Source organism: Rutidosis leptorrhynchoides, chromosome 6 (assembly GCF_046630445.1).
Source record: "Rutidosis leptorrhynchoides isolate AG116_Rl617_1_P2 chromosome 6, CSIRO_AGI_Rlap_v1, whole genome shotgun sequence".
Lineage (NCBI taxonomy): Eukaryota > Viridiplantae > Streptophyta > Magnoliopsida > Asterales > Asteraceae > Rutidosis > Rutidosis leptorrhynchoides.
In genome coordinates this window covers 445,194,256-445,338,434 of record NC_092338.1, presented here as the reverse complement: position 1 = coordinate 445,338,434, position 144,179 = coordinate 445,194,256, and the positions used below count along the sequence as shown (strand labels likewise).

General features: G+C 33.7%; 8 protein-coding genes and 1 non-coding gene across 9 annotated transcripts; 6 read left to right on the top strand and 3 right to left on the bottom strand.

Annotated features, from left to right (window-relative positions):
* Positions 1 to 16,172: 16,172 nt before the first annotated feature.
* Positions 16,173 to 20,929, top strand: LOC139852130 (uncharacterized). The gene is made up of 5 exons (XM_071841355.1): positions 16,173 to 16,307; positions 16,401 to 17,786; positions 18,044 to 18,204; positions 18,689 to 18,912; positions 19,581 to 20,929. Exons 2-5 carry the CDS (start codon positions 16,430 to 16,432, stop codon positions 20,320 to 20,322), a joined length of 2,484 nt encoding a protein of 827 aa, XP_071697456.1. The 5' UTR covers positions 16,173 to 16,307; positions 16,401 to 16,429; the 3' UTR covers positions 20,323 to 20,929.
* Positions 20,930 to 28,694: 7,765 nt separating this feature from the next.
* LOC139852915 (serine/threonine-protein kinase BSK1-like) lies at positions 28,695 to 32,857 on the top strand. Its single transcript, XM_071842258.1, has 9 exons — positions 28,695 to 29,239; positions 30,032 to 30,167; positions 30,633 to 30,766; positions 31,042 to 31,147; positions 31,350 to 31,435; positions 31,563 to 31,751; positions 31,856 to 32,029; positions 32,137 to 32,250; positions 32,349 to 32,857. The coding sequence occupies exons 1-9, from the start codon at positions 28,844 to 28,846 to the stop codon at positions 32,607 to 32,609; spliced, it is 1,596 nt and encodes a 531-aa protein (XP_071698359.1). The 5' UTR covers positions 28,695 to 28,843; the 3' UTR covers positions 32,610 to 32,857.
* Positions 32,858 to 35,764: 2,907 nt separating this feature from the next.
* On the bottom strand, positions 35,765 to 43,289 carry LOC139856165 (alanine--tRNA ligase, chloroplastic/mitochondrial). Its single transcript, XM_071845413.1, has 13 exons — positions 43,129 to 43,289; positions 41,831 to 41,935; positions 41,512 to 41,726; positions 40,279 to 40,457; positions 39,893 to 39,971; positions 39,616 to 39,750; positions 39,374 to 39,523; positions 39,166 to 39,276; positions 38,166 to 39,083; positions 37,024 to 37,296; positions 36,737 to 36,946; positions 36,481 to 36,641; positions 35,765 to 36,221 (listed from the first exon to the last, which is right to left on the bottom strand). Exons 1-13 carry the CDS (start codon positions 43,223 to 43,225, stop codon positions 35,885 to 35,887), a joined length of 2,970 nt encoding a protein of 989 aa, XP_071701514.1. The 5' UTR covers positions 43,226 to 43,289; the 3' UTR covers positions 35,765 to 35,884.
* Positions 43,290 to 63,997: 20,708 nt separating this feature from the next.
* LOC139855531 (auxin-responsive protein SAUR64-like) lies at positions 63,998 to 65,328 on the top strand. The gene is made up of 2 exons (XM_071844766.1): positions 63,998 to 64,635; positions 65,114 to 65,328. The coding sequence occupies exons 1-2, from the start codon at positions 64,272 to 64,274 to the stop codon at positions 65,206 to 65,208; spliced, it is 459 nt and encodes a 152-aa protein (XP_071700867.1). The 5' UTR covers positions 63,998 to 64,271; the 3' UTR covers positions 65,209 to 65,328.
* An 8,100-nt stretch (positions 65,329 to 73,428) lies between these two features.
* On the top strand, positions 73,429 to 77,931 carry LOC139855490 (uncharacterized). The gene is made up of 3 exons (XM_071844718.1): positions 73,429 to 74,071; positions 75,010 to 75,129; positions 77,663 to 77,931. Exons 1-3 carry the CDS (start codon positions 73,511 to 73,513, stop codon positions 77,675 to 77,677), a joined length of 696 nt encoding a protein of 231 aa, XP_071700819.1. The 5' UTR covers positions 73,429 to 73,510; the 3' UTR covers positions 77,678 to 77,931.
* Positions 77,932 to 78,398: 467 nt separating this feature from the next.
* On the bottom strand, positions 78,399 to 81,255 carry LOC139855489 (L-ascorbate oxidase homolog). Its single transcript, XM_071844717.1, has 8 exons — positions 81,130 to 81,255; positions 80,881 to 80,990; positions 80,161 to 80,431; positions 79,942 to 80,044; positions 79,462 to 79,810; positions 78,984 to 79,349; positions 78,808 to 78,886; positions 78,399 to 78,701 (listed from the first exon to the last, which is right to left on the bottom strand). The coding sequence occupies exons 1-8, from the start codon at positions 81,247 to 81,249 to the stop codon at positions 78,498 to 78,500; spliced, it is 1,602 nt and encodes a 533-aa protein (XP_071700818.1). The 5' UTR covers positions 81,250 to 81,255; the 3' UTR covers positions 78,399 to 78,497.
* A 2,901-nt stretch (positions 81,256 to 84,156) lies between these two features.
* On the top strand, positions 84,157 to 85,560 carry LOC139855356 (uncharacterized). Its single transcript, XM_071844580.1, has 3 exons — positions 84,157 to 84,277; positions 84,542 to 84,625; positions 85,214 to 85,560. Exons 1-3 carry the CDS (start codon positions 84,220 to 84,222, stop codon positions 85,558 to 85,560), a joined length of 489 nt encoding a protein of 162 aa, XP_071700681.1. The 5' UTR covers positions 84,157 to 84,219.
* Positions 85,561 to 85,662: 102 nt separating this feature from the next.
* Positions 85,663 to 86,949, top strand: LOC139855355 (protein FAR-RED IMPAIRED RESPONSE 1-like). Its single transcript, XM_071844579.1, has 3 exons — positions 85,663 to 86,015; positions 86,256 to 86,514; positions 86,626 to 86,949. The coding sequence occupies exons 1-3, from the start codon at positions 85,663 to 85,665 to the stop codon at positions 86,947 to 86,949; spliced, it is 936 nt and encodes a 311-aa protein (XP_071700680.1).
* Positions 86,950 to 125,388: 38,439 nt separating this feature from the next.
* On the bottom strand, positions 125,389 to 125,495 carry LOC139856256 (small nucleolar RNA R71). Its single transcript, XR_011761750.1, has one exon. It is a non-coding gene; the product is annotated as a small nucleolar RNA R71 (small nucleolar RNA).
* Between the last annotated feature and the right edge of the window lie 18,684 nt (positions 125,496 to 144,179).

Genomic DNA, 144,179 nt, shown 5'->3' with positions numbered 1-144,179 from the left:
AGGAGTTTTAAAAGAGAAAAATTTAAAGGATGAAATACCCAAAGGATCGGAGAAGCATCTTAATATTCGGGATGACGGAACCCGGTATAGGGGTGAAAGGATTTGGGTACCAAAATTTGGAGATATGAGAGAAATGGTGCTTAGAGAAGCTCATAAAACCAGATACTCAATACATCCTAGAACGGGGAAGATGTACAAGGATCTCAAGAAACATTTTTGGTGGTCGGGTATGAAAGCTGATGTTGCTAAATACGTAGGAGAATGTTTGACGTGTTCTAAGGTCAAAGCTGAGCATCAGAAACCATCAGGTCTACTTCAAAAACCCGAAATCCCGGAATGGAAATTGGAAAACATTACCATGGATTTCATCACTAAATTGCCAAGGACTGCAAGTGGTTTTGATACTATTTGGGTAATAGTTGATCGTCTCACCAAATCAGCACACTTCCTGCCAATAAGAGAAGATGACAAGATGGAGAAGTTAACACGACTGTATTTGAAGGAAGTCGTCTCCAGACATGGAATACCAATCTCTATTATCTCTGATAGGGATGGCAGATTTATTTCAAGATTCTGGCAGACATTACAGCAAGCATTAGGAACTCGTCTAGACATGAGTACTGCCTATCATCCACAAACTGATGGGCCGAGCGAAAGGACGATACAAACGCTTGAAGACATGCTACGAGCATGTGTTATTGATTTCGGAAACAGTTGGGATCGACATCTACTGTTAGCAGAATTTTCCTACAACAACAGCTACCATTCAAGCATTGAGATGGCGCCATTTGAAGCACTTTATGGTAGAAAGTGCAGGTCTCCGATTTGTTGGAGTGAAGTGGGGGATAGACAGATTACGGGTCTTGAGATTATACAAGAAACTACCGAGAAGATCATCCAAATTCAACAACGGTTGAAAACTGCCCAAAGTCGACAAAAGAGCTACGGTGACGTTAAAAGAAAAGATATAGAATTTGAAATTGGAGAGGTGGTCATGCTTAAAGTTGCACCTTGGAAAGGCGTTGTTCGATTTGGTAAACGAGGGAAATTAAATCCAAGGTATATTGGACCATTCAAGATTATTGATCGTGTCGGATCAGTAGCTTACCGACTTGAGTTACCTCAACAACTCGCGGCTGTACATAACACTTTCCACGTCTCGAATTTGAAGAAATGTTTTGCTAAAGAAGATCTCACTATTCCGTTAGATGAAATCCAAATCAACGAAAAACTTCAATTCATCGAAGAACCCGTCGAAATAATGGATCGTGGGGTTAAAAGACTTAAGCAAAACAAGATACCAATTGTTAAGGTTCGATGGAATGCTTGTAGAGGACCCGAGTTCACCTGGGAGCGTGAAGATCAGATGAAGAAGAAATATCCGCATCTATTTTCAGAAGATTCGTCAACACCTTCAACAGCTTAAAATTTGGGGACGAAATTTATTTAACGGGTAGGTACTGTAGTGACCCGAACTTTTCCATGTTTATATATATTAATTGAGATTGATATTTACATGATTAAATGTTTCCAATATGTTAAGCAATCAAACTAGTTAAGACTTGATTAATTGAAATATGTTTCATATAGACAATTGACCACCCAAGTTGACCGGTGATTCACGAACGTTAAAACTTGTAAAAACTATATGATGACATATATATGGATATATATATAGTTAACATGATACTATGATAAGTAAACATATCATTAAGTATATTAACAATGAACTACATATGTAAAAACAAGACTACTAACTTAATGATTTTTAAACGAGACATATATGTAACGATTATTGTTGTAAAGACATTTAATGTATATATATCATATTAAGAGATATTCATACATGATAATATCATGATAATATAATAATATAAAATCTCATTTGATATTATAAACATTGGGTTAACAACATTTAACAAGATCGTTAACCTAAAGGTTTCAAAACAACACTTACATGTAACGACTAACGATGACTTAACGACTCAGTTAAAATGTATATACATGTAGTGTTTTAATATGTATTTATACACTTTTGAAAGATTTCAATACACTTATCAAAATACTTCTACTTAACAAAAATGCTTACAATTACATCCTCGTTCAGTTTCATCAACAATTCTACTCGTATGCACCCGTATTCGTACTCGTACAATACACAGCTTTTAGATGTATGTACTATTGGTATATACACTCCAATGATCAGCTCTTAGCAGCCCATGTGAGTCACCTAAAACATGTGGGAACCATCATTTGGCAACTAGCATGAAATATCTCATAAAATTACAAAAATATGAGTAATCATTCATGACTTATTTACATGAAAACAAAATTACATATCCTTTATATCTAATCCATACACCAACGACCAAAAACACCTACAAACACTTTCATTCTTCAATTTTATTCATCTAATTGATCTCTCTCAAGTTCTATCTTCAAGTTCTAAGTGTTCTTCATATATTCTACAAGTTCTAGTTACATAAAATCAAGAATACTTTCAAGTTTGCTAGCTCACTTCCAATCTTGTAAGGTGATCATCCAACCTCAAGAAATCTTTGTTTCTTACAGTAGGTTATCATTCTAATACAAGGTAATAATCATATTCAAACTTTAGTTCAATTTCTATAACTATAACAATCTTATTTCAAGTGATGATCTTACTTGAACTTGTTTTCGTGTCATGATTCTGCTTCAAGAACTTCGAGCCATCCAAGGATCCGTTGAAGCTAGATCCATTTTTCTCTTTTCCAGTAGGTTTATCCAAGGAACTTAAGGTAGTAATGATGTTCATAACATCATTCGATTCATACATATAAAGCTATCTTATTCGAAGGTTTAAACTTGTAATCACTAGAACAAAGTTTAGTTAATTCTAAACTTGTTCGCAAACAAAAGTTAATCATTCTAACTTGACTTTTAAAATCAACTAAACACATGTTCTATATCTATATGATATGCTAACTTAATGATTTAAAACCTGGAAACACGAAAAACACCGTAAAACCGGATTTACGCCGTCGTAGTAACACCGCGGGCTGTTTTGGGTTAGTTAATTAAAAACTATGATAAACTTTGATTTAAAAGTTGTTATTCTGAGAAAATGATTTTTATTATGAACATGAAACTATATCCAAAAATTATGGTTAAACTCAAAGTGGAAGTATGTTTTCTAAAATGGTCATCTAGACGTCGTTCTTTCGACTGAAATGACTACCTTTACAAAAACGACTTGTAACTTATTTTTCCGACGATAAACCTATACTTTTTCTGTTTAGATTCATAAAATAGAGTTCAATATGAAACCATAGCAATTTGATTCACTCAAAACGGATTTAAAATGAAGAAGTTATGGGTAAAACAAGATTGGATAATTTTTCTCATTTTAGCTACGTGAAAATTGGTAACAAATCTATTCCAACCATAACTTAATCAACTTGTATTGTATATTATGTAATCTTGAGATACCATAGACACGTATACAATGTTTCGACCTATCATGTCGACACATCTATATATATTTCGGAACAACCATAGACACTCTATATGTGAATGTTGGAGTTAGCTATACAGGGTTGAGGTTGATTCCAAATTATATATAGTTTGAGTTGTGATCAATACTGAGATACGTATACACTGGGTCGTGGATTGATTCAAGATAATATTTATCGATTTATTTATGTACATCTAACTGTGGACAACTAGTTGTAGGTTACTAACGAGGACAGCTGACTTAATAAACTTAAAATATCAAAATATATTAAAAGTATTGTAAATATATTTTGAACATACTTTGATATATATGTATATATTGTTATAGGTTCGTGAATCAACCAGTGGCCAAGTCTTACTTCCCGACGAAGTAAAAATCTGTGAAAGTGAGTTATAGTCCCACTTTTAAAATCTAATATTTTTGGGATGAGAATACATGCAGGTTTTATAAATGATTTACAAAATAGACACAAGTACGTGAAACTACATTCTATGGTTGAATTATCGAAATCGAATATACCCCTTTTTATTAAGTCTGGTAATCTAAGAATTAGGGAACAGATACCCTAATTGACGCGAATCCTAAAGATAGATCTATTGGGCCTAACAAACCCCATCCAAAGTACCGGATGCTTTAGTACTTCGAAATTTATATCATATCCGAAGGGTGTCCCGGAATGATGGGGATATTCTTATATATGCATCTTGTTAATGTCGGTTACCAGGTGTTCACCATATGAATGATTTTTATCTCTATGTATGGGATGTGTATTGAAATATGAAATCTTGTGGTCTATTGTTACGATTTGATATATATAGGTTAAACCTATAACTCACCAACATTTTTGTTGACGTTTAAAGCATGTTTATTCTCAGGTGAATACTAAGAGCTTCCGCTGTCGCATACTTAAATAAGGACGAGATTTGGAGTCCATGCTTGTATGATATTGTGTAAAAACTGCATTCAAGAAACTTATTTTGTTGTAACATATTTGTATTGTAAACCATTATGTAATGGTCGTGTGTAAACAGGATATTTTAGATTATCATTATTTGATAATCTACGTAAAGTTTTTTAAACCTTTATTGATGAAATAAAACTTATGGTTTGTTTTAAAATGAATGCAGTCTTTGAAAAACGTCTCATATAGAGGTCAAAACCTCGCAACGAAATCAATTAATATGGAACGTTTTTAATCAATAAGAACGGGACATTTCAGCTACCAGGTTTAACACCCCCACCCAGAATGTTCACTAGACGGAAGAGCTAGTGGGCGTGATGTTTAGTACTTCGAAGTTTATATATTATACAGACAAGAGGTTCTGTTTTGGGGATATTATTTATGCGCATTATATGTTAAGGTCGGTTACCAAGCCAAGCTATGAAAGCAATGAAAAGTGAATGTTATGTATCGAGAGAATGATTTTATACACATGTTATGTGTATGTTATTTTTGTGCACGAGATATGTGTACGGTTACTAAGATTTATGAAAGATAATTTCGTACACGAGAAAGGTGTACTGTATTTAAAAGATATCGCATGTACAGTACAGGTGGGTATAGGATTCAGGCCTATTTGTACCATGCAGGATTTAAATCTTGTGGTCTATCAAAATGATGAATTTTATTGTTTTATGATAAACCTATGAACACACCAACCTTTTGGTTGACACTTGAAAGCATGTTTATTCTCAGGTATGAAAGAAATCTCCCGCTGTGCATTTGCTCATATTAGAGATATTACTTGGAGTCATTCATGACATATTTCAAAAGACGTTGCATTCGAGTCGTCGAGTTCATCAAAATTATTATTAAGTCAATTATAGTTGGAGGTATTATGAAATGGTATACATGCCGTCAACTTTCGATGTGATGAAAGTTTGTCTTTTAAAAACGAATGCAATGTTTGTAAAATGTATCATATAGAGGTCAAGTACCTCGCGATGTAACCAAATGTAATTGTAAGACCCGAATATTTATTTTGTATACTTGTTTATAAAAGACATACGAGAACGGGCTTCGTTTAATATTTATATTTAGTTAAAAAGTAAAAGAACCTGAAACTGACTACTTGCGCGCCGCGCGGGTCTGGTGCGCGCCGCGCCGAATCGCGCTGACAGAATCCTTTGTTTTTAATTATTTTAAATGAAGGGTAATTTGGTAAATTCACTTGGGGCCGGATGTGTGAGCCATATCAGTTGGTTTAGATCTAACTTTGGATCATTTCACATCCATTCATCATCTTCATCCATTCTTAGAGAGAGAGAGAGAGGTCTAGAGAGAGATTTGAGGTTTTGGTGAAGAAGAAGCTCGAATCGTTCAAAGTCTCGGGTTTTAAAGTTGTTCCTTTCGTTCCTAGCTACGTTGTGGTGGTATTGGTAAGCTCAAACTCCGAATTTCATTTATTTGATTTGATATTCAAGTTAGGGTTTTGAGTTAAATTGTTGTGTAACCCTTTTAGGTGATGAAATGGGTTTATGGTGACTAGTTATTCTTGTCACTTGGCGGGTTTTGGGTTGGATGACGATTTGGCCTTGATTAGGCTTTGGTTTGGAGTTTAATCACTAGGTATAGTGATTATTGAAGTATTGGAACCCATTTAGGGTATTATGGTTGACTAATTGTGACTTTGGGTCAAATTAGGGTTCGGTGGTAATTATGACCCAATTGGCGATTTAATGATGTTTATAAACTTAAAATGGATTAAGTTAAAGTATAGAACCGAGTTAAATGTGTTTAGGTGTCAAAACTTGTAAAGGATGAGATTTTGACCTTTATGGGTCAAAATTAGGGTTTAAGTGTCAAAATCGGTATGACACGTGTTTAACACTTGAGTTCGAGTTTAATTGACATATTGGGACCATTCTCACTTGTATTAGTGATTATGGGTTAGTTTGGGCACGGTTTGTGCTTGGAAGTGCATTTGGGTCGAAATTGCACTAATGGTTGAATTGGGTTGAATTGTGAATCCACTCTAAGTGTAATGTTGTAATTGTGATAATGGATTAGGTATTTCCCATTGGCGACTTGCGGATTACTTGGAAGCACTCTTCAAGACTTCAAGGTGAGTGATATTATCATATGTACATATGTATGTGTAGGATGGGTGCGGGTCGGGTGGAGTGATTCTCGGCTATAGAGCTCACTTCACATGTAGGTGGACTTGATGGACTTTTGTATAAGCCCAATTGGCACGGTTGTGCGTTTGGTTAACCATCTTTGGCGAAGTACACGTTCGTGTGTACATTATCACACGTGATTGTGATTTGGATGTTGTAGCCCTGATGTGGTGGATTTTATAATCCCGTGACCGTGGGTTTGAGTTGGAGATGTGAATCGCGTGTGGTTTCGGATTCACGATGACGCGTGTGGTTTCGGTCATCTTATCAAATGAATCTCGTGTATTTCGGATTCATGGTGACTCGTGTAGTTCGGTCATCTTATTGAGGTAGTAATCTCGTGTGGTTTCGGATTACTAAGGCTCGTGTAGTTCGGCCAACCTCGATGTTGTGAAGATAGTAATCTCGTGTGGTTTCGGATTACTAAGGCTCGTGTAGTTCGGCCAATCTTCATTGTGGTATTTGGTTCTCGGTATTGGGTTAAGGTGTTAACCTTGTTCGTTTATATTGTTATATATTAATGTATTGTTGTGTTGTAGCTAACCCTCCGGGTGTAGCTATTTGGCGTTGTTCACATCGTCGTTGGTGAACTTATATTGTTGTTGTATCTTTAGCTCGTTGCTTAGAGATCGTATGGTATGCTTAGTGTAGTGCCTTATATGGATGCTTCGGTATGCGGTATTTGATATTTGTGTGGCGTGTCCATTTTATACATATATATGTATGTAGTATATTATCATTCACTAAGCGTTAGCTTACCCTCTCGTTGTTGACTCTTTTTATAGATTGCATGCGGATGGTGGCTCGGGTAAGCGTGAGGATTAGAGGACTTGCATAGTTTGCGTAGAAGGCTTGCTTTTGGATTTATTAGGATTGGGTAGCGTATCCCCAATCGCCATGCTCGGCTTTGTTTTGTATTAAAAGTCTTATGATCGAAAATTGTATTTTGATACTTAAAGGGTAATTTGGGTCGATGTGGGCCCCGCTTCGTAAACATAATTTTATTAATAGAACGTGCTAGTTTTTATATATAGAACATGGGGTTAAAAGCGTTACGCCTAAATATGTCGGAAACTAGTCAAACATTTTCGCATTTAAAGACTTTTCGGACAGTCAGGTTTGGCGCGCCGCGCGGCCTATATGGCGCGCCGCGCCAGGCGGCAGTTCAGCAAAAAAAAATTTATTTTGTAAATTTAACGCGGTTTAATGCGGGTTGGTTTGGGTTGTTACAAGTGGTATCAGAGCATGGTCTAAGGGATTTAGGTGACTTGAGATAGGTGCCTAGACTTAGACTTGTGTGTGCTTAAATTGTTGCGGGACTTGTAGGATTACGGGTCGGAATGGGTTTGGTTAGTGCCTTGGCTATAGGTAGACTAACGTTTATATTAGTAATGCGGATATTATTAATATGTTGTTGTGTTGTGATAATAATTCTCGCGTGTGTTTGTACCGCGTAGAATTTTGGTTGTGTTTGTGTATATCATCGAGCGAGACGGTCATTGTACTAACGAGTCGATGCGGCATGTGTGCGTAATAAGAACTTGCAAACCTTATTACGGGTGCAAATCGTGTCTAACAAGTGATGTACGATGAGTGTTTAGCAAGATGGGGCTGTGTCGTGCGTACGGTTTTACACGTTCGTGGACTAATCGTTTTGCATTCTTTAGAATGACGACGCGAAACGAGACCGAGGCGAACGACGTGGAGTTTAACGCTAGGGTTGCGGCCGCCGTTGCGGAGCAAATGGGTACGTTAGAAGAAAGAATGGAAAGGAGGTATTCCGAACTTCAAAGTAGTGGTGAAATGGAGCGTTATCTTAAGAGCTTCATGAGGACTAAACCCCCGATGTATGACGGAAAGTCGGATCCTTTGGTAAGCACAACTTGGATTTCGGACGTCGAAGGGTGTTTCCGTACTATTGATTGCCCTCCCGAGAGAAAGACGAGACTCGCTACGAGTTTGTTGCGAGGTAGGGCAAGGGATTGGTTGGATGGTAAGATTGATCTTGTCGGTGGCGAGACGTTTATGGCTTTATCGTGGGACGACTTTAAGGAGGAATTCTTCGAGGAGTTCCGGACTTCGGCCGATTTGTGGGAATTGCTTAATGAGTTGCGAAATTTGCGACAAGGATCTATGGATTTGAGTACTCTCAAGACGACCTTTATGGCGAAGGCTCGTTTTTGTCCGGAGTATTTGGGGAATGATCGTTTGTTGATGGGAGATTTCTATCGGACCTTGAATGATGACTTGAAAAGTAAAATTAGCCGGGGTCAAGCGAAATCGTTTTCGGACTTATTCGACTTGGCTAGAGGTTTCGAGTCGTATTCACGATCGAAAAAGGGTGAACCTTAAAGTGAGCGAAGGGTCGTTTCTTATGGTGCTCCGAGTAAGAGGGCTAAGGGTCCGAGTGTGAGCACGGGTGGTACGCGCACGGGTATGTCGGATTCTAGTGCGGCTAGATGTTACAATTGTGGCGTGAGGGGTCACAAGTCTTGGGAATGTTCGGTACCAAAGGGTGATGGTATGGTGTGCTTCAATTGCCAAAAAGAAGGACATCGTAAGTCGGAATGTCCCAAGTTAGCGGGGACGGGTGCGGCCAAGAGACGTTAAGGTACGTTTAATTTTGATAAATATGTCTTTTGATTATTTATTAAATGCCGTTTGAGTTTGAGTTGCGTGCCTTTGTTGTGCATGTTATGCTATGGGTGACGTTCCTAATGGAAGTACCCTATGTTGATGATTGATTGACGGGCGAAGGGCGTAAGACTTGGTGCAACCAAGCATTCCTTAGTATTTGGGAAACGTTTCTACCAAGCCACGGAAATGGTTTTGGTGTTTGGTTGTTAAGCGCGTGTTCGCTTTGATGTTGAAGTGACGAATCATGAGGTTCGTCGGTTGGTTGGAACCCTTGAGATCGAGTGTTTTAAATCTCGATGTGTGTTGGTAATGGAGTCTTTATGATGCGACATTAGGTGCCTCTTTTATACCTACTAGCGTGGTGTTCGACTCCGATTGTATTGCGGTGCACTTTTCGTACAAAGTGTTTAAGGGTTGGTTAAAATCCTTCGTGTGCTCAAGTTTGGAGCAAGATGTGGTAATGGGTCGTGTGAGCCCAATTGTTGGTAAAATCTACCTGTGGTAGCATTGTGCGGTTGTACAAGTTGTGGATATGGAACGTGGTTCTAAGTGGGGGAGTTACACTCCCGCACGAGGAAGTTTTAGTGTGAGATTTCGGATGATGCTATTGGTAGATCCGGAAAATGTTGTCGAGACCTGGTTGGGTCGATTTGTGGTAGAGTACAATTTCGGATAAATTGTACTTATGGTTTGGATTTGAATCATCACCGAGGTGGTAACGTGGTAAATCTCGTTGAGAGATGATGGACGTGTTTGGCGAGCAAGGTGAAATCCTCCGGTTAAGGGAGGTGTGTGTCGGGTTCTCTTGTGGAGAATTATTATTTGGTACCTATGTTTGGTATAGGTGGTTCTTGCTCGATTATGGTATGGTTGTTTGATGAAGCATGATCTTTAGGGTCCGCTGACTTCATCATAGGAATACGTGATTGGTGGAGCATGACCTTCGGGGTCCGCTGACTTCATCATGAGCGTGGTGTTATATCAGTGAAGCATGATCTTCGGGTCCGCTGACTTCATTCGGTGTTGTGATTCGTGGAGCATGACCTTCAGGGTCCGCTGACTTCATCATGAGCGTGATGTTATATCGGTGAAGCATGATCTTCGGGTCCGCTGACTTCATCCGGTGTTGTGATTGGTGGAGCATGACCTTCGGGGTCCGCTGACTTCATCAAGGGAGTAGTGTTATGTCGGTATGGTGTAACACTATCGGGAAATGCGAAGTACCGGTGGGAAATGCGAGTACCATTCCTATGTTGAGATTGTGAATCGCGTGTGGTTTTGGATTCACGATGATGCGTGTGGTTTCGGTCATCTTAACTAAATGAATCTCGTGTAGTTCGGATTCATGGTGACTCGTGTAGTTCGGTCATCTTATTGAGGTAGTAATCTCGTGTGGTTTCGGATTACTAAGGCTCGTGTAGTTCGGCCGACCTCGATGTTGTGGAAGTGAATCTCGTGTAGTTCGGATTCACAAATGACTCGTGTGGTTTCGGTCATTGTATTGAGGAGTGAGTCTCGTGTAGTTCGGATTCACAAATGACTCGTGTAGTTCGGTCATTCCTCCGGGATAGTGACTCTCGTGTAGTTCGGATTCACTATGGCGCGTGTAGTTCGGCCATTCCCGATTTGTTGTTGTGGTGAAGGTAGTGAGTCGCGTGTAGTTCGGATTCACTAGGGCGCGTGTGTTTTCGGCCAGCCTTCGTGTCGTGTGATCTATTGGTTGTTTGATACACCAATGGTAGGGTCGTAAGGACCATGTTGCGGGAACTATCGGTCGTTTTATACGTCGATGGTGGGGTCGTGAGGACCATGTTGTGGGATTAGTGAGGCGATAGCCGTGTTTCGCTCACATGTTTGTTACGGGTGTGACGATAGTCGATTTTGTACACCTTGGGTTTTGCGTTTCCATAGTCGTTTGGGCGTTATCGGTTTTTAACCGTTGGATTATGATGTTACGGTAGTTGCGTATTGGTCGTATTGCGCACTACAAGGGATGTCTATTGAGTGGTGTTATCCGTAAGGATTCGTTTGGATCGGTCTTCATCGGTTCGGGTTGTTGACCTTAGGTTGGGACTTGGGTGATTTTAGCGTTGTACTCGGTAATAGTACGCTAAGGGATTTATATCTCGGTACGAGATTGGTTGAGTTTTCCCGATGTTAGGGAAGGAGCATGGTTTTAGTGCTCGGATTGTGGATTTGAGAAAATCGCGGATGACGATTTTAGTGTTAAAGGTGCTTCAATGAGAATAGTTGCCTAGGAAAGTCGGGTTGGAACTTATGTTTAGGACCGTAAGTGGGGTCCGTTTGGTTAAGTGACGAGGATCACGAGGACGTGATCGAGTTTAAGTGGGGGAGAGTTGTAAGACCCGAATATTTATTTTGTATACTTGTTTATAAAAGACATACGAGAATGGGCTTCGTTTAATATTTATATTTAGTTAAAAAGCAAAAGAACCTGAAACTGACTACTTGCGCGCCGCGCAGGTCTGGTGCGCGCCGCGCCGAATCGCGCTGACAGAATCCTTTGTTTTTAATTATTTTAAATGAAGGGTAATTTGGTAAATTCACTTGGGGCCGGATTTGTGAGCCATATCAGTTGGTTTAGATCTAACTTTGGATCATTTCACATCCATTCATCATCTTCATCCATTCTTAGAGAGAGAGAGAGAGAGGTCTAGAGAGAGATTTGAGGTTTTGGTGAAGAAGAAGCTCGAATCGTTCAAAGTCTCGGGTTTTAAAGTTGTTCCTTTCGTTCCTAGCTACGTTGTGGTGGTATTGGTAAGCTCAAACTCCGAATTTCATTTATTTGATTTGATATTCAAGTTAGGGTTTTGAGTTAAATTGTTGTGTAACCCTTTTAGGTGATGAAATGGGTTTATGGTGACTAGTTATTCTTGTCACTTGGCGGGTTTTGGGTTGGATGACGATTTGGCCTTGATTAGGCTTTGGTTTGGAGTTTAATCACTAGGTATAGTGATTATTGAAGTATTGGAACCCATTTAGGGTATTATGGTTGACTAATTGTGACTTTGGGTCAAATTAGGGTTCGGTGGTAATTATGACCCAATTGGCGATTTAATGATGTTTATAAACTTAAAATGGATTAAGTTGAAGTATAGAACCGAGTTAAATGTGTTTAGGTGTCAAAACTTGTAAAGGATGAGATTTTGACCTTTATGGGTCAAAATTAGGGTTTAAGTGTCAAAATGGGTATGACACGTGTTTAACACTTGAGTTCGAGTTTAATTGACATATTGGGACCATTCTCACTTGTATTAGTGATTATGGGTTAGTTTGGGCACGGTTTGTGCTTGGAAGTGCATTTGGGTCGAAATTGCACTAATGGTTGAATTGGGTTGAATTGTGAATCCACTCTAAGTGTAATGTTGTAATTGTGATAATGGATTAGGTATTTCCCATTGGCGACTTGCGGATTACTTGGAAGCACTCTTCAAGACTTCAAGGTGAGTGATATTATCCTATGTACATATGTATGTGTAGGATGGGTGCGGGTCGGGTGGAGTGATTCTCGGCTATAGAGCTCACTTCACATGTAGGTGGACTTGATGGACTTTTGTATAAGCCCAATTGGCACGGTTGTGCGTTTGGTTGACCATCTTTGGCGAAGTACACGTTCGTGTGTACATTATCACACGTGATTGTGATTTGGATGTTGTAGCCCCGATGTGGTGGATTTTATAATCCCGTGACCGTGGGTTTGAGTTGGAGATGTGAATCGCGTGTGGTTTCGGATTCACGATGACGCGTGTGGTTTCGGTCATCTTATCAAATGAATCTCGTGTAGTTCGGATTCATGGTGACTCGTGTAGTTCGATCATCTTATTGAGGTAGTAATCTCGTGTGGTTTCGGATTACTAAGGCTCGTGTAGTTCGGCCAACCTCGATGTTGTGAAGATAGTAATCTCGTGTGGTTTCGGATTACTAAGGCTCGTGTAGTTCGGCCAATCTTCATTGTGGTATTTGGTTCTCGGTATTGGGTTAAGGTGTTAACCTTGTTCGTTTATATTGTTATATATTAATGTATTGTTGTGTTGTAGCTAACCCTCCGAGTGTAGCTATTTGGCGTTGTTCACATCGTCGTTGGTGAACTTATATTGTTGTTGTATCTTTAGCTCGTTGCTTAGAGATCGTATGGTATGCTTAGTGTAGTGCCTTATATGGATGCTTCGGTATGCGGTATTTGATATTTGTGTGGCGTGTCCATTTTATACATATATATGTATGTAGTATATTATCATTCACTAAGCGTTAGCTTACCCTCTCGTTGTTGACTCTTTTTATAGATTGCATGCGGATGGTGGCTCGGGTAAGCGTGAGGATTAGAGGACTTGCATAGTTTGCGTAGAAGGCTTGCTTTTGGATTTATTAGGATTGGGTAGCGTATCCCCAATCGCCATGCTCGGCTTTGTTTTGTATTAAAAGTCTTATGATCGAAAATTGTATTTTGATACTTAAAGGGTAATTTGGGTCGATGTGGGCCCCGCTTCGTAAACATAATTTTATTAATAGAACGTGCTAGTTTTTATATATAGAACATGGGGTTAAAAGCGTTACGCCTAAATATGTCAGAAACTAGTCAAACATTTTCGCATTTAAAGACTTTCCGGACAGTCAGGTTTGGCGCGCCGCGCGGCCTATATGGCGCGCCGCGCCAGGTGACAGTTCAGCAAAAAAAAATTTATTTTGTAAATTTAACGCGGTTTAATGCGGGTTGGTTTGGGTTGTTACAGTAATGTATTTGTCCAGATGGACTAGGACGGGTCACTACATAATACATACATATACATAGGGATAACAATGGTCACCCGATCCAGTAGATATTCACCTAATTCATCCGTTTCGTGGTGAGTATAAATGAACCTAAATGGATATGCATACGGAAATTGATTAACCTAAATAGATATGAATATGAACATAGATGAAAAGTTGAATCCATGAATATCCACTAACGTCCGAAATACGTATACAAATACGCAAATATAGATATATGCTTATATATTTACTATTACAAATGCATTTACCGTTAGATTTACATATTGCTTTTAATGTTCCGCCACTGAGCCCGTGTTCTTCTTGCGGACCTTTCGGTTTTTGTTGTTTTTTCATTATGGCTTTTAATGTTTTCGTGGTCACCCTCTTGTTGTGTTTTGTCTCTCGTATTTTGATCAGTGGCGGAACTGTGATTTTTTTTTCACCGGGGGCAAAAAAAATAAAAATAATTTTGGACAAAATATGGAGTTTTTGGGGCAAAAATTGTGGTTTTTGGACAAAAGTTGCAAGTTTTTTTTGCAAAATTTGAAGGTTTTGGGGCAAAAGTTGGAGAATTTTGAGTAAAATTCAAATGTTTTGAGGCAAAATATGTAGGTTTTGGGACAAAATATGTAGGTTTAGAGGCAAAAAAAAAATTCCACTGGGGTCAAAGTCGAAAAACTCAAAAATTTTACCACTGAAAAGAAAACCACTGGGGGCGGACAACTAATGTCTTGGAGGAAAGCCCAGACCAATCCGAGGGCATGGGGGCAGGGGGCGCCTCGGATTGGTCTGGGTTTCCTCCAAGATAGTAGTTGTGGGCGAATTATGGAACTACCTGAGATGAACGTGTGAGTAATTTAGTCTCCGCAGGTGATCCTAAACATCCAAAACAATAAGGATATGAATGAAAAAAATTCTAAATGAATATGATTATGAACAGACATCATCATCCGATATCCATTCATGCGATCCATTAATATCCTTACATCTACATTAATATCCCTACATCTTCATCAAGGATGTTTGAGTCTGTGTTCTTCTTGCGGACCTTTCGGTTTTTGTTGTTTTTTCATTATGGCTTTTAATGTTTTCGTGGTCACCCTCTTGTTGTGTTTTGTCTCTTTTATATTCTTCAATGGCGGAACTAAGATTTTTTTCATCGGGGGCAAAAAAAATTAAAAACGTAGCAATTTTTTTGGACAAAATATGGAGGTTTTGAGGCAAAAATTGAGGTTTTTGAGCAAAAGTTGAAAGTTTTTTGGGCAAAATTTGAATGTTTTGGGGCAAAAGTTGAGAATTTTGAGCAAAATTCAAAAGTTTTGAGGCAAAATATGTATGTTTTGGGACAAAATAAGTTGGATTTGGGGCAAAAAAAAATTCACTTAGGTCAAAGTCGAAAAACCCAAAATTTTAACATTGAAGAAAAAATCCACTGGGGGCGGCCCCCCATGTATTTTTGCCACTGATTTTGGTCGGTTTTAGTTGTGAGCTCTAAGTAAGTTTTGTTTAGTCGAGCTCGTAAGTTTTTGTTGCAAGTCTCAGAGTTATTCATCTATTTTGTCTCAGAGTTATTCATCAATTTTTTTTTTTTTTTTTTTTTTTTTTGCTAAAAACGAATACTATTAAAATTAGAATACCTTCATCAATAGATGAAGGATTCTATAAACTGATACAGGCAAGGCTCGATAAGAGTAAACAATCTAGAAAGATCTAAAACCTAGCAAACTCAAACCGAGCCGAACGACAAAAAAACAACGAACAACCGCAACCAAACTAAAAACCAACCACAACCTATCTAATCAAACTAAACAAAACGACGAGTATACCCTAAAACTCAACCCATTAAACCACCACAAACTAAAAACACAAGAGATCAAAAATCCGAAAACAACTACGAGGGGCCTTTACCATTCCTTTTGTCCGGAAGTGACGTTATTCCCTCGGTTTTATCAATATGAACCCCTTTACCGCTTCGAGATGGGAATTTATAGGTAATAATATTCGACGAGTTTGATGAATCTCTCTTATTGTTATATAAGTTTCTTGTTTTTCGCCCGACAAAAAGGAAAAAAAAAAATCTACATATACATTTTAAATAAATATAAATAATAAATAATAAATAATGCATAACTATACAAGTAACTACATACGAGTAGTCGAGTATTATAATCCATGCTATCAAAGATTCCTTCAATCTATTTGTTCTCTCTATCCTCAAATCTTCTGTTGTTTAGGTTCTTTTGACTTGAGATTTCTCTGCTACCTAATTATCATTTCATTACCAGTAGGTTTTCTATTTTCCATTTGGTTATTTTTTAGATATACTTGTAATTGTAATCTTATCTTATGTGTATTAATTAATTAAAAATTAATTCAGAATCATATCATATTCCCATTCCAATTCCAATGGGTTGTGTGGGATCCAAGCCTGAATTAGATTCACCGGCGGTTATTTTATGTCGTAAACGATGTCAATTTCTCGATGAAGCAATTCACCAACGTTACGCGCTCGCCCAAGCTCATTTAGCCTACTTTCATTCCCTTAAATCCCTTGGTAATTCGTTACACCGTTTTTTGGATCTCCACTATGCCGGCGCCGGCGCCGGCGATGCTTCTCCTGTCCTCACAATTCCGGCGCTACCGAAAGTTGATTCCTCCTCGTCTCAACCACCGGCTCCGGATGTTACGGCCCGATCAAATTCCGGCTCCTCTCATCTTCAATTTCATACTGATTCCGATGATGATTCACAGGATGATGATGATGATGATGATGAATCGCTTCATTTACATTCTGATAACGGTGGCTCATCACCGATTATTGATGCAAAGCATGGTAAGTTGAATTATATTGATCAGCATGGAACCGAAACCCTAGTTGGTTCTTATCATCCAACTGTTTATCCTTATCCCCCGGCTGAATTTTCACAAGCCGGTTACCCGGTGGTAGGTAGATATACATTCAATTATATGAGAAAGGAAACGACGCCGTCTGTTCTGTATCAGCAGAGACCAATGGTTTCCGAGCCTATAAAATCATACTATAACAATAATAATAATAATAATAATTATAACGATAATGATAGTGATAGCCATCAAAACTCTAACCCTAGTAATTATCTATACAACGATAATTACTCTAATTACGGTGAGTTTTTCGGCTCACAACAGCAACAGCCACAGCGGCGGTCAGTTTCACAGGCGGAGGCTTCATCTTCGAATACGAAAGACCCTCCTCCCCCGCCTCCACCACCGCCAAGCTCCGGTTGGGATTTTTTGAATCCATTTGAGACGTTTGAGGATTGTTATCCTCCGTATACACCTCGAGATTCAAGTAGAGTGCAAGAGGAAGAAAGTATTCCTGATTTTGTGGATGAAGTTTTATATCAGCAGCAGCAGGAGGAGGAAGTTGTTAAAGAAGTTCATGGAAATCAGAAGTTTGTTGATACGGATGGCGATGGAAACAAACCTGCTGTGGTTGATGAAAAGAGTGAGTACAGAGGTGTAGCGGCTCCTGATATCGATCTTCATAACCTGAGTGTGCCCAATACGGTCGCTAAAGAAGATCCGGTTAAATATGAAGTTCATGTGGTGGATAAACAAGTTGTTGAAAGTCAAAAAAAGCCGGTAGCTTTTCAAAATGACTCAGATGTTGTGAAGGAGATTCATACCCAATTTGATCGTGCATCCGAGGCTGGTAATGAGGTAGCCAAGATTCTCGAGGTTGGCAAAATTCCACATAACCGCAAACACATCGCATATCAAGGTTTATATTTAATAAATTATTATTTGTAGGAATTGATTATCAATTTATTAACTTTTCAAACAATATAATTCACAAACAAAAGGTGCTTACAATGATGTACCGTAGGCATTATTGTTTACACAATTTGTAATTCTTACATAGATTGCAAGATCTAAAGTTGTGTTTGTGAACGAAAAGGCCATATTGTTTTAAGCAATTTATCAGGTTCAGATTATTGAGTTTTGCTGACTTTTGTTATGTTAATTATTTCTGAATAGTTCCCTCCAAGATGTTGAACGTGTTTACACCATTAGCACTAGCGCCAGCTGATTCTGCTCCTTTAGATATGGATGTAGATTTATTGACAAAATCTAAGAATCTATCATCAACTCTACATAAACTATATCTCTGGGAAAAGAAATTGTTTGATGAAGTTAAGGTACTTATTTTGATTTTCAAACGTCACATTGAAGAACTTTTTTGTTGTCTGTTTATTTGTGTGTATGCTTATCGGGAATCTAGCATTTTGTTTCCACGTACAAAATCCATTTTCGTTATGGTGGATTTAGATTCTTGTAATCTCATTATTACTAATTTTGTCACATGAAAGTTGCAAAAAGTATTCTTGGATATTTTAGAGAATTTTATTAATGTTGCAGCAGTACCATTTTTTTGTCTCCTGAAATATAGATATTGCAACTCAAATGTATGAGGATTTTCTGCCTTTTGCGTCACGAAAGAAAATCATTTGATATATTTCTTTAAATTACTACAGTTCGTTGTTAGAACGTTGTAGTTTAATTGTAAAGTCATAATACTGTATGACATAAGTCGTAAATACTGGACACAAAATAAACGTCTGATGATGAATAGGCTGTTGGTGCAATTAGATAACATAATCTTGTTTTTAATGGGTGGCTTAGATTGAGGAGAAAATGAGGTTGCTTCATGAAGATAAGAAGCGAAGGCTTGTACGTTTAGATGAGAAAGGTGCCGAGCCTCACAAAATCAACGCGACAAGAACTTTTGTTGCTAGTCTTTCAAGTAAAATTCATATTGCAATTCAAGTTATTGATAAGATCTCGGAGAAAATAAACACTATGAGGGATGAAGAGTTGTGGCCACAAATAAATGACTTCATTCAAGGGTATATTCTATTCTTCTTTATGTTGTTTTACCTTTTTTGCTTGTTATAATTGTAAGTTCATAATAAATTTTGAAATCTAGTTTGAAGAAGTAACCCTCTTTGGAAGTCCCACAATGAATTAATTAGTGTAAATTACACATAGCTAACATGTGCCAGATGATATATGATTGACCCCTGTTTTATGTCATATTACTTGGGTCTTGTGACTCTCGTGGGTTTTTATCGGCTTGCGTGAACTTTCTAGAGATGACAGGATAGACGGGTCGGGTAACGGGTCAAAACGGCGACTAATGTTAACCCATAACCTTTTTTTTTTCCTTCCATTTATGTAACGTGCCTGTATAATTACTTCATGTGTTAGGTATGATTACAAAATAGTATGTTCATGTTCGTAATTTTAATTGTTTTTCTAAGTGATTTTGGAGTTCTATCACATAAAAATACATTTTGGGCGACTTCAAACCCGTTTAATTACCATTTCGACTCATTCTTTTAGTTAATTTTAATGATTTGATTTGTTGACACGATTCATAACCCTAATTGACCCATTATAATCTATTGGGTAGAAATTGTCACCTCTAGTGTCGCTCGTTGCAAAAAGAAAATATAAATGCTTTAGTTGGTTGGTATCTTATTTGTAATATATGTATATGTACTCCTTTTATTAGATTAACGAGGATGTTGAGATCGATGATGGAATGCCACCATAGTCAGTGTGAGGCACTCGGTGCTGCTAAGCGTATTGATGCAGCTATTGCATCTCACAAACACACGGACGATGCGAGTCTCGAAGCTACACTGCAACTTGAACATGAACTGCTCAACTGGGCTATACGATTCTGTTGTTGGTTCAGAGCTCATAAGGGGTTTGTGAGAAGTCTAAACGAGTGGCTTCTACAGTGTCTTATTTATGAGCCTGAAGAAACAGTAGATGGACCAGTCCCATACTCTCCCGGACGAATAGGTGCACCACTTATATTCATTGTATGTAACCTGTGGGCACAAGCCATGCAAAGAATATCAGACAAGGAAGTGGTGGAGTCGATGCGAGATTTTGCTGCAAATGTTCTTGAGTTATGGGAACGGGATAAGGTAGAATGGCGACAACGGATGGAGGTTGACAAAAATTGTAGGGAAAGAAATATGGATAAAGAGGAACAGAGGATTCATAAAGAGTTGGAGATGTTGGATAAAATGATTCAATCTGGAGATGGTGACAACAAGGGGGGTGTGGTGTTAGGACATGCGGTGTATCAAAGTGAAACTAGTAAAAATGGTGGTAATCTGCATACGAGTATGCAACGCATATTTGAGTCCTTGGAACGATTTACTTGTACGTCATTGAAAGCATATGAGGAACTATTGAAACGAATAGACGACGACGGTAGCTGGGAACAAATTTCCCAGTGAGTGATTTTCTCATATCTGCTGTTTGACCAATGGATGAATTAAATAATGTGGACCGACATCAAGGTTCAAAGAAAATCAGATGGAAAAACTGGAAGCATCTTACTTGCTACTTACTAGGGTGCATGTTTTGAATGCTGGGAGTCTGAAAATGGAAAGATTTGTGGGGAGCTAGAAGAAGAAACAAAACAAGTCCTGCGAAACTGTAGGGTCGGCCGGGGTCCCACCAAGAGGAGACGATAGCTGGTTGGTAGATCAGATACATAATTGAGCATGGAGATGCATCGGTTTTGTAAGTGTATCTAATTCTGTTAGCTAGCAAGCTCGAGGGTATCCAATAGAAAAACGACCCGGAATTATCAACAAATTTTTTTATTTTATTTTTTTCCAAGAGAAACGTTAATATATAAAAATATAGCTAAATAAAACGATAAATGCGTGTTGATAGTAACAAGGGTTATTTATTAGAGCACTGGGTGTGTGGTGACGCGTCAGTTCAGTGTTAGTTCAGTGTCTTGCTGATGACTGGACGCTGACTGGACTGACATTGTAAACTGACATTGGTGAAAAAACAGGGGAATTGGGAAGAGTGTCAGTTCAGTGTCTTGGAAAGAGAAAATATTTATTATTTATCATTTATTTTATCTTTTTTAATTAAATAAATATTTTCTATATAAAAAAAAAGTTTTATATAAACAGATGTTTATGAAGTTATAAAAATAAAGTTGCTTGTAAAAAAAATAACTAAATAGTATGATTTTATCTCATGTACACTAGTAGAAATATATGAACCAAATATCAACTATTGTAAGGTTAAAAGTGATACTTTAAAACAACTCAAGGGACTGTTAATGAAAAAAAAAATTAAAAGTACAGGAGGCTTATCTTTTTCCTTATCTCTCTCCCTCGTCATCCTCCATTTTTAAACCTTCTTCACTTAAATTTTACTGGACTTTCTTTTTTCCATACAAATTAAATCAACCAAAAAGAAAAAGGAAGAAATGGAGGAAAAGGAAGAAAAAAAAGAGCAACGGATATAAATTCGAATTTGGGACCCACTTAACCTTCACAATCGACGTCTTGCCCGCGACTTTGGGCTTGAAAACGGTGAACCGACGGCGGCAGGGTGTCGGCCGACCGTCGGTGACCTCCGTCTCCGAAACCGACGCCGAGGTGACCTCTTCCACACCCCATGCTCTTATCAGTAATAATAAAGATACATTATATTTTATCTAATCTAATGGGTGATGATATTTTATACATATAATCAAACTAGTTTTAACATCATTCATTATAATAATTCATTTATCATATGCATTAATAAGTTATAACAACTTGCTAATGCATGATACTAATATATTATTGGTCTCTTTTTGAACGGTGGCTAGAATTAACTGACGGTGATCCAAATGCAACATCGAAACCCACTCACCCGATTATTTCTCGGGACGAACTTTTACAGTCATACCACCCCTCAAGAGGAAACACGCACGACGAATTTATACACTCAACAGAAACACGATTGATGAAGCTGTTTAGGGCGAAACTAGGATTTTTTTTACCGGGGGAAAAAAAAAAAATTAAACTGTAGCAAATTTTTTGGACAAAATTTGAAGATTTTGGGGCAAAATTTGAAGATTTTGGGGCAAAAGTTGGAGAATTTGTTTGGGGGCAAAAAATGTAGGTTTGGGGGCAAAAAAAAAATCCACCGGGGGCAAAGTCGAAAAACCCAAAATTTTTACACTGAAAAAAAAAACACTGGGGGCGGCCGCCCCCCTCTGCCCCCACACACTTTCGCCCCCAGGGTATCACATGTGGTAAACACTTCTCGTGAGGGCTGAGGCTCAAACGCAAGACCTCCAAGGCCATTGAAATAGGTAGGTAAGGATCATACCCTTGACATCTTTTATAGGAAGTCAGGTTATCACCAATAAACCAACACCGTGAAGTTATTGATCTTATTTTATTGAATTATCGTTTTAAAGCAAAAAAAAATTATACATAGAATTAAAACTAACGAAATGCTGGAAAATTCAATGAAACCGCGAAAAACCCACAATGTACGAAAAATAACCACCAACATAAACAAACAACGTCCTAGAGTACCAACTAGGCCCAATTAAACTATCACAAAACGATAAAAAAAGCCAAGGGCTAAATCCCACAACGAAACATGAATTCCGAATTAATGATAGGTAGCCAAAGCCAAATAACTGAAACAAAACCTTTTACGAGTTCGAAATCTATGGATATAATTATCAACTTTAACATCATCTCCATCGAAGTTCATTATTAACTCATCGAGATAGGCATGTTAAAATTACGCTTCAATTGGGCTTTTTCTTCCATACAATAATTGAAATACTACATCTCTTTATGCGCATTAATAATACATATTAGTACTGTATTAGACACTAAGTTCAATATAGCTGTGTTAGGGATCTATTAAATATTTTTGAATATCAACATAGCTATTAAAAGTCATAATTTTAAATTTGTTACATAAAATAAAATATTTATTTATAATTAATAATTAATACGGAGTACTTCATAATGAAGAACACGATTAGTGTTGGATCTCAAAAATAGATGTTCATAAATCTTGAAAGGTAATGGATTTTTTTGAGTTTACGTTAAGAAATTTTTCATTTGATTTTGTATTTATGATTTAAGGATATTAAGATATTTTGTGTCTATAATTACGTTTACGAGATTTTGTGTTTATGCAGTGAATCGATAAACTTTTATGTCGTGTTTATGTTTATAAAATTAAAGATTTGCTACAAGGTAACGGTTTGGTTGTTATTGAGATGAGTGAAAGAAAAATAAAAATTGAAAAGATAAAAATGCTTATAGATGCCTTGCACATGGTTAAATTCAACGAGATCTTTTTAATAATCGTTAGGCCAATAAATCAACTGCCTAATTAGTGCAAACATGAGTGATCAACCATGTCTAAAATAAATTTTGACTATCGTGAAATTTTATCAAACATCAAGACCAACCACGTAATTTTATTTTCTATTAAAAAAAGACTTTTTTGTGCCGTTGGTCCCTCAATTATACACCAAATAGTGAACAGCGTCCCTTTCGTTTTTTTTCTGCTTACAACATCCCTCCATTTTACAAATTTGTGTTTCAGTGTCCCTCCGTCTAACTTCCGTTAAATAAGTATGTTAAGTCATGACATGTACATTGCATGTGAGGGTAAATTCGTCTTTTAAACCTTCATCTGAATCAAAATTTGAAGCCTTGATCTTGCTCAAGTTGTTCTTCCCCAAAATTACAAACCCTAATTTATAAACCTATACAAATTTGTGTTGATTCAAATCACAAATCCTAAAAAACAAACACAATTTCATTTAAATACAAATTATTCAGAATCAGATTTCTGCAACAGTACTGTTACGAGTTCATCCACATCAAACTCAAAATATCAAACTCTTCAATGATGATCAACAACGTGAATTGATGACATAAAAACGTTCCTAATCACAATCCTAAGCTTCGATGATCATTAATTTAGAATAACAACAGCAGATTTGAGCAGATTCGATCTGTGTTCTTTGTTTTTGTCCGAAAAATGAAGATCGATCACTTTTGAGCAATCTACTCCAACATATTACGATCTTAGAATTGTTTTGGATTCCTCACAACTTGTTTATGCTACCTGATGCATCAAATCGTATGGAGAAACAACATCAAATTCACAGAATCAAGGTCAAACTTCTAAACAATTCGGTCAACGTTTTGATTTGTGAATTGTAATATGTTTCTGGATCGTCTGTTGATTGGCGAGTGTTATATGGATAATTTCAAGCACTTTTCATTAAGGAATCGATTTCAGAAACACTCTAAATTGCAAGTTCGATTTTCAAGTTCTTCATATGAAAACCGCAACTGTTCATCGATTGATTCATGTTTCTGTTGCTGTTTTGGTGTATAATTCTTCAACAAAAGTCTCAATAACTGGTTAAGGAATCACTTGCAAATTATTTGAGGTTCTAATTCAATCTATTGCAGGTTACGGTGATGGTGGATATGACGACAACGGTGATGGCGGCGGTAGGGCTACCGTTGATGTTTAATGGCTGTGGTGCGTTGCCGTTGCTAATTTATAATGTATCAAAATTAAATTCAAGATTACAGAAACATAAGGGTTAGTTATTAGCTATTACTTTTTGTGACGACCCGGGAATTTCCGACTAAATTTAAAACTTAATCTTTATATGTTTTCGATTCGATAAGCAAAGTCTGTAAAGTTGAGTCCTAAAACTTTTGAACTGTTTACATTGAAGCATTTAACCTCAGACTATGCCCGACGATTCACGAAACTTGTGTGTAAATAAAAATATAAATATATATATGAACTCTATACATAAGTAACATTATATATATTGTAATATATATAAAAATTATAAATGTTAAATATACCTTATATTATAAAAGTTTAATATTAATATATTAAAAGTAATGACAAGTAAAATATGGTTGTTATATTTACTTTCTGTATTATTATTAATATTAATATTAACAATAATATTAGACAATATTATTAAGTATATATAGACATGAAATTGATACGCCAAATTTGTTATATTAATATCATCATAACTATCAATATTATTAACGTCATTACCATTATCACTGAGATTATTAAAATTATTATAAGTGATGTTATTTTTATATACGACTTATTATTATCATGAATGTTATTATTATTATTAATAATACTATCAACATTATTATAAATATCATTATTCTTGGGATTTATACTATTATTAGCAATACCATTAAAATTGTTATCATTCTTTTTATTAGTGTTATTTTGATAATTAATATTATTATTATTATCATCATCATTATTATTAATTAAAATAATCATTTTCATGATTATTAGTGTCATTATTATTATTAACATATTATTATTATTAGAAATATTAATATTATTATCCTTATTACTTCTATTATTAATCTTATTAATATTGAGTTTATTTTAACTAGTATGTTTATTATTATCAATAATATATATAATAATATCAATATTATAAATATTAATATAATATATTTATTAATTATTTAAAAATTAAAATAAGATATATATAAACCGTGACATCATGCGTATCTGGTATATGTCTTAATCTGTTTCCATTTTTTTCTCTCATATATACTGTGTTGCTTGTGATATATGGTCGCCCAAATAATTCCCATAAGTCAATCTAATATTTTTTGTATTAGTGAAGCACAATCTATCCATGTTCTATATCATCGAAATTTCCAAAAGCTGCGATGGGTTTTATTTTTTTTTTATTTTTATTTTTACAACTTCAGCATCTGTCGCTATAGTTATTTTACCATATCTCGAATTCAACAAAGTTTTCCAAATTCAACAATGCAGATGTGTTAGGATACATGTAGTTGAACTATCTGCAAAGTTTTGAACTTTAATTCTTCCAATTGATCATGAATTTCTGAGTCAAACTTATTTTCTAAAAAGTCAACGAAATTGTTCATCATAAAATTTAATTTCAATCTGATGTTTTGGACTAACTGAGGATACAGAAAGTTTCCTGGGATGTTTTGAAACATGTTTCGTGTTGTAACAATTATCCAAATCTTTATAAAACTCGAAAATAAATTATTTTTTTTTCCTCTACAAGCGACGAGCAACAGCTAGGTTGCAAATTTTTTTTTTTATTATTATTCGTTTCGTTTTTGCAATTATTTAAGCTTTATTAGTTTTAATTATTTTAGTAAATTCAAATCAGAGTTTCATTATTAAACTGGTTGTACGAAATTTTTTTTAAAGAGGAAGAAGATGATGAACTGAAGGGACGGGTTATATACATTTAGGAGTGTTATTATTTCAGAAAGACAGGTACAACCGAGTGGTTGAGTGGGTGTTTGGGTGAGCGGGAGGTCACGGGTTCAATCCCGGGCGTGGGCAGTCTTTTCTTTTTTTTGGGAACTTTTTCTTTGTGAGGTAGTTTTTCTCATTCTTATTTATTATTATTATTATTATGATTATTGTTGTTATTGTTATTGTTATTAATTATTGTTGTTATTATGTTATTATTATTACTAGTAGTATTATTATTATGTTATCATTATTACTTACTAGTAGTATTGTTATTATCATTAATATTATTATTTATAGAATTATTTATTATTATCATTAAATAAATTAGTATTATTATCATTATCGTATTTATTATTACTCGTGTTGTTATGTTATTATTATTACTAGTAGTATTTTTATTATGTTATCATTATTACTTACTAGTAGTATTGTTATTATCATTAATATTATCATTTATAGAATTAATAACACTATTATCATTATTATTAATACTACCATTATTATTATTGTTATCACCTAAAATGTTGTCTTAGAATTATTAAAATACTACTTTAACAACCAAATGATATTTATATATAAATATATTTTATATACATAACATAACAAAAGTTAATACTTTTATGTACAAAATGAATATATGAAACATATATATATTATTAATATAAATAGGATATAATTAGTAAATTTATATATATATATATATATATATATATATATATATATATATATATATATATATATATATATATATATATATATATATATATATATATATATATATATATATTTGATTACAACTATGTATAATAATAAATATACAAATGATATAGGTTCGTGAATCCAAGGCCAACCCTGCATTGTTCAATGTCGTCATATGAATTTTTACTACAAAATACAGTATGGTGAGTTTCATTTGCCTTTTTACCCTATATATTTTTGGGCTGAGAATACATGCGCAACTTTTATAAATGATTTACAAAATAGACACAAGTACGTGAAACTACATTCTATGGTTGAATTATTGAAATCGAATATGCCCCTTTTTATTAAGTCTGGTAATCTAAGAATTAGGGAACAGACACCCTAATTGACGCGAATCCTAAAGATAGATCTATGGGCCTGACGAACCCCATCCAAAGTACCGGATGCTTTAGTACTTCAATTTTGTTTTATATCATGTCCGAAGGGTTTCCCGGAATGATAGAGGATATTCTTATATGCATATTGTTAGTCGGTTACCAGGTGTTCAATCCATATGAATGATATTTTTGTCTCTATGCATGGGACGTATGTTTATGAGAAATGGAAATATGAAATCTTGTGGTCTATTACAATTATGAAATGATTATTTATGTTAAACTAATGAACTCACCAACCTTTTGGTTGACACTTTAAAACATGTTTATTCTCAGGTACGAAATAAATCTTCCGATGTGCATTTGCTCATTTTAGAAACATTACTTGGAGTCATTCATGGCATATTTCAAAAGACGTTGCATTCGAGTCGTCGAGTTCATCAAGATTATTATTAAGTCAATTATAGTTGGATATATTCTGAAATGGTATGCATGCCGTCAATTTTCGTTGTAAAGAACGATTGTCTTTTAAAATTGAATGCAATGTTTGTAAAATGTATCATATAGAGGTCAAATACCTCGCGATGTAATCAACTGTTGTGAATCGTTTATAATCAATATGGATTTCGTCCGGATGGATTAGGACGGGTCTTTACACTTTTTTTTATTTATAATTGATGAATGTATCAAATTCAAATTCAAATTCACAGAAACATAAGTGATGAAACCAAACAGGTTTTTAATTTTGATTTATAATTTGGGTTTTTAGTTATTACTTTTTTCTTTTTAATGGATGGTTCTAGCTATAGATGGTTTTTAATCAGCATATTGAGCATATTGATCGATTAAATGGATGCTTTGATTATATTATTTGTTTTGATTTGATTTAGATAGATGGTTAGGATAAGAAGGGATAATGGATGAAAGAGTTCTTGGTTAGAATATAATCTGTTATGTGTTTGTTTTGTTTTTAAATTTAGCTGTTGGTTTTATTTTTTTTAATTTAGCGTTTGAATTTTGGGGAAGAACAAGTTCAACAAACATTAGATTTAGATACAGATGAGGAAGATGGGGAAAAGGCAATTTTACCCTCACATGCAAGGCACATGTCATGACTTAACATACTTATTTAACGAAAGTTAGACGGAGGGACATTGAAACACAAATTTGTAAAATCGAGGGATGCTGTAAGCAGAAAAAAACGAAAGGAACGCTGTTCACAATTTAGTGTATAATTGAGGGACTAACGACAAAAAAAGTCTTAAAAAAAATGAAAAAAGAAGAATAACTTTGGAGACAATATAACAAACAAACAATACTTGGAAAAATATTCCACCAAACATGATTGGGTCTAAAAGACAAATAAAGTAGAAATGAATTTCGATTGTAAAGCATCTAACAACTGTAACACCCCCACTTTTATACCTCATTTATTTTATTTTTATGTACATCAAACATAACAAAAAAAATCCATAGAAATTACAACCCAAACAAATAAGTACACACATCTAGATACGAGTACTAGATCATCTTTCTAAAAATATTGTCTTTTTTTTCTCCAAATTGATTTAAAAGAAGTGAATCAATCATGGGTCTCTGTGCATCGGCTCCTAAATCAAGAACTAGCCCAGAAAGGAATCAGTTAAAAAGTCAACATAAAACAAATCCTTTTAGTTATAATAATAATAATAATAATAATAATAATGATCACGACTCGAAGCCACCGTCTAGCACCAATCAACAAAAGTTGTCCTCTCAAACCACCGCTGCCGGAGGTGGTGGCGGTGGTGGTATACCATCTTTCTCCGAGTTTTCACTTAGTGACTTAAAAGCTGCTACTAATAATTTTAGTAGTGATTTAATTGTTTCAGAAAGTGGTGAAAAAGCACCGAATATTGTGTATAAAGGAAGACTCAAAAATCGCCGCTTTATAGCTGTTAAGAAGTTCTCCAAATTGGCTTGGCCTGATGCTAAACAATTTGTGGTAATTATTTTACGATGATTCTCCCACACACTTTTTTTGATGATCACACACAGTATTATTAGAAGAGCAAAATGATAAAATAGGTGTGTGAGTATAAAAAAGTATGTGTGAGAATCTCGTATATGTACTTTCTTTAATATTATATTATAATTATAATTATAATTATATTCAATCGAATAATAATATACTTATTGGCTGGTCTGGAGTAATTCATGTTAATTTACTTGAACCTTTTTAGGGTAGGACTTGTGAGTCATCAGGTTAATTGCTAATTACGTGTTCTATAAGTTGTATACATGATCATTGTGACTGGCTGTTTATGTTTATTACTATTAATAAACGACTTTTACTAAAGTCAAATTGACTAAGTTGAACTTTTTGAGGGTATTGATTGATAATTGAGAATTGACTGAAATAAATTTGGTAAAGAAATAGATGGTGTTGGCTTTCGCATTTGGAAGTCTTATACTCTGTAGACTTCAAAAATCTTGTTTGCAGGCTGGTGGGTAGTATTCATTTGTTATCAAGAATTGTCATGGGGATTAGTTTTTTTTTTTTTTTTTTTACATAATTGTTGTAACTAAAAGAGACTCGAACATAATCTTAACAGATTTTAGGGAAGAATTAATGATTACATAGCATTTGTGGCCACCTAAAATATAAAAAGGATTGTAAGGTTAAATTTCCAAAAGAGTGCATACAGGTAGGTTTTCACATATAAGTTATATATACTCCATTTATATTATATCATATATAAATGTGAAATTTGATTATGGGTGTGTTTGATTGTAGGAGGAAGCGAGGGGTGTTGGGAAATTGCGACACAAAAGGGTGGCTAATCTGATCGGATATTGTTGTGATGGTGAAGAGAGGTTGCTTGTTGCTGAGTACATGCCTAATGACACTCTTGCTAAGCATCTATTTCACTGTAGGTCGCGTTGTACTTTAATTAATTAATGTTTTTACTCGTCATTTATTTAGGTTTGTTCATTCTTCATATTCATTTTGCATGGCCTTGTTTTTTTTTTTTTTTTTTTTTTTTTGAAAGGCAAACCTACAATCTACACACGAAATCACGAATATTTACATCTTACTGCCTCAAGTGAGGCTTGAACTTCAACCTCTTGGTTGAAGGGTTCCTCTCATACCGCCAGGCCAAGGGCCCTTTGGTTTGCATGGCCTTGTTTATATAATCAAATAAGAATACGAGGTTGATTTTGAGTCCCTTTTATTCAAGGGTAGGAAAAATGTAGATGAGAGAAGCAAATTGGATGGTTAAGAAGTTTGATACTATTAAAATATGGAATCCTATCACTTTAGTCTAGTTTATAGTCCGATCAGGCTCCATACTCAACTTGATTTGCTCAAGTCATACTCTATGTGACGTTTGCAGGGGAAAATCAAACGATCGAGTGGGCTATGCGAATAAGAGTTGCTCAATACATATCTGATGCCTTAAACTATTGTACTACCCAAGGTCGTGAATTGTATCATGATCTTAATGCGTACAGGATTCTCTTTGATGAGGTACGTCATCAGAACCTTATAATATATACTATTTCCGTTCCAAAATAAATGAGCCATTCCATTTTCTCCTACTTTCTAATTTCATAGTTATGTGCTACTTGAATGACCTACAAGGCTAGAATAGGAAATAAATATCTAAATTTTCCTTCATGTTTTTTTTTTGGGTAATAATGTGTTATTGAAGAGATACAACATGTGGTCTATGTTTTATTACGGTTAGTTTTGATTTGATGATAATAAGCTAAAGCTAATGAATTGATTGATTTATTTCATAGGACGGAGATCCTCGACTTTCATGTTTTGGTTTTATGAGGAACAGTAGAGACGGAAAAAGTTATAGCACTAATCTTGCATATACACCTCCAGAATATCTCAAACACGGTAATCATTTAGCTTCTTTTTTTTTTTTTTCTACATCCTAACATCCATCCAAGCCTCTATCTATACAAGTACAATTAGGCTCTAAATATCTCTACAAAGTTGTTGTTGATTGTATATGGTTCAACAAGTAGAGCTCACATTAATTAGTATACATTCATTTCGGTTGGCTAAATGTATATTGTTTCTACTACTACTACTGCAGGAAGAGTAACAGCGGAAAGTGTTGTATACAGTTTTGGGACTGTCCTTTTGGATCTTCTAAGTGGGAAACACATCCCTCCAAGTCACGTAAGTCATTATTTCTATAGGTCGAATATCTTAGAACCTCTACATGTATATAGGCCCTCCTATTGTTTGATTTGTAGTAAGTTTTTATATCCTTCCAACTAAAGTTTGATGTACTGTATAATAATAGGCGCTTGATTTGATCCGTGGCAAAAATATCATTCTCTTAATGGAATCTCATTTGGAGGGGAACTTTTCGACAGATGAAGCGACTATTCTCGTGGATCTCGCCTCTAAATGTTTGCAATATGAACCCAAAGATAGACCTACTATTAATGACCTTGTTGCTACACTTGCTCCACTTCAAACCAAATGTGACGTAAGAATTTACTAATTATTTCTCTCTCATATTTAATTACGATTCATTTATTCATTCTCCTTTTTTGGAAATATTGTTGCAATACAATTGCGGTGTTGTTTTAGGTTCCATCTTATGTAATGCTCGGTATTACCAAACAAGAAGAAGAAGCTCCGTCAACTCCACCGCGCCCCCTTTCACCGTTGGGAGATGCTTGTTCCCGCAAGGATCTTACTGCCATTCATCAGATCCTCGTCATGACACACTATCGTGATGATGATGGAGCCGGAACCAATGAGGTGATTTCGTCACTTGTACCTTGTGCTACATTCATGGTACATGTATCGCAATTGTTTGTTTAATTAAATATTATGACGTTATATATATGGAATGTTTGTTTTGTCAGTTATCATTTCAAGAATGGACTCAACAGATGAGAGACATGTTGGAAGCAAGGAAACGTGGTGATCAAGCGTTTCGTGAGAAAGACTTTAAAGCCGCCATCGACTTCTATTCACAAGTACGTATTATGTTATATACGTTGTTATTTCATTCCAATTCATTCTCAAAATAAATAAATAAAAATATATGGAAAAATTGGGTGTTGTCTTTATGCAGTTCATAGATGTGGGAACAATGATATCACCAACAGTTTTAGCAAGGCGGAGCCTGTGCTATTTGCTATGTGATCAACCTGATGCTGCCCTTCGAGACGCAATGCAAGCACAGATTGTGTATGCAGACTGGCCCACTGCCTTTTACATGCAATCAGTTGCTCTTGCGAAGCTGGATATGCATCAAGATTCTCTCGATATGTTAAACGAGGCTGCTGGGCTTGAAGTAAAGCGACAAAAACGTGACCGAATTAGAGGGTCTTAAGACCATCGCGGGTACATTTTAAAAAAAAAGGGTCCGTAATTTGCTGTCAAATATGATTGACATCGAATTTTTGAATGAATTTACATATAGAAGTTGTTAAAATTGATAAAATGCAAGGCTCGGTGATCGTATATAGAGCTTAACTTTCTTAAAACATTCTATGTTTATATATTAGTAGCAGTTAGCCTGTTGACATGCCTATATGTTGTTTCCGGTTGGTGATTTTAGTGTTATAAACAATTAATTTAGGTAATTGCGACTTAAGATTATCTATTAGGAGGGTAGAGGTCAGGGTTTCGATCCATGTCTCTTAAGAAGCTCCTAGGGAGTTTTTACCGACTCATTTTAGGATCTAGGCCCAACCCGCCTGCCCATCCCGTGGTTTAAGGTTCGGATCCTTGTAATATGGTTTGGGTCTTCGTTCGAAAGCGCGCGCGGGTGACAAATGATTGTGAATGTGGTTAATACCCCTCTGGGTGATGCCGACAACTTGCCTTTCACAAAAAAAAAAAAAAAAATTAACAAAAAGTATAGCATAATAATGATATTTCTTAATTACGTGTGTTTAGTCCAAGGACAATAAAATTGAAACGGAGGTAGTTTCTTTTCTCTTTGGAGAAAAAAACGAGATATATTAAAAAAAAAAAAAAAAAAAAAAAAAAAAAAAAAAAAAAAAAAAGCCTTTCATTATAAATGAAATAACCCCAAACAAACAACAGAAAGAAGGCCGAAGCGCAAACAAACCAAAACAAGGAGCTACAAACCACAAAAGAATAAAACAAAGACGACCTATAAAGTGAACTAAGATTTACGAACTTCTTACAACGATATCGAATTACTTGAAGTGGCACCAACATCGTAACCGTTGATAAAATTACAAAACTCAACCAGAGCAATGCTAAATGATGACTTTCATACTGTTAGCAGAGGCTTGATGAGATCCCTTCCACTTTAGCAAAGCAAACATATTTGGCGTATCTAGAAGAAACAAATACTCCAAAACATTTTCATTCACCGAAGAAGCCCCCATCTCTCATCCGAACCTCATCGGCATTAGCTTCATCATCCTCAAAGACTGAACTGGTGAAGAAGTGTAAATGATTTAAACATCCACCGACACCTTACAGTGATCTGATCACGGAAGGAGTATTTCTTAACATGGTGCAAGTGGCCAAGTGGTAAGTCATTCATTGTATCAACAAAACTCAATACAGTTGTAATCATCTTCATTTCGGGTACGGGGAAGGGTGGTACCAAGGTCACTTCGATTGTTTTCGACTCGGTAGCTTCCAAATTTGGTAAACCTAGTGGTATCTCGGAGTCATTACCCGTGGATTTGGTTAAGAGTGATGGTGCCTCGGGTTCGGCTAAAAATATAGCCGCTTTTGTGTCTATGATGGATAGTATGGTGGCCGAGTCCGATAGTGTTGATGACAACCATACTTCTAGTGGGGTCACCTCTAATTTGACTAAAGGGAAGAACTCTAGAAGACAACGCCGTGTTCAAGGGGCCGAGATGGAGAGATTCGGTGAATTCATCAAGGATGTCTAGTAAGGTTCGAGAGATGATGGTTGCTATTCGCTCGTCATTCGTTTGATTTGTCACTCTCTTTTTGTTGTTCTTTTTTGGGTTTGTATCTCTAGTGTATTTTTTATGTTTTAGATTTTCTAGTTTGGTGCGAGCTTGATTTGTGTTCGTCTCTTGTATTAAGCTTGGTTTTCGTTTTGGTTGTACGTTTGATTGGAGCTTCAATTTTGTTGAAGTGTCTATTTTAATATAAGTTCAAGTTTTTTTCGCTGAAAAAAAAAAGTAGTAATCATCTGATTCGTATCGAATGATATCCGCCTGCAACCGCATTTATTTAATTTAATAGTCTGTTACTCTGTTCTGTTCAAATAAAGCATTTAACAATGGGATATTCGCCAAAATATACTTTTTTAAAAAAATTTCATTCAAAATACACTTTTTTTTTAAAAAAAATGTCTTTTTACACCATTAGGTCGACCAACAATATGGTCGACCACCCCTTTACTTGGTCGACCACCTCATTTTACAAGGTGGTCGACCAAACTTCAATAAGATCATGGTCGACTACCATGTAAACATGGTCGACTACCACCTCAATTGGCTATGGTCGAACACAAAGCAAAAAAACAACGCGGGCGACCAACTCATTGGTCGACTTCCCTGTATTCAGGTTTCACGCATCCCGAAATCTGCAAAATCCGTGCTAGTCTAGTAACAGTTTTTAGTGACACTTTTTAAAATTTTTTTTTTTAAAAAAAGGTGTATTTTGAAAAAGTGTGACACTTTTTAAATTTTTACACCATTAGGTCGACCAACAATATGGTCGACCACCTCATTTTACAAGGTGGTCGACCAAACTTCAATAAGATCATGGTCGACTACCATGTAAACATGGTCGACTATCATCTCAATTGGCTATGGTCGACTGTGTAATTTTATCTAATATAAATAGAATTTTTTCAAGAATCGGCGAAAATCCTGACACAAACATAAGAGGGGCCTCACAACAAAACCCAACAAACACAAAAACATCCAGAAAGAAACAAACGACGCAAAACTCCAAGTCTCTTACACAAGAAGCAACTAAACAAATTAAAGCCTACACACAACAAACAAACTAACAACCCGAGAAGAACAAGAACAACGAAAAATGTGAGAAACTAAACAACAACCTTAGTCGAACAAAATGAGCAACATGGTCGCCCGCGTTGTTTTTTTTGCTTTGTGGTCGACCATAGCCATTTGAGGTGGTAGTCGACCATGTTTACATGGTAGTCGACCATGCTCTTATTGAAGTTTGGTCGACCACCTTGAAAAATGAGGTGGTCGACCAAATAAAGGGGTGGTCGACCATATTGTTGGTCGACCTAATGGTGTAAAAAGACAATTTTTTAAAAAAAAATGTATTTTGAATGAAATTTTTTTAAAAAAGTATATTTTGGTCAATTACCCTTTAACAATCACAACCCTTTTTCCACTACACTCCTTTGCCATTATCATTTTCACGATCCTTAAAAATGCCATCACAACCACTACAAGTCATCTCTAACAGCTTGTATAGTATACTCTCTATTTTATACATACAAATTGTTCTTTTTGTCCATTACATACATACATACATACACTGTACAATTTAACATACCACCTTTATATATTAATATTATATTTCAGTAGTAGTTACTGGTGTGTGAAAAATTACAAGAAAATATTGTGATATGGTGTATTAATTAATTTACAGTATTAATTATTAGCAAGTCTTGTCAGATAAAATCGAAACAAGATCGGCTTTTGCTTTTTCAAGAGCAGTCGCCAAATTCTCAGGTTTCCTACCACCTGCCTGAGCGAAATTTGGGCGGCCACCGCCACCTCCTCCGCACATTTTTGCTATCGGCCCTATGAACTTCCCGGCTTGAATCCCCAAACTAACTACTGACGGACTAAATGCAGCAACTAAGCTCACTTTATCTTCTGCTGGACACGAACCCAAAATTATTGCCACAGGATCTTCTAAAACATCAACCAGATGTTCAGCAGCGCTTCTAAGAGAATCTGCATCCGTGTCCTCCATTAATTCAACCACCACCCTGAACAACATAACAGTATAACACATCAGAATTTACTCTCATAAACATAACATTCATGGGCTCATGGCCTCTTTTATTTAATGTAATGTATGTATGTATGTATGTATGTAACTGACTTTACAACTTAATTAAGGTTGTTCCTTTTCAGAGTCCAAATTAGTGGTATATAAAACGCTTTATGTGAAAGAACAATTAATACTAATCATAAATTTGTCAGTTTGTCGTTCAAAGTAAAATTCACAAGCATACAAGTAATAACCTGATCTGCGTTGAAATTCCAACACGAAATGCATTGTTGTTGGCAGTAACAGATGCTTTATAAACTGCTGTTTTGGCACGGGCAGCCGAAGCCTCAGTTTTTGCTATTCTTAGTTCTTCCATCATCCCTGCTACCCTTGTCGGTACTTCTTCTGCTTTTACCTATACATACATACAAGAATAATAAGCTATAAATATTTTTTTTCTTTTTAAGTAATGTATATTTTTATGCATAGATTTTGAGGTATGAATATTACTTTGAGTGTGGAGCAAAGCTGATTCATGTATTTATCTCTGTCATTAACATATTCGATAAATGCATCACCTGCAACAGCTTCTATACGTCTTACACCAGACGAGATCCCCTGTTCTGATATTATTTTAAAACCACGAATCTCGCATGTATTGCTAACATGCGTGCCCCCACAAAGCTCCATTGATACACCAGGAACATTCACCACTCGTACCTAAAAACCATTAGAAATCTAAATATTAGGAGCGAGAACTGAACTAAAAATCATAAGGAACAAAAAAATTCAAATACCTCGTCACCATATTTTTCTCCAAACATTGCTATCGCACCAGCACTTTTAGCTTCTGAAATTGGCATCACTTTAGTCTGCAGAATCGTAGCGTCTCCTATCCATTCATTAATTAAATCTTCAATTCTTGTTAATTCGTGATCAGCAACTTGTCTGTGGAAGTTGAAATCAAATCTTAGCCGTTCAAATGCCACCAATGAACCAGCTTGTGAAGTCTCTTGACCTATAACCTTCTTAAGCGCAGCTTGTAGCAAATGCGTAGCTGTATGATGGACCTGAAAGCCGATTAATTTTAATATATATATATATATATATATATATATATAGGAGCAGGATCAATGGGGAAGTAACCAATCGGGGGGAAGCGGGGGGAAGCAAATTTTTTTTTTTTTTTCGTTTTTTTTTTCCGGCATCAAGATCACACAAAAATATGAACATTTAGAAGAGACACTTCGTGATGAATGTTATTATTTAGGCGGGAAAACGATCGACAAAAATAACATTCAAGATAATATTGTTCGTGAAGAATATGAACGTTTTTTTTTTTATGTTTTGTGAAGTAAAATTTAGCCCGATTTAGAGTTTAGGGTTTAGGGTTTAGGGTTTGGTGTTTTGGGTTTATTCCCTAAACCCTAAACCCTAAACCCTAAACCGTTCGTGTTAAAAACTCAATCTAAATCCTAAATCTAAACCCTAATTCTAAACCCTAAACCCTAAATTTCTAAACCCTAATATCTAAACCCTATAAACCCTAATATCTAAACCCTAATATCTAAACCCCAATAGCTAAAACCTCAACATACGCTCAAAAAACACGATAATTGTTATATATTACTTCTTCGAGCGTTTTCCCGCCAAAATAAAAACATTTATCACAAAGTTTCTCTACTAAATGTTCATATTTTCATCCCATCTATAATGTTCGTGAACAAAGTTTTTTCAAAAAACGGAAAAAAAAAAGTTTTTGCTTCCCCCCCAATTGGTTACTTCCCTCTTGATCCTACCACTATATATATATATATATATATATATATATATATACATATTGAATAATTCATATTTTAATTTAATAATACTATACTATGCTATATACTATACTATACTTACTATTAACAATGAAAAGGCAGGTAAAAAAGAGGAATACATTTGCCCGTTTTCTTAGTTTTGCATCGACTGCAGCTTCGACTTCTCTACCAATTTCAATACTTCCTTCTTTTATGACACCTTTGTGAACAAATATGTTACCTAAAGATTTTTGAACATCTGCAATCTCTATAACAGCAGTCTTTAGGGTTTCGGTCTCTGTGACTTTTAGTAACCCACGGTCCCCAATTTGACCACCGGATTCGGCATAAAATGGTGTACGATCGAGTAAGACTTCAACTTCATTTCCTTGAGAAACCTCAACAACTGGTTTCCCACTTAATAATAAACCCTTGATAACTGCTTTAGAATAAAGGGTATCATAACCAAGAAACTCAGTGTCGGGTATACCTTCAGTTAATTCCGAACCATTTTCAACTGTGAGCTTAACCGCATTATGGGCTGCTTGCGACTGTCTTCTTTGAATATCCATTTCAATATCAAAACCACTCATGTCTACCGACACACCACGTTCATCGGCCACTTCTCGTGTTATCTCAACGGGAAAACCGTATGTGTCGTATAAAAGGAAAGCATCTTTTCCCGACAAAAACGGGGCTGTCTTGTTTAGCTTTGCATTTATAATAGCGTCGTCCAGTTTTTCATCAAGAAGCTTTTCTCCTCTTTCTAATGTTACAACAAAACGTAACTCTTCTCGTTTTAACTCTTCAAGAATACGGGCTTTTCTTGATTTTACATCCGGATCAATTTCACTACATAAATCTATTACCTTTTCAGCAACAATAGGCAAAAATGCCCCTTCGAGGTTGCCATTTTCATCTCCTCTTATATCAAGCAACCTTCCTGTACGCACAGCTCGCCTAATGAGCCGTCGCACCACATATCCTCTACCAATATTTGACGGGAAAACACCGTCTGATATTAGGTAAACAATCGCCCTCATGTGATCACCGATAACCTGAAAAACGGTACAATGTTAACAAAGTATTCTTCAATCCATGATACTTGCCATCTGTAAGACAGAATATTGAAAACCTTACTTTTAGTTTTGTTTTTGAAGAATCGTCTGCAAGGTCATACGAAATATTTGCCAGTTCCGAGACCTTCTCTATGATTGGGAAAATCAAATCAGTTTCGTAATTGTTGGGAACCTGTATAATAAATGTAACCAAACAGACAGAGACCATTAATTCTTCAAGCTTGATTGTTTTGAGAAAACTCGAAATTAAGCATTATACAATACGGTACCTTTTGTAAGATGCGAGCCATGCGTTCTAGTCCCATACCCGTATCTATATTCTTGTGTTTTAAAGGTTCTAGAGAACCATCATCATTTTTGTTGAATTGCATGAATACCAGATTGTAGAATTCAATAAACCTTGTATCATCATTTAGATCCTAAATAAAGAATATCAAGAGTCAACAGTAAGAAAGAAACAACATGAAAAGTTGAACATAAGACGCACACAAAAGAGGCTGAAACTTCTTACGACTTTTGAATGTCCCCTATCGGGATGGAAATCATAGTAGATCTCTGAACATGGCCCACAAGGACCCGTCACACCACTTGTCCAAAAGTTGTCTTCTTCACCCATCTTTATTATACGGTTGGCAGGAACACCTATCTGAAGTTAAAGTGGTATATATATCAGCAACAAACAAACGTATATTCCATTAGTCCCATGAAAACTGCCAAACTACAAAAAAAAAAAAAAAAAAAAAAAAGAAAAAAAGAAAAAAAAAAGAAAAAAGAAGAAGATGTCTCACCTCATCATGCCATATCATATATGTTTCTTCATCGTTTTCATACACACTAATCCACAAGTTCTCTGCAGACAATCCATATCTGAAAGCAAAACACAGAGAAAAAAAACAAGAGTTAGTTAAATTTTAAGATAAATTCTAGCAGATTAAAGCTATTCCAAAATTAATGTAACGGAAATGGTCTAGTCAGATTAGGAACGGGAAGTTAACTAAAAGTAGACAAGTCTAGGATGCAATGTCATTTACCTTTTTTAATACTTGCGTTTTGTTATATTAATATGGTGCGAGAAAATGAAAATGAAAGCAAAGAAAATAACAACAAGAATAAGATAGATCCAGATATATATAGTATAGTAAAGTACGGGAAAATGAAAAATAATAATCCATACTCTACGGTTGAGAGTTCCCAAGCCCATTTGATTGCTTCTTTCTTGAAGTAATCACCGAAGCTAAAATTCCCAAGCATCTCAAAGAATGTATGATGTCGAGATGTTCGGCCAACATTCTCAATATCATTGGTGCGTATACACCTCTGAGAAGTTGTGGCACGTGCTACTTGTCTTGGTACCTGAACATAATATAATGATACCCGGCAAAGCAAGTACATTTTTTATTAGTCTTTAAGGTTGCAAAAAATAGTAGCTGAGCTGCATAAGGGAAAATATAAACACCAAGAATCACATCCCATTGTACTTTTGTTACTCTTAAGTCTTAACTTACAGTTATATTATCAACACCATGTCGGAGTTGGACACATATATCTTTATAACCTGTGTTACTCTATATAGCATTAAAAAGTAATTTCAACTCAGTTATCTGATAATGGATCAAAGTTGGGTAGTTTATAATGACAATGCATCAAACAAGTGATTTTTTTTAACAATACTGGCTACAAAGATACAGGCAAAATGGTTCAAAAGTTGTCCAAACGATTATCTGAGTTCACAACCTCACATTTTTTACTAAATAACAAATGAGATCATTATTTTACAATTGTTTCTGAATTAAGGATTGATTTAAAATTATTTATGAAACCATCTTTTTACTACAAAATGCTCACAGGTGCCAACCCCCACACACTCATTTGCCACCTAAATTTCAGTGTCTCTTCTTTTGCAAATGAAAATAAAATAGATAAAAGCAGTGTTCAGAAGTCGGCCGATTATTTGGTTTTGTGAGGTGGTCCAATCCAACTAGGTCCAAACCGATCAACAGGTTAAAACCAGTCAAAGGCGGATTCATTTGGTCAAAGTTGGTCAAATGTTAGATATGAATTAAAATTAAAACTCGGGCTTGGAACACATTTTTGGGCCACTATTCTCTTCTGAGATAATCACTCACGCACACAACACATTTTATCTCAAAGTTGGTCAAAGTCAAAGTTGGTCAACATCCAACTAGTCCCCGACTTGGCCGATTAATCCTCCGAAGTATCGGACGACAAGTCCCCAACCAGTGACTTTTACAATCTTGTGTCAAAGAGTATATATATTCTTGTCCTAACAAAATAACTACTAGTTTTCAACTTAACTACAAATATAATATATAGTTTCAAATTTTTAAAAAAGCATGCATATGTAAGTTGATATTAGTGAAAAAGAAAGAAGGAAGGTAATAAATACCTTTCCAAGAAAAACAGGCTTGAACTGAAGCATGCCAGCAATAGTGAGTAAAACGGTAGGATCATCAGGCACAAGTGAAGAGCTCTGAAGAACCTTGTGACCTCTTGAAGCATAAAATTCAAGAAATCGCCTACGGATTGAATTACCACTCGTACCAACTTCTTCAGATTCCTCCTCCTTGACTGGATTCTCCTCCGTCACAGGTTGTACGGAAGCTGTAAAACAATGACACTCCATATTTATTAGATATAAATATATATCGACAATTCGTGTAATAAACTTTGGGGCTCCTATAAGCATAATGATATAATCATTAAACCTGATGCATTTGTGATAAAATGTATGGCACGTGCATTCTTCTTTTTAGAGTTGCGAAAGGGTAATGTTAAACTTTGTACAATAGAGAGACTGTAATTCCTGAAACCTGCATGTAAATTCTTCTGTATCATCATCATAAGAATATAAGATTATTAGGATGGTACCATTAAGAGTTAGTTTTCTTATTTAAGATTACCATTTTATCAAAGATGTAATGTAATGTAATGTACTGTAATGTAATGTAATAACAGAACATGTATATTCTACAAGATGGCATATGATTGTTTAGGTAACCCGAGATGGATCACAAATGTAGAGGTTTGGATACCACTGACTCACTCAAATGAAGCTCATGAATGGAAGTATGTAACTACTATGGCGCTATAAAGGGGATGCGTAGTGCTTTACAACAATTACTTTTTAAGTTTATATTTTAAATGCTTACTACAAAACTGAAAAGACTACAACTTTCTTTATTCCAAGGTATGCACATAGGTTCATCCAAGGCTGTATATTTATCATAGCTAAAAGGTGTGAAATTTCCTATCATATAAAATTTTCCGTGTAGTCGTTTATTTAATAACACGCCTGCCTTTTCACTTATCAATAGCATCACATTATTCATTCATGGAATATAATAAAAACAACGGTTACAAACATAGCAATTCAATAAATCATTTGTACTCTAAAAGCTTATAGGTTTTCACAGGCACAGCAAATTGAACACGCCCATAGTTTGGTTTGGTTTGGTTTGGTCTGGTTTGGTTTATTCTAGCCATCCGAACAACTTAACAAGGCTTGCATAACAGACTTACTATCTTTAGATTTTACATTTATTACTACATCTATAGATGTATCAAAATAAACATATTCTGATCACTATAGGGGAAAATATAATTAAACTCTTTAGGGTAAAACCTAGTCCTTGAAAGTTCTAACATTGACTTGAATTTTACTATGACTCACATTAACGGATATCTGCATATTCTATTGTTTGATAACATAATAATGAATTAAACTACAAAATAAAAACTTCTCCAAACAGTTACTAAAACATTCATATCAAATTGATTAAAAAAGTTAAAGGTCAAAACTTTATGAAACGTGAGAAGTAAAAGAATCCTGCTGCAAACTCTCTGTAACTGGACATGCACTGTCAATATATAATTCAGTTACCTGACAGCCAAGAACCAGTCTCTAATCATTATGGAATGTATGAGAATTGAGAAAACTAAAACTTCGATTATGAAATTTGAAGGGTTTAATAGCAGCATATTAAGTAAAAACTAATTTAATTACCTGGGGAAAGAGAAAAATGGGATTTGGGACGATTTCTTAAATTAATGAGGGTAGATGGAAAGTGGGATAATGAGCATGGAAGCTTGGATGCTTCCATGGCTGCTGCTGCTGCTTACTACCGGAAAAAAGAACAAGAGAAATAGAATAGAAGATAAAGCAAAGCAATCCACACATTTCCGCTCTAAAGGAGAAAAAAATAAATAAATAAATAAAGTAGCAAGTACTGTTTCCATTTATTTTTTACATTAATTTATTATAATTATTAATTATTATTATTATTATTAGTATTATATTTAAATTAATATTTAATTATTTTTCTAAATTAATATTATTACGGAGTATTTATTTCTGCTAACACTATTACTATAAGCAGGTTCAGTTAATGTGTGACCTATAAAACACAATGTTGTATTTAATAAAGTTGAAATTTTCTTATATATTATCGTATATGTATTCATACTCGGTAATTCAATTTGATATATAATAGATTTATGCATACATTTATTAAAAAATTAGTTATTAGTTTATTAAAGACGCATTAACATGTGCCACATTGAATCATTGACATACATTAGCATAACTCATTTTCTGAATTTTAATTTGTTAATCATTGATACAACTCTTCTCTTGAAATGCATCTTAGAAAGAATGTCAAAATTATAACTTTCTATTGTTTTCTGACAAGTTTTGAATTATAATGTGTTTCGGGATATATGATGTTGAAAGTTTAAACATAAAGAAAATATGTGAAACTCATGATGGGACAGTTGAATCACTAGATCTTTGAATTTGAAGAATTGATTAAGTTAAAAATACACTTGTGTAGATAAAATCTGCTAATTTAATTTCAGATCATGTTGAGATTCTAAACATAGCCTATACTATTTGTAGACTCTTAATACTTTTACTTTGACCACGACACAGCAGACATACAAAGTATTACTTAAAACCTTGTTATACAAAACTTCATCATAAAGGTTAGGCAGGGCGAAGTTAGAAATTCTAGTCGGTGGTGACTTAAAATATATACCAAAATGTAACTATCATTTCAAATTTAATAAAAATGTGCAGTTCACTATAAATATCTATATACTAAAATATATGATCACTATTTCATTAAAGTCCTAAAATGAAATGCATATAGAAAGTAGCTTTAAAAGAATATGATTTGTAGAGTCACTTGGTCATAATTTCATGTAATTAAGCAAGGTTGCAAAAATCGGAAAAATTGAAGAAATCGTTTTGGAGTTGCTGTCGAGTTCTCGTATTGGAATCGGCCAAAAAATGGGTCAACGGCCGATTTAAGAGGTCAACGCCCGATAAATTGAGTTTCTCGGCCAAAAATCGGTCAAATCTCGGTCAAATCTTGGACAAATCTCGGGTATCATAAAAATTATCCTAAAAGTAAACGAAAATCAACAGCCGAGAATTCCAAGAAATGATCCCGTCGAGAACTCCCCGAGTTCCGACTTCTTCAACCTTGTAATTAAGTTAGGCTACATTTGATTTTAAAAAATCTCTGAATTTGTAAATAATTATTATCTTGTATACTAAATGACAACTCCAAATGTGTCGTTCCATCTACACCAAAACGACACCACCAACTTTTAAAATCACCCCCGAATTATGTTAACTAATTTTCTAGGGGTAACATAAGTAAAATCATTATTTTATTAAATAGACTTAAACAAAATCCACCCAAGTTTTTTACGGGCACTATCTTCCCGTTTGCCGCGAGTTAAATTTTCCGACTTCACCGTTCTACTCGAAACAATTTTACGAGCACAACACAACTAGCTACGCGCGAAACGGACTTTTTATAGAAAATGCTAAATATTTCGAGATATTTTTCATACATATACGCACACGTATAATAAACAACCTAAATAACCGCATCATATCGATGTTTCTTTTCCCTTAATTATGCGATTTTTCTGGCATTAAAAACGTGGAGTCCATTAGGTATAGTAGGTACTAATCACGTGTTTCCAAACATACCCGTAGCAACGCGTTTTTAAATTTGTAAATACATAACGCTACGTTAAATATGAATACGAGATCCAAAAGGCCCCGTCGCATCGCGCGAGCCGGTATTTTTCTAGTATATATGACTTTAATGAACATTTTTCATACAAATTTGTTGAACCTGATGTCTTTATAACAAAATTGTAAAAAAATGTTAAGTTCTTAAAGTGCTAATAATGAATAATCTAAATCAATAAAATTGAGATAACTACAAAATATAGGGTAAAAGTGAAAATATTAAAAAAGAAAGAAGGTTTCAAACATGCGACCTCCCATAAATGTTTAAAGTCCAAAGCCACTATATGTATTGAAATCTTCAATTATGTTTCCTATTTAACCAATATGTTTAAGTGAGGTTTTATTAACAACTCCTCTCTCCGTCTCAATTTAATAGTTTCATTTTTTATTTTTTAAATCTTTTTTATCGACTTTGACTTAATATATTTTTGTTTGTATTACGTATTATTTGATTAAATTTATATAAATGTATTGAGCTTTAAATATGTTTTCATTTATATAAATTTTATTAAATAATATATAAAAGAAACCAAAATATATCAAGTCAAAGTTAGTTAAAAAAAAAACTTGAAAAGTCATAATGAGAATATTAAATTGGGACGAAAGAAGTATATCAGATTGACCGGATCTACGTGCACCATAAACCATAAGTGTTGCAGGTTTATTCAACTTTAGGATTCACTTAAGTTTAGCTTCTGGCGGTGGCGGATGCCAAGTGGAGTTGGTGTTTCATTTGGGTTATTAACGTCGGATTTAATTTGTATTCAATTATGATTTTGTACACTTGTAACGGTTCAATGTTTGGTTGTTTGTGGCCCTAATTGAATAGCTAATACGTTTTTTGTGTTAATTCAATGAGTTGATTTTGTAAGGAGCTAGGTTGTTTGTTAAAGCTTTAGTACTTAGTTACGGCACAATGTTATTGCTGGTAGATCACAAGATATATTCATTAGGTTGCCGAGTCCGCTTTTATACTCATTTGATTCTTCGGATCTTTATATATATTTATTATATTTTTTTTCCCAAAATAAAGAAAAAACAAAACCTCAAATGGCCTCGCCTCTAAGACTATGATCAAGACAAATATAGAGGTTTAGAAAAAAGAAATATAATGTGTTTTAAATATGTTAATAAAAATATATTTATATACGAAATATCTTTGATTATAGATTCTAATCCGGCATATATAATTATATATAGATATATAGATGTCCAAGTGCAATATAGAGGGTTTAAGAACAACAAGATTTTACTGTCGGTTACCGTAACTAAAAGGTTGGCTAAAAGTTTTCTCCGAGTCTAAGAACAACAAGATTTAAATATGTTTGGTTCAGTTACCGTGACTAAGAGGATGGTTAAATGTAGGGTCCGTCGTCAAATGTATAGATTAGTTTGATGGCCCGTGCTAACAATCATATATCCTATGAGAGATTGGATGGAGGTTGTCTCACTTTTGTGAATTGTTTCCCGTCGATTTTTGAGGAGGGAATAGGATTTTTGAGAAGATTTATGAGTGCGCTCGTGAATTAAGCTCAAGTGAAAGCTCAATAAGTTTGTGTATAATTAATTTGGTTAAAGCTTAGCATCACATACGTACCTATAGCGAGGGTGCATATGTATTTCATGTAAGCTTATATTTCATTTTATATTTCACAACTAAGGTTAGACGAACATAATGCACTCCATATATGAGCCATATGATTGCAAAACATTATGGCATAATGTCCCGAGAAAGACCCAACAAACGATATAAGAAGAGTAGAATATATACATCAGAAACAATGTACGAAGTCGTATACGAATTAATGCTGAAAATAGATGAAACCAAACAAACACAAGATACATTACGGATACCATTTTTGGACCATAAGTTATAGTAGCTTATTGGAGGTTAGGCATCCATTATATATATTGTCTTCATCCGGCCACATAATTAATTCAACTTTAAGGACACATTAATAAAGGATCAACCAATAACCATGTCTCCAAATTGTCTGATCTATCGATGACATAACAAATTTCAATCACTCGTATCACCCTCAAGTGGTCCATACTAGCATACATTGCTTCTAATTGTCAAACTACTTATAGTGATTATTAGTGGCACATAGTCACTTAATCTTTACTTATGTAAAGCATAATGTCACAACTTTACATTTTGAGGTACTTTATATGTAGCTATCAAATAGTTATTAACTTATACATTGAGTGAGGATCATGTGTGTGATGACCCGAAAATTTCTGACCAAATTTAAACTTTATCTTTAAATGATTTAATATAAGCAAAGTCTGTTAGATTGAGTCTCAAAATTTTAGAACTGTTTCATATATACAATTACCTTTGACTACTCTCGACGATTCATGAACAATTATATGTATGTATATATATATATATATGTACAAGTAAAAACGACTTTCCTACAGTAAAACATTATTTGCTACAGTAAAAATGACTTTGCTACAGTAAAACACTATTTGCTACAGTAAACACTATTGCTACAGTAAACCGTACTTTGCTACAGTGCTACAGTAAAAACGACTTTGCTACAGTAAACACTATTTGCTACATTAAACACTATTTGATGTCGACGAACTAGCAAACAAAAACGGAAAAGGCGGCCATGCGACACTGAAAACTCATGCGATCGCATGGTGTCTGAATTCAGGCCACACTATAAAACGCGATGTCTGGTTCCATTTCTTTAAATCATTCAAATATTACTTCGTATTATATTTATATATTAATATTATAATTATTATTATTATTATTATTATTATTATTATTATTATTATTATTATTATTATTATTATGGTTATGAAAATTATTATTATTAGTATTATACATAAAATATTACGACGGAGTGATGTTTGAGTAATTTCAAAATAAATTTACAAACAAGCTAGAGCTAAGGAAATTATGGGTTATTGCCAAGGAGGTTATGGGTAATGTTCGGGGATATATTTATGAATCAAACCTAGTGTTTATCATCTCTGTTACGTCTACGTACTTTCCTACAATATTGAATCTCAATATTGATAAGTGAGCATTCATATCTTATCTTTTATATATTAATAGTGTATACATGTCTAGTGCTCGAGTATATATGTTTATGCATGCTTGTATAATAAATTTCGTCATTAAATAGTTTATAATGAATCACTAATTAAATACATATATTAATGTAAAAGGTATATGATATACATGTTTTTGGAAAGCTGGCGAAAAATCAATAACTTTTCATTTAGATATCGAATAGTTTCGATGAACGGATTAAAAGATATGATCAACTGAATTATGATTGACGTTAATTGAAATTGCTTTTGAATCTGCAATTAAGATTTAAACAACTTGTTTACGAGATTGATAAATTGGATTTTTGAATATTACCAACCGAGTAAATGAATCCTTATATAAGGTACATCTCGTTTTGTTAAACAACTGTCCAAAACTGACTTTTTGAAACGACTTTGAATAACTTTTGTATGTCGATCTCGAGCATTAGGATTGTGATACACTACGACCTGACCTAGCTTGATAGACATTTATTGACCAACATATGTTCTCTAGGTTGAGATCTACGATTATTTGGTAATCCGAGTTTCGATCACATTTTGGTGAACGACTTTATATGCTGCTAAGGTGAGTTTCATATGATCCCTTTTACTCAATATATTTTTGGGCTGAGAATACATGCGACTGTTTATAAATACTGAAAATACTAGATTTATATGCGTGAGTTTCATTTGCTCCCTTTTTAATTGCTTTTGCAATCTATATTTTTGGGCTGAGAATACATGCACTTTATTTTAAACGCAATGGATACAAGTACATACTAAATTCTACACCGAGTTTGAACCGAAAATCCCTTAGCTTTGGTAACTAGTAATGTGATGACCCGAAAATTTTCGACCAAATTTAAACTTAATCTTATATGATTTCGATACGATAAGCAAAGTCTGTTAAACTGAATCTCAAAATTCTTGAACTATTCAATTACCTTTCGTTTATTCACGATGATGCACGAATAATTATATGTAAATAGATACATATACTATAACTTGAAAACGTAACTAAGTGTTGGGTATATGATACTGTGCATTAATCTTATTTGATTGATTACCTGATTGATATATTTAACTACGGAGTTAAAAGATTATGCCAAACGATTCAAGTAAAAGACATTTACTGAGTCTCTTAAGGATTATGATATCATTACGGGTCTCTATTGAGAGGTCCACGTTGATTTGAGAAATCATTCATTTTTAACGGTATTCGGAACAAATGATAAAGTGTTTGTTTAAATAACGTAACTTGGACACATACAGTAATAAGGAATATTAACTGTTGGAATTAGATATATGAATAACCTGTGTTATGTATTTTAAAAACGTGTTTATTAAATATTGAATATATATATTTAAATATAATATTAACTTGGTCATAAAACAATCTGTTATTATATATATAATAACAAATAATGAGACGATGATTTATAGAAGTAAATGACCAAAATACTCGAAAGTTTAAGATATACTTTGAGTGGTATAGTTTAGGAATAATTTAAGACTATATTTTGACAAAGGTACGAGTCGCGAAACGTAATGTACAAGTTTTCTCAACGTACGAAGAGACACTCGAAAAACCGGAACCGGGACATAAGTCGAGTGATGACGTACGACTTATCGAAACAAAAATTACAAGTCAACTATGCATGTGAATTTAATATAATATATAATTAATTATTTAAATTAAATATATTATATATATTATATTAAATTATGTCGACAAACAAAATTACAAAAAAATATGTGAGCTGGATCTGACGGCCATGCGATCGCATGGCAAATAGGCATAAAACCCATGCAATCGCATGGGCATCAGAATCAGGCCACACCTATAAAAGCTTAAGCATTTTGGTCTCTGTCTTACACACATACATATCATACTCCATATTTATATTATTATTATTATTATTATTATTATTATTATTATTATTATTATTATTATTATTATTATTAAGATTAATATTATTATTAATCTTATTATTATTAATATTATTAATTAGTATTACACATAAAATACTACGACGAGGTTATGAGTGTGTCACTTTCAAAATGGTTTTAAGAGCGGGATAGAGCTAAGGAAATTATGGGTTATTGCCAAGGAGGTTATGGGTAATGTTCGGGGATATATTTATGAATCAAACCTAGTGTTTATCATCTCGTTACGTCTACGTACTTTCCTACAATATTGAATCTCAATATTAATACGTAAGTACTTATATTTTATCTATTATATATTAATAGTGTATCCATGTCTAGTACTCGAGTATATATATTTATAAATGCTTGTATGCTAAATTTCGTCGTTAAATAGTTTATAATGAATCACGAATTAAATCCATATATTACTGGTAAAAGGTATATGATATACATGTTTTTGGAAAGCTGGCGAAAAATCGATAACTTTTCATTTAGACACCGAATAGTTTCGATGAACGGATTAAAAGATATGATCAACTGAATTATGATTGACGTTAATTGAAATTGCATTTGAATCTACAATTAAGATTTAAACAATTTGTTTACGAGATTGATAAAGTGAATTTTTAAATAATGCTAACCGAGTAAATGAATCTTTATATAAGGCACGTCTCATTTTGTTAAACTATTGTCAAAATTGACTTTTTGAAACGACTTTGGATAACTTTTGTATGTCGATCTCGAGCATTAGGATTGTGATACACTATGACCTGACCTAGCCTGATAGACATTTATTGACCAACATATGTTCTCTAGGTTGAGATCTACGATTCTTTGATATACCGAGTTTCGGTCACATTACGATGAACAACTGTATGTGCTGCTAAGGTGAGTTTCATATGATCCTTTTTACTCAATATATTTTTGGGCTGAGAATACATGCGACTGTTTATAAATACCGATATACAATATTTATATGCGTGAGTTTCATTTGCTCCCTTTTTAATTGCTTTTGCAATCTATATTTTTGGGCTGAGAATACATGCACTTTATTTTAAACGCAATGGATACAAGTACATACTAAATTCTACACTGAGTTTGAACCGAAAATCCCTTAGCTTTGGTAACTAGTAACTGCCAGTTATAAGAACTGGTGGGCGCGAGTAGTAGTATATGGATCCATAGGGCTTGATATCCCCGTCCGAGCTAGAGCACTAGCCTTTTAACGGACGTATGCTATTTGAGAAGCGTACACGTTGGTTTACGTGTATTATTAAGATGATTATACAAAGGGTACAAATTATATATACGTTAAGTTTAGTTACCAGGGTGCTCAATTTCGTAGAATATTTTGATAAACGTTTCTGGATGAAACAACTGAAATCTTGTTATCCACTTTTATATGCAGATTATGCGAAACACTAAAACTATGAACTCACCAACCTTTGTGTTGACACTTGTTAGCATGTTTATTCTCAGGTTCCCTAGAAGTCTTCCGCTGTTTGCTTATATGATAGACAAGCTATGTGCATGGAGTCTTACATGGCATATTTTTCAAGAAAACGTTGCATTCACCAATTCATCACCATGTACCTTATTTAGACTGCATTGTCAACGGAAGTACTGTTGTAAACTATTATATAAGGTGATTGTTTATATGTAGAAATCATCAGATGTCGAAAACCTTTGATTTAATATTCATTTATGGTGTGCCTTTTCAAAAGAATGCAATGTTTATAAAACGTATCATATAGAGGTCAAATACCTCGCAATGAAATCAATGAATGACGTATTCGGCCAAATGGATTTGGAGCGATCGTCACAGTTGGTATCAGAGCGTTGGTCCTAGCGAACCAGGTCTTACATGAATGTGTCTAACTGATAGTTGTTAAGATGCATTAGTAAGTCTGGACTTCGACCGTGTCTGCATGTTAAAAGTTTTGCTTATCATTATTTGTCAAAAATTACATGCTTATCATTGTTAAGTCTAGACACGTTTTGCTGCATTAATTGCATAAATAGTGTATAGACAAAAATTCATATCTTAGCGTATCTGTTACTGTAAACTTTTCCTGACATCTTCCGAAAATTTCTCCGTAATTTATGGAATTTGGTATTATATATACATATGTAAATTATGTATTGAAGAATACCAAACTAAATTCTATAATCTATTTCATATCAAAAATCATCTATCTAATTATACAAGATGGATCCCGTATCTAGTTCAAATTCCTTAAATTTCGACAGCTATTCCGATATGGATATTCTCCTGAACTCTGAAGAAAGTGTAACTGGAATGGATCAACCAACTAGCCATCATCTATTCTGGATGAATTGGGGATGGGTTCGTAGCCTACTTAATTATTGGAGACAAGAAGAAGGCGATCCCTTCCATCCACCACATTGCCCTCTTGGCGAAGAACCTGAAGCACTTACCGGCGAACCTGTTCGTAATACCATTTTCTCTCTCATTTCCAGAGTATCTAGTCATGATTATATACTATCTCACATTCTAAATCTTATTCGTCCGCTCGTCCGAATCGACAATCATCCCGGTGTAGTAGAAGAAGTCAACGAGCTTCGCGCTCGGGTAGTGGCTTTGGAGAATATGGTGCAAAGGTTACAAGCACCGGAAGCATCACCGGCATCAACAGTACCACCGACAACAACACCAACAGTACCATTACCACCACCAACAACATCCGCATCGCAAACCTCAACTTCACAATCTGTTCCACGAGCATCAACGTCATACGCACCGTAGTTACCAAGAAATACCAGCAACAATAACCGATGAAGTATTAACTCATTTCCCCTGAAGAAATTTTATGTATATTTAATATATATGAATTTTGAAATCAAAATAAATCTTTTCGTACCAAGTTATTACGTGTGAATCTTAACTGGTAGGTACTACTCGGTTAATTCATATTACTAATATGCTATGATGTACATACTTCGTTAATGACTTAACCATCGTTAACTACAATCTCTGTTTCCAACTCAATGAATTCCATTTCATAATAAACTAAGTATATTATTCAATTATATGGTTGATTTTATACTTTCATCTTCGATGTATTCGAAACTTTCTAGAAAACATCATTCGTACCTTGCGAAGTTAGCAAGAGTTCCATGAGCACCAACATGATTCACTGAGAAAATATCAATAAAACTGAGTATTGATTACATTAGTGAAATACTCCGTAAAGATTATTAAATCTTTAATGTTTTATTCATTTCTAATTCAAGTCAAAAATCAAATGAGCTTAATATGATATTAACTCATCAAATCTGTATTACATCTGAAGAAAATATACATACATATATTTTCATAAAGACGGTAATAAAAATTCTTTTGTACAAAATATTACTTGTGAAATCTTTAACGGGTAGGTAATTCCCGGGAAATATTTAAGTTCACAATTAATATGTTACACTATACATTCTTCAACTTTGATTCAAAAATTATTAACTATGCTCACAGCGATATACAATCGTTTCCATACAAATTCAATTACATATTCTGATATTGACAGATCAGAATCCAAGTCAAGATTTAACGGGTGACATCATTCTTAGATCTCTACATCTTTCAAAGCTATACTTTGACTTCAAAAATGTGAAAGATCCTTTAGCATTGTTATTACTGAAAATAACCTTGCAATTCCTTTCCAAAAGTATCCAGTATTATCAACCGTTCAACCAGTCAACGACGACCTTTCAGACTTGTAACTTTGGCATATACGTTTTTGTTACTGGGGAACCTTTCATGTTCCACCACATTAGCAGTAAATTTATCAACAACTTCATTGATCTTTGACCTTCCGAAAAATCCTTATACTCATTGAAACCGTATCATGTACTCATCCACATCTTGTAACGGCAATTGCCATACCAACTATCAGGAATTAGCAATCAGTATTTTGAAATCTTGTAGCACGTCTACGCCAACAGTTATATGTGTACATATAACGTCTACCTCTTGGACTTACATACTTCGAATGTGAAGTTTCCGAAAAACACCCCAAACTACTAAACTAGTTCTCCGAATTTTGGAAAAAAGTTGATGAAGCAGCAAAAACTGTAAACGACCTTAACAGTCAAAAGTTTGATGATAAAGAATAGTATGGTGGTAAAGCTGAGAAAAAGAGAAAGTTTGGAACTGGAAAACGGATTGAGCAAAGTATGAAAGAGGCTGTAGATAAATCACAAGGACAAAACCTGTCTTCAAAGAATCCAAATGATTCAGTATCTGTTGAAGCCATTAACGAATACCTTGCTTCCGAATCTAAACCCTTGCGGACAATATTCTTCATCATCCTCTGATATTAGAAATTCTAAGATATCATCGTATCTTTCATTATAAATATCCTCCATATTTCTGGAGATAATTTCATAATCATTCTTATCGAAAATCAATTTTCTCTTTACGATATCTGTGTTACACCATAAAAGAAACTATTTTAGTTTCTAAATTCTGAAACTTTCAAGTTTAAAATATAAATGTTTTGAAGTAATGTTGGGAATTGAAGCATGAGTTAATATAATATAATGACACTTGATCAACATGATTATATTACAGTAAGTCATGCTGAGTTTCTAATGGAACGTGATAAAGGTTCACAGATCATACCCTCATCATGAACCATGTTACATAACTCTTTCATTCTATTTAACCTCTAAACATATTAAGAAAATATTTTTCTTGATGATTCGGTCTTTTTCGAGGTATTCTGGTAATTTGACAAGTCAGATTGTGCCATTACCGTTTCTTTCTTAGAACATTAATTATGTTCATTTCAAAATCCATATCTACGAATTTTGAACCATTATTCGCTTGACTTAAAGTCGGGAAGAGAAAACGAAAGCATGAAGCTCCGAAATATAATGGAAAATATAAAGCCCGAAAACAACCCCGAAATTACAAACCGTGTATATCAATGCGTATAGCAATATAAAGACACGGGAGAATGAAAAACAATATAACCCCAAGGTAATAGTAGAAGAAAATAACCTCCTCTGGTGGCAGATGAAAAAGAAGAATGAATGATATGATAGCCAAGAAAATATCAAGAATCAGAACTGGATGAAGCATTTTCACAAATCTTTTGTAAGTATGAAATAAGAAAGAAGATTATAGGAGTGGTGAAAATAAATGAAACGGAAGAGGTTAATTTATAGCAAAATATCAGACATAGCAATCGAGGCAGATTACGCATTTAATCAAAGGAAATCCCAATTTCCTTAAATTCCGAAGAATCAAATCTTATTTAGATAATGAAGATTTTCTATTCCTTAAATTACGAAAATCAATCGTTAATATGTCAAGAGTTAAGACGAATCTATATTCTTCATTTCACTCTTTTACGATAACTTTCCTCATACGCTTCGAGTAATTGGATTGTGTTATCCATATTATTCAACGGTGATAACTCTAATTATCAACTCATATACGTCATGAAAACATTTTTATTGTTAGCCATGACGACCTCACTCAAATTTCGGGACGAAATTTCTTTAACGGGTAGGTACTGTGATGACCCGAAAATTTTCGACCAAATTTAAACTTAATCATATATGATTTCGATACGATAAGCAAAGTCTGTTAAACTGAATCTCAAAATTCTTGAACTATTCAATTACCTTTCGTTTATTCACGATGATGCACGAATAATTATATGTAAATAGATACATATACTATAACTTGAAAACGTAACTAAGTGTTGGGTATATGATACTGTGCATTAATCTTATTTGATTGATTACCTGATTGATATATTTAACTACGGAGTTAAAAGATTATGCCAAACGATTCAAGTAAAAGACATTTACTGAGTCTCTTAAGGATTATGATATCATTACGGGTCTCTATTGAGAGGTCCACGTTGATTTGAGAAATCATTCATTTTTAACGGTATTCGGAACAAATGATAAAGTGTTTGTTTAAATAACGTAACTTGGACACATACAGTAATAAGGAATATTAACTGTTGGAATTAGATATATGAATAACCTGTGTTATGTATTTTAAAAACGTGTTTATTAAATATTGAATATATATATTTAAATATAATATTAACTTGGTCATAAAATAATCTGTTATTATATATATAATAACAAATAACGAGACGATGATTTATAGAAGTAAATGACCAAAATACTCGAAAGTTTAAGATATACTTTGAGTGGTATAGTTTAGGAATAATTTAAGACTATATTTTGACAAAGGTACGAGTCGCGAAACGTAATGTACAAGTTTTCTCAACGTACGAAGAGACACTCGAAAAACCGGAACCGGGACATAAGTCGAGTGATGACGTACGACTTATCGAAACAAAAATTACAAGTCAACTATGCATGTGAATTTAATATAATATATAATTAATTATTTAAATTAAATATATTATATATATTATATTAAATTATGTCGACAAACAAAATTACAAAAAAATATGTGAGCTGGATCTGACGGCCATGCGATCGCATGGCAAATAGGCATAAAACCCATGCAATCGCATGGGCATCAGAATCAGGCCACACCTATAAAAGCTTAAGCATTTTGGTCTCTGTCTTACACACATACATATCATACTCCATATTTATATTATTATTATTATTATTATTATTATTATTATTATTATTATTATTATTATTAAGATTAATATTATTATTAATCTTATTATTATTAATATTATTAATTAGTATTATACATAAAATACTACGACGAGGTTATGAGTGTGTCACTTTCAAAATGGTTTTAAGAGCGGGATAGAGCTAAGGAAATTATGGGTTATTGCCAAGGAGGTTATGGGTAATGTTCGGGGATATATTTATGAATCAAACCTAGTGTTTATCATCTCGTTACGTCTACGTACTTTCCTACAATATTGAATCTCAATATTAATACGTAAGTACTTATATTTTATCTATTATATATTAATAGTGTATCCATGTCTAGTACTCGAGTATATATATTTATAAATGCTTGTATGCTAAATTTCGTCGTTAAATAGTTTATAATGAATCACGAATTAAATCCATATATTACTGGTAAAAGGTATATGATATACATGTTTTTGGAAAGCTGGCGAAAAATCGATAACTTTTCATTTAGACACCGAATAGTTTCGATGAACGGATTAAAAGATATGATCAACTGAATTATGATTGACGTTAATTGAAATTGCATTTGAATCTACAATTAAGATTTAAACAATTTGTTTACGAGATTGATAAAGTGAATTTTTAAATAATGCTAACCGAGTAAATGAATCTTTATATAAGGCACGTCTCATTTTGTTAAACTATTGTCAAAATTGACTTTTTGAAACGACTTTGGATAACTTTTGTATGTCGATCTCGAGCATTAGGATTGTGATACACTATGACCTGACCTAGCCTGATAGACATTTATTGACCAACATATGTTCTCTAGGTTGAGATCTACGATTCTTTGATATACCGAGTTTCGGTCACATTACGATGAACAACTGTATGTGCTGCTAAGGTGAGTTTCATATGATCCCTTTTACTCAATATATTTTTGGGCTGAGAATACATGCGACTGTTTATAAATACTGAAAATACTAGATTTATATGCGTGAGTTTCATTTGCTCCCTTTTTAATTGCTTTTGCAATCTATATTTTTGGGCTGAGAATACATGCACTTTATTTTAAACGCAATGGATACAAGTACATACTAAATTCTACACCGAGTTTGAACCGAAAATCCCTTAGCTTTGGTAACTAGTAATGTGATGACCCGAAAATTTTCGACCAAATTTAAACTTAATCTTATATGATTTCGATACGATAAGCAAAGTCTGTTAAACTGAATCTCAAAATTCTTGAACTATTCAATTACCTTTCATTTATTCACGATGATGCACGAATAATTATATGTAAATAGATACATATACTATAACTTGAAAACGTAACTAAGTGTTGGGTATATGATACTGTGCATTAATCTTATTTGATTGATTACCTGATTGATATATTTAACTACGGAGTTAAAAGATTATGCCAAACGATTCAAGTAAAAGACATTTACTGAGTCTCTTAAGGATTATGATATCATTACGGGTCTCTATTGAGAGGTCCACGTTGATTTGAGAAATCATTCATTTTTAACGGTATTCGGAACAAATGATAAAGTGTTTGTTTAAATAACGTAACTTGGACACATACAGTAATAAGGAATATTAACTGTTGGAATTAGATATATGAATAACCTGTGTTATGTATTTTAAAAACGTGTTTATTAAATATTGAATATATATATTTAAATATAATATTAACTTGGTCATAAAACAATCTGTTATTATATATATAATAACAAATAACGAGACGATGATTTATAGAAGTAAATGACCAAAATACTCGAAAGTTTAAGATATACTTTGAGTGGTATAGTTTAGGAATAATTTAAGACTATATTTTGACAAAGGTACGAGTCGCGAAACGTAATGTACAAGTTTTCTCAACGTACGAAGAGACACTCGAAAAACCGGAACCGGGACATAAGTCGAGTGATGACGTACGACTTATCGAAACAAAAATTACAAGTCAACTATGCATGTGAATTTAATATAATATATAATTAATTATTTAAATTAAATATATTATATATATTATATTAAATTATGTCGACAAACAAAATTACAAAAAAATATGTGAGCTGGATCTGACGGCCATGCGATCGCATGGCAAATAGGCATAAAACCCATGCAATCGCATGGGCATCAGAATCAGGCCACACCTATAAAAGCTTAAGCATTTTGGTCTCTGTCTTACACACATACATATCATACTCCATATTTATATTATTATTATTATTATTATTATTATTATTATTATTATTATTATTATTATTATTATTATTATTATTATTATTATTATTAAGATTAATATTTAGTATTATACATAAAATACTACGACGAGGTTATGAGTGTGTCACTTTCAAAATGGTTTTAAGAGCGGGATAGAGCTAAGGAAATTATGGGTTATTGCCAAGGAGGTTATGGGTAATGTTCGGGGATATATTTATGAATCAAACCTAGTGTTTATCATCTCGTTACGTCTACGTACTTTCCTACAATATTGAATCTCAATATTAATACGTAAGTACTTATATTTTATCTATTATATATTAATAGTGTATCCATGTCTAGTACTCGAGTATATATATTTATAAATGCTTGTATGCTAAATTTCGTCGTTAAATAGTTTATAATGAATCACGAATTAAATCCATATATTACTGGTAAAAGGTATATGATATACATGTTTTTGGAAAGCTGGCGAAAAATCGATAACTTTTTATTTAGACACCGAATAGTTTCGATGAACGGATTAAAAGATATGATCAACTGAATTATGATTGACGTTAATTGAAATTGCATTTGAATCTACAATTAAGATTTAAACAATTTGTTTACGAGATTGATAAAGTGAATTTTTAAATAATGCTAACCGAGTAAATGAATCTTTATATAAGGCACGTCTCATTTTGTTAAACTATTGTCAAAATTGACTTTTTGAAACGACTTTGGATAACTTTTGTATGTCGATCTCGAGCATTAGGATTGTGATACACTATGACCTGACCTAGCCTGATAGACATTTATTGACCAACATATGTTCTCTAGGTTGAGATCTACGATTCTTTGATATACCGAGTTTCGGTCACATTACGATGAACAACTGTATGTGCTGCTAAGGTGAGTTTCATATGATCCCTTTTACTCAATATATTTTTGGGCTGAGAATACATGCGACTGTTTATAAATACTGAAAATACTAGATTTATATGCGTGAGTTTCATTTGCTCCCTTTTTAATTGCTTTTGCAATCTATATTTTTGGGCTGAGAATACATGCACTTTATTTTAAACGCAATGGATACAAGTACATACTAAATTCTACACCGAGTTTGAACCGAAAATCCCTTAGCTTTGGTAACTAGTAATGTGATGACCCGAAAATTTTCGACCAAATTTAAACTTAATCTTATATGATTTCGATACGATAAGCAAAGTCTGTTAAACTGAATCTCAAAATTCTTGAACTATTCAATTACCTTTCGTTTATTCACGATGATGCACGAATAATTATATGTAAATAGATACATATACTATAACTTGAAAACGTAACTAAGTGTTGGGTATATGATACTGTGCATTAATCTTATTTGATTGATTACCTGATTGATATATTTAACTACGGAGTTAAAAGATTATGCCAAACGATTCAAGTAAAAGACATTTACTGAGTCTCTTAAGGATTATGATATCATTACGGGTCTCTATTGAGAGGTCCACGTTGATTTGAGAAATCATTCATTTTTAACGGTATTCGGAACAAATGATAAAGTGTTTGTTTAAATAACGTAACTTGGACACATACAGTAATAAGGAATATTAACTGTTGGAATTAGATATATGAATAACCTGTGTTATGTATTTTAAAAACGTGTTTATTAAATATTGAATATATATATTTAAATATAATATTAACTTGGTCATAAAACAATCTGTTATTATATATATAATAACAAATAACGAGACGATGATTTATAGAAGTAAATGACCAAAATACTCGAAAGTTTAAGATATACTTTGAGTGGTATAGTTTAGGAATAATTTAAGACTATATTTTGACAAAGGTACGAGTCGCGAAACGTAATGTACAAGTTTTCTCAACGTACGAAGAGACACTCGAAAAACCGGAACCGGGACATAAGTCGAGTGATGACGTACGACTTATCGAAACAAAAATTACAAGTCAACTATGCATGTGAATTTAATATAATATATAATTAATTATTTAAATTAAATATATTATATATATTATATTAAATTATGTCGACAAACAAAATTACAAAAAAATATGTGAGCTGGATCTGACGGCCATGCGATCGCATGGCAAATAGGCATAAAACCCATGCAATCGCATGGGCATCAGAATCAGGCCACACCTATAAAAGCTTAAGCATTTTGGTCTCTGTCTTACACACATACATATCATACTCCATATTTATATTATTATTATTATTATTATTATTATTATTATTATTATTATTATTATTATTATTATTATTATTATTAAGATTAATATTATTATTAATCTTATTATTATTAATATTATTAATTAGTATTATACATAAAATATTACGACGAGGTTATGAGCGTGTCACTTTCAAAATGGTTTTAAGAGCGGGATAGAGCTAAGGAAATTATGGGTTATTGCCAAGGAGGTTATGGGTAATGTTCGGGGATATATTTATGAATCAAACCTAGTGTTTATCATCTCGTTACGTCTACGTACTTTCCTACAATATTGAATCTCAATATTAATACGTAAGTACTTATATTTTATCTATTATATATTAATAGTGTATCCATGTCTAGTACTCGAGTATATATATTTATAAATGCTTGTATGCTAAATTTCGTCGTTAAACAGTTTATAATGAATCACGAATTAAATCCATATATTACTGGTAAAAGGTATATGACATACATGTTTTTGGAAAGCTGGCGAAAAATCGATAACTTTTCATTTAGACACCGAATAGTTTCGATGAACGGATTAAAAGATATGATCAACTGAATTATGATTGACGTTAATTGAAATTGCTTTTGAATCTACAATTAAGATTTAAATAATTTATTTACGAGATTGATAAAGTGAATTTTTAAATAATGCTAACCGAGTAAATGAATCTTTATATAAGGCAAGTCTCATTTTGTTAAACTATTGTCAAAATTGACTTTTTGAAACGACTTTGGATAACTTTTGTATGTCGATCTCGAGCATTAGGATTGTGATACACTATGACCTGACCTAGCCTGATAGACATTTATTGACCAACATATGTTCTCTAGGTTGAGATCTACGATTCTTTGATATACCGAGTTTCGGTCACATTACGATGAACAACTGTATGTGCTGCTAAGGTGAGTTTCATATGATCCCTTTTACTCAATATATTTTTGGGCTGAGAATACATGCGACTGTTTATAAATACCGATATACAATATTTATATGCGTGAGTTTCATTTGCTCCCTTTTTAATTGCTTTTGCAATCTATATTTTTGGGCTGAGAATACATGCACTTTATTTTAAACGCAATGGATACAAGTACATACTAAATTCTACACTGAGTTTGAACCGAAAATCCCTTAGCTTTGATAACTAGTAACTGCCAGTTATAAGAACTGGTGGGCGCGAGTAGTAGTATATGGATCCATAGGGCTTGATATCTCCGTCCGAGCTAGAGCACTAGCCTTTTAACGGACGTATGCTATTTGAGAAGCGTACACGTTGGTTTACGTGTATTATTAAGATGATTATACAAAGGGTACAAATTATATATACGTTAAGTTTAGTTACCAGGGTGCTCAATTTCGTAGAATATTTTGATAAACGTTTCTGGATGAAACAACTGAAATCTTGTTATCCACTTTTATATGCAGATTATGCGAAACACTAAAACTATGAACTCACCAACCTTTGTGTTGACACTTGTTAGCATGTTTATTCTCAGGTTCCCTAGAAGTCTTCCGCTGTTTGCTTATATGATAGAAAAGCTATGTGCATGGAGTCTTACATGGCATATTTTTCAAGAAAACGTTGCATTCACCAATTCATCACCATGTACCTTATTTAGACTGCATTGTCAACGGAAGTACTGTTGTAAACTATTATATAAGGTGATTGTTTATATGTAGAAATCATCAGATGTCGAAAACCTTTGATTTAATATTCATTTATGGTGTGCCTTTTCAAAAGAATGCAATGTTTATAAAACGTATCATATAGAGGTCAAATACCTCGCAATGAAATCAATGAATGACGTATTCGGCCAAATGGATTTGGAGCGATCGTCACAAGTAACTGCCGGTTATAAGAACTGGTGGGCGCGAGTAGTTATATATGGATCCATAGGGCTTGATATCCCCGTCCGAGCTAGAGCACTAGCCTTTTAACGGACGTTTGCTATTTGAGAAGCGTACACGTTGGTTTGCGTGTATTATTAAGATGATTATACAAAGGGTACAAATTATATATACGTTAAGTTTAGTTACCAGGGTGCTCAATTTCGTAGAATATTTTGATAAACGTTTCTGGATGAAACAACTGAAATCTTGTGATCCACCTTTATGTACAGATTATGCAAAACATTAAAACTATGAACTCACCAACCTTTGTGTTGACACTTGTTAGCATGTTTATTTTCAGGTTCCCTAGAAGTCTTCCGCTGTTTGCTTATATGTTAGACAAGCTATGTGCATGGAGTCTTGCATGACATATTTTTCAAGGAAACATTGCATTCACCAAATCATCACCATGTATCTTATTTTGACTGCATTGTCAACGGAAGTACTATTGTAAACTATTATTTACGGTGATTGTCTATATGTAGAAATCATCAGATGTCGAAAACCTTTGATTTAAATATTCATTTATGGTGTGCCTTTTCAAAAGCATGCAATGTTTACAAAACGTATCATATAGAGGTCAAATACCTCGCAATGAAATCGATGAATGACGTGTTCGTCCATATGGATTTGGAGCGATCGTCACAATGTGCATGTTACATGTACCCATCATAAGACCTATAGTAATTTCTGAAAATGAATTTTATTAATTAATTTAATATATATATATATATATATATATATATATATATATATATATATATATATATATATATATATATATATATATATATATATATATATATATATATATATATATATATATATATATATATATATATGGACTAGTTGAACCAATAATCTGACACCACAAAAATGATATTAAAGATGATACTTTGATTGTGGATTATTTTCAATATTTGCCTAACATGCACTCGATCACTCAACTAACCACATGTTCTTGACAGGATACATTCCAGACATTTATTCATTCATGAATAATACTCTAAACTATCCCTCCCTCTTTCTACAACATCTTCAATCACTATAAATACAAGCCATTTTTTGGTGACATAGCTAGATTTTCATAACAACTTTCATACGTATCTTGTCAATCTATAAGAGAGTACGTAGTACATACATACATACATACATACACATTGATCATGATGACAGCTAGGAAGCTCGTAAAGATGGCTAGGAAATGGCAGAAAGAGGCTTCAAAAGGAGGTTGCTGTAATGATAAAATGGCAAACAAGGGTCATTTCGTTGTCTACACAAGTGACAAGAATCGTTTTGTGATCCCCTTACGATATCTAAACACCAATATTTTCAGAGAGCTTTTGAGAATATCTGAGGACGAGTTTGGTCTTCCAAACAATGGTCCTATTACTCTCTTTTGTGACTCCTCACTCATGACTTACTTAATCAACATAGTTGACCGAGGGTTGACTAAAGAGTTGGAGAAGGCGTTGCTAGTTTCAATTGCAACAAGTAATCGATGCTCCATAGATCACGGAAGTGAAACTAGTAACCACTTAGTTTATAGTTTTTAAACGATATATATAGAATTATAATTTCTTCAGTTTACGCCAGCTAGCTAGACTTTTAGGAACTAAAAGTAGGCCTGATCTGTAGCTTTTGTTTGTGAATTTAGAAAACATCAACAATGTATAAGAAACATCATTTATGTGCTTTTTCCTTTCCATACTTGTTTTGTTTGTTACATGCTCTAATTAAAAACACATCATCGTCATCATCATCATCATCGTCATCATCATCATCATCATCATCATATGGGGGGTGATAAAATAACTAGCACAATTCATCTGAAATAAGGAAAACCTCCCTTGTTTAACCGTTTAGGCTCTATCTGAATAACACTGCAGCCTTTAAACTTTCAGAGTAGTGATATTTTTACACATTCAAGTTATTTACAACAATTCCACACATTCAAAGTAGTGATACGTGCTTGTTTGCGTTCTTGTTATATATTTTTCTACTCCAGATAACAACCACATGAAGCCCCACATTGCTAAATGTACCCAAAATGTGAACGAGAGGATCACCTCCTGGCATCCGAAATCAAGGACCGTGGACTGACAGTTGCAAGTTGCAATCGGTATGGCATCCGAAATCAAGGACCGTGGACTGACAATTGCAAGTTGCAATCGGTATGGCATCCGAAATCAAGACCGTTTCTTATTGACCATGTCACACACAAACTCGATTTGTTAGGTTAAGCATAATCATGTTGTACTGTGCCCTGATTGTATTGTATCATTGACTTATGCATGAGTTGATTGCACACTCTTCTTCATCTGCTTAAATTTTTTCTAACAATAACATAAAATTCCAATATTTAAGAGGGTTCATTTGAAACTTGACTTTTTTTGTGTTAATAAAATGCTAACTAATAAGTCAAATATAATATACTCCGTAGCTGATTTATACTCCGTATTTATATTTGCCTTACATTGAAAAACAAAAGCACTTTAACATCTCCATAAGCATATAACAAGGTGGTGCATTATTTTGGGTAGTACTAAATACGCTTTTCTTTCGTACCAACAGAATCATGAACCTGTGGCTCATATCAGTCTGGACCCAACCAAATGACAATAATAATATTCTTAATCATGGTGTGTTTGGTTTACCATAAAATATTGGTGCACCTGTCACCTTGTTTTGCCCCCTCCCCACCTCTAATCTGTAGTTATGACAGTTGAGTGATCAACAAAATCTAGATGAAAAATTAAAACCTAAATATCTATACAGGGAAGATTCTAGACAACAAAACAGGGTATGCATTGTTATTTGGTGTAGTACATGATGTTTGTAAGCTAAATATATGCACACAAAAATACAAACAAACAAATTAAAAAAGCAATAATTAGATAAAAATATCACATTTTTTTGTTAGAGATCAAGTACTTTGATCATTAATAATGACATTTTATTACTCTTTCGAAGAACCTCACAAAACGAATTGAACCACTCTCTTGAAAATATTACTACTAGACAGATAACCCACATACTCCTGATCTAGTGATCTACTAAATAAGTAATAACCGATCCATGATTTGATAACTATATACCCACTTACTCCACTGCCCACTCTGTAATCCAACATTTTCATGCAATCTTGATCAACTTGTTTGTGTCAATCATATATCCTAGTTTCAACTTTCTGTGTGTTGGAGTTGAGGAGATAAGCAATGTGAATTGGTTTGAAATCTAGTTAAAATCAAATTGTTTCTGGTTGTTCTGTTATTGCTTGAAGGAGATATGTATACAGTATACGATTACTATATACATACATAAGCTGGCTTCATTAATCCTATTATTATTATTATTATTATTATTATTATTATTATTATTATTATTATTATTATTATTGTATTATTATTATTGTATTGTATTTTTTTTTTTTTTTTAATACTAAAAGGGGTGGGAGGATGTGTCGTTTGACACCCACCCGTTCATTTTTGGGTCAAAACATGACCAAATCTCCCTCACAAAAATGGCAAAACACACCCCTCAACTTTTACCAAGTTACAAAAAAAACCTGCATTAAGGGGGTTAAATTGTCAATTCCCTAACTTAAAATAAAAACTCCCCCAACGCCTTCGACAGCCCGTATCTTCCTACTCGCTCCGATTTAAATTTCACCGATCACTCCATTAAACTCGAAATATTATTATGAACAAAACGAGACTAACTATGTTCAAAACGGACACTTTTTAAAAAACGCTAAACAAACGACATCCCGTATCTTCCCGCTTGCCTCGAGTTAAATTTTTCCGACAACACCATCAGACTCGAAATAATTTTATGAACAAAACGATACTAACTACGCTCGAAACGGACACTTTTTAAAAAACGCTAAAGACAACGACATCCCGTATCTTCCTGGTCGCCATGAGTTAAATTTTTTCGCCACCACCGTCAGGCTCGAAATAATTTATCAACAAAACGAAATTAACTACGTTTGAACCGAACATATTTTAAAAAACACCAAAGACGACAAAAATAACAACGACGCATAACACATGTGCCGTTTTTCCTTCTGTAAATAAAACTGCGTTAAATATGAATACGCGGACCGAAAGACCCCGCCGCATCGCGCGGGCTAAACCGAATTAGTTGTTTACTATGTATGGGAGATACAAATCAACATCATGTCCTAGCTATAAGCTACTTGATTGACAACCATGAGGAAAAAAAAAATTAAAGCTTGAGTTTTAAATGATCAAGTCACGGATTTTCATTTGTGTGACTGAGAATGATCGTTTATGAGTTATGAATTGAATATGGATATATGTCATATTGGGTTTAGTTTTATAAAAGACAAAAAGGTAGAAAATGGGTCACAGCCCAGTCCAACACAATAAGTACAGTATATAACTAACTAAATAAAAGAAAAATTATGTTATAATTCAGTAGGCTTATAACTACCTTTAGTGGTTTGATTCTTGATGTTATAATTCAGTAGGCTTATAACTACCTTTAGTGATTTGATTCTTGATTAAGAATACTAATAATGAAGTGTAAGAACAAAGATGATAATGGAGAGAAAGAAAGAAACACTTTGTAAGTGTGAGAAATGATGCAAGTTTAATGCTTGCATTCATGAGTATTTATAGCCTAAAATCTCAATATAAAAATACATACTTTGTGTACCAAAATTGACTATATGTATACACCAAAATTGACTATCCATATCTATATTATTATTATTATTATAACACTCCCCCTTGGATAGCAATTTTATTTTGTTGAAGATCAACTATAAATTACTGCCTCGTTAAAAACCTTGCTAAAGAAAACCCAGTGGGAAAAAAACTTTAGCTAAGGGAAAAAGAGTGCAGCATGGAGTTGACTCCCCCTCAAGTAGACATCGCTTCAGCTGTTACATCTTTTGAACATGTCTCATGCCAATGTTATGAACGTGTGTTCTGAAAATAGCAGTTGGAAGTGCTTTCGTGAAAAGATCAGCAGAGTTTTTGCTAGATTGCACATATCTCATTTCAATCTGGTTGTCCTTAATGAGATTTTGAGTGTATGAGAAGAATCTAGGTGGTATGTGTTTTGTTCGGTCACTTTTGATATACCCTTCTTTCATCTGTACTATGCAAGCTGCATTATCTTCATAGATAGTTGTTGGACTTTTATCGCGTTCTAGTCCACAAGAATCAGTAATGAGTTGTGTCATTGATCTCAACCAAAAACATTCTCGAGTAGCTTCATGTAATGCAATCACTTCGGCATGATTTGACGATGTAGCAACAAGTGTTTGTTTTTGAGAACGCCATGATATTGTAGTACCTCCATTTAGGAATACATATCCAGTTTGAGATTTAGCTTTATGTGGATCAGATAAATAACCTGCATCAGCATAACCAACCAAATCTTGTTTTGATTCGTTAGAATAAAATAATCCTAAATCAGTAGTTCCTCGAAGGTATCGAAATATGTGTTTGATCCCATTCCAGTGTCTTTTGGTAGGAGCAGAGCTGAACCTTGCCAACAAATTAACTGCAAAAGAAATGTCAGGTCTTGTACAATTTGTAAGATACATAAGAGCTCCAATTGCACTAAGATATGGTACTTCTGGTCCAAGAATATCTTCATGATCTTCACATGGACGAAATGGATCAGTTTCAACATTGAGTGATCTAACAACCATAGGAGTACCTAATGGTTTTGCCTTGTCCATATTGAAACGTTTCAAAATCTTTTCAGTATATGTTGTTTGATGTACAAGTAAACCATTAGGCATATGCTCAATTTGTAAACCAAGGCAATACTTGATTTTTCCGAGATCTTTCATTTCAAATTCTTTCTTTAGAAGTTGAATGACTTCATGGATCTCTTTATTTGTACCTATGATGTTAAGATCATCAACATAAACAGCTATGATCACATATCCGGATGTTATTTTCTTAATGAAAACACAAGGACAAGTAAGGTTATTTGTATACCCTTTGCTTATTAAGTAATCACTTAATCGGTTATACCACATACGTCCCGATTGTTTTAACCCATATAAAGATCTTTGTAATTTAATCGAATACATTTCTTTGGGTTTTGCATTTGATGCTTCTGGTACCTTAAATCCTTCAGGTATCTTCATATATATATCACTATCAAGTGATCCATATAGATAAGCAGTCACAACATCCATGAGATGCATTTCTAAATTTTTAGAAACTGCCAGACTGATTAAGTACCTAAAAGTAATTGCATCCATAACAGGAGAATAAGTTTCTTCATAATCAATTCCCGGTCTTTGAGAAAAACCTTGAGCTACAAGTCTAGCTTTATACCTTGTAACTTCATTTTTCTCATTTCTTTTTCGGACAAAAATCCATCTGTATCCTACAGGTTTCACATCTTTAGGAGTGAGAATGATGGATCCGAAAACTTTTCTTTTATTGAGTGATTCTAATTCAGCTCGTATTGCTTCTTTCCATTGAGCCCAATCATGTCTATTTTGACATTCAACCATAGATGTTGGTTCTGGATCATCATCATTATTCATGATGTCATATGCAACATTAAATGAAAATTTCTCATCAAGATTTTTCATTTCATTTCGGTTCCATAATATTTTTGAATATGCATAATTGATTGCAATTTCTGTATTGACATCATCAATCTCCTCTGCAGTAGGAGTACTGATTTGTGGTTCTTTTTGAACACTTTCTTTTACCTTATTATCAGCTGATTTTCTTTTTCGAGGATTTTTATCTTTGGAACCAACTGGTCTCCCACGTTTCAGACGTGGCATATATTCTTGAGTGACTACATTATCAGTTTTCCGATTTGGAATCTCAACTCGAGCTGGAGTATTAACTGCCGGTATATATGATTTAGTCACCCTTTTTGTATCTGTGAATGCATCAGGCAATTGATTTGCAAGTTCTTATATATGCATTATCTTTTGAACTTCTATCTCGCATTCTTTTGTGCGAGGATCAAGATACTTTAATTGAGGTTCACACCATGAAACATCATTTTCTTTATTTTTCATTTCTCCCCCTAATCTAGGGAACAATGTTTCATTAAAATGACAATCAGCAAAACGTGCTGTAAAAACGTCACCTGTCATAGGTTCAATATACCTTAATATTGAAGATGTTTCATATCCAACATATATTCCCAACCTCCTTTGAGGACCCATTTTTGTACGTTGTGGTGTCACAATTGGAACATACACTGCACAACCAAATGTTCTAAGATGGGAAATATTTGGCTCTTGACCAAAAGCAAGTTGTAGGGGGGAATATTTATGACTTGCACTTGGTCTGATGCGAATCAATGCAGCAGCATGTAAAATTGCATGACCCCATATAGATACAGGGAGTTTTGTTCTCATTATCAATGGTCTAGCGATTAACTGTAAACGTTTAATCAATGACTCGGCTAAACCATTTTGTGTATGCACATGAGCAACAGAATGTTCAACAACAATTCCTATAGACATGCAATAGTCATTAAATGCTTGAGATGTAAATTCACCAGCATTCTCAAGTCTCACCCTTTTAATGGTGTAATCAGGAAAGTGAGCTCTCAATTTAATAATTTGGGCAAGAAATTTTGCAAATGCCACATTACGGCTTGATAACAGACAAACATGAGACCATCTGCTAGATGCGTCTATTAGAACCATGAAATATCTAAATGGTCCACATGGTGGATGAATTGGTCCACATATATCACCTTGAATTCTTTCAAGAAACATTGGTGATTCTTTCTCAACCTTAAGTGGTGAGGGTCTAGTTATCAATTTTCCAAGAGAGCAAGATGTACATGGAACCATTGTATCATGATGGATTTTTCTATCCTTTAGTGGATGTCCATGAGTACATTCAATAATCCTTTTCATCATTGTTGATCCTGGATGGCCTAATCTGTTATGCCATAAACTGAATACACCAGGATCAATATATTTTTCGTTAACTACCATATGTATTTCTGGTACATTTATATGTGTATAATGTAATCCAGAACTAAGTCTTGGCAGTTTTTCAACCACATGACTCTTGTCAGTGATACTTAAATATTTCTCATTTTCTGTTGTCACTGACTGATAATCATACCCGTTAAGGTATATGTCGGAGAAACTCAATAAATTTCTGCTTGACTTGGGAGAAAATAAGGCATCATTTATTAAAAATTTTGTACCATTTGGTAGTATGAAATTTGCCTTTCCTATCCCTTTTATCAAGTTAGCAGGTCCTGATATTGTATGTATAGTTCCTTCCGTTGGTTTTAGATCAATAAAATATTTCTCGGATTTAAGTATAGTGTGTGTAGTTCCACTGTCTGCTATACAGAGATCTCCACCACTTGATTGATGTTGTATTCCAGCAAAATTCATATTGAACTTCATATATAAGAAATAAATAGTGAGTACATTAATATTACACAATATTTTAAACGCAAATAGATAGTACTGAAACATTTAGCAAACATAATGACAAAGACAGACGATATTAAATCGTTTATTTTTCAAAAGACACACAACTTAAACATTCAAGAAATCTTCATATAAATCAGATGGTTTCTCAGTGACTGTTGGATCGACGTTATCCACAAAGTTTACTTCCTTTTCTTTATCTTTCAGCGAATCCTGATACATCTTAACAAGATGTTTAGATGTTCGGCAAGTATTAGCCCAGTGGCCCATTCTACCACATCTGTAGCAAGATTCTTCAGAATTTTTAGAAGAATTTTCTTCAACATCTTATTTAGTGGGCTTGTTTTGTGGTTGATATTTATATTTTCGTGGATTATTATTTCTTTGACCACCACGGCCACGACCACGTCCTCGCCCATTACCATTACCATAAGGATGGTTTCTACCATAGTAATGGATTTTGGCATGATGATGGTGATGGTTATTATAACCACGACCTTGCCCGCGTCCTTGTCCCTGTTTATAATTATTTGCAGTATTTGCTTCAGGGATTGCAAGTGTACCAGTAGGACGGGATTGCTGATTTTTCATTAATAGCTCATCATTTTGCTCTGCAACTAAGAGATATGAATTAAGTTCAGGATATGTTTTGAACTTTAGCATTCTCAAATTTCTTTGCACTGTGATGTTTGCAGCATTCATTGTGGAGAAAGTTTTCTCCATCATGTCTGCATCACTTATTTCATGTCCACAGAATTTAAATTGTGAACATGTATTATACAGAGCTGAGCTATATTCATTTACTTTCTTAAAGTCTTGGAACCTTAATGTTCTCCATTATTCCATAGCAGCTGGAAGTAAAATTTCTCTTTGATTATTGAATCTGCTTTTGAGACCTTCTCATAAAACATGGGGATCTTCTACAGTCACATAATTATTTTGTAAGCATTCATCAATATGTTGATGAATAAAGCAACATGCCGTTGCTTGTTCTTTTTCAGAACAAGTGTTGTTTTCATTTATGGCTTCAAGAATGCCCATTGATTTAAGATGCATTTTTACTTTTATAACCCATGGCATGTAGTTGTTTCCAGTTGATTCTAAAGGAGTAAATTTAAGTTTTTCCAGATTCGACATTTTCTATTAAAACAAACAACATGATAAATTATAGTCACTTTATATTCATAAGTATATAAACATTAAACATAAATTTAATATAACATAAATGATAAGTAGGTGACAGTGTCGACCATATGTAAGCAATCATTAATAAATGTTATATAACATAAATATAAATATTAGTAAACATAAATGATAATTAGGCGACAGTGTCGGCCATATAAATGTTAGATAATAGAAATATAAATGTTAGTAACATAAATGATAATTAGGCGACAGTGTCGGCCATATAAATGTTAGATAATTGAAATATAAATGTTAGTAACATAAATGATAATTAGACGACAGTGTCGAACATATATTATTCAGGTGGTATAACCGACCATATATCATTTAGGTGGCAGAGCCAACCATAATTAGTATTAAGATTATCGTGCTGATAACGTGTTATAATTCAGTAGGCTTATAACTACCTTTAGTGGTTTGATTCTTGATGTTATAATTCAGTAGGCTTATAACTACCTTTAGTGATTTGATTCTTGATTAAGAATACTAATAATGAAGTGTAAGAACAAAGATGATAATGGAGAGAAAGAAAGAAACACTTTGTAAGTGTGAGAAATGATGCAAGTTTAATGCTTGCATTCATGAGTATTTATAGCCTAAAATCTCAATATAAAAATACATACTTTGTGTACCAAAATTGACTATATGTATACACCAAAATTGACTATCCATATCTATATTATTATTATTATTATAACAAATTAATATTAATATTAAAAATTACTGAATAATTAAAATTGAACCGGAAATCGTAGTAGACGATCGATCGTAGTACGAAAGCGGAGACTGTTCACGATGCCGCCGAAAAAGATGGGAGTGAACAGCAAAGCCGAAGCGGCTAGGGCAAGAAAAAACGCAACCGAATCGGAACGTAAAGAGCAAGAAGCGCGTGAGAAAGAAGAAAAATATTGGCGTGAAGCGGAAGGCGGTAAGTCACGCGCCGCCAAGAAACGCGAAGAAGAATCGGAGAAAAAAGCAGAAGCCGCCGCTCGAAAAGCCGAGGCACGTCGGTTAGCTGAAATCGAAGAAAAAGAACTGGAGAAATCGCTTAAGAAGGTGGATAAGAAATCAAATAGGGTTTCAATTCCTGTTCCTAAGGTTACCGAAGCCGAATTGATTCGGCGCAGGGAAGAAGAGAAAGCACAACTATTGAAAAAGGCGGAGGAGGAAAAACTGAAGATGAGTCGAACTGCGAAAGAAGAAGAGTACGAGAAGATGGTGCTGGTTGAGAATACTAATCGTGATGACTCGATAATTGAAGCGAGATCTGTTGAAGAGGCCCTTGCAAAGATGTCAGTTTCCGATGCCTTACCTGTTGATAAGCATCCTGAGAAAAGACTCAAAGCATCCTTTAAGGTTACATTTTATTCAACTCCTTAATAATTGATCTGATCTGATCTGATATATATATATTGTTATTGTTATAACACACATAGAATTAGAACAATTGTGATGGAAATTATATATGATGTGTTGGGCAGTTGATTAGTATAGTTGTTTGTGCAATTACTTTATTACTTGCAAATAGTTTGGAAAATGGTTCGAGCTGTTAGAGTGCGGATAGGAATGGTAGTTGTGTGTTTGATACATTTTTGATCATGCTATTTATGTCATTGATGATAGGGTATAGTTAGTCTTTCATTAGGTGAGATGGTGATGTTTACACCTTTGTTTGCCTGGGGTTTCAAGTGTCCTATGTCTCGTTGTGAACCTTACTGGTATGACTTTCATTGAGTATTTCAGTGATTTGGTAACATAACAAAGTTGTTTTTCTACGTTATGGACCTCCACTCTTATATGAAGTATTTGCACTCAGGAAACCCATTTTTACGTGTTTCACTGTAGTGTTAGTTGGGTTGTGGGTTAAGGAAAGTGTTCTACAGTAGTTGTTAAGCATGTTAAGTTGTTTGAATTGCATTTTTTTTTTTTTTTCCTTTCTAAGAAATTTCAAAATAAGCACCTTCAATAATCATAATCAATGATGCTTAAACGAAGTGCTAATTTCAACAGAAAACATGTACTAATAAAATTGCAATCTTAGAGACCCTTTTACTAGTAAATATACAAAACTATAGAAGCAAAACCAACCTAAAGAAAGGAGAGAAGGTAGAAATTGATGAATGAAAATGATGCATTTCTCCCAACTTTTTACTTGTAAGTTGAAGTCATCCAATACAAACTCTATGATGGGGACCCTTTAAGCCTTAGTTTTCGTTGATTGGCTTTAGTCAATATTCATTGGAACATTGGTGTGATATCTGCTTTTGCTTAATCATCGATATGTTTATTTGCAGGCTTTTGAAGAAGCAGAGCTTCCAAAGCTGAAAGCAGAGAAGCCTGGCCTCACTCATACCCAGTATAAGGACATGATCTGGAAGATATGGAAGAAATCTCCTGATAATCCACTTAACCAGGTAACATATTTACTTTCTCTCTGTTTATTTGTTATATTCAAGTAATTGTTTGAAGATGTATGGCCCTTAGCTACTTACGATTATATGTGGGTGTACCATGGGTAGACTAATTCAGGCATTTCGATATCTGGGGCTTAATATTCATTCTAATGTTTTGGCTGTGAGTTAAACTTTTTGTAGGTGGCCATTTGAAAAACCAACTATATGAAATTTGGCCGGACCGTAGGATTAATTGTATTTAAATTAAACAATATTGTGATTGTAATATGGCCAGGACATACACAACCTGTTTGCTAATAAAAAAAAAAACGTTTAAAATTACTAATTTCTAGTTCGAATCTATTTTAGCTCTTGTTGTGTCATACTGTCATACTAGGAAGGTAAGCCTTATTCAGTAAGACTTTTTTAACCAAAGAGTCCAACAAGGTATTTGATGTAACTCGTGCATAAAAAGATGAATATGAACGTCGATGATATAATGCAAGCCATTCTTTTCTTCTCTGTTGAATTATAACCTTAAAATGTTAAACCTATGTTATAAATCAAGATACACTACCACTGGATTGGCTTGTCCCCACGCAATATATTCCTTTGTCTAATTTTTTTTTCAATGTCAATGTATATCAGTCTGTTATTACTGAAGGTAATTATTAGACCATAGGTATTGAAATATTTGTTATTCTTTGGTGTTTTTTTATGAACATATAGAGTATTTTAGTCAAGTGCCCTAAGTAGAAGGATTGGTATCAAAGGGCCGCGTAGGTTTAGGTTTATTATGTTCAGATTACCCAGGGAAGATAAGTATTTTTATCGGCACAAGTGGGATATCCAGTGTCCGTTTCCATCCCTTTCCCTGCAACTAGGGTTTGAACATGAGACCTATTGTGAAAATATTAGGACGATAACAACTAGGTCAGATTGGTGATAGTTGAGATTAAATATTAGAAAAGCATATGAAAAACAGCCTCATGGGTGATTAAGAATAATGTTAAGCACAAGCAATTAATCGGTAATTAATCAGTCTGTTGTCACTAGAGACTACGTACGAGACATTGAGACTATGGGTATTGAACTATTGATATGGTGTTCTTCCTTTGTGCTTCTCATGATGATAGTGAACTATTTTAGTCAAGTGCGCTAGGTCGAAAGATTGGAGTTAACTGCTAGAAAAGTTATAATAAAACAACCTCATGGGTGATTAAGAATAATGTGAAGCAGAAGTAATTATTAAGGACTTGGTCCTATCTCTTCATGTATCAAATTCTAAGATTAATATTTAATTTTAATATTAAATAATAAAGGGTAATGATATCAGTTTAGGTTCATTATAAAACTAGTAAAATTTGTACCCTTAAATGATATGAGATTTGATTTGTCATCTACTAAACTGTATTGGTAAATTAATGGTCAGATAATCCTATGTGCTTTATAACTTTTTTACCAATCTGGTATAACTGTGTAACTAAGCCTTTCAACAACATGAAAGATTGTAGAAATTGGTAATCGGGATTAATTAGTCAGAACCTTGTAAGGATTAATTGGCCAAATAGGTGAGTAGTCGTAGGGGTGCTTGCTTGCCTTGAAATGTCTGGTTAAATCAATAAATTGCCACCACTGGTCAAATGGGTCAAAAAGGTCTAACATGTAAATAGTTGCCTAAAGGTTATTTCCATGATTTTAATTGGTAAAATTCTGATAATTTTGATAGTCCTCTTTTTCAAACATAGTTACAACAACACTAGTGCCCAATTCCACAAATGTAGTGTATGGGGGATGTTGCTGGTCATTTCTCTACCCTAAAGTGAAAGGTAAGTCGTTCATCCACCTACGGGTAAAGAAAATCGATTTTCCACCCACAGGTAGAAAGCCATCCCTCCCCGAGGTTAGAGACTGCTTCTAGAAGGGCCTCCGGCCAGTATATTTTTGACCTGTTGGTGTCTATCCTCCTGACCCCCTATATTGATAATATTCGTGCAGCTTCATAAATGAAGGTTATTAGACCCTGGCTTACTATCAAAACTGATCCCCAGGTGTAATATAGGCAGTAATCTTGGCATACAATTTCTTATTAATTCCGGATAATATGTGATTTGATCTTGTTTAATTTGATCTTTTACACATGCCAGATGTTATCTCTTACCTTTAAGTGTAATCTTATATCCCATAATAATGGGTTTGACAATTGACAGTAGTGTGACCAATCAATCAATTTTTGGTTAGACCGAATTGCTTTGCATATGTAGTGGTGCACCAAATCTCTCCCTTGTAACTCGTGGTTTGACGTTAGAAGTTAGTACCTACTTGAAACATGTTTTTGGAATGTTTCTGTCCCTGATCCATGTAGTATTTGCTGTTAAATTGCATAAAGGGGAGTCTGTAATTTACACATGTGATTGGGAACTTGTTTGATTGTTTATAAACTCAAAAAAGGCAAGGCATATTGTACATATGGTTGTTAAAAGTGGCATCTTTCTTTTGATACATTGGCTAGTCCTTGCAACAGATGACATTCTTCTTTGGTGTATCCTTTCAGGTTGTTGAAAAATAGGCTGCTATATGCAACTTCAACTGAATTGCTATGTGTCCTCTACCTCCAGGAGAGATTTATAGAGTGATGTTGCCGTTTAATGTATAGCTCCTCATAATCATATGTAACTTTTTAGCACCTAAGTAACTTATCGGTTTCAAACCTCTTCATATCCTTTTAAACCGTGTATGGTATCTGTTATGGTTTTTAACGTTGGAGTGATCATTCTACTCTCCTAAAGGAATTTTAATATTCCAAGTACATTTTGATTTCAATTTAAATCCTGTTTCCTACAGCATGAGTCATTTGGTACCGAGCCAAATTTGTGGTTTTTGACAAGAAGTTGCATCAGCTCTCGTATTGGTGTCAAATTTCTCCGCAAGAATCTGATACGAGAAATCCTTCACGGATTTATCCTTGGTCATTCCTCATAACGACATAAATCTATGTTTCATGTTTAATTATCATATGTTTTCGTTATTCAATTGGCAGATTATTCTTTGTCTACTCTGGTTTTCGAACATAATATATATTCACAAACTAGCGAAACTAGAATCACATTCACGTCTCAGTGTTTTGTATTGGTTATTATAACTATTAGTTTGTTATGCAAGTACAAAGCATTGTTGATTAAGAATGAGACAAGTTAAAAATGAAACTATTGAATTTATTTATAACTATGAATGAATTCTTTAAATGTTTTACAAATAAAAAAATGAAGTGTGACAAATACTATGACCATTTTTTTGATGGCGGTTGTTAATCAATCGTTACAATGAAAATACCAATAGCTTCTTCAACTGTGAGTGGGTGGGTAGTTAATTAATTTTCCAATTAAGGATCATAAGCTTTTCCCAACAGCCCGGCCACAGAGAAGGGCGTTGTCAGGTATTGGGTACTCGTCTCGCCATGACATCACCGGAGAATAAACACGAAGATAAAACTGTTCCCCAAGATACTGTCGCACCCAAAACTCGTTTCTGATATTCCACATCCCGACGTTGTCCAGTGCAACGTATATTGCTGTCCATGACTTTGGATATACCTGCATTTCAAACAAAAACATTCAATTAATACCCTCTACAAATTACTACTCCGTACCATTTAATGAGCCAAGTTCTTTTGACATCTAAAAGACTAATTTTTCCTACCTGCACAGTACAACGGAAGACTGCATCAACAAGATTGTAACTATTCCGGCTCGTGTCATTCCACTGTCCAACGTCCATTCTGTATGTATAATCAAAACTCAATATTAGCAACTGAAATTTGGCGTCTAGCTAGGTAGTAGTATAAAAGCTTGATAAAAAGAAATTAGTGGTTATACCCAACAACAAAGAAGTTGTATCCATCAAGATGCCAACTTTGAATAACATTCTCTTGATTCTCAAACACTATCTCAATAAAATCTCGAAAATTAGCACCCATGACTGAAGTGTTGAGATACGGGGCTTTACCCGTGGGTGCATCGGGAATGCTCCCGACATTAAATACTCCACTAATATTAAAGTAATCTGCCAGCTTAAGAGGTGTGTCAGGGGCGACGAATGACACACCATTAACATTATATCGTTGCTTTCTATTGATTATTGATGCATCACCGGCTATTCTGATGGTTCTGGTAATGTTAATCTGTCCGTAATGATATGACCCTTGTGGGTTGGGCCTTGGTCCACTAGCCGTTAGGTTGGTCCTGAAAATATAAATATATAAACAAAACAATCAAAATTAATCAAGAAGAAGTACGCCGTTCATTGTTAAAATAGTTAGCGTCACAGAAAGGCAGATATTGTTTATTTAATTACCTGATGGATCTAGCTTGGTTTAGAGACCAAGTGATGTCATTGTCAGAAGGTGGTGGTGGAGGTGTGCCGGACACTGATTTTTTGGAGTTGGAATAATGGAGAATAGCAGTCGTGTTAAGGGTTTGATTGCCGAAACGAGATGAAACTGCGATGTAGTAATCTTGTGGTGGTTGATCAGCAGTGACCAAAACCGAGTAGGATTGACCAACGTGAATATCTAGTGATGATAAGGAGGTTTGCACGGTGTGAGTCCCCTCGACCTCCACCAGCTTCATCGTGTGACCTTGGATTCTAAAATTTAAGGAATTTTGTAGACCCACATTTGATATCCTCAACCTGTACACTTTACCTACACAATTCGGTTCGATCGGTTCAAGGTAAATTAAATAATCATAATAAATACTGACAAGTAGTATAGGTTTATGTAAATTGTACATCATCAAATCAAATACTATACGTTATACGTACGTACGTACGTACCTTGGTCAACGCTATATGACACACCACCATCACCGCGACCATTGATCAAAACACCATCAGGGAATGGTAGTCTCCATCCGAGGTCCATAATTTTTTCAAGTGTCTAAAATTAATTAATATTGGAAAACATGGGAGTAGTATTAGAAATGGTGCACTGTATCGATGGATAATTAATAAATGTATTGAATTGAATATGAGAGTTTTTAGTTAGTTAGTCACCGTGTGATTAGTTGTGTACCAATCTCCAATAAGAATAGAGTAGTCATCAGCAGGATCCGGAAAGGGAACCGGAATCCTGGGCCTGCTGAGGATTTTAATGGCTCCAAAACCACCGGCGGATTTTTGGTAACCGAGTGAAGGAAAATAGAAAAAACTTCCGATCTGATCTTTAACTTGTAATTTGTACGTAAAGTTTTGACCCGCTGGAATCGGGCACGTAGTCCCGTAAACTCCATCTTCGTACGAATTCCGTCTTTGTTGTATTCCATTCCTATATATAATTCCAATTCCAATTATTTATTTATTTATTAAAATAATCAGTGTAGGTTAATTATTTATTAAAATTAAAATAATGCTGGTTAAGAAAAATCAATCACAATCAACGGGAAACATAGAATGTTATAGTGTTCACACTTGATGCTTCATTTATAAACTAAAAAATAACTTGACGCTGTGCATATAATATATCATAAATAAATAGAATAATACAGAGTAATGATTTCTTAAACGATAGTCCTGTTAACACAGGAGTAAATGTTGTATATAGCGGTTAGTTATTATTTTTCAGGTGTCGGTTTTTAACTGTATAACACTGTGGTAGAAAATTAATAAATATAGACGTACGTGGTTGTACATGCATATGCATATGCATAAAGGGAGGTACATTATAGTAAAAAAGAAAGAGGTAATCGATCGATGAGATTGAGATGTATACTATACCATGATATGAGAAAAGGATGAGGGAGGTTATTAAAGACATTGATGATGAGATTATCGTTGGTCACTGAATATATTTCAGGTCCAGGAAACTGCCCGTTTATCAGAATTCCCTGTACAACGTACGTTTAACAAAACATCATCTTATGTTAACACTATATATACGTACCTACCATTGTAAATAATTATACTTATAATCAACAAGATTTTGTAAGATATATATAAGCATGCAGTATATATAGATATAGGTACCTGTTGTGGGCTGGCCATAGGGTATATGTCTCCATATGTAATATTCCATGTAAAATAACGATATGGGTCTTCGCCATTAACCATCGCAATCACTAAAACAGCATATAGTAACGCAGACATTGGCTTACACCCTAAACATACTCCCTTATGTTTATGCATCTTATAAATCATAATTAGCTTAATTAATTTCAGTTGAATTCAATACAAATCAAATCAACAGATGATTGGATTCAATTGAATCGATGATCGAAAGAGAAATATTATTTATGTATAAATAAATGGAATGTTGCATGAAGATCGAAATAAATTATATAGTGTTTATATAGGAATTGAAAGCCAGAGGGAGTCATATTCGCGATTGGGTGGGTTTACGCGCATCTACCCCACTTGCATATCGCCTCAATTATATTATCTTTAATAACTTCAACTCTTGTTAATTAATATAATATTAAAATTTCAATTCATATAAATATCAACCTAATAATAATAATTAATAAATTCAAGTAAAGAGATCTAATGAAAACTATTTATTGTAGAGAACTCTCAGAACAAACAATATCAGGACAATCTACGTACATTATCTTTCCCCAATTTACATCCGCTTGATACTAAACTTAAAAAATGAAATTCTATACATACAATTCCAACTTACGACTTCCACTGCACCTCTCTTCACGTAACTCCAATTCCTCGAAATCAACTCTTCTCCAATCTCACGCGAACTTCGTCCGCATCATCGATGACATAAAGTACCGATTTCCATCGCACCTCCATTTTCAACGTCGTCACAGCTGCCGGCGTCACCACCATCACATCTAGTTTGAAGAAAAATGGCTATTTATTTATTTATTTTGTATCATTTGCGATTGATTTTGTCGAAATTCATTCTTAGTTCCAGTGCTGATGTTTCTTGGCTACTCTTGAGAGACTTACGCAATTGAAAGCAAACAAATTTGAGTTAAAGAAAAATGTATAACATAAATGCAGAGTTCGAACAAAAAATGCCGAGTTCAAACAAAAAATATTGAGTTTAGACATTTTTTTATGCAAATTTTGTTCTACAATTTTAATTATTGTTCTACAATTTTTGCTCAACACTTTATGTTTTACAATTTATGTTCTACAATCTTTTGTTCAACAATTTCTTAGTTCGAACAAAAAACCCTTAGTTCGAAAACAGAACCATGAGTTCGAACCAAAAACCCTAAGTTCGAACAATTTATGTTTTACATATTATGTTCTACAATTTCTGTTCTACAATGGCTAGATGCAAGATGCAAATTTTAGATTTTTGATTGATGTACACGAACAATTGATTGATCAAAATTTGAAGATGGGGTATATGATAGATGACAGAAGATTGAGATTTAAAATGATTTTGAAGGTATATGATAAAGAACTGCCTTAATTATTTCAGCTGCTCGTTAAAAATTTACGGCCAAAAAGTTTTGTTCGACTACAACCTATATTTGTTCACCCACAACCTATATTTGTTCGCCTTTATCGCCAAATTGTTCGAATTTAAAGTTTTTTGGGTTTTCGTCAATGATTAGTTTTTAAAAAATCCATATAATTATATAATTATAATTATATTTCGTATTATATTATATTATAGTATCTCAATATTAATACAACAACAACAAAACCCAATACCACATGAGTGGTGTATGGGGGAGGTGATATGTAGACACTCCTTCTCCTATCCGAGAATAAAGACAAGTCATTTCTCCACCCAGAGTGAAACACTCTCAAGAGTAGAGAAAGTCATCCCTCTCTTTATTCAACGGATAAAGAGATTGCTTCCGAGAGGACCTCCGGCCTTTAAGTAGGAAAAAGTTTTTAAAAAAATACTAAAACAAAAATAATAATAGACGCCATGAAAATGGTAGAATCAAATTTCCATGAGTTTTAAATCCTGCCTGGAATTTAATTTAGGCTCTAAGAGTTAGTCAAGTCGCCAATAAATCGACGATTGATGTCGACTCAATAGAGCCGTATATCTCAATATTAATCTATACACTGTACCTCCTTTTTTTTTACTTCCTTTTTTAATAACATGAGATATATATTTACTTTTATAATTTAATTTCAAGCAAAATTCGATACGACTGGACCCTTTATATTATCAATATTTATATTTATATTTTTTATATATAAAAAATAACAATAATCATCTTATAACATTTAATTACATTACAATAACAATAATCATCTGCCTATCTATCTGTATTACTCAACTATTTTACTATTACAATATATAAAACAAAGTTTTATACATTTTATGTGACAACCTTATTTAAACTTTTATTTTAAAAATCGATGATATATCAATTGATTAGAAAAAGCGGATTAATCTTAAAAGCAGATTAATCTTAACATTTAATATATTTTTCTTAATTACACTAAAATTATATTAATATTTGTAGTCATGTTTATCTTTACTAGAGTATATATGTTTTAGGAAGGTAATCACAACATATAATGCTAATACATCGAAAACTACTCATAATATAATATTATAAGTTGTATGAACTTAAAACTATATAAGACTACAAGTACTTTGAACATTACTCCTTATAATATATTATTAAGTTGTATGAACTTAAAAATATACGAGTACTTTGTAATTACAAATTACTCCGTATCATGCATGACACAATATAACTCGAATAATACCAATTAATTAATTAGAGTTGTAATAAGAAGAAAACAAGTAAAATGTTGAGAACAAGGAACACATCTCAGCCTTTGGATCTTTTTTGATCAATGCACCAAATTAAACCACCAATTTCTACTGAAAGGGTATTTTTGTCATTTGCCAATTACACCCTTACGTACTTGACAAAACCACGAAGGCTATTTATCAAATCCCTCAAAACCCTAACAGGCTCCTGGCGATCGGCTATTAACGTTTCTCCGGCGACCGATCGGTCATCTTCAACCTCGTTAACACCGTTATATCTCCGATTTATGATCATACGATTCTAACGGATTTAACGTTGATTGGTAAAAGCAGTCGATCACTCAAAAATTGCAGGATATACGAATTCTTCTCAAAATCAATTGATATTCACCTTCAATTTAAGCAAAATGGAACCAGTAATCGATATCAGTAACGAAGAACAAATCGAAATCCAGAATGCTGAAGGTATGTGTATTGTTTCTTCTTTAATTACATTTGATTAAATTTGGATGAAACAGTATTTACTTTGAATTTGAGTAATTTCTTTGTCAATCACATGTAATTTCCAGTTAAAGTGATAATCATAAATAGAATGAAGACAGAAACTGAACTGTTGTAAATTTCAAGTTCGTCAATCACATGTGATTGAGTTTAATGATATGTATTTTGTTGCATGATCGTTTCACTGCTGCGAATCAAATTGTCCAATCAATTAATCAATGGAAGAAGAATACAAAGCAATGGAGCCAGAAAACGAACCAATTGAAGTAGAATACGAGATCAGTGATGAAGAAATTATAGATAACGCTACAGGTATGTTTTTTTTTTTCCGTATTGGATCACATGTGATTGGGTATTATGATGATACATTACTGTGATTTAATACCTGTGATTATACTGTGATTGTATATATTCAATCACATGTGATTATCTTTATTTAATCACATGTGATTTTGTTTTATGTTAATACCTGTGATTATACGTATGATGAAATAAAACATATTGTAAATTTTTTCGTATTGGATCACATGTGATTGGGTATTATGATGATACATTACTGTGATTTAATACCTGTGATTATACTGTGATTGTATTTATTCAATCACATGTGATTATGTTTATTTAATCACATGTGATTTTGTTTTATGATAATACTATATGTGATATGTATATCCGTGTCTCTTATCATGCACTTGTTTCTTGTTAAAAATCACTTGTGATTGTTAAAGTCATTTGTCATATGAATGAGTGAATAACAGTTAAATCACATGTGATTGTCTTTATTAGATATGAATGAGTGAAAGTAACATATTAGTCACTGATCATGTGTTAGTTGTTTAAGTTATATTTAGTGAACATTTAAATCACATGTGATTGTCTATTTTTTTTGGACAGGTATAGATACACCAAAAGTAGCTACAACACGTAAAAACGAAACACCAGGTGGTTCATTGTATTATGCACCAATCGTTGATGAGAGTTTACTACCAGTTGTTGGAAAAAATTATGGAACACTTGAAGAGTGTGAAAAAATGTATAGGTTATACGCGTTTCATGCATGTTTTGACATACGAAAGTCAACTCAAAAGACTACAAAATCTGGGTTGGTGAAGCAGAAATATTACTTGTGCAATAGAGGTGGTGTGCCAATGCAAGTGAACTTTGACACATTGCAAAGTAGTAAAAAGCCAATTAGAAAAAGCAACATGGAATGCACCGGATGTAGGGCTAGGGTTAAATTCGATTAGGTGTATGGAACTAATACATTTATACTGTCCGACTTTCAAGAACACCATAATCATGAGTTGCTACCCCAAGAGTACCGACATTTAAGTAAAGCGGAAAGACAGATGAAGTATGCAGAGCAGTTGTTTGTATACCATTCGTCAGTGTCAAATATTGGTCCAACAAAAGCATACGAAGTTTATAGCAATATGAAAGGGTCTGAGAAAAATGTGCATGGGACTGTAACTGATTTCAGAAATTGGAGACGAGATTTGAATGTTTTTATTAATGCAAGTGATTCTCAAATGCTCGTTAACAAAATGGAAGAGCGGGAGAAATATGTTCCTGGTTTTTCATTTGAGTACAAGCTTGAAAAAAGTCAACTACATTCAATTTTCTGGGCCGATGAAGTTGCAAAATGCAACTACAAGGAGTTTAGTGACATAATCTCATTTGATGCAAAGTATAGAATGAACATGTATGTTTTCTGGCTCACTAGACTCTCTAATCACATGTGATTGACATGTTTTATGGCTCACCAGGGTTTGTAATCACTTGTGATTGACATGTTTTCTGAATTATTAAAGTTTACAATCACTTGTGATTGACATGTTTTCTTGGCTCATTATAGTTTCTGATCACATGTGATTGACATGTTATTTGGCTCATTACAATTTCTAATCACATGTGATTGACATGTTAATTGGCTTATTGACAGGTACAACATGAAATTTGTACCATTTACTGGCATAGATAACCACCATAGGTGTGTCACTGTTGCTGCGGGATTGATCATGGATGAAACAGGTGAGAGTTACACATGGCTTCTTACATGTTTCATGAAGACATTCGGGAAAGAGCCAAACATGATAGTGATAGATCAGGACAAATCAATGGCGATATCGATAAAAGCAGTTTTTAAGACAGCAAAACATAGACTATGCATGTGGCACATTATGCGAAAGGTGCCATCAAAGGTATGAATTTTGTTATCAAACAACAAATGTATTTAATCACATGTGATTGAAATGTTTAATGATACATGATTTGCTTAATATGAATGATTAAAAAATGATATGTAATTACAGATTCAAGAAGCAATTCCTACTATTGAAGATGAAGTAGAAAAAGACTTCAAGAATAGACTTAATAAGCTTGTTTGGAATATGTATATCGAACCAAATGTTTTTGAAGAAAGATGGGAAAAGTTGATGCACAATTTCTCATTGAAAAATGATAGTTGGTTCAAACATATGTTTGATATTAGATCAACTTGGATACCAACATATTTTATTGACACTGAAATGTTTGGTTTGATGCGAACTACTTCAAGATCTGAGAGTGAGAATGCTTTTTTTTTCAAACTTTACAAGATCAGCAACAAATTTGTTAACTTTTATGGACGGCTTTGAATCTGCAATGTTAAAACAGAGGTCAAAGTAAGAATCTTTGGATGCACAGACACTCAAGAAAAATCCAAAATTGTTAACTCAGCTGAAAATTGAAAAGCATGCATTAAAGGTTTACACACATGCTATTTTTGCAATCGTTCAAAAAAGAGATTTATGAAACAATGTATAGATGTTTATTGGATAAAATGGATAAGGAGGAAGAAACAGAAATCTATGTTGTTAAAGAGGAAAAAGAGAAGACAAAAGAGGGTTCGAATGAAGAAAAACAGTTCTTCCATTACAAGGTAAAATTTATTTACATCTATGTTTATGTTTATAATCACATATGATTGCTGATTCAAAAATGTAGCCACTTATATCAGAACCTGAGAAAAACATTTACATGTCTGTTTATATATGTAATCACCTGTGATTGGCCAATCCAATCAAAATCTTTTTATCAATCACATGTGATTGATAATATAAATTTTTTTTTTGAAGGTACTTCATAACAGCAAAGACGGATTAATGGTATGTACATGTAGACACTATCTACGATATGGTCTTCTGTGCAGACACTGTTTTTGGGTTTTAAAGAACAAGAACATAGAAGAAATCCCTGAAAAATACATAATGAGACGTTGGAGAAGGGACATAATACCACCCGAGTTAAGATCAAGGAGAAATAGATATGGCAATAAAAACATAGTTGTACAAGATTCTGTTAATGAAATTACCTCAGTTGTTTATGATTGTGTGGAACTTGTAGGCAGTGATGAAAAGATGCTAAAAGTGGTTCTTGAAAAACTTAAATTGTTGAAGAAAGAAGTTGAAGCTCAAGTGCCAAAACCTTCAAAGAAAAAAGATGATATAATTGGAAACATGATTGGAGTTTCAAATCCTAGTACAATAGAAATACAAAACCCACCCGTTGGGAATTACAAAGGATGTGCAAATGATAAGCGTCTAATGAGCGGAAAAGAGAAAGCAATAAAGGAAAGCAAAAAGAGAAAGTTTACTTATGGTAAATGTGGACGTGACGATCACAATCAGAGGACTTGTGACAAAAAAAAGAAAGCAAAAGAACAAGCAGAAACTTCAGAAATCTGAAGTTACTACTGAATTATTTAACGATTTTTTTATTTTTTTATTCTCTTTCGTACAATTGTGAAATTCTGATGTTCCTATGAAATGCTTGAATTACATTTTTTATGTTTTTATTTTCATACAATTGTGAGGTGTTTCAATCATATGTGATTAGATAAGCCAATGAAGAATCACAAGTGATTGGTAGATAATGAATAAGTGATTAAAAACACAAGTGATTGCCAATACAGAATCACAAGTGATTAACAATGAAGAATCACAAGTGATTGGTAGATAATGAATAACTGATTAAAAACACAAGTGATTGCCAATACAGAATCACAAGTGATTAACAATACAGAATCACAAGTGATTGTTAGATAATAAATAACTGATTAAAAACACAAGTGATTGCCAATGAAGAATCACAAGTGATTGGTAGATAATGAATAAGTGATTAAAAACACAAGTGATTGCCAATACAGAATCACAAGTGACTGTTAGATAATAAATAACTGATAAAAAACACAAGTGATTACCAATGAAGAATCACAAGTGATTAACAATACAGAATCACAAGTGATTAACAATGAAGAATTACAAGTGATTGCCAATGCAGAATCACAAGTGATTGGTGATTAACAATGAAAAACACAAATGATTGCAATGAAGAATCACAAGTGATTAACGATACAGAATCACAAGTGATTAACAATGCAGAATCACAAGTGATTGGTGATTAACAATGCAGAATCACAAGTGATTGGTGATTAACAATGAAAAACACAAATGATTGCCAAATACAGAATCACAAGTGATTAACAATGCATAATCACAAGTGATTCGTAGAGAATAAATAAATGATTAAAAATACAAGTGATTGTCAATCATAAACCATAGTATTACAAGTGATTAAAAACCATAGTCCATACAATGTGATTTACCATTCAACAAAAACATAGATATGCTAAAAAATATTGTGTACCAAATAACAAATTTGTTAACACATAAAAAGTTCAACAAAAATAACATCTTATATTTTTTTTCAACATAACACTTCACTTGATTTTTGGCAAGGACTCCTTTGATCTCTCAACCCGCTCATCTCTTGAGTTTTTTGCAGTCAAAACAACGTTCCTATATTCTTCTTTTGAATGAAGAATATTGAACCGATTTGCATTTATAATCATCTGCTTGGAATGCAAATTTAGAGGATGTGTTAAAAATTTTGCTGCATACCGAACTCTCAACTTCCTGAGCTGATTATTTTGAACCGATGATTCCGTAGCCAATTCCTCTGTCCAATCTGTCTCGGGTGTGGCTTTAAATCTGTCCATGTGGTACATGGCAAAAACTCCACAATCAATAGCATTATCTCTCGTAATCCATGGCATCTTGATTCTACTTGGATGAATTTCTTGAATCTTCTTCGCCATTGGATGATTTTGAGATTTAAGATGCTCACCAAAGCAATATTACTGAGAAAACAAATAAGAAAAATAAAGATCAGCTTTTCAAAATCACATGTGCTAATGATTGTTTGTAATCACATGTGATTGTATCATTCAATCACATGTGATTGAATAGTCTAATGACATGTTTAAATATACAAAACAAGTTAATTAAAAAAAAGATAAACTAACCACAAGGTTGCAAACATTGAGATATTTTGCGTTGAAGTGCATCGTTAGTTTAGCATTGTCAAGTATGAAGAGCTTTGAAACTTTCAAATCAAACACAAGGACAAAGAAATGATCATTTCTGCAGATTGGGAAAAACACATGTAGAAAAGATTTAAAATAAAACAATTAATTTTCAGCATAAAAAAATAAATTAATTATTATATTACAGAAAAAATAAACAAAAATGTAAAGTAAAATAACATACCAGCTCAGTTTTGCGGAAAGAAACATCGTTGGGAAACACTTTAAACAATGATGACACATTTTCTTGAAATGACTTGAGTTTAGCTTCTTTTTTCAAACTGTTGTCATACATGTATGATCACTGTATAAAATAAACGAACATATATTAAAATCTGTAACAAAATCAATGCAAACAATAAATATGATTAGCATGCTGAATCACAGGCATGTAGAATCACAAGTGATTAGCATGCTGAATCACAAGTGATTGGCATGCTGAATCACAAGTGATTGGCATGCTGAATCATAAGTGATTGTACAGTATGATATATGTACCTAAAATTTAAAAGTTAACTTACAATGATTGATGTTGGAAAGAAAAACTTTGTTCGGCTGGCTGGATCTCTATACCTACGCTCGTGATTTAGTATAAAACTCCAAATATCAATCACACCAGCCTCAATATATAAATCAGGACAAAGTGATTCCATCGTGACACGGTGAACATTCCAACCGGCATTTTTAACTTTAAATACAAGATCACTAAAAAATACAATAAAACAGAATTACTATTTGTCAAATACTGATTCTATGTTTGATTAATAACATGTGACTGCAAAACATAATCACTTGTGATTGACTAATATAATCACATGTGAATCAAATGATATAAAGTGCTAGTTAGATTAAGAAAAAAATATAGAAAACTCACCAAGCGTTTCTTTGCATTGAAAACAAATCCATAGCCAAAGCTAGTTCGGAGTTAGTCAACAGGTCCGAAACTGCCGTCAACCTATTGACATATGGAGAAGCCATAGAAACTTTTGTAGATCTCATAATCAGTTTCTTTTTTCCCCTTCCTAGACTTCTTCTCCTCACTAACATCCTCCCGAGATAAAAGATGAAAAGTTGGAGGGGTTAAACTCTTAAATGTTGGTGTAATATGAACAGCTAACATTGGAAGACTATCCAATGTTGTGGGTGCATTAACAAGTAAAGAAACAATTTCACAACATTCAACAACCTCGTTAACATTCAGATCAAACCATTGTGTCAAAGAAGCTTGCTCTTCAACATCTACATCAGAATTATCGGCACCTTTACAAATTTCTTTTACAACATCTTCGGGACCCTTACCCTTACCCTCATCATCTTGATCAAGCCGTACAACTTCTTCATTGGAATTCGCTTCATTCTCAGTTTCATGACCACTAACCTCTTCTTCTTCTTCTTCTTCTTCTTCTTCTTCTTCTTCTTCTTCTTCTTCTTCTTCTTCTTCTTCTTCTTCTTCTTCTTCTTCTTCTTCTTCTTCTTCTTCTTCATCATCATCATCATCATCATCATCATCATCATCATCATCATCATCATGCTTTTCTTTATCCTCATCATCATCATCATCATCATCATCATTAACATCATCATCATTATAATCATCATTAGCAGCCTTCTCCTCGCACTCAACCATCTTCGAATCATTTTTAACCTTAATCTCTTTATCCTCAGCCTTCTTCTCATCATCCTCAGACTTCTTTTCAAGCTTCTCATCAACATCACCATCATTGATTCTAAAAACTTGCTTCAATCTACTTTGATAAGATATCAAAGTCTTCTCATTTGGAAATTTTGATAAACCTTCAGTTATTTTCTTCAACAGAAATTGTTTCAAGTCATCAACCATTTTGAATTTCTCGTCAATGACTTGAAAATATTCCTGCAAATAGTATGAAAAAAGGTTGGAATAAGTATGAAAAATCACAAGTGATTATGTAAATTCAATCACAAGTGATTGGCATGCATAATCACAAGTGATTGGCATGCATAATCAGAAGTGATATTAATAAGTATGAATGAGTTTAAAAAATCATGCAGAATCACAAGTCATATGAATGAGTTTAAAAAAATACCTCAAGTAGACCAAAATTATCATTGTTATCTTCAATTTTTAAAAAGCCCTCTCCATCTGCTTCTGGATCATACTTTGGTGCAAGTTCCAAAGTACCAAATGATCCGAGTGAAGCCTCTCTGTTTGCACGAACAGTAATGGCACCTTTCCAGTTCTTAAAAACTGGACGTCCACGAACAACAGGAAAGAGATCAAACTTGGTCCTGTCCAGATATAACAGCTAAGACAAAAAGAGTAAAAAATAATAATTAAAGTTATTAACCAAATTGTCAAAATAGATGTAACAAGCATAAAAAAATGGAGAAGACAACTCACAGAAAGAAAGGTAGCAGCACCATTGTAGAAACTCTTTTTGGGAAAGTTTCTGTTCCAATTTTTTTGCTATACTTCAATGAATTAAGGAGATAACTACACCAGTTGATGTTTGATATAGCAACATCATCAGCCAGCCTTGTCAACACATAATCAGTCAACACCCCGTTTCTTTCACACGTAATTATCGTGTTCGTGAATAACATTATAAAATTCATCTCAAAAATGCTATCGACTTCAGGTGAGCTCAGAATCAAATTACAAAGTGTTGATGAACGGTAGCTCATACCTTCTTCAAACTGAGCCTTCCAAATTTTAACAAAAGCACTATCAATCTTAATTTCCAAAGAGCCTTTGTCAACACCATCATCTTCAATTCCAAAGACGTCTTTGACTGCTTTAGCATCAACTTTAATATCCCCTTTTCTCGTTCGTATAACCATAGCATCACCATCAAAGTTATCAACAACATAGTAAGCTAGGTTACCGGGTAACTCATTTATGTTGAAGCCAATTAAAGAACTAAACCCAAGTCTACGAACACATTCTTTTTGCTCAGCGGTCAAAGAGCACATAACCTTCTCAAATTGTGCAGGAGTGGTCCTAAGCCTGAGAGCAGGCAACTTGGAACTTTCAGGTTTATCAACAGCAACACCACCTTTTCGTTTCAGTTTTGGTTTACTATCTTCATTGGTAGAGGGATGTTCTTTCCTCTTACCTATAAAAAAAGCATTTTACAAAAGTAGATCAGTAATATTAAACCAAATAAATAACATATGAGGTCAATTGTTAACATCTATTTGTAATCACATTTGATTGAAACCAGGAAAGTGATTGGTAATGCAGAATCACAAGTGATTGGCAAAGCAGAATCACAAGTGATTGGCAAAGCAGAATCACAAGTGATTGGTAAATGCAGAATCACAAGTGATTGTCAAAGCAGAATCACAAGTGATTGGTAAATGCAGAATCACAAGTAATTGGTAAAATGCATAAATCAAAAGTGATGGCATTAATCACTAACATTACAATGGACAAAATGCATGCAAAGAAATAACTGTAAACATATAAATATAATGGTAAATAACACACATAAGATAATCACAAACAAATCACATGTGATTTGAAAAAGAAACACGAATCACTATATCTCTAAAAAAAACCCTAAAAATTTAAGAAAACAATGAAATACAATAAACAGTTGATTGATTGCTGAAAAAAACATTGTAAACACAAACAAATCACGAAGCAATATCTCTAAAAAAACTAAAAAAATTAAGAAAACAATGAAAATAGAACAAACACTTGATTTAGGATATCCGAATAAGATGGTGTTCCATTTTGGCCATATCAGGTAACTTACCTGTCCTCAACACCACAACCTCCGTTTTGGCCATATCCGTTTTGGCCTAACGACACCACCACAAAATAAACCATCCATTTTGGCCATATCAGGTAACTTACCTGTCCTCAACACCACAACCTCCAACAGAGAATATTGGCGGCCTTCAATTTAGGATATCCGAATAAGATGGTGTTCCATTTTATACTACAGTTTTTATTAACAACAAGACCTTAGTAAATTCTTTAGGAAACAAACGGACGACTTTAAAATATATTTAACGACTTAATAAAGTTCTTATATTAGACGTTGGAATATATTGAGTGCAATGTCTTGAACCATTTAATGGATCTATTTACGACAACTAATGACCTCAATTTCAATCAAGATTTTTGTCTCAAAAACTGTGGCAAATCATGTATTTCCGTAATTACAATTGTTTGTAATTACTCCAGTTCCCATCGTAGATGTTTAACCCAGATAATTAACGCGTTTATTAAAGATTGACGTTTAAATTTAGATAAACTGTTAACCACACAAACAGTTGGAAAGTGTAATCCTTGAACTAGTACTTCAGTTGACCCATGTTAAATATATATAAAGTGGTTCTCGAGAGTTTTGTTAAGTTTATATTTTAGACTTAAAGATATATTAGAGATTTTATTATTTGATAAATACGTGTAACTCAACAGCTTTTGCGGTGAATATTACGGGTTTTTTTATTAATATTACGGTAACGATATAGTAATAATTATTATAACAATACAGATGATAATTATATTATTATAAAGATAAATGTTAACATAATAAATAATAAATATAGTAATAGTAACTCTTACAATGACATATACGATCTTTGCAATTTTGACTATTACCGTGATTCACTTATGTATTATTCATAGACAAATATTACATAACCAAGCTCCAACCCCTTGCTTTAAGAAGTATAGACAGCTTCTTAAAGATTTACAAAACCTACACTAATTTACAAGAAACTAGCCTAAGCATTGAAAGATTGTGTTGTGAGAGAGAAAGAGCTGTGAAAACTCGGAACCAGAGAGATCTGAGTTTTCTGAATGAATGAAATGAATGTCTGAGGGTCTCTATTTATAGTATCACTTGGTCACCAGTTGCTTAACCATGGGTTGGCAGTTTTAAGTAGTTAACTAACCACGGGTCGCCAGTTTCAAATGGTTAACTAACCTTGGGCCACAGTTTCACATGGGTTGCCAGTTTCAGTCCCTGGGTCACCAGTTTTGGTCCTGAGGTCGCCATTTGCTAATCATGGGTCGTCATTTTCAATCAGTTAATTTCAAGTGGTTAACTAACCACGGGTCGCCAGTTTCACCCTGGGTCAGCAGTTGATGTAACTGGGTCACCAGTTGCACCAACTGGGTCTCCATTTGATGTAATTAAGTGGCCCAATGGTGATTTGCAGTCCGTGTTTGTCGTACCCTGGTTTATGATAGTACGTTGTTGTGTGCCGGCATATGTTTTTGACTTGAAGTTGACAGATGCACTTTCTTAGGGTTCCTTAGACTTGTAACAGTCACACACAATCCCCTGAATCACTTCTTGATGTTCTTTACAGCTGTATTTGAAGTATTCGGTGATTAGAGTTTTGTGTTTGTTTTTAGTGTTTGCAAGTCTTGGAACTTCTTGATCTTTGTATATGAATCAGATGAGCTTCTAGGTTCTTGATAGATCTTCATATACGTGTCTTGATTAAGTGTTGGCATTCCTGGTTAGTGATCTTGAGCCTTTATAGTGGTCTTCTAGGGTAGTTCTTGATTTTATAGTTTAAAAAACCTAATTTTGGCTCTTTTTACAGTTTTTTCGCTAAATGAGCCTTTTTTCGCTAAATGAGCCTTTAAAGTCCTGTTTAGCAAAACTTATTGGATTAGTGGGTTTATAGAACTATTTAGCTTGAATACATTTAGGATTTGAGTGAATATCATTAGTAAAAACAAGACTTTTTACGCAATATCAATAACACACATCACGCACAGACCAAAACACATCATGCATGATGGTTTGTGCGTGATGTGTGTTGGCCGAGGTATTTTCCGCAATCAACCATTAGCAACAAAAATAATAATACATATAATTATATATTACATATAATAACGTTCATTGAATTAAAAGATGCAAATTCATATACGCACACTAAGTGTTCGACGAAATGTCTTCAACAAATAACGAATCAAGCAAAAGAAAAGCGTAGTTACCCGATTTTTAGACATATTGAAAGATTTTTAGAACTCTAATAGCTCAAACAACAACTTTAATACTACGTATTTTGACGAATTTTCGGTCGATCAACAACTTAACAACCGAATGTGAATTTTTAGGTGTATGTTTGCATCTTAAAGGAGTTAAAGGGGTTTAATCACGGATGTAGATTGAAGTTTAACTATAATCGAGTGATTGACAAACAAAAACAACCGATGAACCGAACGACTAGTGGAAAAATGTCGTTTGGTGCGTATTTGAAGGTGTTTATTGCGTGTGTGGTTTAAAACTAAAATGGGCGCTTTATAAAACGAGAAACACATACCATGTGTGTTGCCGCTTGGTTAGTGCGTGAATCACTTACCACGTGCATGTTTTCCTTGGTTCTCGGTGAACACACACCACGCACCAAAGTACATGCATCATGCGTGGTGCGTGATGCGTGGTTAGGAGGCATTGCGATATCCATATTTTAGAGGCATATTGTTAAACACTTGTGAAAATGAGGGCATTTTGACCAATTTACCCGAAAAGTATTTACTTACCAATAACGCCCTAGCTAAACTTTTCAACTCCAACATATTTATTTATTTTTATATAACAATTTTTGTAATAATGAAGAGTTTTGATTGAATGTAACTTGGTTTCTACACTAATCAAATAATATATTTAGAGTTGCAAAAGTTTAACCAAATCAAGAGAATTATAAAAATCGTGAAAAGCAAGTCAAAAGAAATCACTTAAATAGATTAGCAACATTATATTAAAAGTAAATATTAATTAACAGAATAAAGTAATAAATAATAAATGACGGGTTACCACTTAAGTATAAATTTGAATGTTAAAAAGTTTTCGACTGTTAAAAATAGCCATTGCGTAACAAACTATATAATGTCAAAGAAAAATTAATTCAAAGTTCAATAATAAAGACTTTTAAAGAAAGCAAAGTAGTTAAATTATTTTCACGAAGAAATGAGAATAGTGAAATAAAATCCGTCACTTAAAAATGTAATTTCATTAGATGTTTTTTACAATAATTATTTATTTACTTTGCTAAAAAATTATACAATTCTATTGCAACGCGCAGACAATTTTACTATTTTTATTGTCAAAAGTAGTACGGATCAATTTTTGGTTTGCTTAAACTAATTTATTACTCGTAGTATTTGATTTGATTATTAGTGATAATCTGTACGACTTTACTGCCATGTAATTACGTGGATTTTTAAATTTGTACCTTAACCCTGCATCTTACTAATTTTAATATCCAAACTTTTGTATATTTTTATTGGATTTTTCTAATATAGCTATTTAAGTTGTTATTAAAAATTAATTTGATACATAAAATGATTGTACATTAAGCTAGCTGTGAGTAATTATTTAAAAAAAGTGAGTGATTATTTGTAATGTATAAACAATCCCTAAGAACTATCATTAGAAAATCTTACCCTATTTTATCCACTAATAAAACAAACTTTTTTGCTTCGATTATAGTTATAGTGACTTTAATTTAATTAGTGATTTATATTTAGGTACACCCAATTCGGGAAGCTTACCCGTCATGATATATGATATATGCTGGTAAACGGGTCGAGATGGGTTGGGTTAGGTCAATGATCCAATGGGTTTATGTAACGACCCGCCAAAATCGCTATTGACGCGGTACGTTATTCATTGATTTCAGAGTGAGGTACTGACCTCTACATGATACGTTTTGTAAACATTGCATTCTTTTGAAAAGGCGCACCATAATTGAATATCAAATTCCAAGTTTTTGACGATTGATGATTTCTACATATAGACAATCACCGTAATTAATAGTTTACAATACTACATCCGTTGATAATGCAGTCGAAATAAGATACATGGTGATGATTTTGTGAATGCAACGTTTTCTAGAATAAAGCATGTATGACTCCATGCACATAGCTTGTATCACATATAAGCAAACAGCAGAAGACTTCTAGGAACCTGAGAATAAACATACTTACAAGTGTCAACATAAAGGTTGGTGAGTTCATAGTTTTAATGTTGCGCATAATCTGTATATAAAGGTGGATCACAAGATTTCAGTTGTTTCGTCCAAAAACGTTTATCAAAATATTGTACAAGATTGAGCACCCTGGTAACTAAGCTTTAACGTTATAATAAGTACCCCTATTTTAACATACATGCAACCAACATGTACAATACACGCAATCCAACGTGTACTAACCTCAAATAGCATACGTCTGTTTTATAGTTCAGGCTAGGGTTTCTATACCTGGAACAGACGGGGATGTCAAGCCCTATGGATCCATATACAACTACTCGTGTGATGACCCGTCCAAATCCATTTGGATGAATACATCATTCATTGATTTCATAGTGAGGTTTTGACCTCTATATGGTACGTTTGTTAAACATTGCATTCTTTTGAAAAGGTACACCATAAATGAATATATAAATCCAAGGTTTTCGACGTCTGATGATTTCTACGTATAGACAATCATCGTATATAATAGTTTCTAACAATACATCCGTTGACAATACAGTCAAATAAGATACATGGTGATGATTTTGTGAATGCAAAGTTTTCTCGAATAAAGCATGTATGACTCCATACACATAGCTTGTATAACATATAAGCAAATAGCGAAAGACTTCTAGGAACCTGAGAATAAACATGCTTAAAAGTGTCAACACAAAGGTTGGTGAGTTCATAGTTTTAATGTTGCGCATAATCTGTATATAAAGGTGGATCACAGGATTTCAGTTGTTTCATCCAGAAGCGTTTATCAAAATATTCTACAAAATTGAGCACCCTGGTAACTAAACTTTAACGTTATTATAAGTACCCCTGTTTTAACATACATGCAACCAACATGTACAATACACGTAATCCAACGTGTACTAAACTCAAATAGCATACGTCTGTTTTATAGTTCAGGCTAGGATTTCTATACCTGGAACAGACGGGGATGTCAAGCCCTATGGATCCATATACAACTATTCGCCCAAACCAGTTCTTATAACCGGCAGCTACTAGTTACCAAAGCTAAGGGATTTTCGGTTCAAACTCAGTGTAGAATTTAGTATGTACTTGTATCCATTGCGTTTAAAATAAAGTGCATTTATTCTCAGCCCAAAAATATAGATTGCAAAAGCAATTAAAAAGGGAGCATATGAAACTCACCTTAGCAGCACATAAGGTCATTCACCGAAATATGACAGAAAATTGGAATGCAAAATAACCGTAGATCTCAACCTAGAGAACATATGTTGGTCAATAAATGTCTAACAAGCTAGGTCAGGTCATAGTGTATCACAATCCTAATGCTCGAGACCGACATGTAAAAGTTAACAAAAGTCATCTCAAAAGTCAACCTGATCCAATATGATCTTTAAATCTATACATGTTTATTATCATAGTATAAGTCTTGATAATTGAACGAATTTATAGTTTTTCAAACTCAAAATATTATTTATTTCAGGAGCTATATTATATTTGAATTATCATGGCAATCGAAAATATTTTATTATTTCACATAGTTTTCCAATACTTGTAAAATCAGACTATAGTGTTTATAAAGCTTTAAAACCTGATAAGACAGTCAACTTTGACAATTGTTCAACAAAATGAGACGTGCCTTATATAGAAATTCATTTACTAGATTAGTAATATCTAAAAATCCAATTTATCAATCTCATAGACAAGTTGTTTAAATGTTAATTTACAGTTTCAAACACAATTTCAATTAACATCAAACATAATTCAGTTGACCATATCTTTTAATCCGTTCATCGAAATCACGCGATTTCTAAATGAAAAGTTAATAATTTTTCGCCAGCTTTCCAAAAACATGCATATCATATACTTTATATCAGTAGCATATGTATCAAATTCGTAATTAATCATAAACTGTTTAACGACAAAATTAAAGCATACAAGCATGCATAAACATATATACTCGAGCACTAGACATGGATATACTATTAATATATAAAAGATAAGATATGAATGCTCACGTATCAATATTGTGATTCAATATTGTAGGAAAGTACGTAGACGCAACGGAGATGATAAACACTAGTTTTACTCACGAGCAATACCCTCAAACCATACCCATAATTTCCTTAGCTCTATCCCGCTCGCAAAACCCATTTTGAAAACACGCGAGCAGAACCTCGTCGTAGTATTTTATGTATAAATAATAATAATACTAATACTACTAATAATAATAAGATTAATAATAATATTAATCTTAATAATAATAATAATAATAATAATAATAATAATAATAATAATAATAATAATAATAATAATAATAATTATTATTATTATTATTATTATTATTATTATAAAATAAATATAGAGAGATATCGATATAGATTGAGAGAAGTGAATGAATTCGGAGCAAAAACTGCGAGCTTTATAGATGTATCCTGGAACTGAACCCCATGCGATCGCATGGGTTTCATGCCCTTTGCCATGCGATCGCATGGCCAGCTGGTACGCACCCAATATGTTTTGTTTTCTTGTTTGTCGACATTTTCCACTGTAGCAAATAGTATTTTTACTGTAGCAAATAGTATTTACTGTAACAGAGCTCCGCACGAACTATTCAACAAACCAAGTGGCCAGGCCGACTACGAAGAGGCAGGATCCTTTTGGTCCCAATATAATTGGCGACTGTTCGGAAAATCCAACAACCAAGTCCGTGTATAATTGTCTTTCTTAGACACCACTAAATGCTTGTGAATAAGTTTGATAGAGAGCAGTATTGCCTGATACCAGTTCCCCGACAGCGATGCCAAAAACTTAGTATTCTCCCGTGATATGGCCGAAACGGACGGTTTTTATTTGCGCGGTGTCGTCAGGCAGCTGCTCGCCAGGATCAGCCATTCGTGGGAGAGAGTACTGTTTTAAATTTATATTTAGCAGGGCCTAAATCTTACTACTCCTTATAAGTAAGGGAAGTATGATCTAGAGTCATATTTTTGAGATATCAGTAGAATCGAACCTATATTTAAGCCTAAGATAGTTAGGGAGTAGTGGTTATTTAATTTGGGATTTTCTAATTTATAAGATAGATAAAGTAAATGCGATAAAATTCGTAATTCAGATAAGGTTAAAGTGAGTGCATACTATGACTTCATCAGTTAATCTACTGAGATTATGGAATGCAGGCTCATGAATAGGCAGAGGCCTTGTATTCATTACACTGGTCCTAAATGCCCCTGTCATAAGACATGTCACTGGGTATTACGTTAGGCTTGAAGATTCTGAATAGACAGCAATGTCCCTTACCCCCGACGCCCGTGCAGTCTGACTACATGCATACACGTTCAGACGGCTCATCCAATTGAGCGACTCGGTTGGGTGACGTATTAACATTCCAAAATGGTCTAAACTTTCTTAAGCATAATAGAATACATGGTTTACCATATCCGAGAGACGTGATGTGTTTCAATGCTTTCATTAATGATTGGTTTTGAAAGATAGTTAGGCCCTTAAAAAGAGTTCAACCATAAGGAACACCATGGCCAAGTCAAGCTGACTTCCATGAACGCGTTCGGTTATCCTAACGGTCCAATCCTTTATGTGTCTAAAAAAACATTTCCTTAATTAACTAAGAATCCCTCAAGCGGGGTGCAATGCTTGAGACCGCATTATGGTGTAGTGTACTGGTCAACACTAACCGGGTTCCATAGCCTTACTTAGCAAAGGTACAACTTACAACAACCGCTGTGCTTCAGCATGCACGTACGAAGTTTATATGCTTGGTGACTACACTAGCATGGTTCTAGGACCGACAATGTACTAAGGGTCTAGTAAGATGTTTCACTACGAAAGAGTCCTCAGTCGAAATCCAAAGCTTGATAGACTTACTACAACCGGTGTGCCTCAGGCGATCTTACATTGTATCCGATAGACTTCTCTTACCAAGGGGTGACACAGATAGTGTACTCTGAATTGAGGTTCGCGACTTCCCAATAACATGAAATGTCCCGTTCTTATTGATTAAAAACGTTCCATATTAATTGATTTCGTTGCGAGGTTTTGACCTCTATATGAGACGTTTTTCAAAGACTGCATTCATTTTTAAAACAAACCATAACCTTTATTTCATAAATAAAGGTTTAAAAAGCTTTACGTAGATTATCAAATAATGATAATCTAAAATATCCTGTTTACACACGACCATTACATAATGGTTTACAATACAAATATGTTACATCGAAATCAGTTTCTTGAATGCAGTTTTTACACAATATCATACAAACATGGACTCCAAATCTTGTCCTTATTTTAGTATGCAACAGCGGAAGCTCTTAGTATTCACCTGAGAATAAACATGCTTTAAACGTCAACAAAAATGTTGGTGAGTTATAGGTTTAACCTATATATATCAAATCGTAACAATAGACCACAAGATTTCATATTTCAATACACATCCCATACATAGAGATAAAAATCATTCATATGGTGAACACCTGGTAATCGATATTAACAAGATGCATATATAAGAATATCCCCATCATTCCGGGACACCCTTCAGATATGATATAAATTTCGAAGTACTAAAGCATCTGGTACTTTGGATGGGGTTTGTTAGGCCCAATAGATCTATCTTTAGGATTCACATCAATTAGGGTGTCTGTTCCCTAATTCTTAGATTACCAGACTTAATAAAAAGGGGCATATTCGATTTCGATAATTCAACCATATAATGTTGTGATAACCCGTCCTTATCCACCTGGACGAAGTCATCAACATCTGGTCCCATTGCGATGATTGACTCCAAGTAATGTCCTTAAAATGAGCAAATGCACAGCGGAAGACTTAATTCGTACCTGAGAATAAACATGCTTTAAAGTGTCAACCAAAAGGTTGGTGAGTTCATAGGTTTATCATAACAATCATTTCCATTATTTTAATAGACCACAAGATTTCATATTTATAAACATAATACACTCGCAAGTGTATGAAAAGCATTCTAAGTGGTTGAGCACTTGGTAACCATACTTAACATTTAATCAACGTCGCATATTCCCTTTATTATGAAATCTCACTACACCGTACCAAGTGTAGTCACCGAAACGAAGTACTGTGCAACCGTTGAATACTGGTCGTCCAGTCCGGTTGGGGTTGTCAGGCCCGATAGATCTATCAACAGGATTCGCGTTTACAATACCCATGTAAATAGTAGTTACCAAGCTACAGGGAAATATGCCAGTGGTACAACTCAACGTAGAATATATTTTTAAGTACTTGTGTCTATTTTGTAAACATTTATAAAAGCAGCGCATGTATTCTCAGCCCAAAAATATATATTGCAAAAGCAATTAAAAAGGGAGCAAATGAAACTCACCTATTATATTTTGTAGTAAAAATACATATGACGTCATTGAACAAGTATAGGGTTGGTCTCGGATTCACGAACCTATATTAATTGTATATCTATTAAATCATATAATCGTAAATGAACAAAATATATGTATATTATTATTAGTGATATAATTTTTATATTAATAACTTATAGGTTTCATTATTTAATTAAATATATTCATTATATATATTTTAAGTAATTAAAGATATTAATATAGGTAAGTTATGTGTATTAAATATATTTTTTTTATATGAAGATCCTTTCTTTGTTAATTTAACAATAATACTAGGTTAAGGATGGTAATAATAATAATAGTAATGATAATAATAAAAATGTTAAATTAAAAAAAATAATTTAATAAAGATGATAACTTTAATAATAATAATAATTTTATTAACAATGATGTTTTTAGTAAAAATGATAGTTTTGCCAATAATGATTCTTTCAATTCTACTATAGTTGTAAAAAAATAACTTTTAATAATAATACATACTAATAATGATAATTTTACTAATAATGCTTATGTTTATAATTCTAATTTTTATAATCATACTAGTACTATTATTAATGAATATGATAATGAATTTTTATTATGTTCATAATAATAATTTACGTAATCTAAATACTAAATTTATAAGAATAATAATAATAATATTAGTAATTAGTAACACCTATAATAATAATAATAGTAATAAAATTATAAACTACCTTATAGGCCTATTTCAAAAAGTTTTGCACCAAGCCGGGTTTAAACCCGTGATCACCCGCTAATACACCCAACACCCTAACCATTTCTCCAATTCTACCTTTGTATTATATCTCTTAACCCAATTAGTTTTAACTCGTCATCTACATCAATATTTTGGCCCAACAGTAGCTTTATTGGATTTCAATGGTTACGGCCCAAAAATAAAACCTTGGCCCAACAGATAATACTAGAATTCTCAGCCCAATCTCATCACAATTTAATTGACCCGGTTATTTTGATCGGTAAAAAAAATAGAAAAAGTCTAGCTGCAGTCGCCATCAATCTTCATCATCAATTATCATGTTTCGTTTATCACGGGCCAAACATAATCACCTTTACAGCTTAATCCTTGTTACCCATCCTGTCCCTAATCACCATCAATATTATTGAATGTCATCATCATCTTCGTTCGATCAAAAGAAACAAAAAACAAAGTGATGGTGTATTCGTTTATTTAAACAAAAAGAAACAAAGTCACAATTCGTCGTCTTCATATGTTGTTCTTGATGGCCTTCAAATCGATACACAAGAAGCATGCAATAATTCGAGTAGGTTTTTGAGTGGTTGTGGCATGCAAACGAGGATGCTGGAACAGTGGTAGTGGTTTTGGTTTTATACAAACAGGAAAACAGTAGCAGCAGGTTTATATGGTGGCTATCTGTTTGATTATTTCCGACTATTTGCAGCAGTACATATCATAAGATTCGATGGTTTTGGTGTTCAGAGATGAAGTGGGTTGTTTCATATTGGAGGTTAGAGAAAGAAAAGTGTGAGATGACGGATAGTGGTGGATTGTGATGGTGATGATTTGGGTTATGGTGGTCCGGCAATAGGAGGTGGCTGTAAACGGCGGTGATGGAGTTATCAAGAGGAAGAGGGTGATGGCCAAGGGTAAACTAGGGTGAATGGTTGTCGACGATGAGATGGTGAGAAGATGGTGATGATGTGGCGGTTATGGTGGAAGATGGTGACGGGTTATGAAGGTTATGATGAATAGTGGTGGTGTATAGCGGTTGTGGGTAGCAGATGGTTACCGAATGGAAAAAAAATAAATCCCACGATCTCTATCTCTATATCTATGCATATATTTATAAGTAAAAGTAATATAAATATAATATTAATAATTTTTAATAATATTAATAGTAATAAATAATATAATACTAAAAGATGAATCAAAATATCATGTATAGTAAGCCATCAGGAAATTTGTCGACATCCTCACTTTTCGGATATTATTTCGTGGTCCATTGCTAAACAGTTAATATATAAAAGTGTTTCTAAAAATCCCAAATTTTTGGATTAAATATATTTAATTATTTCACTCATTAACTGTTTGAAACCTGTTCAAAAAGGTTCGATAATTATTTATTTTCTGTTCCAATTTATATGTACGGAGTATTAATATTTAAACTTAAAAAGGTAAAAATATTTTTAACAAATCTAACATCTTCATAACTGGTTTACAGTTCAACTTTTATTTTAGTCTTTCATGAACATGTAATATATCTATATTAAAACTAACGAAACGTCAACCGAGTGTTACTGACGTTTACTAATTATCCTCGAAATCAGTTATTTTTCATATACTATATTTATATATAAATACATTTTAATATCAGGTTTTATTATATAACAATATATATATATATATATATATATATATATATATATATATATATATATATATATATATATATATATATATATATATATATATATATTCCAATAAATATATTTAAAATTAACATTCACGTATATATACATATATATGTATCTATTTACAAATAGTTGTTCGTGAATCGTCGAGAACAGTCGAAGGTCAATTGAATATATGAAACAGTTCAAAATTTTTGAGATTCAACATTACAGACTTTGCTTATCGTGTCAAAATACAATATCGTATCGAGAGTTTGGTTCAAAATTAGTTGAAATTTTCCGGGTCGTGACAAATGTAGTTTCACGTACTTGTGTCTATTTTGTAAATCATTTATAAAACCTGCATGTATTCTCATCCCAAAAATATTAGATTTTAAAAGTGGGACTATAACTCACTTTCACAGATTTTTTTACTTCGTCGGGAAGTAAGACTTGGCCACTGGTTGATTCACGAACCTATAACAATATATACATATATATCAAAGTATGTTCAAAATATATTTACAACACTTTTAATATATTTTGATGTTTTAAGTTTATTAATTCAGCTGTCCTCGTTAGTAACCTACAACTAGTTGTCCACAGTTAGATGTACAGAAATAAATCGATAAATATTATCTTGAATCAATCCACGACCCAGTGTATACGTATCTCAGTATTGATCACAACTCAAACTATATATATTTTGGAATCAACCTCAACCCTGTATAGCTAACTCCAACATTCACATATAGAGTGTCTATGGTTGTTCCGAAATATATATAGATGTGTCGACATGATAGGTCGAAACATTGTATACGTGTCTATGGTATCTCAAGATTACATAATATACAATACAAGTTGATTAAGTTATGGTTGGAATAGATTTGTTACCAATTTTCACGTAGCTAAAATGAGAAAAATTATCCAATCTTGTTTTACCCATAACTTCTTCATTTTAAATCCGTTTTGAGTGAATCAAATTGCTATGGTTTCATATTGAACTCTATTTTATGAATATAAACAGAAAAATTATAGGTTTATATTCAGAAAAATAAGTTACAAGTCATTTTTGTAAAGGTAGTCATTTCAGTCGAAAGAACGACGTCTAGATGACCATTTTAGAAAACATACTTCCACTTTGAGTTTAACCATAATTTTTGGATATAGTTTCATGTTCATAATAAAAATAATTTTCCCAGAATAACAACTTTTAAATCAAAGTTTATCATAGTTTTTAATTAACTAACCCAAAACAGCCCGCGGTGTTACTACGACGGCGTAAATCCGGTTTTACAGTGTTTTTCGTGTTTCCAGGTTTTAAATCATTAAGTTAGCATATCATATAGATATAGAACATGTGTTTAGTTGATTTTAAAAGTCAAGTTAGAAGGATTAACTTTTATTTGCGAACAAGTTTAGAATTAACTAAACTATGTTCTAGTGATTACAAGTTTAAACCTTCGAATAAGATAGCTTTATATGTATGAATCGAATGATGTTATGAACATCATTACTACCTCAAGTTCCTTGGATAAACCTACTGGAAATGAGAAAAATAGATCTAGCTTCAAAGGATCCTTGGATGGATTGAAAGTTCTTGAAGCAGAATCATGACACGAAAACAATTTCAAGTAAGATTTCCACTCGAAATAAGATTGTTATAGTTATAGAAATTGAATTAAAGTTTGAATATGATTATTACCTTGTATTAGAAAGATAACCTACTGTAAGTAACAAAGGTTTCTTGATCTTGGATGATTACTTGGAATGGATTTAGAAAACTTGGAAGTAAACTTGCAATCTTGGAAGTATTCTTGATTTTATGAAACTAGAACTTTTGGAATTTATGAAGAACACTTAGAACTTGAAGATAGAACTTGAGAGAGATCAATTAGATGAAGAAAATTGAAGAATGAAAGTGTTTGTAGGTGTTTTTGGTTGTTGGTGTATGGATTAGATATAAAGGATATGTAATTTTGTTTTCATGTAAATAAGTCATGAATGATTACTCATATTTTTGTAATTTTATGAGATATTTTATGCTAGTTTCCAAATGATGGTTCCCACATGTATTAGGTGACTCACATGGGCTGCTAAGAGCTGATCATTGGAGTGTATATACCAATAGTACATACATCTAAAAGTTATGTATTGTACGAGTACGAATACGGGTGCATACGAGTAGAATTGTTGATGAAACTGAACGAGGATGTAATTGTAAGCATTTTTGTTAAGTAGAAGTATTTTGATAAGTGTCTTGAAGTCTTTCAAAAGTGTATGAATACATATTAAAACACTACATGTATATACATTTTAACTGAGTCGTTAAGTCATCGTTCGTCGTTACATGTAACAGTTGTTTTGAAACCTTTAGGTTAACGATCTTGTTGAATGTTGTTAACCCATTGTTTATTATAACAAATGAGATGTTAAATTGTTATATTATCATGATATTATGATATATAATATATCTTAGTATGATATATATACAGTTAAATGTCATTACAACGATAATCGTTACATATATGTCTCTTTTCGAAATCATTAAGTTAGTAGTCTTATTTTTACATATGTATTTCATTGTTAATACACTTAATAATATATTTACTTATCATTTAACATAATTAACCAAGTGTATCAATATCTTAATATGATTCATATGTACCTAGTAAGACGTTGTTATAACGATAATCGTTATATATATCGTTTTCGAGTTTCTTAAATTAATAGTCTCATTTTTATGTATATAACTCATTGTTAAAATACCTAATGAGATACATACTTATAATAAAATCATGTTAACTATATATATAACCATATATATGTCATCGTATAGTTTTTACAAGTTTTAACGTTCGTGAATCACCGGTCAACTTGGGTGGTCAATTGTCTATATGAAACCTATTTCAATTAATCAAGTCTTAACAAGTTTGATTGCTTAAAATGTTGGAAACACTTAATAATGTAAATAACAATTTCATTTAATATATATATAAACATGAAAAAGTTCGGGTCACTACAGTACCTACCCGTTAAATAAATTTCGTCCCGAAATTTTAAGCAGTTGGGGGTGTTGACGTATCTTCTGGAAATAAATGCGGGTATTTCTTCTTCATCTGATCTTCACACTCCCAGGTGAACTCGGGTCCTCTACGAGCATTCCATCGAACCTTAACAATCGGTATCTTGTTTTGTTTAAGTCTCTTAACCTCACGATCCATTATTTCGACGGGTTCTTCAATGAATTGGAGTTTTTCATTGATTTGGATTTCGTCCAACGGAATAGTGAGATCTTCTTTAGCAAAACATTTCTTCAAATTTGAGACGTGGAAAGTGTTATGTACAACCGCGAGTTGTTGAGGTAGCTCCAGTTGGTAAGCTACTGGTCCGACACGATCTATAATCTTGAATGGTCCAATGTACCTTGGATTTAGTTCCCCCCGTTTACCAAATCGAACAACGCCTTTCCAAGGTGAAACCTTAAGCATGACCATTTCTCCAATTTCAAACTCTATATCTTTTCTTTTACTGTCCGCGTAGCTCTTTTGTTGACTCTGGGCGGTTTTCAATCTTTGTTGAATTTGGATGATTTTCTCGGTAGTTTCTTGTATTATCTCCGGACCCGTAATCTGTCTATCCCCCACTTCACTCCAACAAATCAGAGACCTGTACTTTTTACCATAAAGTGCTTCAAACGGCGCCATCTCAATGCTTGAATGGTAACTGTTGTTGTAGGAAAATTCTGCTAACGGTAGATGTCAATCCCAACTGTTTCCGAAATCAATAACACAAGCTCGTAGCATGTCTTCAAGCGTTTGTATCATCCTTTCGCTCTGCCCATCAGTTTGTGGATGATAGGCAGTACTCATGTCTAGACGAGTTCCCAATGCTTGCTGTAATGTCTGCCAGAATCTTGAAATAAATCTGCCATCCCTATCAAAGATAATAGAGATTGGTATTCCATGTCTGGAGACGACTTCCTTCAAATACAGTCGTGCTAACTTCTCCATCTTGTCATCTTCTCTTATTGGCAGGAAGTGTGCTGACTTGGTGAGACGATCAACTATTACCCAAATAGTATCATAACCACTTGCAGTCCTTGGCAATTTAGTAATGAAATCCATGGTAATGTTTTCCCATTTCCATTCCGGGATTTCAGGTTGTTGTAGTAGACCTGATGGTTTCTGATGTTCAGCTTTGACCTTAGAACACGTCAAACATTTTCCTACACATTTACCAATATCGACTTTCATACCTGGCCACCAAAAATGTTTCTTAAGATCCTTGTACATCTTCCCCGTTCCAGGATGTATTGAGTATCTGGTTTTATGAGCTTCTCTAAGTACCATTTCTCTCATATCTCCAAATTTTGGTACCCAAATTCTTTCAGCCCTATACCGGGTTCCGTCTTCCCGAATATTAAGATGCTTCTCCGATCCTTTGGGTATTTCATCCTTTAAATTTCCCTCTTTTAAAACTCCTTGTTGCGCCTCCTTTATTTGAGTAGTAAGGTTAGTGTGAATCATTATATTCATAGATTTTACTCGAATAGGTTCTCTGTCCTTTCTGCTCAAGGCGTCGGCTACCACATTTGCCTTCCCCGAGTGGTAACGAATCTCAAAGTCGTAATCATTCAACAATTCAATCCACCTACGCTGCCTTATATTCAATTGTTTCTGATTAAATATGTGTTGAAGACTTTTGTGGTCGGTATATATAATACTTTTAACCCCATATAAGTAGTGCCTCCAAGTCTTTAATGCAAAAACAACCGCGCCTAATTCCAAATCATGCGTCGTATAATTTTGCTCGTGAATCTTCAATTGTCTAGACGCATAAGCAATCACCTTCATCTGTTGCATTAATACACAACCGAGACCTTGCTTTGATGCGTCACAATAAATCACAAAATCATCATTCCCTTCAGGCAATGACAATATAGGTGATGTAGTTAGCTTTTTCTTCAATAATTGAAATGCCTCCTCTTGTTCATCCTTCCATTCAAATTTCTTCCCTTTATGCGTTAATGCAGTCAAGGGTTTTGCTATTTTGGAGAAATCTTGGATGAATCTTCTGTAGTAACCAGCCAATCCTAAAAATTGACGTATATGCTTCGGAGTTTTTGGGGTTTCCCACTTTTCAACGGTTTCGATCTTTGCCGGGTCCACCTGGATACCTTCTTTGTTCACTATGTGACCGATGAATTGAACTTCTTCCAACCAAAATGCACACTTTGAAAACTTAGCGTACAGTTTTTCTTTCCTCAATACTTCTAGCACTTTTCTCAAATGTTCTTCGTGCTCTTGATCATTCTTTGAGTAAATAAGTATGTCATCGATGAAAACAATGACAAACTTGTCAAGCTATGGCCCACACACTCGGTTCATAAGGTCCATGAATACAGCTGGTGTGTTAGTCGATCCAAACGGCATAACCATAAACTCGTAATGACCATAACGCGTCTTAAAAGCAGTTTTTGGAATATCATCCTCCTTTACTCGCATTTGATGATATCCAGAACGTAAATCGATCTTCGAATAAACCGACGAGCCTTGTAGTTGATCAAATAAGTCATCAATTCTCGGCAGTGGATAACGGTTTTTGATGGTAAGTTTGTTCAACTCTCTGTAGTCAATACACAACCTAAATGTACCATCCTTCTTCTTGACAAACAAAACAGGAGCTCCCCATGGTGATGTGCTTGGTCGAATGAAACCACGTTCTAATAGTTCTTGCAGTTGGCTTTGCAGTTCTTTCATGTCGCTGGGTGTGAGTCTATAAGGAGCACGAGCTATTGGTGCAACTCCTGGTACAAGATCTATTTGAAATTCAACAGATCGATGTGGAGGTAGTCCCGGTAATTCTTTCGGAAATACATCGGGAAATTCTTTTGCGACGGGAACATCATTGATGCTCTTTTCTTCAGTTTGTACTTCCTCGACGTGTGCTAGAACAGCATAGCAACCTTTTCTTATTAGTTTTTGTGCCTTCAAATTACTAATAAGATGTAGCTTCATGTTGCCCTTTTCTCCATACACCATTAAGGGTTCTCCTTCTTCTCGTACAATGCGAATTGCATTTTTATAACATACGATCTCTGCTTTCACCTTCTTCAGCCAGTCTATGCCAACTATTACATCAAAACTCCCTAACTCTACTGGTATCAAATCAATCTTAAATATTTCGCTACCCAGTTTAATTTCTCGATTTCGGCATATATTATCTGCTAAAATTAATTTACCGTTTGCTAATTCGAGTAAAAATTTACTATCCAATGGCGTCAATGGACAACTTAGTTTAGCACAAAAATCTCTACTCATATAGCTTCTATCCGCACCCGAATCAAATAAAACGTAAGCAGATTTATTGTCAATAAGAAACGTACTCGTAACAAGCTCCGGGTCTTCCTGTGCCTCTGCCACATTAATATTGAAAACTCTTCCGCGGCCTTGTCCATTCGTGTTCTCTTGGTTCGGGAAATTTCTAATAATGTGGCCCGGTTTTCCACATTTATAACAAACTACATTGGCATAACTTGCTCCGACACTACTTGCTCCGCCATTACTCGTTCCGACACCATTTGTTCCTTTCGTTCTGTTAACCCCTGGTCCGTAGACCTCACACTTCGCCGCGCTATGACCATTTCTTTTACACTTGTTTCAAAATTTGGTGCAGAACCCCGAGTGATACTTTTCACACCTTTGGCATAGCTGCTTCTGATTGTTGTTGTTGTTGCGGTTGTTATTGTTGTTGGGATGATTGTTGTAGTTGTTGTTGTTGTTGTTGTTGGGCCATTTGTTGTAGTTGCGATTGATGTTGCGATTGTTGGGATAATTGTTGCGATTATTATTGTAATTGCTGTTGTTGTTGTATTGGTGATTCTTATCACCGTTTTTCTCCCACTTTCTTTTGACTTGCTTCACATTGGCCTCTTCAGCCGTCTGTTCTTTAATTCTTTCCTCAATCTGGTTCACTAGTTTGTGAGCCATTCTATATGCCTGTTGTATGGAGGCGGGCCCGTGTGAACTTATATCTTCTTGGATTCTTTCCGGTAATCCTTTCACAAACGCGTCGATCTTCTCTTCCTCATCTTCAAACGCTCCCAGACACAATAGGCACAATTCTGTGAATCGTCTTTCGTACGTGGTAATATCAAATCCTTGGGTTCGTAACCCTCTAAGTTATGTCTTGAGCTTATTGACCTCGGTTCTGGGACGGTACTTCTCGTTCATCAAGTGCTTGAATGCTGACCACGGTAGTGCGTACGCACCATCTTGTCCCACTTGCTCTAGATAGGTATTCCACCATGTTAACGCAGAACCTGTGAAGGTATGCGTAGCTTACTTCACTTTGTCCTCTTCAGTACACTTACTTATGGCAAACACCGATTCGACCTTCTCGGTCCACCGTTTCAATCCGATCGGTCCTTCGGTTCCATCAAATTCCAAAGGTTTGCAGGCAGTGAATTCTTTATAGGTGCATCCTACACGATTTCCTGTACTGCTAGATCCAAGGTTATTGTTGGTATGTAGCGCAGCCTGTACTGCGGCTATGTTTGAAGCTAGAAAAGTACGGAATTCCTCTTCATTCATATTCACGGTGTGTCGAGTAGTCGGTGCCATTTCCTTCAAAATAGTCAAATGGAACAAGTTAATCATACAGAATATTAAGAGTAGTTAATAGTATTTCGTAGCATAATATGAACTCATTTATAAAAGCTTTTTCTTCATATTAGCGTTTTATAAGTTTAAATTCGGGTAGTACCTACCCGTTAAGTTCATACTTAGTAGCTAATATACAATTCAACTACTACAATTCTATATGAAAAACTGATTATAATAATATTTCGCGTTCAAACTTTTATACAATATTTTACAAACTTACAATACCGCTTATTTTACATAAACCATGAAATATAGCACACAATAACTTTGATACAAGATAGTTGTCAAGATAATTCTAGCAAGTACACAAGTCGTTCAGCAAAGGCAATAAAGACACGTAATTCATACGTCCAGAAACAAGTCATGCATTCTGGTTTTACTAGGACTACTTCCCATCCTTGGTCTTATGGAACATAACCGTTATGGCCGTTGATAAGACAGCGTGTTGTAACGTCGTCAAAGGGACGAGGGTTACGTAATGACCAACAGTCCCGTAATAACCTAAAAACCTCATTTCTTACCCCAATTACCGACTCCATCACTTGTGGGAACGTTTTGTTTAATAGTTGTAGCCCGATGTTCTTTTTCTCACTTTGGTGAGAAGCGAACATTACTAACCCGTAAGCATAGCATGCTTTTTTATGTTGCATGTTAGCCTCTTTTTCTAAATCATGAAGTCCTATATTCGGATACATTGAGTCAAAATAATTTCTTAACCCGTTGTGTAAAATAGCATTTGGGTTCCCCACAATATATGCGTCAAAGTAAACACATCGTAACTTATGGGTTTCCCAATGTGATATCCCCCATCTTTCAAACGAAAGTCTCTTATAAACCAAGACATTCTTGGAACGTTCTTCGAATGTCTTACAAACTGTTTTCGCCGTAAATAGTTGTGCCGAAGAATTCTGACCGACTCTAGACAAGATTTCATCAATCATGTCTCCGGGTAGGTCTCTTAAAATATTGGGTTGTCTATCCATTTTGTGTTTTTATACTGTAAAATAGACAAGAGTTAGATTCATAAAAAAAAATACTTATTAATACAAGCAATTTTTACCTATATCATAAAGCATAAGCACACTATATTACATATATTACACCACACGAATACAACTATCTTATTCTGACTCGCTCGTTTCTTCTTCTTCGGTTTTGGTTCGTTTTGCCAAGTTTATAGGGATATATGTACGAGCTGTCGTTTTCCACAACGGTTTAGAAAAACCTGGTGGTTTAGAGTTTCCCGGGTCATTGTTACAACTTAAGGGCTTCGGGGGTTAACGATACATATAAAGTTCATCGGAGTTGGAATTAGATTTCTCTATTTTTATGCCCTTTCCCTTATTATTTTCTTTTGCCTTTTTAAATTCAGTTGGGGTAATTTCTATAACATCATCGGAATTCTCGTCGGAATCCGATTCATCGGAGAATTGGTAATCCTCCCAATATTTTGCTTCCTTGGCGGAAACACCATTGACCATAATTAACCTTGGTCGGTTGGTTGATGATTTTCTTTTACTTAACCGTTTTATTATTTCCCCCACCGGTTCTATTTCCTCCTCCGGTTCCTCCTCTTCCGGTTCTGATTCTTCTTCCGGTTCTGATTCTTCTTCCGGTTCTTCTTCGGGAACTTGTGAATCAGTCCAATATATATTCGACTCTTCGTTATTATTAGGTGAGTCAATGAGATTTGTGCTAGAGGTAGACATCTATCACACAATATCAAACATGTTAAGAGATTAATATATCACATAATATATAGTTTCCAACAAAAATGTTAAGCAATCATTTTTAAAGAAAACACGGTCGAAATCCAGACTCACTAATGCATCCTAACAAACTCGATAAGACACACTAATGCAAATTTTTTGGTTCTCTAAGACCAACGCTCGGATACCAACTGAAATGTCCCGTTCTTATTGATTAAAAACGTTCCATATTAATTGATTTCGTTGCGAGGTTTTGACCTCTATATGAGATGTTTTTCAAAGACTGCATTCATTTTTAAAACAAACCATAACCTTTATTTCATAAATAAAGGTTTAAAAAACTTTACATAGATTATCAAATAATGATAATTTAAAATATCCTGTTTACACACGACCATTACATAATGGTTTACAATACAAATATGTTACATCGAAATCAGTTTCTTGAATGCAGTTTTTACACAATATCATACAAACATGGACTCCAAATCTTGTCCTTATTTTAGTATGCAACAGCGGAAGCTCTTAGTATTCACCTGAGAATAAACATGCTTTAAACGTCAACAAAAATGTTGGTAAGTTATAGGTTTAACCTATATATATCAAATCGTAACAATAGACCACAAGATTTCATATTTCAATACACATCCCATACATAGAGATAAAAATCATTCATATGGTGAACACTTGGTAATCGACATTAACAAGATGCATATATAAGAATATCCCCATCATTCCAGGACACTCTTCGGATATGATATAAATTTCGAAGTACTAAAGCATCCGGTACTTTGGATGGGGTTTGTTAGGCCCAATAGATCTATCTTTAGGATTCGCGTCAATTAGGGTGTCTGTTCCCTAATTCTTAGATTACCAGACTTAATAAAAAGGGGCATATTCGATTTCGATAATTCAACCATAGAATGTAGTTTCACGTACTTGTGTCTATTTTGTAAATCATTTATAAAACCTGCATGTATTCTCATCCCAAAAATATTAGATTTTAAAAGTGGGACTATAACTCACTTTCACAGATTTTTTTACTTCGTCGGGAAGTAAGACTTGGCTACTGGTTGATTCACGAATCTATAACAATATATACATATATATCAAAGTATGTTCAAAATATATTTACAACACTTTTAATATATTTTGATGTTTTAAGTTTATTAAGTCAGATGTCCTCGTTAGTAACCTACAACTAGTTGTCCACAGTTAGATGTACAGAAATAAATCGATAAATATTATCTTGAATCAATCCACGACCCAGTGTATACGTATCTCAGTATTGATCACAACTCAAACTATATATATTTTGGAATCAACCTCAACCCTGTATAGCTAACTCCAACATTCACATATAGAGTGTCTATGGTTGTTCCGAAATATATATAGATGTGTCGACATGATAGGTCAAAATATTGTATACGTGTCTATGGTATCTCAAGATTACATAATATACAATACAAGTTGATTAAGTTATGGTTGGAATAGATTTGTTACCAATTTTCACGTAGCTAAAATGAGAAAAATTATCCAATCTTGTTTTACCCATAACTTCTTCATTTTAAATCCGTTTTGAGTGAATCAAATTGCTATGGTTTCATATTAAACTCTATTTTATGAATCTAAACAGAAACAGTATAGGTTTATAGTCGGAAAAATAAGTTACAAGTCGTTTTTGTAAAGGTAGTCATTTCAGTCGAAAGAACGACGTCTAGATGACCGTTTTAGAAAACATCTTCCACTTTGAGTTTAACCATAATTTTTGGATATAGTTTCATGTTCATAATAAAAATCATTTTCCCAGAATAACAACTTTTAAATCAAAGTTTGTCATAGTTTTTAATTAACTAACCCAAAACAGCCCGCGGTGTTACTACGACGGCGTAAATCCGGTTTTACGGTGTTTTCGTGTTTCCAGGTTTTAAATCATTAAGTTAGCATATCATATAGATATAGAACATGTGTTTAGTTGATTTTAAAAGTCAAGTTAGTAGGATTAACTTTTATTTGCGAACAAGTTTAGAATTAACTAAACTATGTTCTAGTGATTACAAGTTTAAACCTTCGAATAAGATAGCTTTATATGTATGAATCGAATGATGTTATGAACATCATTACTACCTCAAGTTCCTTGGATAAACCTACTGGAAATGAGAAAAATAGATCTAGCTTCAAAGGATCCTTGGATGGCTTGAAAGTTCTTGAAGCAGAATCATGACACGAAAACAATTTCAAGTAAGATTTCCACTCGAAATAAGATTGTTATAGTTATAGAAATTGAATTAAAGTTTGAATATGATTATTACCTTATATTAGAAAGATAACCTACTGTAAGTAACAAAGGTTTCTTGATCTTGGATGATTACTTGGAATGGATTTAGAAAACTTGGAAGTAAACTTGCAATCTTGGAAGTATTCTTGATTTTATGAAACTAGAACTTTTGGAATTTATGAAGAACACTTATAACTTGAAGATAGAACTTGAGAGAGATCAATTAGATGAAGAAAATTGAAGAATGAAAGTGTTTGTAGGTGTTTTTGGTCGTTGGTGTATGGATTAGATATAAAGGATATGTAATTTTGTTTTCATGTAAATAAGTCATGAATGATTACTCATATTTTTATAATTTTATGAGATATTTTATGCTAGTTGCCAAATGATGGTTCCCACATATGTTATGTGACTCACATGGGCTGCTAAGAGCTGATAATTGGAGTGTATATACCAATAGTACATACATCTAAAAGCTGTGTATTGTACGAGTACGAATACGGGTGCATACGAGTAGAATTGTTGATGAAACTGAACGAGGATGTAATTGTAAGAATTTTTGTTAAGTAGAAGTATTTTGATAAGTGTATTGAAGTCTTTCAAAAGTGTATGAATACATATTAAAACACTACATGTATATACATTTTAACTGAGTCGTTAAGTCATCGTTAGTCGTTACATGTAACTGTTGTTTTGAAACCTTTAGGTTAACGATCTTGTTGAATGTTGTTAACCCATTGTTTATTATAACAAATGAGATGTTAAATTGTTATATTATCATGATATTATGATATATAATATATCTTAGTATGATATATATACAGTTAAATGTCGTTACAATGATAATCGTTACATATATGTCTCGTTTCGAAATCATTAAGTTAGTAGTCTTATTTTTACATATGTATTTCATTGTTAATACACTTAATAATATATTTACTTATCATTTAACATAATTAACCAAGTGTATCAATATATTAATATGATTCATATGTACCTAGTAAGACGTTGTTATAACGATAATCGTTATATATATCGTTTTCGAGTTTCTTAAATTAATAGTCTCATTTTTATGTATATAACTCATTGTTAAAATACCTAATGAGATACATACTTATAATAAAATCATGTTAACTATATATATATATATAACCATATATATGTCATCGTATAGTTTTTACAAGTTTTAACGTTCGTGAATCACCGGTCAACTTGGGTGGTCAATTGTCTATATGAAACCTATTTCAATTAATCAAGTCTTAACAAGTTTGATTGCTTAACATGTTGGAAACACTTAATAATGTAAATAACAATTTTATTTAATATATATATATAAACATGGAAAAGTTCGGGTCACTACATAACAAAGCCTATAACTACGTTCTATTAGTTGGTAAAGCGTTTGAGTTTAAAGCATAATCGGAAAGCATTTCAATAGCATTCACAAACCATAATATTATTTCGGCATTATAACTGCTTACATCATAGCATACACTAAAGATAACTAAGATAAAGGATAGAAGTACCAGTAGATTAAACGAGTTCTGAATACAAAAGTGACAACTTCAAGACTCCATACCGCTCCTAATACAATCTTCAGCGTTCTTCTCCGGGTACTAGGTTTTCCGCACGGAGTCGAAGGCCTTGAGAGTATGACTAATATTGTACAAAAGAGAGAAAGAAGTGAATTGAAGCGTGTGTTGGAATGAATGACAAAGACCCTTTAAATAAGCAAAGTTTTTGCCTGCAAACGGCTGGCAAGCCGTATGGCAAGCCGTATGGCAAGCCATTTGGCAGGCCGTATTTGGCAAACTGTTTGCATGGCAACCCGTTTCTTGGGGCCGTTTGTTGGACCATTTGTTAGGCCGTACCCCATACTGGAAAGCCGTATGGCAGGCCATTTTTGGTGCTGCTCAACCTTGATTCACTGGATCGTAACTTGATTTCTTGTCTTTCACCGTTTTTGCTCTAGAATCTTCGTTTTAGCTCTGATTCTCTTGATTCTTTTTGCACCGCCTTCGTAATTACTTGTTCTTCAATTCTAACCAACGAAGTGGGCATTTTCCTGACAAAGTTCGAATCTTTCTTGTTTTTGGGCCTTAATACCGGGGTGAAAACGTGACTTTTTAGCCGATATCAAATATCCCACACTTAGACTTTGCTTGTCCTCAAGTAAACTCTCATTTCCTTAAGAATCTTTTCGACGTTTCTTTTCTAATAGCCTAAACGGTTTGCTTTTATTATAAGAGCAAAAAGATAAGGTGAGTCGTCTATGTTAGGATTGAAATTATCTCTGCAAGCATGCGAGGAGGTTACATGACATAGGCTAGCTTTCACGGGTCACTCAAATTATTCAAGTATTTTAGGTTCCCTATAGATCTAAGAAATAAAAACGCTCATAGCCAGTCATGCTGCACCCATCGTCATAGGCTTGATAAAGACTCAAATCCTTGCTGCTAAGGCGAGAACGGTAGTAACCTCAGCTTTATGGGTCATTTGTCAATGATGGAAAAGGAATTTTGGAGTGGTAGTGAAGTTATTTTTGAGGGGTGAGATAAAGGGTAATGTAGTCTTTATACAGACTTTTATTCGGATAGATAGGAGTGCTGAAGTATTTTGAGAAGCATTTTTGAACTTTTCTTCATTTGATAATCATTTTCGATCGAGTTCTCTTCTGCATTTCTCTTATTTAGTTCTGCTCCTTTTTTTTCAGAACTATATTATTTTTTATTTATTTTTTTTAAGATACTTCATCTCGAGAAACTTTTAGCCGGTAAACTTTTTCAAGACCTTTGCCATGATACTTGAGAGGTTTATAACATTGAGTTTTCGGAAGGAGTTCTCGTTTTCTGGATTTTTCGAGTAATAGTAGAGGTGATGTGGAGTAGAGGTGGTGGAGGTGCGGAAGGCTTATGTTTGACAAATGGCTAGCTCTTTTGATTACAACCGAATCACGTTTCGCTGCTTGGAGATGTAGATCTAAAGCAAGTTCTGATTCTGAGCATAGACATTGACACTCTCAACGAAAAATAGTGAAGCATTAGAGATGAATGCTGGTCTTATCTGGGGTGCCTTACCATAATCAATTTAGGTCGATAATGCCTTAGTCATGTAATGCTCTATTAGAGATTTCAATCTATCAAGATTTCCACCTTACTTAAGCCTTATTTTTATTGACAAATGTTTCAAGTTTTCAAAAATACTTCTTTCGAAAAGGGTTTCTTTTGCAAAAATTTTGAAATTTGGCTTAAGGACTTGGAATCTTCGTAATGGGTTATTATAATACAGCATAAAAAGATACCAACATCCCACACTTAGACGAACATTGTCCTCAATGTTCCTAGTGTATCCCACACTTAGGAGTTTTAGTTGAAGATTTGGGAGTATTTGTCTAGTGCTTTTATTGGGTGTTATCCCACACTTAGTGATAAGCTAGAATGTGGCATAGTTTGAATCTTGAGCTAGTAGCGAAAAGAAAGAAATACCCCTAGCAGATGCTGCTGGCTTCCAATCCTTGCGTCTTTATCGACTCATTTGTCATCCTTTATTCTTCTACTCTACTTTATTGCACGGGTTGTGTGACAACCCGGAAATTTTCGACCAAATTTAAACTTAATCTTTATATGATTCTGACACGATAAGCAAAGTTTGTAATGTTGAGTCTCGAAAATTTTGGAACTATGTTCATACATTCAATTACCCTTTTGACTATGCTCAACGATTCACGAACGAATATATAAATGGATATGAATATATATATGTATATATATATATATATATATATATATATATATATATATATATATATATATTATAACTTGAAAACGTTAACAAAGTATTAAATGTATAATATTTTACATTAAACGTATTTGTCTCAATATATGCTTAATATATTTATCTACAAAATTAGAAGATAATACCAACGATTGGATTAGTAAATATTTCAACAATTATAAATCCCGTAAGTATTGTGATAAATCTTTGTTGAGAGATTCACCTTGATTTAAGAAATCTTTCCTTTTTAACTGTATTTGATATATAAATAACTTGCAACGTGTATAGAAAAAGTATTTATATTTATTGTATATATATATATTAAGGTTCGAAATTATTTTTGTAAACAATAGTAACACCCATTTGTTGTTCCGTTTGATAAATAAATATTATATACAAATTTATATTTTTCTAAAGGAAAATATATATTTTATAATGTGATATTGCATAGAATTGAATTAGATATAAAACGTTTCGATATTATTAAATATATTTTAATAAACAACGAAGAGTTGATTTATAGAAGTAAATGACCAAATTACTCAAATGTATAAGTTATACTTTGAGTAATATAGTTTATTGATAATTTAAGATTATATTTTGACAAAGGTACGAATCACGAAACGTAAAGTACAAGTTTTCTAAATGTACGAAAGGACGTTCGAAAATCCGGAACCGAGACATAAACCGTGTATCAACGTGCGAGTCAACGGACCTAAAATTACAAGTCAACTATGTACATGAATATAATATAATATATATATAATTAATATAAATATTTAGGCACAATATCCTTCCAATATGTAAAGCTTTTAGTTAATATTGTTCTATTTTTATGTAATATTCGTTTAAATAAATAAGTACGAAGACAAAAGAAGAAAACGACGATTTGAAGACGCAAATGACCAAAAAGCTCAAATGTACAAGATATAATTCAAGTGGTTTAATTTATTGATGAGAAACATCCAAAAATGATAAGAGTACAAGCCGCAAAACGCAAAGTACAAGATATTAAATAGTACGCAAGGATGTTCGATAATCCGAAACTGGGACATGAACCAACTATCAACGCGTGACGCAACGGAGCTAAAATTACAAATCAACTATGCACATGAATATAATATAATATATATATATATAATTATATAAAATTATATATATATTATATATATTAAATAAATACGTCGACAAGCTAGGAGCCAAAAAGTATGTGACCAGGAAATGACGGCCATGCGATCGTATGGACAGAAGGTACAAAACTCATGCGACCGCATGAGTTACTGTAGCAGGCCACATCCTATAAATTCACCAGTTTTCTGCGAGTTTTAATATATGTTTTTCTATTTTCTTTCTCTTATCTCTCAATTTATATTTATATTTTAATTATAATTTTAATTTAAATTAATAATAATAAGGTTATGGTAGCTAATTTTGTAAGTTTTTAAGTCGGAACTCTGTCTGGGTAACGCTACGCGATAAATAATCACTGTAAGCTATGTTCTTCCTTTTTAAATTAATGTCTCGTAACTAAGTTATTATTATGCTTATTTAAGCCAAAGTAATCGTGATGTTGGACTAAAAATTAAGATTGGTTTATTAGATTTTGTACCATAATTTAGGTTTGGACAAAAGACCGACACTTATGGACATTGGACTATGACTATTAATAGATAGGGGTATTGTCTAATTGAGCGACCACTCATTGGAACCTATCGAACCTATCTTCAAATTAGTTAATCTAATAATTATTAAAATGATTATGTATGTTCTATTTAGTGACGTTTATACGACATCTTTTACGATCATTTATTTAATTATTCGGGTTGGGTAATTGATTATTCATTCTGATCAAGTGGGTAAATTAATATTCATGTCTCATTAAAACAGGGGTGGATTACATACAAGGATAATTGGTGTAATTGTTAACAAAGTAATAAAACCTTGGATTACACGCAGTTGATAACCTGGTGTAATCATTAAATAAAGTATTAAAACCTTGTTACAGTTCGAATCCCTAATTAGTTGGAATATTTGACTTCGGGAATAAGGTTAATTTGACGAGCATTTTATAATTATGATCAATGGACTATTATGGACAAAAACCAAATAGGTATCAAATAATCCAGGACAAAAGACAATTAACCCGGGTAACAATTAATTTAAATCAAAACGTCAAACATCATGATTACGGAAGTTTAAATAAGCATAATATTTTTATTTCATATTTCATCATACCTTTATTTACTGTCATTTTAATTACTGCAATTTACTTTATTGCAATTTAAATTCTGTCCTTTATATTATCGTTATTTATCTTTACGCTTTATTTAAAATCGATAAACCGGTCATTAAACGGTAAAAACCCCCTTTTATAATAATATTACTATATATAATTATATATATTTTATTCAAATATAGTTTTTAAAAATATAGCGTTAAACTCAGCTAGCTCCCTATGGAACGAACCGGACTTACTAAAAACTACACTACTCTACGATTAGGTACACTGCCTATAGTGTTGTACCAAGGTTTAGGTATATCCACCCTATAAATTAATAAATAACTTGTGTAAAATTGTATCGTATTTAATAGTATTTCGCAGTAAAAATAATAACTATTTCGTATACACCTCTACGCACATCAAGTTTTTGGCGCCGCTGTCGGGGACGGCGAAGCGAAACGCTATAAAAAAAGATTTTTATTAAGTTTTAACTTCTTTTTGTAAAAATATGTTTTAAATATTAAAAATACAAAAATATAAAAAGAAAAATGAAAATATATATTTTTAAGAGTTTGTTTAAAATATATAAAATTATAAAGTTTTTCTATTTCTATTTTAGTTTTTAAAAATTAAGTTTTTATTTATTTTATATAAATAAATTAAAAACAGAAAAAAAAAAAAAAGTAAAGTAATCGGGCCACTACACTGTAGCAGCCCAACATCTGAACTGGATCCGAGGGTCATTCAATCGCATGAAATTATAACATACACTCCATGCGATCGCAAGGAGTGATTTGAAAGCCCAGGTACCTCTGCCGACACAATTAGGGTTACGTAATTAATAATAATTATAATAAATTAAATATTAATTAGGGTTAATTATTATATTAATTAGGTTTAGTTTTATTTATTTTGTATTTTTAAGTTATAATTAGTTTTATTAATATATAAATTAATACTTTTATAAAATAATAATATAAAAATAATATTTTTATAAAAATATGTAATTTTATTATTTTTTATATCTTTTTATAAATTGTATATTTTAATCGTTTATTTCGTAATTTGTATATTTATCGTTTGTAACTAGTTTTAAGATATAGTTTTTGCCGTAGTTATTTTTATTTCTAGATTTTTAGGCTTTGCCGTAAAATCCCTTAAGTGCTTTTTCTTTATATTTTATTGCCTTTTAAGTTATTGCCGTTTTGGATATAGATTTCCTTTTAAGCTTTAATACCTTTAGGCGCAACTTTTTAGATTTAGTTTTTAGACTTTTAAGTTTCGACGTTTTTCTTTCTTATTTTTATTTTTCGACCTTTTATTTTTCGACGTTTTTCGACGCGCTCTTTTTCTTTCTTATTTCTCGATGCTTTAGTTTTTAGGACATAGAATTTTCTTTATTTCTTCTCTAAAAATTCAAAACAAAAAATTATTTTAAGCGGTTAAATTGATAGACATCCAAAATTTTCTGATTCGTAGTAATAGTTGGATTTGTTAGTGGCGAGTTGTGGGCTTCCGATTTAAAGGGTCCTGGCTACCTGCTGCGTCTATTGGCTATTCGAAACGTGGGCAAAATCAGAAAAGTCTATTAATTTGATAGCTTATATAATTTTTATCTTTATAACTAATAGGATATTCAGTGAATGCGCCGAGCAAAATGTTCACCACCTTTCATACGTTCACCACCCGTAACTCGATCAAGACATCTAGCCAATATAATCGCCGTTGATTTTTCTTTAGAATCATCATCTAGTCGAATAAGAAATCCAATTCAATTTTCCGATAATTCATTTTTTGAACCAGACCTCACAATTGAGAACCCGGAGGATATTCAAGGACAATTCCAAGATCATGAACCACTCATCATTCCTCCTGAACCACAAACCGTGAAATCAGAATTATCTAGTGATTTGTATTCAACAAATTCAATTATGGAAGTAACAGAACCTCTAAGTATGGAAGACCGAATGAGAGCCACACGCACGGGCTAAGGTCACGCTATTATTAAGCCAGATATTAATGTGCCAGATTATGAAATCAAAGGACAAATTCTACACATGGTAACTAATCAATGCCAATATAGTGGTACACCAAAAGAAGATCCAAACGAACATCTTCGAACCTTTAATAGGATCTGTACTCTATTCAAAATCAGAGAAGTTGAGGATGAACAGATCTATCTCATGTTATTTCTCTAGACTTTAAAGGGAGAAGCCAAAGATTGGTTAGAATTGTTACCTGAAGAGGCAATTGATACATGGGATGTTTTAGTTGAAAAATTTCTTAAACAATTCTTTCCGGCATCTAAAGCTGTGAGACTTCAAGGAGAAATTGTTACGTTCACACAAAAGCCAAATGAAACTTTATATGAAGCGTGGACAAGATTCGGAAAGTTGTTGAGAGGATGTCCTCAACACGGTTTAGACACTTATCAAATAGTACAAATATTCTACCAAGGATACGATATTACAACACGCAAAGACATCGACATAGCAGCTGGTGGTTCCATTATGAAGAAAACCGCAACCGAAGCTCACAAAATCATTGATAACACAGCCTCCCACTCACATGAGTGGCATCAGGAAAAAGATATTTTTTGTTCATCTAAAGCGGATAGAGCCGATTCTAGCCATGACTTTGATTCCGTTTCCGCAAAAATAGATGCTGTCGAGAGACGAATGGAAAAGATGACTAAAGATATTCATGCAATACGAATCAGTTGTGAGCAATGCGGTGGACCACACTTAACGAAAGATTGTCACATCGAGCAAACGATGGAACAACGTGAGAATGTTTCCTACATGAACCAAAGGCCGGGAAATAATTATCAGAATAATTATCAACCGCCAAGGCCAAACTTCAATCGAAATCAAAACATTCTTTACAATCCAAATGGGCCAAACAATAACTCGTACAACCAACAAGGTCTGAATAACCAACCAACTCAAAACAACACTTTCAATCAACAAAGACCTGGCTTATATAAACCACCACAACAAACCGAAGAGAAAAAGCCAAATCTAGAAGAAATGATGGCAAAGCTAATGGAATCTCAAACACAATTTATTACATCTCAAACCCAAAGAAATGAGAGGTTTGATCAGTCATTAAGAACTCAACAAGCTTCCATTTTGAATCTAGAAAAACACGTATGTACTCTTGCTAGCTTGATGAGTGAGAGAGAACAAGGAAAGCTACCGAGTAATACTGAAGTAAATCCTCGGAATGAGAATGTTAATATGGTGTCAACGAATTCTGAAAAACCAACATCAGAAGATGGGAAGGTTTTTAATGTGAGTAACAATGAAGAAGTTACAACACCACCACCACCCGAGTATGTAAAGCTAGTGGTGGCACCATACAGACCACCCATCTCATTTCTAAGAAAAGGAGTTGAGTATGAGCAAGTAATAGGTAATAAAGTTTGTGATACCTTTGAAAAGAAGAATAAGAAAGTACAAGAAACAAAAATCTTAAAAGTAAACCCGGTGAAGACAGTTCCACCAAAAGTTCCACTCAGGTTGGGTGATCCGGGTGAATTTATTGTTCCTTGTCTACTTAGTGATTGTATCATGTATGATGCACTAGCAGATTTAGGTGTGAGTATAAGTGTTATGCTTCTTTCATTATATAAGAGATTAGGAGTAGGTGAGTTAAGTCCAATGGAAATGAGTGTTCGACTCTTTGATCAAACCATTAGGCACCCAGTTGGAATTGCTGACAACCTACCCATTCAAGTAGGTAATTTAACCTTTCTAGTCGAATTTATTGTCATTGACATAGAAGAGGACTCAAACGTTCCTCTAATTTTAGGTCGACCATTCTTAGCGTCCACCGAGGTGTTATTTGATGTAAGAGAGGGTAGAATGACACTTAGTGATGATGAAAAATCGATCACCTTTGTGAGTCGAAAGTCTAAATCTCCACCAACCAAAACCGTTAAACCAACAAAAACGATTGGTAAGAACCATATTGTTTTACCAACTCCAACGGTAGTGCTTAGCAATAATAAAAATCCAAAGTGTGGGGAAGATGAAGTAAAACCTAATGATGACCTAATAACAAAGAACTCCGTTGTTGATACGAAATTAAATGACTCCTTTATTAACAGTTCAATGAAGAAACTTATTAAATGGATTCGCGATGCTAGAACCAAGGGGAACTTTAAGTTATGTAACCGGTTAGTATCCAATCTATCGCCTAAAGAAAAGGCAAAACTAGTTGAATTTGTAGATATTACACAGGAATCCGACCAATGGCTTAAAGCAAAAGTCACAGAAATGCAAGTTGATTATGGTCCAAGAGAAATTGATGGTGAAGTTAATCACAATTTCGACACCACAGCTACCTAAGTGTGGGGAGATTCAAATGTTCTAAAAAGAAAATGATGTCTAGAGTTAATTGTTCTGTTCTCATGTAGTTCCGAGAATGGAATCCGATTGGTCTTTTCCACTAGCAGACACTAAAGAACTAGTTTTCTCCCCCCATTCTGAATTTTTGTTTTGTAGGTTTTGTATGAAATTAATACGCTTTTTAAATTTAAGTTTTGTGTGATTTTTAAAAAAACAAAAATTACTTTATTTCATTATGTTTAAAAAAAAAAATAATTTCTAAAATTCATCGTAAGTTGAAGACTAGGTCATGGAACCGAAATTGCTTTACCCGAGGGCGGGGCGAAAAATTTTGTTATCATTATTTTTAATTTTATTGATCTAAAATATACCAAAAAAATTTAAAAAAACCCAAAAATCTTTGCTTTTTAAACAATCGCTTTAAAAACGACAAATTTTAAATTTTGTCTAGGGACGGACTAGGTAAACATACCGAAACTACCTAAGGTAAAAGGAAACAAAATTTTAAAAAATTATTCATTTAAATTGTTTTAATAAATAAAGGTTTTATAATATATATATATATATATATATATATATATATATATATATATATATATATATATATATATATATATATATTATATATGTTTGTAGTTTATCTTATGTACAAATCAGGGTAAAACAGCGTATTTTTAAAGACTGACATTAAAGTTCAGCAAAAGCTACTAATTTTGACGATAAGACGCAAAACATATGTGAAATCACAACAAAAGGAATGAACGATGAGGTGCGCCATCTATCATTCGACGACCTTAGTAATTACAAACTGAGTATTTTTAATCACTTTTCTACACTAATCACCCTCATGAATTTATAATTATAGTCTGATTTCATGCAAATGAGGGCATTGCATGATCTTAAGTGTGGGAAAGGGTTATAAATTCTCTCGGGTTTACACTTAGTTTAATTGCCAAATTTTGTGAAAATTTGAAAAATTTTTAACTAAATGAATTCAAAATCATGTTTATACATATTTATGAACGATAAAACTAGGTGTTAATGCGGAAAATATTGTTACCTCAGAGAGAACATAAATGGAGAAACAACCCAAAACATTAGAATTCATTTAAAATGGAATAGAGGAGAATAAAAAGGCAAAGAAAAAAAATAAATAAAAGCTAAGTATGGGAAGAATTTACCATGTTATTTAAAACACATATCACATATGTTTGTACAAGATTATTACAGGTACTTTTGTTTTGGATGATTTTAATCAGTTTTACCTAATTTACTGTAATATATTTGAAAGAATAGATGGATCTACACGATGAATCAATTCCATCATTAAAAGGAAGTAAAGTCTTCCGAAAAAGACACGCGCTTCTTGATTTAGGTCAGGAAGTTGTCGTCCAGACTAGCTGTAGGTTGACGAAAAATCTAGAAAAGTCATCTCTAAAATCAGCTGGAAATCCACGGACCTCAGCATCAAACAGGGTCGCCAAGTGGTCAGACTTATCCTAACCATGAGAGGATCTGTCTCGTAAAATGGGGAAGGCGCAGTGCAAATTCGCTTGATAAGACTAATGAATCAGACCCCCAGAAAGGATAATCTCCTTAAAAGATTAAAAATCATCTTTTAAGACTGATATTACTCAATCCTTGAGATTGACTTTAAAGATTGAGAATTACAAACTCATGGAATTCGATGATATCTAAACTCGAGCTTGAACGAGAAAATATTTTGATCAAATTAAAACCGATTTGTTTTCTAAAAACCTATTTTCAATGCGTTCATTACCATTGAACGTAAAATCCTAAGAATTCACCGAAATTCATTAGGTCACCTAAACCAAATCGAGTGTCAACCGTAAGAACGGTGGTTGCATAGCATGGTCGAAGACAGGACCTTGTGCCAGACCGAAAAACTATAGGATGATGTTTACTATTGCTCCTACAAAGGATAGTAATTGCACCTGACACGATATAGACCATAATCAAAAGCATGTCACGGGACATTGCCTTAACAGTTGCTTGTTCAAAGCTTTCCTTTACAACCGGACGGTAGTTTACCGAAAGGTAATATACGGAGCAAGTATACTGGACATGTTGCTTTCCAAAAACAAGGTTAGCAAGTGGGTGACACAAAACCGCAAGTTTTGAGCTAAAATTTTAAATCTGAAATCCACGCAACCCACAAAAATATTTTGCAAACACCGGTGAAGGGTTATTCCGAAAAACTTATCTAGGAAAAAAGCTAGAATGAATTTTCAAAAGATCAAATGTTTTCATAAAGATCCAATTTCCTTAAAGGATCTAAATTTTCATACTCATGTGGGACTGTAAACCACATTGTTACTATCATTGTTTATACCGCCGTATCAAAATCACTAACGTATAAAGTGTGAAGAATAAAGAAGTGATTCGTGTGATTTTATTTCAAGTTCTGTATTGCTTAAGGACAAGCAACGCTCAAGTGTGGGGATATTTGATAGTGCTCCAAATGAACATATATTTAGGCACAATATCCTTCCAATAGGTAAAGCTTTTAGTTACTATTGTTCTATTTTTATGTAATATTCGTTTAAATAAATAAGTGCGAAGACAAAAGAAGAAAACGACGATTTGAAGACGCAAATGACCAAAAAGCTTAAATGTACAAGATATAATTCAAGTGGTTCAATTTATTGATGAGAAACGTCCAAAAATGATAAGAGTACAAGTCGCAAAACGCAAAGTACAAGATATTAAATAGTACGCAAGGACGTTCGAAAATTCAGAACCGGGACATGAACCAACTATCAACGCACGATGCAACGGAGCTAAAATTACAAATCAACTATGCACATGAATATAATATAATATAATATATATATAATTATATAAAATTATATATATATTATATATATTAAATAAATATGTCGACAAGCTAGGAGCCAAAAAGTATGTGATCAGGAAATGACGGCCATGCGATCGCATGGCCAGAAGGCACAAAACTAATGCGACCGCATGAGTTACTGTAGCAGGCCACATCCTATAAATTCACCAGTTTTCTGTGAGTTTTAATATATCTTTTTCTATTTTCTTTCTCTTATCTCTCAATTTATATTTATATTTATATTTTAATTATAATTTTAATTTAAATTAATAATAATAAGGTTATGGTAGCTAATGTTGTAAGTTTTTAAGTCGGAACTCTGTCCGAGTAACGCTACGCGATAAATAATCACTGTAAGCTATGTTCTTCCTTTTTAAATTAATGTCTCGTAACTAAGTTATTATTATGCTTATTTAAGCCAAAGTAATCGTGATGTTGGACTAAACATTAAGACTGGGTTATTAGATTTTGTACCATAATTAAGGTTTGGACAAAAGACTGACACTTGTGGACATTGGACTATGACTATTAATAGATAGGGGGTATTGTCTAATTGAGCGACCACTCATTGGAATATGTCGAACCTATCTTCAAATTAGTTAATCTAATAATTATTAAAATGATTATGTATGTTCTATTTAGTGACGTTTATACGACATCTTTTACGATCATTTATTTAATTATTCGGGTTGGGTAATTGATTATTTATTCTGATCAAGTGGGTAAATTAATATTCATATCTCATTAAAACAGGGGTGGATTACATACAAAGATAATTGGTGTAATTGTTAACAAAGTAATAAAATCTTGGATTACACGCAGTCGATAACCTGGCGTAATCATTAAACAAAGTATTAAAACCTTGTTACAGTTCGAATCCCTAATTAGTTGGAATATTTGACTTCAAGAATAAGGTTACTTTGACGAGCATTTTATAATTATGACCAATGGACTATTATGGACAAAAACCAAATAGGTATCAAATAATTCAGGACAAAGGACAATTAACCCGGGTAACAATTAATTAAAATCAAAACGTCAAACATCATGATTACGAAAGTTTAAATAAGAATAATATTTTTATTTCATATTTCATCGTACCTTTATTTACTGTCATTTTAATTACTGCAATTTACTTTATCGCAATTTAAATCCTGTCATTTATATTATAGTTATTTATCTTTACGCTTTATTTAAAATCGACAAACCGGTCATTAAACGGTAAAAATCCCCCTTTTATAATAATATTACTATATATAATTATATATATTTTATACAAATATAGTTTTTAAAAATATAGCATTAAACTCAGCTAGCTCCCTGTGGAACGAACCAGACTTACTAAAAACTACACTACTCTACAATTTGGTACGCTGCCTATAGTGTTGTAGCAAGGTTTAGGTATATCCACTCTATAAATTAATAAATAACTTGTGTAAAATTGTATCGTATTTAATAGTATTTCGCAGTAAAAATAATAACTATTTCGTATACACCTCTACGCACATCATATGGTTGCTCAGATTTCTATGAAAGAATGTATATTATTGTGAAAGTTGTGAGTATGGTTAATGATTATCAAGTAATTTAATATTGTACAGTGTAACATATTAATTGTGAACTTATATATTTCCCGGGTATTACCTACCCGTTAAAAAAAAATTTCACAATTAATATTTTTGTACAATAGAATTTTACTACAGTCTTTATGAATATATATATATATATATATATATATATATATATATATATATATATATGTATATATATATATATATATACTTTCTTCAGATGTAATACAGATTTAATGAGTTAATATACTATTAAACTCATTTGATTTTCGGCTGGAACTAGAAATGAATAATCTCTAAAACATTAGAGATTACATAATCTTTGCGGAGTATTTCACTAATGTAATCAATACTTCATTATTTATTCTTATTGACATTCCTCGGTGAATGATGTTGGTGTTCGTGGAGTTCTTGTGAATTTCGCAAGGTACGAATGATGTTTTCTGGAAAGTTTCAAATACATCGAAGATGAAAGTGTAAAATCAAACATGTAATTGATTAATACGCTTGGTTTATTATGAAATAGAATTCATTGAGTTGAAACAGAGATTGTAGTTAACGATGGTTAAGTCATTTAACGAAGGATGTACATCATAGCATATTAGTAACATGAATTTACCGAGTAGTATCTACCCTTTTTCAATTCATACATAATAGCTTAGTACGAAAAGATTTATTATGGTTTCCAAAATTCATATATATATATATATATATATATATATATATATATATATATATATATATATATATATATATATATATATATATATTATAAATTCTTTGGAAATAATGAGTTAATACTCCATAACTCGTTATTTCAATATAACCATTGGTGATTGTGTTCTCGATATCATCGGTGGTTATAGAGCTGGTGGAGCTTGTGGTGCTACAGGTGTTGCTAGTGTTGGTGATACTGATGGTGATGCTGGTGAGGCCGTTGGTGCTTGTGGTATTGAGGCTTGCGATGTGGATGTTGTTGGTGGTACTGGTGTTGTTGCCGGTGCTTATAATCTTTGCACCATATTCTCCAACGCCACTACTCGAGCGCGAAGATCGTTGACTTCTTCTATTACACCGGGATGATTGGCGGTTCGAACGAGGGGATGAATAATATTTAGAATTGTAGATATTACGTAATCATTGCGAGCTAATCTGGAAATGAGGGTGAAAATGGTGTTACGGATTGGTTCGCCGATAAGCTCTTCAGGTTCTTCGCCCAGAGGGAAATGTGGTGAATGGAAGGGATCACCTTCTTCTTGTATCCAATGATTAAGTAGGCTACGAATCCATCCCCAATTCATATAGAATAGATGATGGCTAATTAGTTGATCCATTCCTGTTACGCTGCTTTCGGAGCTCAAGTCGAATTCCATATCGGAATAGCTGTCGGAATCTAAGGAATTTGAACTAGATACGGGATCCAGCTTGTATAATCAGGGAAATGATTTTTGATATGAAATAGATTATAGGATTTAGATTGATATTCTTCAATACATAATTTACATATGTATATATAATACCAAAATTCCATAAATTACGGAGGAATCTTCAGAAGATGTCAGGCAAAGTTTACAGTAATAGATATGCTAAGATATGAATTCGTCTGTACATTATCTATGCAATAAATGAAGGAAAACGTGGCTAGACTTAAGAATGATAAGTATGTAATTTCCAACAAAAATTGATAAGCAAAAATCGGTAAAAACAAATACGGTCATAGTCCAGACTTACTAATGCATCCTAACAATTACCAGTTAAACACACTAATGCAAATTCTGGTTCCCTATGACCTCAAGCTCGGATACCAACTGTAACGACCCGCCAAAATCGCTATTGACGCGGTACGTTATTCATTGATTTCAGAGTGAGGTACTGACCTCTACATGATACGTTTTGTAAACATTGTAATCTTTTGAAAAGGCACACCATAATTGAATATCAAATTCCAAGGTTTTTGACAATTGGTGATTTCTACATATAGACAATCACCGTAATTAATAGTTTACATTACTACATCTGTTGATAATGCAGTCAAAATTGAGCACCCTGGTAACTAAACTTTAACGTTATTATAAGTACCCCTATTTTAACATACATGCAACCAACATGTACAATACACGTAATCCAACGTGTACTAAACTCAAATAGCATACGTCTGTTTTATAGTTCAGGCTAGGGTTTCTATACCTGGAACAGACGGGGATGTCAAGCCCTATGGATCCATATACAACTATTCGCGCAAACCAGTTCTTATAACCGGCAGCTACTAGTTACCAAAGCTAAGGGATTTTCGGTTCAAACTCAGTGTAGAATTTAGTATGTACTTGTATCCATTGCGTTTAAAATAAAGTGCATGTATTCTCAGCCCAAAAATATAGATTGCAAAAGCAATTAAAAATGGAGCATATGAAACTCACCTTAGCAGCACATAAGGTCATTCACCGAAACTCGGAATGCAAAATAACCGTAGATCTCAACCTAGAGAACATATGTTGGTCAATACATGTCTAACAAGCTAGGTCGGGTCATAGTGTATCACAATCCTAATGCTCGAGACTGACATGCAAATGTTAACAAAAGTTATCTCAAAAGTCAGCCTGACCCAATATAATCTTTAAATCTATACATGTTTATTAACATAATATAAGTCTTGATAATTGAACGAATTTATAGTTTATCAAACTCAAAACATTATTTATTTTAGGAGCTATATTATATTTGAATTATCATGGCAATCGAACATATTTTATTATTTCACATAGTTTTTCAATACTTGTAAAATCAGATTATAGTGTTTATAAAGCTTTAAAACATAATAAGACAGTCAACTTTGACAATTGTTCAACAAAATGAGACGTGCCTTATATAGAAATTCATTTACTCGATTAGTAATATCTAAAAATCCAATTTATCAATCTCATAGACAAGTTGTTTAAATATTAATTTACAGTTTCCAACACAATTTCAATTAACGTCAAACATAATTCAATTGACCATATCTTTTAATCCGTTCATCGAAATCACGCGATTTCTAAATGAAAAGTTATTAAATTTTCGATAACTTTCCAATGACATGCATATCATATACTTTATATCAGTACCATATGTATCAAATTCGTGATTCATCATAAACTATCCAATAACAAAATTAAAGCATACAAGTGAAATGTCCCGTTCTTATTGATTAAAAACGTTCCATATTAATTGATTTCGTTGCGAGGTTTTGACCTCTATATGAGACGTTTTTCAAAGACTGCATTCATTTTAAAACAAACCATAACCTTTATTTCATCAATAAAGGTTTAAAAAGCTTTACGTAGATTATCAAATAATGATAATCTAAAATATCCTGTTTACACACGACCATTACATAATGGTTTACAATACAAATATGTTACAACAAAATAAGTTTCTTGAATGCAGTTTTTACACAATATCATACAAGCATGGACTCCAAATCTCGTCCTTATTTAAGTATGCGACAGCGGAAGCTCTTAATAATCACCTGAGAATAAACATGCTTAAAACGTCAACAAAAATGTTGGTGAGTTATAGGTTTAACCTATATATATCAAATCATAATAATAGACCACAAGATTTCATATTTCAATACACATCCCATACATAGAGATAAAAATCATTCATATGGTGAACACCTGGTAACCGACATTAACAAGATGCATATATAAGAATATCCCCATCATTCCGGGACACCCTTCGGATATGATATAAATTTCGAAGTACTAAAGCATCCGGTACTTTGGATGGGGCTTGTTGGGCCCGATAGATCTATCTTTAGGATTCGCGTCAATTAGGGTGTCTGTTCCCTAATTCTTAGATTACCAGACTTAATAAAAAGGGGCATATTCAATTTCGATAATTCAACCATAGAATGTAGTTTCACGTACTTGTGTCTATTTTGTAAATCATTTATAAAACCTGCATGTATTCCCATCCCAAAAATATTAGATTTTAAAAGTGGGACTATAACTCACTTTCACAGATTTTTACTTCGTCGGGAAGTAAGACTTGGCCACTGGTTGATTCACGAACCTATAACAATATATACATATATATCAAAGTATGTTCAAAATATATTTACAACACTTTTAATATATTTTGATGTTTTAAGTTTATTAAGTCAGCTGTCCTCGTTAGTAACCTACAACTAGTTGTCCACAGTTAGATGTACAGAAATAAATCGATAAATATTATCTTGAATCAATCCACGACCCAGTGTATACGTATCTCAGTATTGATCACAACTCAAACTATATATATTTTGGAATCAACCTCAACCCTGTATAGCTAACTCCAACATTCACATATAGAGTGTCTATGGTTGTTCCGAAATATATATAGATGTGTCGAAATGATAGGTCGAAACATTGTATACGTGTCTATGGTATCTCAAGATTACATAATATACAATACAAGTTGATTAAGTTATGGTTGGAATAGATTTGTTACCAATTTTCACGTAGCTAAAATGAGAAAAATTATCCAATCTTGTTTTACCCATAACTTCTTCATTTTAAATCCGTTTTGAGTGAATCAAATTGCTATGGTTTCATATTGAACTCTATTTTATGAATATAAACAGAAAAAGTATAGGTTTATTGTCGGAAAAATAAGTTACAAGTCGTTTTTGTAAAGGTAGTCATTTCAGTCGAAAGAACGACGTCTAGATGACCATTTTAGAAAACATACTTCCACTTTGAGTTTAACCATAATTTTTGGATATAGTTTCATGTTCATAATAAAACTCATTTTCTCAGAATAACAACTTTTAAATCAAAGTTTATCATAGTTTTTAATTAACTAACCCAAAACAGCCCGCGGTGTTACTACGACGGCGTAAATCCGGTTTTACGGTGTTTTTCGTGTTTCCAGGTTTTAAATCATTAAGTTAGCATATCATATAGATATAGAATATGTGTTTAGTTGATTTTAAAAGTCAAGTTAGAAGGATTAACTTTTGTTTGCGAACAAGTTTAGAATTAACTAAACTATGTTCTAGTGATTACAAGTTTAAACCTTCGAATAAGATAGCTTTATATGTATGAATCGAATGATGTTATGAACATCATTACTACCTTAAGTTCCTTGGATAAACCTACTGGAAAAGAGAAAAATGGATCTAGCTTCAATGGATCCTTGGATGGCTCGAAGTTCTTGAAGCAGAATCATGACACGAAAACAAGTTCAAGTAAGATCATCACTTGAAATAAGATTGTTATAGTTATAGAAATTGAACCAAAGTTTGAATATGATTATTACCTTGTATTAGAATGATAACATACTGTAAGAAACAAAGATTTCTTGAGGTTGGATGATCACCTTACAAGATTGGAAGTGAGCTAGCAAACTTGAAAGTATTCTTGATTTTATGAAACTAGAACTTTTGGAATTTATGAAGAACACTTAGAACTTGAAGATAGAACTTGAGAGAGATCAATTAGATGAAGAAAATTGAAGAATGAAAGTGTTTGTAGGTGTTTTTGGTCGTTGGTGTATGGATTAGATATAAAGGATATGTAATTTTGTTTTCATGTAAATAAGTCATGAATGATTACTCATATTTTTGTAATTTTATGAGATATTTCATGCTAGTTGCCAAATGATGGTTCCCACATGTGTTAGGTGACTCACATGGGCTGCTAAGAGCTGATCATTGGAGTGTATATACCAATAGTACATACATCTAAAAGCTGTGTATTGTACGAGTACGAATACAGGTGCATACGAGTAGAATTGTTGATGAAACTGAACGAGGATGTAATTGTAAGCATTTTTGTTAAGTAGAAGTATTTTGATAAGTGTATTGAAGTCTTTCAAAATTGTATAAATACATATTAAAACACTACATGTATATACATTTTAACTGAGTCGTTAAGTCATCGTTAGTCGTTACATGTAAGTGTTGTTTTGAAACCTTTAGGTTAACGATCTTGTTAAATGTTGTTAACCCAATGTTTATAATATCAAATGAGATTTTAAATTATTATATTATCATGATATTATCATGTATGAATATCTCTTAATATGATATATATACATTAAATGTCTTTACAACGATAATCGTTACATATATGTCTCGTTTAAAAATCATTAAGTTAGTAGTCTTGTTTTTACATATGTAGTTCATTGTTAATATACTTAATGATATGTTTACTTATCATAGTATCATGTTAACTATATATATATATCCATATATATGTCATCATATAGTTTTTACAAGTTTTAACGTTCGTGAATCACTGGTCAACTTGGGTGGTCAATTGTCTATATGAAACATATTTCAATTAATAAAGTCTTAAAAAGTTTGATTGCTTAACATGTTGGAAACATTTAATCATGTAAATATCAATCTCAATTAATATATATAAACATGGAAAAGTTCGGGTCACTACAGTACCTACCCGTTAAATAAATTTCGTCCCGAAATTTTAAGCTGTTGAAGGTGTTGACGAATCTTCTGGAAATAGATGCGGGTATTTCTTCTTCATCTGATCTTCACGCTCCCAGGTGAACTCGGGTCCTCTACGAGCATTCCATCGAACCTTAACAATTGGTATCTTGTTTTGCTTAAGTCTTTTAACCTCACGATCCATTATTTCGACGGGTTCTTCGATGAATTGATGTTTTTCGTTGATTTGGATTTCATCTAACGGAATAGTGAGATCTTCTTTAGCAAAACATTTCTTTAAATTCGAGACGTGGAAAGTGTTATGTACAGCCGCGAGTTGTTGAGGTAACTCTAGTCGGTAAGCTACTGGTCCGATACGATCAATAATCTTGAATGGTCCAATATACCTTGGATTTAATTTCCCTCGTTTACCAAATCGAACAACGCCTTTCCAAGGTGCAACTTTAAGCATGACCATCTCTCCAATTTCAAATTCTATATCTTTTCTTTTAATGTCAGCGTAGCTCTTTTGTCGACTTTGGGCGGTTTTCAACCGTTGTTGAATTTGGATGATCTTCTCGGTAGTTTCTTGTATAATCTCTGGACCCGTAATCTGTCTATCCCCCACTTCACTCCAACAAATCGGAGACCTGCACTTTCTACCATAAAGTGCTTCAAACGGCGCCATCTCAATGCTTGAATGGTAGCTGTTGTTGTAGGAAAATTCTGCTAACGGTAGATGTCGATCCCAACTGTTTCCGAAATCAATAACACATGCTCGTAGCATGTCTTCAAGCATTTGTATTGTCCTTTCGCTCTGCCCATCAGTTTGTGGATGATAGGCAGTACTCATGTCTAGACGAGTTCCTAATGCTTGCTGCAATGTCTGCCAGAATCTTGAAATAAATCTGCCATCCCTATCAGAGATAATAGAGATTGGTATTCCATGTCTGGAGACGACTTCCTTCAAATACAGTCGTGCTAACTTCTCCATCTTGTCATCTTCTCTTATTGGCAGGAAGTGTGCTGATTTGGTGAGACGATCAACTATTACCCAAATAGTATCAAAACCACTTGCAGTCCTTGGCAATTTAGTGATGAAATCCATGGTAATGTTTTCCCATTTCCATTCTGGGATTTCGGGTTGTTGAAGTAGACCTGATGGTTTCTGATGCTCAGCTTTGACCTTAGAACACGTCAAACATTCTCCTACGTATTTAGCAACATCGGCTTTTATACCCGGCCACCAAAAATGTTTCTTGAGATCCTTGTACATCTTCCCCGTTCCAGGATGTATTGAGTATCTAGTTTTATGAGCTTCTCTAAGTACCATTTCTCTCATATCTCCAAATTTTGGTACCCAAATTCTTTCAGCCCTATACCAGGTTCCGTCTTCCCGAATATTAAGATGCTTCTCCGATCCTTTGGGTATTTCATCCTTTAAATTTCCCTCTTTTAAAACTCCTTGTTGCGCCTCCTTTATTTGAGTAGTAAGGTTATTATGAATCATTATATTCATAGATTTTACTCGAATGGGTTCTCTGTCCTTCCTACTCAAGGCATCGGCTACCACATTTGCCTTCCCCGGATGATAACGAATCTCAAAGTCGTAATCATTCAACAATTCAATCCACCTACGCTGCCTCATATTCAGTTGTTTCTGATTAAATATGTGTTGAAGACTTTTGTGGTCAGTATATATAATACTTTTGACCCCATATAAGTAGTGCCTCCAAGTCTTTAATGCAAAAACAACCGCGCCTAATTCCAAATCATGCGTCGTATAATTTTGCTCGTGAATCTTCAATTGTCTAGATGCATAAGCAATCACCTTCGTTCGTTGCATTAATACACAACCGAGACCTTGCTTTGATGTGTCACAATAAATCACAAAATCATCATTCCCTTCAGGCAATGACAATATAGGTGCCGTAGTTAGCTTTTTCTTCAATAACTGAAACGCTTTCTCTTGTTCATCCTTCCATTCAAATTTCTTCCCTTTATGCGTTAATGCAGTCAAGGGTTTTGCTATTCTGGAAAAGTCTTGGATGAACCTTCTGTAGTAACCAGCTAGTCCTAAAAACTGGCGTACGTGTTTCGAAGTTTTCAGGATTTCCCACTTTTCAACAGTTTCTATCTTTGCCGGATCCACCTTAATACATTCTTTGTTCACTATGTGACCGAGGAATTGAACTTCTTCCAACCAAAATGCACACTTTGAAAACTTAGCGTACAATTCTTCCTTCCTCAATACTTCTAACACCTTTCTCAAATGTTCACCGTGTTCTTGGTCATTCTTTGAGTAAATAAGTATGTCATCAATGAAAACAATGACAAACTTGTCAAGGTATGGTCCACACACTCGGTTCATAAGGTCCATGAACACAGCTGGTGCATTAGTTAAACCAAACGGCATGACCATAAACTCGTAATGACCGTAACGTGTTCTGAAAGCAGTCTTTGGAATATCATCTTCTTTCACCCGCATTTGATGATACCCGGAACGTAAGTCAATCTTTGAATAAACAGACGAGCCTTGTAGTTGATCAAATAAGTCGTCGATTCTCGGTAGTGGGTAGCGGTTCTTGATGGTAAGTTTGTTCAACTCTCGGTAGTCGATACACAACCTGAATGTACCATCTTTCTTCTTGACAAACAAAACAGGAGCTCCCCACGGTGATGTGCTTGGTTGAATGAAACCACGCTCTAAAAGTTCTTGTAATTGGCTTTGCAGTTCTTTCATCTCGCTGGGTGCGAGTCTGTAAGGAGCACGAGCTATTGGTGCAGCTCCTGGTACAAGATCTATTTGAAATTCAACGGATCGATGTGGGGGTAATCCCGGTAATTCTTTCGGAAATACATCGGGAAATTCTTTTGCAATGGGAACATCATTGATGCTCTTTTCTTCAGTTTGTACTTTCTCGACGTGTGCTAGAATAGCATAGCAACCTTTTCTTATTAGTTTTTGTACCTTCAAATTACTAATAATATGTAGCTTCGTGTTGCCCTTTTCTCCGTACACCATTAAGGGTTTTCCTTTTTCTCGTATAATGCGAATTGCATTTTTGTAACAAACGATCTCTGCTTTCACTTCTTTCAACCAGTCCATACCGATTATCACATCAAAACTCCCTAACTCTACTGGTATCAAATCAATCTTAAATGTTTCGCTAACCAGTTTAATTTCTCGATTCCGACATATATTATCTGCTGAAATTAATTTACCATTTGCTAATTCGAGTAAAAATTTACTATCCAAAGGCGTCAATGGACAACTTAATTTAGCACAAAAATCTCTACTCATATAGCTTCTATCCGCACCCGAATCAAATAAAACGTAAGCAGATTTATTGTCAATAAGAAACGTACCCGTAACAAGCTCCGGATCTTCCTGTGCCTCTGCCGCATTAATATTGAAAACTCTTCCACGGCCTTGTCCATTTGTGTTCTCCTGGTTCGGGCAATTTCTAATAATGTGGCCCGGTTTTCCACATTTATAACAAACTACATTGGCATAACTTGCTCCGACACTACTTACTCCGCCATTACTCGTTCCGACACCATTTGTTCCTTTCGTTCTATTAACCCCTGGTCCGTAGACCTCACACTTCGCCGCGCTATGACCATTTCTTTTACACTTGTTGCAAAATTTGGTGCAGAACCCCGAGTGATTCTTTTCACACCTTTGGCATAGCTGCTTCTGATTGTTGTTGTTGTTGCGGTTATTATTGTTATTGGGATGATTGTTGTAGTTGCTGTTGTTGTTGTTGTTGTTGTTGTTGGGCCGTTTGTTGTAGTTGCGATTGATGTTGCGATTGTTGGGATAATTGTGGCGATTATTGTTGTAATTGCTGTTGTTGTTGTATTGGTGATTCTTATCACCGTTTTCCTCCTACTTTCTTTTGACTTGCTTCACATTGGCCTCTTCAGCAGTCTGTTCTTTAATTCTTTCTTCAATTTGGTTCACGAGTTTGTGAGCCATTCTACATGCCTGTTGTATGGAGGCGGGCTCATGTGAACTTATATCTTCTTGGATTCTTTCCGGTAATCCTTTCACAAACGCGTCGATCTTCTCTTCCTCATCTTCGAATGCTCCCGGACACAATAGGCACAATTCTGTGAATCGTCTTTCATACGTGGTAATATCAAATCCTTGGGTTCGTAACCCTCTAAGTTCTGTCTTGAGCTTATTGACCTCGGTTCTGGGACGGTACTTCTCGTTCATCAAGTGCTTGAATGCTGACCACGGTAGTGCGTACGCATCGTCTTGTCCCACTTGCTCTAGATAGGTATTCCACCATGTTAACGCAGAACCTGTGAAGGTATGTGTAGCGTACTTTACTTTGTCCTCTTCAGTACACTTACTTATGGCAAACACCAATTCGACCTTCTCGGTCCACCGTTTCAATCCGATCGGTCCTTCGGTTCCATCAAATTCCAAAGGTTTGCAGGCAGTGAATTCTTTGTAAGGTGCATCCTACACGATTTCCTGTACTGCTAGATCCAAGGTTATTGTTGGTATGTAGTGCAGCCTGTACTGCGGCTATGTTTGAAGCTAGAAAAGTACGGAATTCCTCTTCATTCATATTCACGGTGTGTCGAGTAGTCGTTGCCATTTCCTTCAAAATAGTCAAATGGAACAAGTTAATCATACAGAATATTAAGAGTAGTTAATAGTATTTCGTAGCATAATATGAACTCATTTATAAAAGCTTTTTCTTCATATTAGCTTTTTATAAGTTTAAATTCGGGCAGTACCTACCCGTTAAGTTCATACTTAGTAGCTAATATACAATTCAACTACTACAATTCTATATGAAAAACTGATTATAATAATATTTCGCGTTCAAACTTTTACACAATATTTTACAAACTTACAATACCGCTTATTTTACATATAGCATGAAATATAGCACACAATAAATTTGATACAAGATGGTTGTGAAGATAATTCTAGCTAGTACACAAGTCGTTCAGCAAAGGCAATAAAGACACGTAATTCATACGTCCAGAAACAAGTCATGCATTCTGGTTTTACTAGGATTACTTCCCATCCTTGTTCTTGTGGAACATAACCATTATGGCCGTTGATAAGACAGCGTGTTGTAACGTCGTCAAAGGGACGAGGGTTACGTAATGTCCAACAGTCCCGTAACAATCTAAAAACCTCATTTCTTACCCCAATTACCGACTCCGTCACTTGTGGGAACGTTTTGTTTAATAGATGTAGCCCGATGTTCTTGTTCTCACTTTGGTGAGAAGCGAACATTACTAATCCGTAAGCATAACATGCTTCTTTATGTTGCATGTTAGCCGCTTTTTCTAAATCACGAAGTCCAATATTAGGATATATTGAGTCAAAATAATTTCTTAACCCATTGCGTAAAATAGCATTTGGGTTCCCCGCAATATATGCGTCAAAGTAAACACATCGTAACTTATGGATTTCCCAATGTGATATCCCCCATCTTTCGAATGAAAGTCTCTTATAAACCAAGACATTCTTGGAACGTTCTTCGAATGTCTAACAAACTGATCTCGCCTTAAATAGTTGTGCCGAGGAATTCTGGCCGACTCTAGACAAGATTTCATCAATCATGTCTCCGGGTAGGTCTCTTAAAATATTGGGTTGTCTATCCATTTTGTGTTTTTAAACTGTAAAATAGACAAGAGTTAGATTCATAAAAAAATACTTATTAATACAAGCAATTTTTACATATATCATAAAGCATAAGAACACTATATTACATATATTACACCACACGAATACAACTATCTTATTCCGACTCGCTCGTTTCTTCTTCTTCGGTTTTGGTTCGTTTTGCCAAGTTTCTAGGGATATATGATGTTCCCCTAATACGAGCCATCGTTGTCCACATTGGTTTAGAAAAACCTGGTGGTTTAGAGGTTCCCGGGT

What these genes read in the sequence shown, in the direction of transcription:
- LOC139852915 (XM_071842258.1), top strand. Translation starts at nt 28,844, where the DNA reads ATGGGTCTCTGTGCATCGGCTCCTAAATCAAGAACTAGCCCAGAAAGG. An exon ending in ACAGGATTCTCTTTGATGAG is followed by an intron (nt 30,767 to 31,041) that starts GTACGTCATCAG and finishes TTTATTTCATAG; the next exon opens with GACGGAGATCCTCGACTTTC. An exon ending in TCCAGAATATCTCAAACACG is followed by an intron (nt 31,148 to 31,349) that starts GTAATCATTTAG and finishes CTACTACTGCAG; the next exon opens with GAAGAGTAACAGCGGAAAGT.
- LOC139855356 (XM_071844580.1), top strand. Translation starts at nt 84,220, where the DNA reads ATGGAACCAGTAATCGATATCAGTAACGAAGAACAAATCGAAATCCAG. An exon ending in CGAAATCCAGAATGCTGAAG is followed by an intron (nt 84,278 to 84,541) that starts GTATGTGTATTG and finishes CAATGGAAGAAG; the next exon opens with AATACAAAGCAATGGAGCCA. An exon ending in AATTATAGATAACGCTACAG is followed by an intron (nt 84,626 to 85,213) that starts GTATGTTTTTTT and finishes GGACAGGTATAG; the next exon opens with ATACACCAAAAGTAGCTACA.
- LOC139852130 (XM_071841355.1), top strand. Translation starts at nt 16,430, where the DNA reads ATGGGTTGTGTGGGATCCAAGCCTGAATTAGATTCACCGGCGGTTATT. An exon ending in CAAACACATCGCATATCAAG is followed by an intron (nt 17,787 to 18,043) that starts GTTTATATTTAA and finishes ATTTCTGAATAG; the next exon opens with TTCCCTCCAAGATGTTGAAC. An exon ending in ATAAATGACTTCATTCAAGG is followed by an intron (nt 18,913 to 19,580) that starts GTATATTCTATT and finishes TCCTTTTATTAG; the next exon opens with ATTAACGAGGATGTTGAGAT.
- LOC139855531 (XM_071844766.1), top strand. Translation starts at nt 64,272, where the DNA reads ATGATGACAGCTAGGAAGCTCGTAAAGATGGCTAGGAAATGGCAGAAA. An exon ending in AGATCACGGAAGTGAAACTA is followed by an intron (nt 64,636 to 65,113) that starts GTAACCACTTAG and finishes TTTCTACTCCAG; the next exon opens with ATAACAACCACATGAAGCCC.
- LOC139856165 (XM_071845413.1), bottom strand. Translation starts at nt 43,225, where the DNA reads ATGGAAGCATCCAAGCTTCCATGCTCATTATCCCACTTTCCATCTACC. An exon ending in CCATTTTTCTCTTTCCCCAG is followed by an intron (nt 41,936 to 43,128) that starts GTAATTAAATTA and finishes ATTTACATGCAG; the next exon opens with GTTTCAGGAATTACAGTCTC. An exon ending in AGCTTTGCTCCACACTCAAA is followed by an intron (nt 36,642 to 36,736) that starts GTAATATTCATA and finishes ATGTATGTATAG; the next exon opens with GTAAAAGCAGAAGAAGTACC.
- LOC139855489 (XM_071844717.1), bottom strand. Translation starts at nt 81,249, where the DNA reads ATGTCTGCGTTACTATATGCTGTTTTAGTGATTGCGATGGTTAATGGC. An exon ending in GGTACACAACTAATCACACG is followed by an intron (nt 80,045 to 80,160) that starts GTGACTAACTAA and finishes AATTAATTTTAG; the next exon opens with ACACTTGAAAAAATTATGGA. An exon ending in TCTTCCGTTGTACTGTGCAG is followed by an intron (nt 78,702 to 78,807) that starts GTAGGAAAAATT and finishes TTTGAAATGCAG; the next exon opens with GTATATCCAAAGTCATGGAC.
- LOC139855490 (XM_071844718.1), top strand. Translation starts at nt 73,511, where the DNA reads ATGCCGCCGAAAAAGATGGGAGTGAACAGCAAAGCCGAAGCGGCTAGG. An exon ending in GACTCAAAGCATCCTTTAAG is followed by an intron (nt 74,072 to 75,009) that starts GTTACATTTTAT and finishes GTTTATTTGCAG; the next exon opens with GCTTTTGAAGAAGCAGAGCT.
- LOC139855355 (XM_071844579.1), top strand. Translation starts at nt 85,663, where the DNA reads ATGAAGTATGCAGAGCAGTTGTTTGTATACCATTCGTCAGTGTCAAAT. An exon ending in GCAAAGTATAGAATGAACAT is followed by an intron (nt 86,016 to 86,255) that starts GTATGTTTTCTG and finishes GCTTATTGACAG; the next exon opens with GTACAACATGAAATTTGTAC. An exon ending in TGCGAAAGGTGCCATCAAAG is followed by an intron (nt 86,515 to 86,625) that starts GTATGAATTTTG and finishes ATGTAATTACAG; the next exon opens with ATTCAAGAAGCAATTCCTAC.